A 136,176-nucleotide genomic window follows, 5' to 3' on the forward strand; every position below is an offset into this window, starting at 1 on the left:
CATTTTCATATTTATAGTGACTACATAACAAACAAAATTGCCATATGTTGGATAAAGTATGGTTCCATTTATAATAGCGAATCTTAGAGACGTTTGCTTTCATAGGGTGCATATTCTTTTCTTATATAGTCCCTCCCATTCTTTTGATAACCAAAGTAATATATTTGTAAATTTATGGAGGGAGTATATATGTATATAATTAGATAGTAGGATAGATAAAGTCATAATATTCTCTGGCATTTTGCTCGTGGGTAAAACTTATTTTTTTAAGAAAAAAAAACAAAGAGAATATTAATCAGTAGTAATAGGCTGAAAATATCCCGAGGTGTTTTAATAGGAGACCATTTGTCTTATTTAAAAATGTATAATTATTAATTGTTTTTTTATGATTTGATTTATCTGTATGCAAATTAAAAGCATGACTTAAAAAGTTTTAAATAAGATGAATAGTCAATAAAAACCGGATAAAATATTTATGAGGACGAGGAGAAAACAACGAAATTTTGTGTGATTAAGCGCACAAATAAGAAGAGAATATGTTTTGTTTCTTTTATCCAGTATGTTATGTTACACTCGTGAGGTGGAGTATTGTTTGCTGGGAAAGAAATATCCTGGGGCAGGGGGAGCCACAAATGAGAGGAGCAAACAACAGCCACAAGATTTTTTTTTCCCCTTTCCTAGTTGCGCTTTTTCACGGACACGTCACTCCTCCTTACGACACGTGTCCACCCTAACCCCCAACCAACCCTTCCCTTGATAACACTACAGTACAGTACTAGTGGAGAGAGAGAAAGATCTGGTGCTTACTATGCTGCTATTGTATTTGGCCCACCTCACTTTCTCTTGGCTTCTTCTCATGCCAAAACTTAAATATTCGTTTTGCTCCCCGAAAATCCTTGGCCACATGTTTACCCAGCTGGCTTGCCTCATAGGGTCTTTTAACTTCTGTTTATATTTAAATATTAAATATTTAATTTTATAGTTGATTTTAGGCTTTTCATCAATGCGTACTATTCAGTCTTCGCTAAGAATACATATATAAAATTTTTATTTATAACTTTTTTTAAAAAATACGTCTTGGTTTTTTTTAAAAAAAAGTCAAACAATAACACTTTACAAGCATGGAGCGATATGCCCAGTTCTATCACTATGTTCATCCAATCTGCACATAAACTGTAGCGATTTAAAATTTGTAACACAGTGTATTTCCTCCATCTCAAACTTCAGTTTTCGCCCTCTTTTAATGTCCCAGTTTTTAAGCGGTTGATGTATTTTAGGACTTGTTTGTTTTGAAGGAAAACCATAGAAAATATTTATTCCTTTGGAATAAACACTAAACACTGTTCATGTATTTCTTTCATAAGATTTAAAGGAAAAAAATTCCCATGGGAATCGTGTACAAATCCTCTAAAATGTACTAATTCCATAGGAACGAGAACATCCACTCCATCCTCTTTATTTAGCTCATTGAAGAAAAAATTGTAATGTTTCAATCCTTTATTTTATATGTGCATTCCTACGATATTTCTATATTTTTCCTATTCCTATGGTTTGAAAATCCTGTGAACCGAACAAGCTCTTAAATTCGTAAAATTTTAGGATTACACTAAAAAGAAATACTAAAGATGTGGACAGATGCGTTGGAGTTTATTAGAATGGAAAAATAATATAATGTTTTGAGTTTTGGATTCGTTTGTGTAAGATGAGTTAAAGATTATTTTTAACAGAGAGTATGTATTTTTAGGGCACTAATTCCAATCCATGAAAATTTAAGTGCTTAGCAAGAGAATATAAACGGTTCAAATTTTAAGTTAGGTCTAAAAGAGTTTCTTCTTTAACCTTAATAGTATTTACCAAACAATCTAAAATTGGACAGTGAAAGTATTAGTGGTTTTTAATGTTAGAACAGCACTGGTTTAGCTTAGAGACCAAGGTTTATATTTTTCTTGTCACTGATTATTTATTTGATTGTAATAGGAAATAAACTCAAAAGAAGTTAATTAGGACAGGTGATAATGAATTATAGTAATGTAAAAGAAAGTTTTTAAAGAAAAACATATTTTAAGATGAGTAGCAACAATAATCTAAAGAAGTAGCTGAAAAGAATGGGGTCAATATTTTTCGTTATATTAATAAAAACGATACCAACAATATATACTCTTAGCAAATGGTGAAGCTACTACAAGCTGACGACAGTTGAGTGCACGTAAGGCATATTAATTCCATGGGGCGACGCAAAAAATCAACATGTGGCCTACGTTGCGTTGGTTTGCAACGTGTATCCCTTAATTTGTATTACTAGAATACTTGTGGGGTACTATTATTAAACAGCAAATAACGACGGCCGGATGAAATTATTAGTGGACAGGAGCTCGACAAGTTGCTGACTGTACTGCACAGCAAAAGCTTTAAGCCATCTCCTCCTACTCCTCCTCCTACTCCTAGCTGAGATTTATTAGAGATGCTTGTGAGAATTGAACAAGGCTAGCTGACAGTGATGGATTTGATGCTAATGAATACTAATTTCCAACCCCATCTTCCTTTTGGGGACTAAACCAAAGGCCTCGAGTTTTTAACCATTTTGAGTAAGTAAAGTGAAGAAGGTTAAATCATACGCATACTCCACTTAAGGGCCAACTACTACTGAAACCATCTCAGTAACAATAATACTATCATCCTGTCAACGATCTTTTCTTTGCTGGTTCTGGAGGAAAAAAAAATTAAAAAAGCAGAAAAAAGAATACTAGTAGTGTTTTTGTTTGGTAGCGGAAATATCTAGCGGCTGATATTGAGTTAGGCATGGCATGAGCTGCTACCGATAAACAAATGCAAATCCATGGCGACCTGTCCGTCCTCATGTGCGTGCATGATGTGGATCAACCCGTGACCCGCCCACGCGTCCCCTCTTTCTCTAGAAACCACCCTAAATATCATGCCACCTGCTAATTTCCCCTCCCATCTCTCTTTTCTTCAAATTTTATTTTATAGTGTAATATGTTTAAATTTTTTTTATTTTATCGAAAATTTAGTACAAATTTAAAAAATGACAATTGTGTTTAAAGTTCTTTTGATAATAAAGTAAGTCATAAACATGGTATTTCCAAATTTTATAAATAAGACAAATGATCAAACATTACAAAAGTCAAACATCTTACATTATAAAACGGAGAAGTATTCTCCATTTGATAATACTACTACTGTAAGATATTATTTATCCATTGATTAATTTTGTAGACTTCTTATGTCTCCGGAATATTATGACTCGTTAGCAATCTATATAAATATAAATTTTAACATGATCAGAGTAGGGGTGGACAAAAAGCTCATGCTCGTTAGCTCGTTCGACTCGTGACAAACTCGGCTCAGCTCGACTTGGCTCGTTTCATTTTTCTAACGAGCCGAGCCAGTATTTTAGCTCGTTAGAGATAACGAGCCAGCTCGAGCTGGCTCGTGAGCTGCTCGTGAGCCTAACGAGACACAAGATTCACCGGCGTTCATTGATTTCACTCTGAAATGCATGTGTTTATTACTTCATAGGTTTACCATATGATTTATTGGTTCAAACTTTAATATTTAAATATAATTTCATATGATTTGCATGTTTGAAATGAAAATTTTCTTGTATAACCTATTGAAAAATTATTTAGGTTAATTTTTTATGCATGGCTCACGAGCCAGCTCGAGCTTTATAACGAGCCGAGCCGAGCTGGGTTTTTAGCTCGTTACGATAACGAGCCGAGCCGAGCCGAGCCAGCTTGTTATCTTAACGAGCTGGACCGAGCCAAGCTGGCTTGTTATCCAGCCCTAGATCATAGGGTGAATTGCTTGGCTTACCACGGTACCATGGAAAAAGCCAAACAACATATTTAGCATTTACAGTGAAAAATAATTTATGAATAAAATTATATATATTTTTAATGATCTAAAAGTCAATGCTGATACGGTAAAAAAAACTTAGAGTTAACTCTAAATGTAATGTTTAAATTTTAAATTTTGTCAAATAGCGTAAACAAAAATAAAAGGAAGAGGTGCAAATATCTTATGACATACTAATAAAATGCGGTAGTAGACAGCTCACCAGCCACTCCACTTATACGCTACCTGTATTTTCTCCGACTGGGTTCACACCTTACTCAGACCCTCCATAGAAATAAATTTAACAAGTAACTCGCCAGAAGAGTTTCTTTTAAGAAAAATGTATTTCACTTTCAGCGTGGAGCAAATTCACAAAAGTTTTCGTTACCATCTATGCAATATTTACTAGAGTATTCTCGCTCGCATATGGCCCAAATTACACTAAGATTCGTGTGCTTAGAGCATACCTAAGGGCTCGTTCAAATCTAATCATTCATATTTCGACTCAGATGACCATATAAAATATATCATTTATAAAATAAATTTAAATTACAGAGATATATTTATTATAACGAAAGACACTTCCCCGCAAGGCAGATGAAAGAGAGATGGTGTTAAGACAAAGGGATGGGTAGGAATGGGTGCAGTGCCAGCAAAGACGCAGCTCTCCCCCCACCCCACCACAAAAAGGGACCAGAGGAAGGGAATGAGTGTCACAAGTGCATTGTATAGCTCCTACTTCTATCAGGCTCTGCTCCACACTTCCATTTTGCCTATGAGACCACCAACAAATTCGAGTATTCTACTAACATTTAGGCTTATATATACTCGCAGATAGTAAGCCAAAACACTTGGCTCGGAGCATGCATGTATACAGCAGCTTAAATAGGCTGTTTAGCAACCAACCATACCGGCATACTTACCGTATGGATTCACAAGCTGGTGTTCTTCTTCATCCTCCAGAACAGCGTTGGCTCACAAGAAAATAATAATTTGCCGTTAGTTAGTTAGGACGCTGGTTGGTGCATTTCATCAAGAGCATGAAGGAATGTTATGCTTACTTGGTCAGCAATCGCCGCGTACATAATACCGCCCACTCAAGCAAACAACAACAACCCAGTCAGTTTTGTCTGCATCACCTGAAAACATACTACTATATGCATGCATAGATGGATGGAGTATATAAACATTTATCTTCTTCTTCTTCTTCTTCTTCTTCTTTTCCTGCAGGGTGGGGACAGATGCACGCATCTGCCTGCCAGTGATCCATTCTCACAGGTCGTTGCCCAAGAGCATCCTCCACTTTTGCTTTGCACCCTTTCCATTTCATGAAGATCGTGCACACCACAGGGATCATAAAAAACTGTTGTGATGACGAGATGGATCCTTAAAAACTATACTATATTATATTATATGATATGTCCCACACCTACGCTGTTCACCAGATAGATAGATATATATATATATATATATATATATATATATATATATATATATATATATATACTAACCCAGAAGCCAACCCTAATTTAGATGCTCCGATTGAGTTCCTCCACATTTCCCTGGGACATGCAAACTCGCTATTGAGCAATATGGGTCTTTACATGATGTGCTGAATCTACACATAGTACACGCCTCCCCCGGTCTCTGATTTTGGCGACAAATCAGAGCACACGCAAAAATGGGGGCGGATCTGGAAGGCCCAAGTTACACAAGATGGATATCCCATAAATTTAATACTAGGATAAATAATGTCAATGCATATGTTATGCTGGAGGTCTCTGAAACCACCGTCTGGCAGAGCACGAGTATCGCACGATTATCATGTTTTTTTTTTTAAAAAAAATGCTTTTTCGCACCAATAATCGCGGCTTTCGTGACAGTGATACCGTCGGTTTTGCAATGCAAACGTTACTCCTTGTTCCGGGTTGATCGGTCTTTCTTGTGCCCACCAAGGATACGGGATATCTGCAGCCCTCTGCTGAATGCCTGGTTGAAGAGCATCCTGGTCTGGAACTCCGACACAAAAGGAAACCAAGCAAGGAACGCAATGGGTGTGAATAACAGGAGTCCCATGAGGATCTCATAGCCCCGGGCAAGAGCCTTGATTGATCCCCAAAGCCCAATCGCCTGGATGGCAGGTTTGATGGCTTGCGCAATCTGACAAAGGTAATAAGGTGTTATATATCAAGTCAGGCAGGACAGTTCCTTTTCAAACAAACAAAAAAAAATTGAATGATAGGGAAAAGGTTTAGTTGCTAACCAGAAGCAAGCCCCATCCAGTTGGCATGAAAGCAAGGATGCAAACGAAGATGTCAAGAACTGTCATGTGAGGGATTGCAATTAAGATCACAACAATGGCGACGAACGTTATGAATATAAGGCCCTTGATCAACCGGAAGACAAGCTGGAACTCTGCACTGAATCTCCTCCTACCAACTGAAACAGTCTGAAAAGAAAATCATAACTGAGTTTCCCAGCACATGAAAGAGATCGGGCAGTTAAACTCTGACCGTAAAATTCTAACTTAAAAACATGATAGACCGTAAAATTCTAACTGAAAAAACATGATAGGGGGCTAAGTATGTCTCTAGTGAAGAGCTTAGGGAGCATATTGTTACCTTCATAACAAGTAAAATCACGAAAATCACAACCCATGAGAAGCAATAAACCTGCAAATGGCATTAATTAGAACACATGCATATGAATTAAACGGATGCAACCACCAGATACTAAAAAGAAAACAGGGGAAGGGGGGGGGGTGTGGACTTACCAGTACACTGCGAGTGTGCTTGGTTATATTCAAATGATACACAAGCCCATATTGGTAGATAAAGAAGCGCAATGCTAGCAGAATTTCAAGAATAGTACCACGCTTCCCGGAGTATCGAAGAGGCTCCTGCTCTTTTTCCCACCATGATTCCCAACTTTTGTTTGTTGCCACACCAATACCTCCACGGTTGCTGATCCACTTATTCCAATCAGTCCAGTCATCAACGATCTTCTGCCACTCAAATCCAGAAGGATTGAATAGGAATGGTGCAAAGAGCCAGGTGCCCACCATAAACCACATGGAAACAGTGATGAAAATGTAAGGGATAGCCCCTCTGTATGATTGCCCAAAGATTTCATAGACAACCAGCAAAATCATCAGTTCAATGCCCTTGACAAAATGGCTGCGAGAATAAAGTCGGTAATTGTCAGCGAACTTGGCATGAAACACCACAAATCCACGTCCAGTGGCTCTATATTCAGCTCCTCCGTGTAGTAATGTCCTTCCATAATAGTGAGTTTTGGTCCCAAGTGAAAATGTGAAGAAAACAGACGCCAACTGAAGTTGCATGAGTACAAAGTCACTTAATGCTGTTCTGAATCCCCTCTCCAAACCAATTTCCATCATCATAGGAAGTGCCATCAAAAATCCAAGTTGAACAAAAGACTCTGATGCAAGAGCAACTTGGAGGGGTGCATTATGCACAAACCTCTTTCCAGTGGCTAGTGCTTGGTCAAGTCCACTGAGGACAAGATACAAACGGCCATACAGGAAAACATATACAGTCCACACAGTAATCTAACACCAAACATAGAAACCTCGGTTAAGATATAGCCAATATATTATCAAGAAAAGAGAAGTGGTGTTTATATACCATACCATTGTACTAAAGTAAAAGCCAATTGTTGTGTAATAACATGACAGCATTCTGAAGAAATCAAACCGGTGCCCTAGTCGATAAATGTCACGGCTCAGTGTTTGTTCACCATTACCATTTGCTATCTTTGCCTCGAATAGAGAAATTTGGTTGAGACCCACATCTCTTCCCTTTCCAACTTGCATGTATTCATGATGAGTGACATTGCCTTCACGCAGTGTTGAATTGAAACCTGCAGCAACAGAAGTCACATTAGCACCGAAGCAGTTCCAGACTCCCCAAAATAAGCATCGATCAACAAATTGGTACCTGCAAATATATCTTCACTAAGATTGATAATTTTGGATGCTTTACTTACACCACCCCTTGTAAGGTGGAAAAGCCGATCAAAGATGTCAGGATGACCATAGTGAAATCGAACCCTGCAGATAGATATTCAGAAACAATGTCACAAGAGAGCATCAGCAAAGCTTGAATTAGGAATAAGTTAGTACCTCCCTTGCTCCTTTTGATTTGACATTTTAGAATCCAACTATATCGATATGTATGAATTATCAAGACTGGTATATTGGTAGCTTTACCATTAAAAATACTTTCAGATATTATAATTTCTTTTAGTATTTGTTAATTTAAAATTATATTAAAAAAAGTAAGGCTCAAGTTACATCTGCAAAGCCATGAAAAGTCAATAGTTTCAAACAAGAATGGGATGAGTAATATATTTGAAAAATGGATAACCAATTAAATATGGTTATCATGTTAAAAACAGAACCAACAGATAACACCATGTAATGCAAGAGACAACCCAATACCTAAGTGGGTTGGCAAGCACACGCTGTCCAATAGTCACAAAACTGGTCTCCTGATTTGACATGAACCATGCAAGGGATGAAACACTGCACAGATTGAACAAATGAGCAAATAGAAGGTTAAATAATCCAAAATGATGACAGATGCAGTATTAGTCACAAATGAAGCGTGCTAAATTACCTGCCAGTAAATATATGCTCTCTTACTCCAAGTATTGATGGATATCTCACACCATCATGTTTCTTCAGAAACTCATCCAGCAGATTTCTCATTTTCAAAGCCTCCTCCATGTAATGCTCCTGTTCAATATTATGACATAAATATGGTAACAAAAAGGTAAAAGAACACAATTCCTTGAAGCAGAAAACACATGAAGTTTTACCTGATTCATATCTATAGTTTGTAGGCATTCACCTCGAGTAAAAATAATTGCATGATTCTGATTTTCTGGTTTTCCTTCACCTAAAATAGCATTACCTGGAAGTTTTATCTTGTATATGACCTACATAAGAAAGAGTGATGGCAATAAGTGCATCTCATTTTGCACCACAAAGACTGAGGAGAGAATCCCTCCAAATAGAGAAGAAAAAAGGCTCTGTAAATAAGACTAATGTTATCTAAAGGATATCAAAATATTTTAGAACAAAAACTGAAAGGTCAGATTCCCTTCTAGCTTCCATACTATCAAAGCATCATTCAAACAGATTCATCCCAGCAAACAAACATAATTTGTAAATGTGTGCTGTTAAACTTTAGCTTTGCAGATAACAAAGATGAGAACTGTATATCCAAAAAGGATTTTATCATGCCAGAGCCAACATTATCTTTACAGGCCACAATGTGTATAACTAATCTAGATTTCATTTTATAATAAGAAAAGAAAAGAAACCTTGAGTTTCTCTCCTTCCAAATGGTGTAAAACATAGATGAATTGGTCAATTACCACAATCAAAGTATACCTGATCAAGACTCTGTCCAGGTTCATTAGGTTTTGTAACAGAAGCTTTCACCAATGCTGAGTAGTAAACCTTGTCAGTCTTCTTGTTTCTATCTTGGCTAGGTGCCTCAACTTCATCAATATAAGCAACCCGAAGTGATGGATATCTGCAAAAAGGACCATTTCTACAAGTGTCTTGACACTGAATAGACAGCAAATGAAACAATGGCAATATTAAAGTACGGGTATTTGTCCCGGCTCAAATGTGATTATCTAACAAATCAAGTTTTTTTTTGTTTTTTCAATAGATTACATGATACAAAATGAAACACATGGTACTCCCAGGACAGGAAATAAACAAAGCTTATATTTATAAATTACTCGCTACTAAAAATAATGCTAGTCATAGTTTTAGCCCAATTCGTATATAATCACAAAAATGCACTTAATTGCACTGTTGCAACCAAGAACAAACATACATGTGCTCATACTTGATTGCATAAATTGTAAAAGAAATAAAGCATGAAAATGCTAGTTTTAGTATTATACAGATGGCATACATATCCAGATCATTGTGATATTCAATTGGAACTTACGCTGTCATTAGTCTCAAAATATCATGAGCACAGGCTTCACCAGAGCGTTTCTGGATTCCATATTGCTGGCATGAGACAACATATGTAAATTTCATGTCAGCTATAGCTTTGCACTGAGTCATCAACTGCGAGTCCTCAGACATCAGTTCAGTTGCTCTGTAACCTTCCATAAGATCTAATGGAAACAGGAAGACAAAGACAAGTCATTGCATAGGTCACGGAGGACAGGTTCAGAACATATAGACTGGACTACTAGAATTTAGAAATACCATCGTCTTTGGCCATGTCAAGAAAAGCCTGCAGCTCCAACGCTTTTCGATAGTACATCATTCCTCTCACTGTGTAAAAAGAGATAGTGATAAAATATATCTGAAAATAGTACAAAGTACTTTCACTGAACCACTACACACAATACCTTTTGAGTTAGATTTTCTTGTGAGAACAATATATAAAGGGAAAACATGCGAGTGCAAGGGAAAAGAATACCGGTTCTTGTCAATGTCTGCCCCCTATATGATGCCCAAAGACGAAGCTCCTCTTCCAATGTTTCATCCTCGCGGAGCTCCTCCTCGCTCTTGCGGTCCACCCTTTCAAGGAAATTTTTCCATTCATCTTTGAAAATTTAAAGAGGTTAGTGAAACAAAACATCATATTTGATGGTCATCACTATAACAAAGGAACTGCACATACATGTTTATCCAAGAAAAATGGTGTGTAAAGCAGAAAAGAACCTGGGTAGATTTTTTGTAAGTAGAAAAGTATGGAAACCCCATCCTCGTTTGGCTCTTCCAGATTATGAGACGAGAAAAGAACATCTTCTTTGTAATAAGGAGTCAAGACACTAGCATTGTAGAAAGTTGCTTCAGCAATCAAGAAACCGAACCAGGAGATTTTACAAACAGTGATCAACCAAATAAAAAGTTCAAGATATGAATGTACTACCAGCAAGAACACGTAAACAAAGAATAAGCATGTAAGGTATGACCGTATGAGAGCAAAGGAAGTTGGCACCAATTTGTGCATAATATTACAATATATAGAAAAGTAGTCAAAACTTACGAGAAGGGTAACATATGTCGCACTTTTGGAGCATTAGGCATCTCCATAAAGAGAGAGTTCGCAAAGAACGATATCCGTCTCCTAGCATCAAGGTTTGTTGGGACATCCATAGCAGACTCTTTCACAGTGAGAAGAAGGTGAAGCCTCTTTATCTGATTAAAAATGAAGCAATGTATATGTCATTACAGCAACAGAAGGAACAAGTATCCTATATATTCACTTCAATTAGGCTGTAAATCAAACCTTTTCCGTCCATGCATTTGATTCCTCCACAGGGAACTTAATAGCTTTAGTGAACAACTGGTCTTGTTGATCAAGCGATGTCATTCCTTCGTGTTTTCTATTTCCACCATGCACAGAATCCAACAGTCTGGAAGGAAATGAAAGCAATAATATGCACAAACCAGTTATCACAGTATTTCAAGAGAACAACAAATTATCACAATCACCATACTCTATTGGCAGGAGGTGCGTTAATCACCAAATTGAATGTAGAAGTGTAGATAAAACTCTTTAATCCTAATATTACTAAGTATTGGAGAAAAACATGGCCAGAAAGACAGCATCCTATACTGACAACCAAAATAACTTTCCTCACCCGCCTAACTGGTCTTGCTCATCCATTATATCCCTTGTGACCACCTCAAGCATATCTTGGAACAAAATGACAACTTGACCCAAGTCTTCTTCCTTATTCTTTTGCTGTATTCAGAATATGGATACAGTGAGCAGGTATCATTTAAGAACATAAATTACAGCCATGGTAACAAATTTTATACCAGTAAATCAAGTAGTTCAATAAACTTCTTGCTCAGGGCAGGAAGGCTCCTCATGTTCAAATCCTTTATCAGACTTCCCCCATCTATATGCTCATCAACAATTGTAAAAATCCGCTGTATAACTCTGGAATAGCATATGGACAGGTTAAGTCAGATCAAGAGAACCAAATAGAATTTCATATTAGAAGCCAATAAAATTCACTAGATAATATAACGTACTCTTTCTCACGTTGACCAAACACTAAAGTATTGATGATGTTTTTGAATGAAGCATAGCACTCCCTGATAGCATAGGAAAAATATGGGTCCGATCCCATTCTCTTCTTCAGGTCACGATCTTTTCCTCCACTATCTGCTGCCATATCCAATGCTATTGGAATCTACAATCCAGCAAATATAAACAGTAAATGCTGGAATACACCAATAAAACAAGCACAGCTTAAGAAGTCATCGAGAAAATACCTTGCTAGCAAGTAGGAAAGGTGGCCACTGGAATATATTCAATTCACGGTCTTTACAGTATGGGACAAGTAGCAAGTCCATCTCCCTGTTATCTATGAGATCTTCTTCACGGAAACTTGTTATAATTAGATTCCACATTTGAGCAAATCTTGCCGCTACTTTCTCTTTTTCTTGTTCATCACCAGAAGTCTAAAGGAGGTATGTGAGTATATGACTTATGAGAGCAAACAGCTGATGGAGATGTTACATATTCAATATTTATCTGTCAATAATCAACTTGTGAAGTAGAGCTTAAGACACAAATTCCATACCTTAGAAGGTTTACCAGAAAAGGCAGCACGCAGACCTTTACTCTTGTGTGAATCAGAAGGAATCAAGTGTTCATTGAAGGCCTCAGGCAAAGATTCAAAACGAGATCTCAACATTCCTAATGTCCGTATCTGGTGTAATGAAACATGAAAGGTGCCTACTGTAAGTTCATGGGTTGATGACAACTGATAATAGAGCACCACTAAAATATACTAATATAAGGGAGTGTGCCATCTTTTGGAGAAGTTGGCTAAAGAGAAAAGACTAGGCTATCCCTATTAAATGAGAGGTGGTTGGGGGGTAGTATAGCAATCCCTTGTATTTTGGGACAAACCAGACGGGGCAAAATCCCTTATATTATGGGATGGAGGGAGTAAAACACAAGGTAATGCTTCATATGTGCAAATCATAACTGAAAAAGGTAACTCAAAGGTAGAGATATCACTCTGAAAATCATCAGTCCTGAACATAATTTTCTTATATGCTATTGGAGCAGTATATTAGACAAGAAAACTGAATGCCTGATAACAGAACATTTTACTAACCTCACCGAGACGACGATAAGCCCCATAGATACCACCAATCAATGTAGAGAAAAGCGCATACCAAATTTGGGTGTCCATGAAATAAACCTGAACGTATCAATTGGCAAAACTCAAAATGTTGTCTAATCAACTTATGCTAACCGGAAACAGTAAGCAACACTCACAAGAATTATTGGAGCCCAAAGGGCAATGACGACACCAATGTTGTTGTTAGCTGCAAAATGCAAATTGAAACTGAAATAAGATTGTCCAAAATTCCAAAAGGTAAAACATCAGGTTTTGACCTGCGTACCACGAGGGAAAAACTCATGCCACTGAAAATCCCGAATTGGCTCTCTCATTATATCTTTGGTTGGCTGTACCAGAGGCTTGATCTGCATGGAGACCATGAGAATATGAATATAAGACCTTTTTATATTTTCTAACACTTAACCCTCCATCGAGTAGCTTTTGATATTTTTAACATTAGTGCTGATACTCATTTATGTGCTAGCATCTTGAACATTTGGGACCAAGCAAAATTCATTTTTTGTACTTTATATTTATCAATAACGAAATCTAAATATTGAGGCCACATTTGGAACGTAGGAATTTTACTAGGTTCCTGAAAGTATTGATTATTGAACTTTTTTAAAGAAATTCCTAAATTCGAAATAGGATCTGACAACACGCCAAGCCATAAACTTAAGCTAGAAACGTAGGCAATATTTTCACTAAATTTCAAGTTTGACACAAGACTGACTCAGTTTACCACTGAAGAAAAATAAAATGGCATGATGCTCTGGATTCTACATTCTTTGCTGTTTGATTATCAAATTCAATAACATAAATGCTTGTGCACTTTTAAGAATTGAAGAATGAAAATATACAAAGTAACAATAGCAATAGCACGAACTTCACACTCAAGGATTCAAGCAGAATATCTAATGATGAATAAAGAAGAAACAAGTACATACCTCTATATAGAAGCTTACTGTCAATTTCATTGCTAAAAGGAGGACCCAGAACATGGTATACCTATCACAACATAATTTTAGGTGATTAGAAAACACGACATCAAGACAATGTGCAAAGATGAGTCAACAACTTAACATACTTGAAGAGGGAAAATGCGCCTTCATGCATTCCTCTGCCAACAAATAGTCGAGGCTGCAAATACATTTCGAAATGGAAAACATATAAACAATTTTTGCCACATAAATGCCTCAGAAACCACTAGATGGAAATTTACCTGAGACCACCACATGATGAATGTTATGACCTTAACATTTGAACTCTCAAGAAACCTTCTGAGGAACGGGAAAAGAAATAGCATAGCAGCAAGCATGTTTGGTGCCAAATATATCACAACAGCCAAAATATACAGTGATGGCTGATTCTGACCATTACCGAGCCAACTTTTAATTATTCTTGCAAGACCTGTAGGACTCTCCCAGGTATATGCGTAAGTCACAGGCAAAATCACAACCCACGCTGATGATGAGATTAACTTCAAGACATATCGCAGCTTGACTGCAAATGACATGCTTCTTCTTGCCTTCCAGCCAAATACAATGTCCAGAATTGCTGTATTGGTTATATCCGTCAGTCAGTGTCACTATAAGTATATATATACAGGGTACAAGTACACGTACAGCTAGAAGAACAAGGTGCTCTTTATTACAGGGGAATGTACTCCCTCCGCCCCACAGAGACTTTATTTTTTGCCCATCTCACACATATCAATACAAAGCTAAAACAACTAAATGACCTTCACATTAGCAAACCCCAATGCATGTGTTCCCCACTTTACCAAACTTCAATGTATTAATTGCTCTAAAGATGAAGTCTTTGTGGGACAAATTAAGAGGGAAAAAATGGAGTTTTTGTTGGATTGAGGGAGTAGTCAAAATAGAATGTTGTTGGGAAAGTAGTATTTGTTAAGGTACATGACTATGAGGCTATCAAATGTTGCTGGCCAAAGTAAACATAGAAACAAAGGCAATAGGGTAATACTCATGGTATTCATCTGAACAGAGAAACCTGAGAAGTTACTTGATGTCCTTTGCCAAAAAGCCTTACAGGAACAGATGTTGCTAGATCAGTAGAGTTATCTACTACCCAACAAAAAGATACCTACCAAAGAAATAGGGCATGCCTTCCCAAGTATGTGAGAGGGAGGAGAAGGGATTGTACAAGTTGGACTAAATACCTTGCCCCAACTTCAAAACTGCAGCAGTTATAAATATGCTTAAAACCTGCTTAAATACTCCAACATCAAAGATATCACTTGGTGTGCCACCATTCCAGGCAATAATAATCATGGCCTGTATTAAAACATAAGATACTTATAAATACATTGAAAAAGAAGCAAGGGCAAGGTATAAAGTACTCAAAAAAATGGATAAGTGCATATGAACAATCAACCAACCTGCAAGGATAATATTAAGAAGATCCACATTCTGTCGAAACTACGAAATATGTGCCAAAATGACCGGATCTCGACAAAATTAACCTTACCCATCCAATGGACACTACCTGCAGATCTTGTCTCCTGCAATAGCAACCAAATAAGAAATGAGTGCCAAGAGGATTGACAATACAAGTATTTATTTTTCTTGGTGTTACATTGAAGGACAACACCAGAAACGTAATACATTCCCATTATCTAAAAAAAGGAAGAGTATTACATTGTCTACAAAACAGAACAATAAGCAGCAAGTGAGCAATCAGGATATTTTGTTTATGAATAACTCAGCATTTATAAATTGTAATAGCGCACCACAAGCAACTACTAGTGCAAGAGATATTTATATTATCAAGGAACCTACTCCATTCAGACGACTAGGGTAAGCATCTTCAGGAGTTTTGAAAAAATCAGCATCAGCTCTCATAGGCCATCCTAGCCGGAAACAATCCACTGACCTGCAATACAGTAACAATTCCATGACTTCTTCTCTTAGAAAAAATGGGAGCATAGGATAGTAAAAGCAACAATTAAATTTGATCACTGCATACCAAAAATACTCATTTAAATCATCATAGTTCCTCCAATGTGAGTGCTTTGATTTTATGGTCTTGCTCCGTTCAGCTTCCTGTAAAATTTCATAACGGCGCTAACTGATCAGCCTGAAAATAGAAGGAAAGAATACATTTGATACACAGTCATGAATGAATATACCTTCTCTATAACTTTGTAAATCGGAGTCACTACTTTCATCAAGAAGGCCTCTTCATCACCACCATATGCTGGTTTAACATTTTCACCAGTCATTGGACTCACATTTCCAGCCAACATGCCATAGAGTTCAAAAGCCATCTGTGATACAAGAAACAGCATCAGTACCAAGACAATCTCACCAGAATGAAAACTTGTACATGCAATCTCAACCTGATACAAAAATATCCCCCAATGATTATCCCTACAAACTTCCTGACCTGATTATGGCTTATTAGGAAGAGCTTGGCTACTCAGTATTATCATAGGTAGAAGAATCTAAACACTAAGTTCTACTACTAGTAGTTGATATGGTAGTATAAATAATTTGATCCATTGGATTAGAAAAATTAAACAGTCTAGATTACTACCACTAGAGAGCATTATAAAACACCTATTCAGAATGGAGGATTTTTTTAAGGAATTTCATGGAAATTAAACAAATCCCTGTGAAAGTCATGTAAAATTCCTGCCTTCCAAAGAAACCCTTAATAGGACAATGGAACACAAAGGTGAAAGGGCATCTAAGTACAGAAGGGGGCAAGCAAATAAGAATTCTCCTAAGTTACTATTGGCTTTGTTAGGATCAATGAAATTCCTCATAAAAATTATCTGAGATGTTTATTGTTCACTACCAAATTCCTAAACCAATCATCAGGTACAACACACAATTGGAGAACAGTCAAACTAAAGATGTGAGAAACCTCACATCGATGGTAAAGAACAAGATGATCTTACATGATGGTAGATGTAGCATAGGCACTCTGGCATGAATCTCAAGTTAGCTGCCTCGCCCCAAATAAGCAAGTAGAGACCCATATAGAGAAGCTTACGCTGCTGGACTTCCTGCTGGATGGTTGGCAACCTGCAGACCAATTGGCCAAATCATTTTGAGTAAAAGTAGATGAGGCTAAGCAGTTATGGCCATAATATCTGTTTCAAATGGCATAAGAGTAAAGACTGAAACTATAAACCAACTGTGTTCAAGTAAATTGAAAACAAATGAGTAGAGAATGACAAATATTGGCATCTCAGGAAAATCATTGCATTTGTTTGACTTCACTAAAGCAGTGAACCTACCATAAACTACTTTTGCGGCCAAGGTACTTGCACCACTTCTTATAATTCTTAAATAGCTTCTTCATTACAGCATCCAGAGCTCTGTCGTCCAACTAGAGAAAAAGGATTCCAAGAAAACATATCAATAGAACATCAAGTCACTAGTGTGCAAGTGATGCAAGAGGGAAAAAAAACAAACTCTGTCACTTCCAGAATAGGAGGGAAACGAACACCTTTGCTTGTTGCTCGGTCTTAGGAGACTGCCTTATGTGCACATTTGCAAGTAATAGTATTAGATGCTCTCTTTGGTTGGAGACATTGTCTTTCTGTAAAAATAGAGACTCAAAGTTAGACTATGCACATTCCCAGGGCAAAGGGCATGTCAATATGGAGAGTTTCACCAAAAAGTGAGTAACAACCTGAAACCCAAACATGGCCTGAAGCCAGTCAAGAAGGTCTTTACCAGTCTTCTTTTCATCAGGCTTCTTTTCATGTTCCTTGGGCCACGGCAGGCCTCTAATATTCCGTAGGGCATTAACAGCTGCTTGAATCTGTGTAGTTTATGAGGAACACAGTGGGAAAGGCTTGATTTGGTAAAGGGGATAGTAGTATATCAAAATGATCTTGTGAAGCGAGACTTGGGATAGATGAGAACCTCTGGATATTGCATAATAGGTTGATAGGTGCTTTCAGGATCAAGTGGCAGAATATTGTAAGGAACATAGAGCTTTTTCTTTTCCTCGACTTTGTTGTGCGTATCCAAAATCTGCATGACGGTTTAGAAATTGGCGAAGAAAGCAAGACATTGCAGTTAGCAAGCAATGCAGCAAGCTGAGCAAACAAGAGGCATTTTTTTATAAGAATATATACCGCTTGATCGACTTCAACAGATTGGGAAACATTGACAGCTTTCAAGACCTCAAACAAGACAGCGGCAGTTTGGTATGCTTTAGTGAGCAGAGCACTGGGGCAAGAGGAAGAGGAGATTGAAGTGAAGTGAAAAAAGGAGCAATTTGTGATGGGGAAAGAAAAAAAAAGGGGGGGGTGGTGGAGGAATGGCGAACCGGTCAGCCTTGTCGGCGGCATTTTGGAGCGCTTGGATGTACTTCTTGTAGTATTCACGGTAGAAGCGCTGCATCTCTCGGGCGTCACTCTGGTGCACCCTTCCCTTCAAAGTTGGATCATTTTCCCTTTCTAGCCTCTGCAGAAGCGCGGTTTTGAACTGGCGAACACCACGGCCACTGGAGGTGGGGTCGAGGCGATGAGCCTTCTCGAAAGCATAGAAACGGCCTACATACAAAAGTGCATGCATCATCGTCGTCGTGTATCATGTTGTTCTTCTAGTACTTAAAGAAGAAAGAAGAATGGAGTTACGTACATAGGTATGCGACGCGCGGGTTGGTTGCCTCGACCTCGTTGGCGACGCGGAGGATGGGGGCGATCTCGACGAGCGAGGAGGGGACGACCTCACTGTCGAAGATGGACTCGCCGAGGTTGCCGACGGTCTGGGTACGGAGCAGCCTCCTGCCGGCGGACGCCGAGGGGGAGGGCGAGGCCGCGGAGGAGGAGGAGAAGTCGGGCCTCCTGCCACCGGGCGCCGCCATGGCCGCCGAATATCCACCTCCCCCTGCACTTGCAGCCGTGGGAAACCCTAGATTTGGAATTTCTTGCTCTTGCTCTTGTAGAGATTGGGAGAGGAGAGGGATGGGGGAGCAGCAGCAGCAGCAGCAAAAGGAGGGGAGGCCAGGCCAGGTAACGGACCAAAAGGGAAGAGGGTTTTGTGCGTGGGTTTTGTTTGTTTTGAACTTCTTCTTCTTCTGTTTTTTTCTTTCTTCCTTTCTCCTCGTTCCAAACTAGGGGCTGCCCTTGCTTGGATTTACGATCCTGCCACTCAATTCAAACTCAAAAGTACGTATTATTTCTCGAATTGTTAAAAAAATATATTATTTAAAAAAAGTTTATTATCTTACCACCTACACATAAGTTAATTTTATTATTTATACTTTTAAATAGTTATCAAATAGTCTTTCATCACAATTCACAAGCAATGGCAGTTTGGAAAAATACTAGGCTGGCTGGCCTATGTTCTTTCCAAATTTTCCTCGCTTTTTTTCTTTGGTTTTTCTTTTCATCCTCTTTGATATATCCAAATTTAACATCTCATATTTTTAAATATAATTTAACTCTATATTTTATTTAATTTCGATCCTATTGAAAAGGTATCTCTATGGCCTAGGTCCTACAGCTTCAATGCAGCTGTGGCTGCCGATGCTCAGCATGTGGGCCTCTCGCCCATTCTCGTGTCAGCGTTCGCAAAAATGCAGGATAAGCTGGTATAGTACACGTTTTACTACTTTTTTACACACTGCCGCTTAAGGCCTCCTTGATTAAAAAAAATTATAGAAATTTTAGAGGATTTTATTTCTACATGAATTTTTCCTACAAAACCCTCTGAATCAAAGGAATGAATTCTATGAAATTCCTATAGAATGTCTCTTCGCATATAAGTTTTGGAGGAAATTTAGCAAGAGGTAAAACCTTACGGAAAATCCACTGAGTCTTTATTTCTCCTCAAATTCTTGTGTTTTTCGTGTGGTTCAATCAAATGGTTATGACTACGTTTTTCCTGTATTTTATAGTACTCTGTTTTATACTTATATTTCTATCAGAATCTTATGTTTTTTTCTGTTCCTACGTTTATTTATTACTGTGATTCAAATGGACCTAATAGACCAAGACAATTTAAATTAGCTCTCATATATTTCTAGTCCACTGAATTTTAAACAGTACAAGTCATTTTATTGATCAACAAAATTAGATAGTAGCAACGCAGGAAGGCACATCCGTGGACAGGATGGGGCAGGGCAGCAGCACAGCGTACGCTTTGCTTCCTATAAGAATTGATGCATAGAGACAGAAACCAACACAGTTGGATCATGCCATGCGCTCGTGCGTGCATGTGCATCTCCATCTACCCTACACATCCAACCAAACGATCAATCGACCATTCATTCATGCTTTCTGATTCATTTCCGCTTTTTGCTCCATGTCTGTTCACCAGTCAATATCAACTTTACCATACCAGTACCATGGTTTCATTTATCACGGAAGAGACCGAAACCAGTCCTAAATGGAGCAACTATAATCACTAAAAAACTATTAATTCTTAACTCAAAAATTGAAAAAAAAATCGTCATGGTTTTAGACATCAAATCACACACAATTATCGTGCGGTTTGGAGCTTAGGATAAACATAACTATCACAATTATTTTTTTGATTTATCTACTGGTTTTTTACAACTTTTGAATTTGGGCGATATTTACGAAATTGTATTACCAAAAACACTATCGTATCTCGGCGATACATGCGATGATCGTGATAATTGCAGTTTTTGTGAACCCTGACTAGCAGCAGCGCTACCACTGATCAACTATGATCAGTAATAAGCATAGTAGGTTCTCCCTCCCATGCCCATTCACAGGACAACATAACCTTCATTTCCATGGTTTTACGGCACATGCTGGTACTGTAACTGCACAACAAGGATTACAAGCAACCCAGACCATCCATATATTTGATTCAGTGGCTAAGTTCACTAACTAAAACACAACCTGTTTATCTATAACGGCTCAGAACCCTGTTCTATAATGGGTGAGCCAGCTCTTACAAACGTGAATAGTCGACGAATAAAAAACCACCGTCAATGTTGGCTCATTGTTCCAACATGTAAACTATCTTGCAAAATTACAGAAATCGAACGAAATAAATAGAGTTTTGAACAAACAATGACCAGGGAGCTCGTGGATCGATTTTTGTTGATCATCAGTATCATACAAAATATATTATGTGGGGGCTTCAAAAAAGTATTATGCGATTGTCATGTCTCTTATTATTGCTTAATTTATCTTAGAGCAGAATAATATATTTCACTTGCGAGTGGCATATGAGAGAGAGTCAATTGGGACACTTTGCCAAACAACTAAAGCAATTTATTTTTGTTGAAAAGAAAAACCCCATGTGGACGTCGAGGGTAGGCAGGTGCACATGAAAGACAGTATGGAGTTTTTCCTTTCCTGTTTGATGAGAAAAGGCAAATATGCAGCTAATTAAGGGCTAGGCCCAGCCATCAACAACAGATCAGACCATAATAAAAAGGGAAGATAAGGGTGTGTTTGGTTGCCTGGATATCCCTAGCCTGGTCCGTAGCGCAGATACGGATCCGGTTAGATACAGGCAACCAAACAGCCTCTAAAGCTCTCTCTGCTACCGTGTATATTGGGCCCAAACCATACCAGAATGGCCCAACTCGAAGGTTTTGTCCTTCCCAATCTCCACCGCTCTAGTGTCTGCATTTTACACTGTTTCCTGGATCGTTTATATTATATATACAGATAAAGCCATACATATATGTTTGCATGATGATCCTTTTTGTAATGTAGTATGCCCCAATTCTGAAGTTGGGTCATTCTTTCTACTAGTATTACAGGTTGCTCATTCTTCAGAGTCACATACCACGTCGCAGCAAGAAAGGAAGGAAGAATATACATGGTAGAAACATATGCAACCATCACCACCTAGGCTGGCTGGCTGCAACATCCCTGTGTTCGTACATATGCTGCTGTATGGTATGATACACACCATATTAATTGGAGGAAGGCAGATATCATATATATATGCTGTCTGTCCGATTCCTATCTACCCTAACCTGGTCATCTTTGCTACTTGTGGCTATTTCTCAGTGAGCAAGGCGTCAGCAGTGATCTACCATATGCCACAGGAAGTGCTAGCAATTTCTTCGCTTTCCCAACGTAGGCCCTCTTCGTGAAATTGTTGTAATCGTTTGCTTCAATCTCGTCAAGGATTTGCCGGTATAACAACAGAGATGCCCACACCTGCAATTTAATTTTATCATCTCAAATGTAAACAAGCAATGGCAATATTAGTGACTCGACTCATCTTACCGGCCACCGGCTTGCCTGGCTGAGCTCAGTCACCCCTCTCTCTGCCTCCTCGAAAAACATCCTAGCCCTCTTGATCTGTCTCTTCATGAAGCCTCTCCACTTGTTGCTCACAACACCATTGAAGATGTCCTCGTCAGAGAGTCCTGCCTCTGCGAGTTCATCTTGTGGTAAATATATTCTCCCTCTTCTTGCGCTGTGGAGAATTAATTTGGTTAAGAAGAATCAGACACAACAGCTATATATATATATATATGGATGCCCACGACTGTGTTGTAGTGGCAGTACTTACTCCTCTCCAACATCACGGAGTATATTGGTGAGCTGGTTGGCAATGCCCAGAGCCAAAGCAGCACTGTACACGCTTTCGGTTGTGGCCTTCGACTCGGGAGCAATACCCATGACAGGAACACTCATTAGACCCACAGTCCCAGCAACATAGTAGCAGTACATGTAGAGCTCGTCGAAGTTCTTGTATCTTGTCTTCCTCAGGTCTGACCTCATTCCTTCAATCATGTCCCTGAAAGGCTGCCCATATGTGTTGCGCTATTATATATACACCATCTGGTTTGTAAATTATTTACTCACATGAAAACACTAAAAGTTTTTCTCGTCATGGATTTTCAGGTGTTCTGTCAGAGGAACTTTTCTCTTTTGTCCTCCCAGACAATTACCAAGTTCTAATACCATGCAGTTTAGCCACCTGGACTAAGCACAATAAACTGTGCGAAAAGTTAACAGTGGCATCAGAGACTAATGGCCGACAAGTCATTATTATATTGATTGATGAACTATTTACTCGTCAACTTAGTAGGTCTAGTCATCTTGCACTTCAATTGTGAGGGAATTTCAACCCAATGTAGTCTAACAGTACGTGTCGCATCATTTTGATTTTCACTAGATATTTCTATATATATGCATATACCTGTCAGTTACCTGAATATCTATAGGAAACTTGGAGATGGTATCAGAGAGTGCAGCATCAAGCATGTCGTAGGGGCGTCCTGCGAAAAGATCGTCCAGCCTCTTCTCCCACCGGTCCAGTGCTGACGGTGTGATGTGCGACGCATTTGGTCCATCTACAAGCTCATCTGTCCTCCTACACCATACTACACAAAAAACTGCATGCATCAGATTTCAAATGTCATACCTGAACGAGTTCATTCGAAAATTCTAGCTAGGAGAATATGTTCTTTCAACTTTTTTCACATGGCTTGAGACTATTGGAGCCATTTAGCCTGCTGAAAGTCCAAATGGATGCTTACACTGATAATGGTTTTTCTTTTTTTAAAATAAAATATATGCACTAGTACTATTAGGCCTTTATTCTGCATTGACTTTGTATTTGCAAATGCATCGCATGCAGGTCTCAGAAAGTTTCTGTCTCCCATCGATAACCTAATTTTGACAATTACTAGAACCAACTTTGGTCCTGCAAAAGTCGCTGCTAAACAGTAGTATGCTAGTAGTTGCTATTAGATAGATGGATACCACCTTCAACTCATGGTAAACGTGAGGAGGAGAAGATATTTGATGATTTGAAGAAGGGGAAAAAAAGCTAGCCCCATTTTTTCAGATATGGTAACCTTACTGATGCATGGTAAATGGTAGGGAAGCAATGGAACAGTGGAGCTATACCATAGATGGCCCATATGGCGCGACGGCGCTCCTCTGTCATGAGCATGGTTCCTGCCATGAGAAAGAGAAAGCAGCAGCAACAGGATCATCCATGATCATCATCATCAAAGAAGAAGAAGAAGAAGAAGAGTCCATGCATGGGCGGTGAGAAGAAACGAACGCGCGTACCAAGGTAAAAAGTCTTGGCATACTCCTCGCAGATCTCTCTGCAGCGATGGTAGGCCTGGTTAAGGCCGCTGTTCCTGGGCAGAAGAAGGAGCTCGCTTTCCCCTGTGGTGAGGGGGGCAATAATAAGCTGGCGTTTGAGCAATGCTGCCTGCCTCAGCACGACGTCGTACACCTTCTGCTCCGACGAGAGGAGGACGGCAGGGCTGACGGTCATGAGGCTGGAGTAGACAGGCGAGGCCCGTGCGATCTCGCCCGGATCGACGCTAAGGCAGGCGTACTTGAGCGAGCAGAGGATCCTCCAGCTGGCCACCTTTGATCTCCTTGCAATTGGGTTGGGCAGGTGGTGGCCTTCCAAGAGGCCGGGGGACGCTGCCCGTAGGAGCGTGATCGCCATTACTACTTCACTCCTCTCCTCTCTCTGCAAGCTAGTATCGATCGATTGTGTGAGGAATTGGAATATTTATTAATAAACAAACAAATAAAAGAAAAAACAAATTAACATGCAGCAAGTAAGTAGTGTCGTGGTTGCGATTGCGTTGTAGTGGTGGCCGCACTCACTCTAACTCTACCTCTATGGAATGGAGTATGAGGCAGGCAGGCATGCATTCAGATTCAGGCGCGCGCACACACACACGTATGGTATGCGCGCAGTGGCTCAAGGAAGGAAGGAAGGAAGCAAGCAGCTTTGACCACTCACCCTAGCTCAGCTCTTATCTTATCAACAACACCGGCCGGCACCCCACCCACCAGTACCAGTTAGCTCTTGCTATTCTTCTTCTTCTTCTAGTACTTGTAGGCATGCCAGGAAGGAAGGAAGCAAAGCAAAGCATATGCTGCAGCTCATCGCAGCATCCTTCTTTGTGGCACACTGTATATCTATCACGTACTGCTAGGACACTGTGGTGTCTGCAGGAGATAGGAGAAGAAGAAGAAGAAGAGTAGGAAGGGAGACGTGGAGAAGACGAGGGCCAGGCAGAGGCAACAGCAACAAGGATAGGGTTATCGCCAGCTCACTTTGCCGCCTGCTCTCACTGGTGACACTTGGAAAAGTCCGGATGCACCCTCTCTCCGACGTGGCTAATTCCTCAATTTGAGATGTTTGCCCACCAACACAACACAACATGCTACCTACCTACCAATTGCCATTACCCTAGCCTGACCTGCCGATTAATCAGTCAAGATAACTGCTTTGGGGGACATGTGTTTTGCACACATCTAAACCATTTTTTTTAGATTAGCAGCTTTTTAAATATTCTAAATACTGGGTGTATAAAAATCATAACTATAGATTTATCTTGAAAATTATTTCATGGATGTATGCATGTTTCTATAATAAATACAAGAGCAGTTTTATGGTCTTTGAATAGGTATCGAGAGGTACGAAAATTTTAGTGTAAAAACCTGGTACCGAGAGGTGCCAAAATTTATAGTACATTCTCAAAAACCGTAAAATTGCTCTAAATACAAATAACAATTGGAACTCGTGGTTAAAATTGTATCTTAAACCGATCTCCAAATAATACTTTTTTTCGCAAGAGGAAATGAGCATAAGGGAGATCATAAGTGAGATAAATCAACGAAGAAGTGGTTTGTTGTTCCTTCTGTTCATATGTATTATGTATTTGTTGTGTTTCTCGATCCTCAACCGTCTCCCTAAGTTGATCTGTTTCCCACGCTTCTATTCACGTGTTTTATACTCCTTGTTCCAAACATGCTTAAATGCTGACTATATTTAACTATTATGTCCTTGTTTCCCTTGCATCTCCAGTCTCTTGCAGATAGGCTACACTCTTTTAGAAGACAAAGATGGAAGATACAAGATTTTCGGATTTTTTAATAGCCATTTAATGGTATAAAAGAGGATTAACTAATACAAAGTTAAATCTAACTTTATAAATATGAGATAATAAATTCTATATATATATATATATTTTAAAATGTACATTTTTGTAGTTCATAAAACATGCACACAAAGCACAAAAGCCGAGGAAAAATTTAAGAACAATATGTTAGGAAAACTGACCTGATCGAATACATACCGAAGATACGGAAGAATTTAACGTGAAAACCCTTGCAAAATAAACACGGACGCCCACCGATAATAACCACATGATTACAACGGGCAGAAATACACTGGGTTGTTGTGTGAATGTGTCTATATATATATACATATGTATGTGAGGAAATCTAATAGAAAAAGAGTACAAGTCTTATTAGAAAACTCTAAGAATCCTAAAGGAAAAAACTAAGAGTTATATTAGAAAACTAATAATATAATTTAAATATATTATAGATTATAATTCGGATCATATCTCTAAAAACCTCCACATTGAGACGAATTTTCTTGTAGCATAAAAATCATAAATCACCATAAACCTCATGTTGATAAATCACCTTGCGATAAATAATCTTTTGGACCATATTAAGCATGAACCAAACTTAAGAAGAACAAGAATCTCTGTTGTTTTGAACAGGAGCAGAGCATCATAATTCATACTCATCATGTAAATAAAATCCTAAATCTGTTGCTATAAATTGGTGGAACCCAACCGTGATTGCGAACCAAAACAAATTACTTTAATTTCCTGATAAGCCTTATGAAAAATTGATTGAGTGATTATAGCAGTTCCTCTGGAATCACGTGGTTAGAATAGAACTAATATTTTTATTCATAAATTATTTATCATTTACAAATATGTTGTTTGGCTTATTCCAAAAAAGCCAAAGCAATCATCCCTGACCCAAAGAAAGAAGTCACCGTGAGTACGCGCGTGCTCTCTCTCAATCATGTAGAGTTGATGAGGTCCTTCGGGCCGCGTTCGGCCCCAGGTTAAATTATTTAACCCCTCTCGTTTCCGCATACACAGTTATCGAACTATTAAACGGTGTATATTTTGCAAAAAAATATAGAAAAAACCCTCTCACTCCCAACCAAACAATGCCTTAGTTACGAAGCTTCCAGTTCTCAAATATGCGTGTCTTGGTGCACCGGAGAACAGGAGTAGCAGCTGTTGCATTGTGTATTTGTGTGGTGGAGCAAAAGAAGAGGAGGAAAAATAGCATGGAGCAACCCCAACACGTGTAGGACTTTGCGTTTGTTCTGCTTGATTCTTCTGGTGACTTATTCCTTGCACTGCACATCGATAGCAAGAGTACATCATATATAGCCTAGCTAGCCCTTGGCGTACATTGCATCTGAATATTGCATACCTCTTCTTCAATCTGCTGACGTGCCTTGTATACAATTCACCGCTAATTCCTTCTTCTTGTTTCATTTGAACCTATCGACTTGATGAACTACTTGCATATATATATATATATATATATATATATATATATATATATATATATATATATATATATATATATATATATATATATATATATATATATATATATATATATATATATATATATATATATATATATGCTGTAAAATGCTTCTCTCTCTCGTTGCATTTACATAGTATGGAAGAGTTGATTGATGAATGAAATCACTTTCCCTGAAACTGTGACAGATATTTAGGAGGCGTTTAGATTCAAAAAAATTTGGAAACAATGTCTCGTCATACGTTTGATCAGATGTTGAAAGCGATTTTCGGACACAAATGAAAAAACAAATTACAGATTCTATCAAGAAACCGCGAGACGAATTTTTTGAGCCTAATTAAACCGTCATTAACACATGTTGGTTACTGTAGCACTTATGGCTAATTATGAACTAATTATGCTCAAAAGATTCGTCACAAGATTTCTTCCGTAACTATGCAATTAGTTGTTTTGTTTATCTTTATTTAATGTTTTATTTAAATGTTTAAAAATTTGATGCGATGTTTTTGGGAAAAATTTTTTTTAACTAAACAAGACCTTACTCCATCAGTGAGTTGCAGACGGGACGGGAGTGGGAGGTGCCATCAGACATACTTTCAGTTTCAGCTAATGCTTGCATGCATCATATGGTGCGTTTAGGTTGTAAAATTTTTTTGCAAAATATCACGTCAGACGTTTGATCAGATGTCGGGAAGGGTTTTTGGACACAAATAAAAAAATAAATTATAGATTACACCAAAAAACCGCGAGACGAATCTTTTGAGCCTAATTATGCCGTCATTAGCATATGTTTGTTACTGTAGCACTTATGGATAATCATGACCCAATTAGTCTCAAAAAATTCGTCTCGCGATTTCTCCCATAACTGTGTAATTAGTTGTTTGGTTCATCTATATTTAATACTCTATTTAAATGTCTAAAGATTCGATATGATATTTTTGGAGAAATTTTTTAGGAACTAAACAACGCCATAGTCATGGTTACTTGGGTCAAAAAGGAAACCGAACCACTTGAGAGGAAAAAGAACGACACAATGTCTCCTGATTCCTGACTACTGCATCTTTCACAGCACAGTCAGCTCTCTTCTCTTCTCTTCTCTTCTCTTTTACTATTATCATACACCGCTGGCTTTATAATATGTTCCGGTAATCTAGCATGACAATATTATTGTTTTGCTTCTTTTTATCACCGCAATCTAATAACTTTAAAAATAAGTAGTAAATGATTTAATAAATAAGGTGAATAATCAAGAGACAGACTTTGCTCCACAGTTCATAGTGAGTCCGAAAGTCACAAAACAAGGATTGCATCCATGGTTTCAAATGCAGCGCAAATAGTAAGCCCATGGGCCTTCTCGCAGCCTATATTAATCAATTTCCAAGCGAGGTGCCCTTTCCCTTTTCCCCTTAGCATTTTTCGGACAAACCAATATAACCTCCGTCTCATAATAACTTTATTTTTTTATTTCTATATCTAAGCATTTGATTATTCGTCTTATTTAAAATGATTGTAACAAAAATTAAAAAAAAGTCACGCATACATTACTATTCATGTTTTACCATCTAGCAACAATAAAAATATTGATAAAAAAATCAAATAAGACGAAGAGTCAAAACATTATATTTAAAAACTGAAAAATCAACTTAATAACTGTACATAATCATTCTATATTTCTGGAACTACTAGGACTAGGGCCTTTCCATATCAATGTACCAGCAAGTAAGGCCACCTCCAAAGTAGGTGCTTAGAGAAATGCTTATATGAAAAATCTGGTTTTTTATGCCACATCAGATCAACTCGGTGCTTATTTCTAGCAGCCACCGCTTAATCAAGCATCGATGCTAAGCAGGTGTTTAACCGTATCCATGCACTCAACCGGAGGTAATAACTTCCAAGTTTCAAGCACCTATGCAAGTTGCTTGCATTGGATTATAATTTTTTGATTAGGCGCTTAATGATATGGCAACTATTTTCTTTGTAAGCATTCGTATAAGCTTTTGGCGTTGAGAATGCCCTAAGCGCAATTCGAATGTAGTGCTAAAGAGAGGTGCTTGCGAAAAAAATGGTATAGTGTTTAGCTTAATCATATTGTTAAGTACCTTGCTAAGCACTCTTTATTGGAGGTGCCCAGCTGGTGCTTAAGATAATATGGTTAAGATAATGCATGACCAACAAATGACATGTCTGATCCCATTCATGATTCATCCAACCATCAACTAGATAACATTTTGATGCAGCGCAAGATATGCTATCATGGGGATGATGCGGTAAGAAAACCTTCGCGTGTATTCAGTGTGCTAGATCAACACGTTTTTTTGGCTACTTAAGATATGCTAGATTTGGTGTCAGCAATATAATATGCGGAATTTTGGATTTTAAAATAAATTGAACAACATATAATGACTAACTTAGAAATTATTAAGCGTGACTTGAAAATAAAAGACACACCTGAAGGCTCTTGCAATGCGAAAGGAATTTTTTTGACCAATGACCTCAATTAATGTAACATCTATAACACTCAAATCTAAAACACTTCGGCGATAATTATTTGGTTGCTTTATGGAAAAAAACCAAACGACATATTTATAACTATAAAATAATTAGGCTTAAAAAACTCTTCTCGTGGTTTTTTGATATCATATGTAATTAGTTTTTTAATTAGTTACTGAAATAGTTTTCCAAACATCTGATCGTCGGATATGACAATCCAGCTAAAACTTTCGGCGAAATAAACCAGCTCTAAATGTTTTTATTAAGTCCTTGGGTACTTTGTAAATGTGTTGGCCGGAAGGAAGGACGGGGGAGTACTCCCTTCTTCACAAAACAAATAAATTTTCTAATTTTTAGATACAACATTTAACTCTTCATCTTATTTAAAATTTTTTATAATTAATAATTTTATTTTTATTAGATAATAAAACATAAATAACATTTTATGTGTGACTATTTTTTTAAAAATTATTAAAAGTTTTTTAAATAAAACGGATAGTCAGATGCTTAGCATAAAAATCAAAAAGTGTTTTTCGCGAGACAGAGAGAGTAAAGTCGAAGATAGTGGGCTTTAAATGCAAGAGGATTGTGATGATGTACTCCGTTGATGGATGCCTTCAAACTGAAAAGATCTCCTCGTCGATCCGAATCCGATCGTACAATTACAAAAGGACATGCATGTGTTTCCTGCCACTTCCCCTGTTGTAACTGACATCAGAGACCAGGGGGTGATAGTGTGCTTTCTCGAGGAAAATAAAAAGAAAGCAATGCATTTGTAAACTAAAAATAATTTATAAATATTTTTTTAATATTAGTTCTTAGCAATCTAAAGATAACTACTATACAAATAAACTAAACTAAAAAAACATTAAAATTAACTCTATGTTAAAAAATAAAATTTTAGCTTATAGATATAATTACGAGTGAAAAGACGAGTGCGCAGTGATAGGAGTATCATTGCAAACAAATCACTCTCTACCTTAATTTCACTTGCTTACTGTATTTAATTTGCATGGCTGATGGCACAAAGCAAAAGCAAACTGAATGATCGGTCACAGCTTGTTTTGGTCACGGGAGTAAAAATTGAAGGCAAGTGCGTGCATGTGATGTACTGTAGGTAGTATGGCCGGCATGGCTGCTTCTTTCTGCACCATCTCTCTCCTCCTTTGGGGCTGATTATTTTTTTTTCCTCAAACACCATATTTATAAATAACAAATAATTTATAAATAAAATTTTATATACGTATTCTTAGCGATCTAAAAGTCAGTGCTAGAAAATAAACTTTGATGAACATCCTCTAAAATTAACTCCAAAATTAAGGTAAAAAATTTAAAATTTGATTTATAAATAAGGCCGCGTTTGGCATAAGAGCGGATGAGGTTTAGGTATGCAACTGGAAAATATAATAATAGAATAGTACATAATTAATTGATTATTAATTATATAAAATATATTAATATGGTTTTTTAAAATAACTTTTCTATAGAAAATTTTCGTAAAAAATATATCGGTTAGTAGTTTGGGAAGCATGTATATGAAAAACGAGAGAATTTAGAGTTACTTAGAGCAAGTTGAATACTATAGCCAATTACTAGCTCTAATTCATTTATAGTCAATAGCTAGCTATAAAACATATACTACTATGTCCCACATGTCATACACAATATTTTATAGTCCGTGCTGCAACTGATTATAATTTTATAATTTTATAGCTCGCTTCTTTTGTCTCTCCTCTCTTATCTTCTTAAAATATATTTATAGCCAACTTATAGTTGACTATTGTACTGCTCTTAAAAGGGAGCCGAACACATACTAAGTATAAGCGAAAAATGCCTGATTTAACCTCTCCCTTTTTGAAAGAAAGGAAAAGAACGGATTAATGTATATTTTCTTAAAGAAAATTTTGTACATGAAATTCTTAGAAAATTGTTTCGCATAATTACCGAGGCTGCTTAGAAAAAAAAACAAATTTTCGAGAGACGTAGTAACCCCGTTACCAGTAACAGTGATAACATAGGCCTTCGTCTTTATACTTTTTAAAGAAAAATCAAACGATATATTTATAAATAAAAATAATTTAGGAATATATATATATTCTCTTAGAAATTAAAAGCTAAAACTAACAAAATAAACTCAAATGAACTTGAAGTTTAGGCCCCCTTTAATTTAAGAAATTCATAGGAATTTTAGAGGATTTCATTCCTATAGGATTTTTTCCCACAGAGCCCTTTGAATTAAAGGAATGAATTCTATCAGATCCTTTGAAATTTCTATGGAATGTCTTTTCCCGCACAAATTTTTGGAGGAAATCTAACCAGAGGCAGAATCTCATGGAAAAATCCTTTTGAGTCTTTATCTCTCCTCAAATTCCTATGTTTTTCCTGTGGTCCAATCAAACGGTAATTCCTATGTTTTTCTGTGTTTTACAATTATCTGTTTTATAATTACATTAATATCATAATCTTATATTTATTCTATTTGTCTCTTTTTTTTATTTCTATGAAAACTGGGTTGAGTGCATGTTGAACTTGCAGCAGGAAAGCAGCCACCGACTGACCAGAAAGGATTGTACTTGTGGAGTACTGTATTGTACTGTTGTTGGGTTAATAATTGACCTGCCTCATCAGCTGTGTTGTGACTTGTGACTCCAGTTCGGTCGGCCTTCGAGGTTAAGCAAACTAGGATACTCGGATTTTTTTTCGTCGGTCTTTTACGAATAATTCTTCAATTACTAAATGGTTCATCTTTTAGTGAAAAAAAGATGTTATAAAAAATTTCATTGTGTCACGTTTCTACAGTAAAATTTAAAATTTACAGTAGTTCATTCTATAGTTTATATCATAAATAACTTATTACAAGATCAGGTAATCTCTCATCTTTCATAGTGTCATTGTGTCACGTTTTCATCCATAATCTTCAAAATAACACAGCTATGTTCTTTCTTGCATCTCGTTCATGGATTTTTATTTCCACATTTAATGAACCTTTAGATAATACATTTTATGTTAACATTTTCATATGAAATATTACTCACTATGATTTTTTAAATTGCTATTGACCTTTTGAATTTATGTTTGATATTTCGTCTTATTCAATTTTTCATCTAAATATACAAAATTATAGATAACTCTAATAATAAATTAAATGATAATAAAATATTTAATATATATATATATATTAAATAAGACGAATGGTAAATCGTAGATGCAAAAGACAACAACGCTAATAAAAGAAACCCAGAGGAGTATATTACAAGTCTTTAACTTTCTATGAGTTAATTTATTTGCTTTATCTTAATAGTTACTACAAATGAGATAGTCCATTGTTTTGGCTCTACGCCGTCGGTCGTCCATATACCATACAGTAGTAGGAAGAGAGCACCAGTACAAACCACGAAATAAATGTCTTTCCTCCTCTCTTGTTTTTTATTGGTTTCTTCCGTATTTTCCTTTTCTTAGGCTACCAGCATGCAATTGCTTATGAACTAAAAATTAACTTTTATAACTTAATTTAGAAGTTGAATTTGTGGTTTTTATTTTAATTTATTTTATAACAAATGCTTTTAAATTGCACATATATATATATATAATTTTTACCCATAGATTTTTCTTTTCAAAATAAGTCGTTTTGTCCTTTCTTTCCAAAAACGAAACAATGTTAGCAGCAACGTTGCACAAACAAATTAGCATTGTGTTTCTTTTGATTGCTTTAGAAAACACAATTAACATAAAGTTTGCAATGTCTACTTAAGCCTTAAGTATGACGTCTTACTGCATGCCCTACTGTATGCTGAATTGCTGATGTAGAATAACGCTAGATGATTGGTCATTCTTGAGCAAATATGATCACGGGCAGACCCAGAGCAAGAGAGGGAGAGCTAATTGCCTTCTTACTGCTTGATCCTCTGCTCTTCATTTTTTTTCCTTTCTTCCTTCCTCTTATCTTATAGGCTCTCTTCGTTTTGGAGGAATTTTACAGGAATTTTAGAGAAATTAAACTGTTTCATCTAAAATTCCTATAAAATTCCTACGATCCGAAGAAACCCTTAAGGAGATTTAGATCACCTGAAGTTGCTATACTAACTGTAACTTGATAGTTGTATTTTTTACCAGCAGATGCAAATCGTATGGCCCAAAGCAGTCCGGTGCATTGCAGCAAAAATACTGTATCATAAGATCTAGGTCTTGATCATCGGAATGGACGGATAAAATTTCGTACAATCCTTAACTTAACTTGCAGTTCATGTTGTGACTGCATGAGATCCGAATCCCTTTTAAAGGATCCAACGGGTATGGAGGCTTAAGCCCCTCACCCACGCTGGATCCGCTATTGAATACGATGAAAAACACATTCATGGTTTACCGATTACACGTTCACTCATAGTGTTAAAACCGTGTGCTTTCAAACAGAAACAGGTAATATGCTGATAAAATTATTCTTGATTTACTGATTATACATTCACTCATAATGTGTAACAGTAGTACGTAAAAACCTTGTGCTCTTCAACGAAAATGGGCATTCTTGGTTTACTGATTACACGTTCACTCATAATGTGTAAGAATAGCATGTTAAGACCTTGTACTCTCGAACGAAACGGGCAATATGATGAAAAATTCTCTTTTTTTTGGTAACGATGAAAAAAATTAAAAAAATTCTTATTTTACCGATTACACTTTCACTTGAAAGAAGATAGACATGTGTAGTATTCCCCAGTGCAACATGCGAGAAAGAGGTAGAGCACAGAAAATATCTCAGCAACCAACAAACCAACCAACCACAGATGAAATTGCATATATTCTTATAGGATCAATCTTTTTCTCCTCTTTTACGCTTTCTAAATAATTAAATAATACGTTTCTTCATCTCATTTTTTAATATATTTTTCTTTTTTTATATTAGTTAATTTTATCATTTTTATAAATAAATAACTTATAGAAAATCAAATTATCTTTTATTTTCTATCTTTCTTAACCAAAGGAGCAGTCAGGCTATTCGACAAGAGTATTTTTGCGTGTCTCATTCTCTCTCTCCGTCTGCGTGTATGCTCTCACTTGTTCTTCCCTTTTCTCTACTTGGCGTTTTCTCCCCATCTCTCTACTCCAGCACACTCCCACCTTGCAGCTGTGTGCTCTGCTATCTCGATGCAAGCTGAATCTCTGTCTGCCCAAGGTGATCGCGAGGTTCGCTCATAGCTCCTCTACTATCCATGTGTTCTTGTGGCTTTTTCTTCTTTTCTTTCTTTCCTTCTACTGGTTTCCGGAGATTTTACCAGTCCTTTTTCTACTGAGAAATCTCAAGCTCTTGTGCTTTACTTTCCGATTCCTTTCTGGTTGCTTATCGTCTGTTTATCCAAGAATGTTAATGCGTTGGAGTTGATTTGCAACAGCAGACCCTGCACACACCCCTCTTCTGTGTTATCATTTTCCCACTCTATAATGTCTTCTTTTGAGTTGATGCGTGCTTATAAATGTCTTTCTTTCTTTGCATGTTGCAAGATTTCTTTCTAATCGACGTCAATGATCCTCTACCTACAATATCCCGGTCTGTGAGTAGCTTTGTTGGGGAAAAGGTTGGGCCTTTCTCTTCAGTGGGGAGTCTTTCAGTTTTGAGGATGTTTCTTGTTCTTCCGTTCATCTTGGTTCCTTCCTTCAGAAATGTTCCACATTTTCATTGTTTTCCTAAGAAAAGTGTGCTTTTTGGTGTGTGAAGGTCCTGTTTTGTCCTTGGAGAATATATTTTCCCCACAGTGTTCTTCGATCTCTTCACATGTTTGAGCCGTGGTCTGTCAATTTATTTTCAGTGTTGTGCAATATGCAGAACTCTCTTGTTTGATCCCCACATAAAGATTTCGGCCAGTTTGTTAGTGCCTCCCGCGCTGTGTGGCTTTAGAGAGCCTTTTGGGGTGTGTTTTATGATGAACCTACTGTTGCGTTCTTCACCTCAACTCCTGTAACGCTTATCTTTACTGCTGTTAATAGCTCCATTCCTGATTAACTTGGTGCATCTAAGTTTGATTTGGAAGTTCTCATAAGATTAACCCCTTCTTCTTGTCTAGGTGCATTGAATTGGTTATGATAGCTCAGTGACTGAGCATATATTCTCTCTCTGATGCTATATACGGTTCTTACACAGCGCACCGTGTTAGACCTAAGCATTAAGAATCAATGTTTGATATGAGCCTCCTTAGCTTGCCTTTGTAAATAGTACCAACAGCCTGAATAATGTCCGCACTGCAGTTCTCTAAATTTTTTATATGTGCATAAGAAGAGAGAGTGTCTGGATTGTGATCAACTTTACTGTGTTGGCAGTTGATTTCAGAGTTGGGGAACTGCACTCGCCATGGGATCAAGGAGACCAAGACTGCCTGGGTTTGGTGAGGACTCGCAGGCTGCTGAGCCTCGGGGTGGTGGGAGAGGAGGTGGCCGTGGCCGGGGCAGCACATACCCTCAGCAATACCACCACCCACAAGGACAAGGTGGCTACTACCAGTACCAGGGACATGCTGCTGCTGCTGCTGCTCCTCAACCCCGCGGTGCAATGGTGGTGCAGAAGTGGCGTCCTGCTGGTGCTGCTGCAGAGCACTTGGGCCATCAACATCCCTACAGCAGCAGTGTGAGGCCACAGCACTACTCTGGTCCGTCTGCCATAGCTCCCGAGCTGCGCCAAGCAATGGATGCTCCACATGAGCCTGATCATATCTCCTCACCAGAAGCAGCCTCTCCGGAGACATCACCACCACGGTCTCTTGCTCTTGAGGTCACAGAGCAGCTTCAGGACTTGTCTGTCAAGGACCAATTGAGTGCGAGTCAGGAGATTGTCCAAGCAATTCCTGTGTCCACCAAATCATTTAAATTTCCTCACCGCCCTGGAAGTGGAAGTATCGGAACCAGATGTTTGGTGAAGGCAAATCACTTCTTTGCTGAACTGCCAGACAAGGATCTCCATCAGTATGACGTGCGTTTTCTCTTTCATTGCAGAATTCTCCATGTGTCTACCTGTTGCTCGACGTCTCAAGTGTCTTTGCCAACTTTGTGGTTCATTGGCAGGTTTCGATCACCCCAGAAATTACATCACGAATTCGGAGCCGTGCAGTGATGGAAGAGTTGGTGAAACTTTATAAGCCATCTTATTTGGGAGGACGTCTTCCAGCTTATGATGGTAGGAAGAGCCTTTACACGGCTGGTCCATTGCCGTTTACTTCAAAAGAATTTCACATCTCTTTGCTTGAGGAAGATGATGGTTCTGGCTCGGAGAGGTGTGTACCTATTCCTTTAATGATCAGCATGATATTCTAGTTCCAGGGTAAAGCATATCGTACATTCTAACTGTTCTTCATATGATCTAGGCGTCAGAAAACTTATAAGGTAGTGATTAAGTTTGCTGCAAAAGCCGATCTTCACCGTCTCGAACAATTTCTAGCTGGAAGGCAGGCAGAGGCTCCTCAGGAGGCCTTGCAAGTTCTTGATATTGTGTTGCGAGAGTTGCCAACAGCAAGGTAGATTTCTTTGAAACATTAGGTAGAATAGATATCTACGTATCAGATAATATCATTATCTAAAAAGGTTTTCAGATAATATGAGAATCAATCCAAACTTTTGAGCCATGCTTCCAATCCCAATTTTCTTACAGATATGCACCGTTTGGTCGATCCTTCTTCTCTCCTGACCTAGGGAGGAGACGATCTCTTGGGGAGGGATTAGAAAGCTGGCGTGGGTTTTATCAGAGCATTCGCCCTACTCAAATGGGCTTGTCACTGAATATTGGTACCCCCCCCCTCTCTCTCTCTCTCTCTTTCTTATGATCTTTCACATGAATCACGAATATAGGTGTGAGCTTGTGCTCCTCCATTTCTCTTTATATGTAATAAATGCATTCAAGACTTATGGAACTAGCAATAAAGTTGCTTGATTTTCATAAAACCTTACGTTGACTTGACATTTGGTTGCATGTAATCAGGCTGAGGTCAACTGCTCTGCCATTTTTTGATCGGAGTTTTGGAAAAACTTAGCTTTGATTTTTTTTCCTAGGCTTATGATCATGTCATGAAGGATCTCATGCACAGCAAATTTACATGTTAATTAATAAAAACCGTTTTTGAACTTTAAACAGAGAGACCTTTGAATACCAGTATTCCTTAATTTTTGAACAATTCTTTCTCAATTTCTATCTTATTTCCTTTTCTGTTTCTGCCTTTTCAGATATGTCGGCAACTGCTTTCTTTGAACCGGTACCAGTCATAGATTTTGTCATACAGCTTTTAAATACTGACATCCGCTCAAGGCCCTTGTCAGATGCTGAACGTGTCAAGGTACACTGGTGATCCTGTTTTACTCATTGTTAGAACCTTTAACGTCTTTGGAAGAGAGATTGCTCAAATGAATGCAGTATATTTGTTGTAATACAGAAGATCTACAGATAATTGTTGCATCTGTTCCCAATGATTAATCTTTTTTCGATGTCTTTCTTTTGTCTTATGTATCTGAGCCAAGCTTATTTGTTAATCATTTTGTTAACATACGGATATTATGTTATTACACAACACCCTAGATCAAGAAGGCCTTAAGAGGAGTGAAGGTAGAAGTCACTCACCGTGGCAACATGCGCCGGAAGTATCGAATATCTGGTTTAACATCTCAGTCAACTCGGGAACTAACGTATTTATATTCCTCTCTTCTTCATGAACAAATGTTAATTGTCCTTTTATGTCACTGGTAGACATAATCCATTGCCTCTATTGTTGCTTTCCTGAAAAAAAATAATCTTCATCTGCCACAGTTTTCCTGTTGATCAAGGGGGCACGGTGAAGTCTGTTGTACAATATTTTCAAGAGACATATGGATTTGCCATCCAGCACACATATCTTCCATGTCTGCAAGTTGGAAATCTGCAGCGTCCAAATTACCTACCAATGGAGGTTAGCTAGTGGTCAAATATTCTTCTTTTGCATTTTATATAGCAAAGCTCTACAATATTGTTCTGTTTCCTTGTTCAAATTTTAGCACCAAATTTTGCAATTCTATTGCTTTGGATGTATGCTTAATGATGTGCTTATTCAGGTCTGCAAAATAGTGGAAGGACAGAGGTACTCGAAGCGACTGAACCAGAGTCAGATAAGGGCCCTTTTAGAGGAGACATGTCAGCGCCCACATGATAGGGAGCGTGACATAATTCAGGTATGTCAGATTCCGTGGAGAATTATGGGGCTCTACCATAGTATGTGTAAGTTCAGATGCGTACATAAAAAGTGTTTCTATTATGTAAGCATAGGGAGCATGACACAATTCAGGTATGTCAGATCCCGCAGAAAATTATGGGGCTCTACCATAGCATGGGCAAGTTCAGATGTCGACATAAAAAGTGTTTATTTTTTCCTTGTGTATGCAGATGGTGAATCACAACTCATACCATGAAGATCCTTATGCAAAGGAGTTTGGCATTAAGATCAGTGAGCGTCTGGCCTCGGTTGAGGCACGGATTTTACCTGCTCCTCGGGTAGGTGAAAACTGATGGTTTTTAAAGTTCATTTTGTCATGCCATCACCCTTTCCTGGATAGATGAAGCATTGCTTCAATGGTCATTGCTAAATGAGATAGCACATCCAAAGTTTGTATGATCAAGCATTGCTTCAAAATCCTTTTTGACATTTTTAGCCTCAGAGCCCTTTTTGTTCATGCAGCTGAAGTATAATGAGACTGGCAAAGAGAAGGATTGCTTGCCTAGAGTTGGTCAGTGGAATATGATGAACAAGGTAGTGATAATTAAGATTTGGTATTTTGATAATGGTTTGGACAATATGCAGGGCGACAGATTTAGCTAATCTATAAAATGATTAAACGGTACGACTTACCTGTTGTGTTAGGATAACTGAGCTCATTTGGGCGTTATTGCTCACTGAATTTTATTGCTTGAGCGGCATAAGTAGTGGCAAGTTATTTTATATAAGATGTTCAGTTTTTGCAGTTTTTGAGCTTTGTCTGCATTACATATACTCTCTGACACTCATATAGCTACATTAGCTGTCCTAGTTATTATTATTCGTCTCTTTAAGTTCTTGTTTCTGTATTATCTCAAACCTAACCGATCATTTTCATTTCTCCTTGTGACTTTAACTAGAAAATGGTAAATGGTGGTAGAGTCAAGAGCTGGATATGTGTCAATTTTGCTCGAAATGTGCAAGAGAGTGTTGCTAGTGGATTTTGTCGTGAACTTGCTCGCATGTGCCAGGCTTCAGGAATGGCAAGTATCCTTGAACGCTTCCAGATGTATTTGCACATTGACATACAGAAGCATCTATATAGTGCATGCAATTTTACATCATGTACTTGTTTATGATAGTAACTGGTTTACAAGCAATTGTACTATATAGGACTTTGCTTTGGAGCCTGTTCTTCCACCTATGTTTGCACGTTCTGATCAAGTGGAACGAGCTTTGAAAGCCAGGTTCCATGATGCAATGAACATACTTGGACCACAGCACAAGGAGCTCGATTTGCTTATTGGATTGCTTCCTGATAACAATGGTTCCCTTTATGGTATATACAAATTTGCAACTCTGGTTGGCTAACTTATATTGATTGCTGTGCTATTTTGCTCAAGATTCAAGTCATACTACCTATGTTGGTGTCAGGTGATTTGAAGCGTATCTGTGAAATTGACCTTGGATTAGTTTCCCAATGCTGCTGTACAAAGCAAGTGTTTAAAATGAACAAACAGATCCTGGCAAATCTTGCTCTGAAGATAAATGTGAAGGTTGGTGTTCTAGTGATATGTCTACTCATCTTTGTATAGATTCTACAGCCGTTGAGTCCAACATAAATTTTATCTCATAGGTTGGGGGGAGGAACACTGTACTGGTTGATGCGGTGTCGAGACGGATTCCATTGGTCACTGACAGACCTACTATTATATTTGGTGCTGATGTCACCCATCCTCACCCTGGCGAAGATAGCAGCCCTTCCATTGCTTCTGTAAGTTGAATAGACTAATTCTTGATATTTTGTAACCATTTCTGGCAGATTTGTGAATAACTGTACATCATCCTGCAGGTTGTGGCCTCCCAGGATTGGCCTGAGGTGACAAAGTATGCTGGTTTAGTCTCGGCCCAATCTCACAGGCAGGAGTTAATAGAGGATCTATATAACATCACGCATGATCCTCATAGAGGACCCATCTGCGGTGGAATGGTCAGGTAAGGCCCATGCTACACTCTCCTTTGTGTGTCCTTTTTCTAGCAGAAGTATTAGTTGCTGACGTCCACATTTGCAGGGATCTTCTTATATCCTTCAAAAGATCAACTGGTCAAAAGCCTCAACGGATAATATTCTATAGGTATGTTCTTACAGAAACTTGAGCTAAAGGCCATGTTTGACCATGGAAGTTTAGGCTAGAGTCTGATTAGAAAAGCTTGTTCGGTACACTTGAGACTAAATGTGGTTACCTTTCACAGGGATGGTGTCAGTGAAGGTCAGTTTTATCAGGTTCTATTGCATGAGCTTGATGCAATCCGAAAGGTAAAACTTCCCCCTTAGTTCTCATAATTTTATGACTTTTCTTAATCTTTCTGTCTTGCCCTGTCAGGCTTGTGCATCGCTCGAAGCAAATTACCAACCGCAGGTGACTTTCATTGTGGTTCAGAAGCGCCACCACACGAGATTATTTGCACACAACCACAATGATCAGAATTCAGTCGACAGGAGTGGAAACATACTGCCTGGTGAGTATTATTCTGTCATTGTTATGCACGTTACCTGTAGCTTCCGTTTGCCAGTGTCCTTTATGGAGTTCTCTTTGGTTCTTAATTTGCAGGTACCGTTGTTGATTCCAAGATTTGCCATCCTACCGAGTTTGACTTCTTCTTGTGCAGCCATGCTGGCATCAAGGTAAACAATGAGACAGCGTTGCATCTCTGTGTATCATTGATTTTAAGCATCATATGCAGAAGGCGGGAATCGAAATGATAATCTCCTTTCATAGGGCACAAGCCGTCCTGCTCATTACCACGTCCTGTGGGATGAAAACAACTTCACAGCTGATGCGTTGCAGACTCTGACTAACAACCTCTGTTACACGTAAGTTCTTCTCAGGCGCTTGTAGGAGGAAATGGAATAGCCTCTCTAACTCACTGTCACTTGTGCAGTTATGCGAGGTGCACACGATCCGTATCCATTGGTAAGTTAAAGGGATCTGTGTTTCTTTGTCACGCGTAAGTAAAAGGGATCTGTTGGGAGTTGAGAAATTCTGATGAAAACGGTGCCTTGGCTAATGTCTGTTGCAGTTCCACCAGCATATTATGCTCATCTGGCGGCCTTTCGGGCCCGTTTCTACATGGAGCCAGATAGCTCGGATAGTGGTTCAATGGCAAGTGGGCGTGGAGGGTCGTCTACATCGCGCAGCACTCGTGCAGCAGGTGGTGGTGCCGTCAGGCCCCTCCCTGCACTCAAGGACAGCGTCAAGAATGTCATGTTCTACTGTTAGTGCCATTTGATCGCACTTATCTACCATGGGAATGCTTCAGTAATTAATTGTCTCAGGCTTGGTATTGAGTAATTTGTTGCGGCTCAGACTTTTAAAGCCACACACATGCTACGATGATGCTGTGTGTTTCTTGGACACTCCATTCTATTTCACATTTTCGGCAAGACTGCATTCCATAAAAGCCGGGCGTCCCCTGGCTCTATTTGTACTCTAATTCGTATGGACCTGTTTCATTTTTTTCTCGAATTGGTCAATGGTCATGTTTGCGTTTGGATATTCGAAATTGTTCTTTGTTTGCTAGTAGTTTAACATTTTCATTTATTTGCTAGCACGCACTAGAAGAGCCTAGAAGCGAGGCAGTAGTAGATGTGTATTTGAGAGAGAATGCATGTGATGTGAACAGACAGCCCACACAGCTGGTTAATATCCAATTATCCAACTCCAACTCCAACATATACACATGCACTCCATCTACCTATCGATTGCATTGCATTATTATTCATTCATTCATTTTCAACAACCAAAGCAAAGGCACTTGAGCCAGGGCCCAGGGAGGCAGGGGCATGTGCTCCCATGTCCTGTATGTACTAGCTACTCTTTCTTTTGGTTTTTACTCACCGGATTCACACCAGGGGAGACGTTTGTTTCTATGGGTTAAACTTTAGTCTCTAGTCACATCGGATGTTTAGACACTTATTATAAATAGTAAATATAGATTATCAATAAAATCCATCTATAATCTTGGATTAATTCATGAGACGAATCTAATGAGTCTAATTAATCCATGATTAGCCCATGTGATGCTACAGTAAATATTTGCTAATTATGAATTAATTAGGCTCAAAAATTCGTCTCGTGGATTAGCTCTCATTTATGGAATTAGTTTTTTTATTAGTCTATGTTTAATACTTTAAATTAGTGTCCAAACATCCGATGTGATATGGGGCTAAAAAGTTTAGTCCCATCTAAACAACCCCTTAATCTCGGGTATACTAAGAGAGATTTGCTCCGGTCCAACAAAAAGTACCTCGAGGGACTGATATCTTGAGATACCAAATCATTTCTCACCATTAGGTCTAGCTGAGTAGGATGTGAGCTGATAGATCTAACAATCAGAAATAATTTGGTACCACGAGGTACCGATATCTCAAGACACTTTTTGTTATTTTTTTGTTAGACTGTAAAATTGCTCATACTAAAGACATCCACAATGTACATATATAAGGTAGGTAGTAAGAAATAAAATAGTACTAGGTTGTATACATCGTAAGAGTAGTAAGTAACTAATACCAGATAATATGCTTACTAACTAGTCATAAGGAATAAATAAATGATTTCTCTCATCTTCTCTCAAGCTAGTGATGGTGGGGTCCAGCTTACTATCCACTTTTGTTCTTTCATCATTGTGGCTACAACAACAACTAATATTCACTAACACATGACTCATCTTTATTCATAAAGTAGATAGTAAACATGGGTAATGTCCTAATACGTGCTCAGCTTTCCCTTCCCTCTCTGCAAAATGCATCCGCTACTTTTCCTCGATCCAACACAATAGCGTTGGTTTGGTTCTAAATATTTACAAGGTCTTTCTCTACAAGCCAAATAAGAATCTGTCAGGCTATGGTTTTGCTTATTTTAGCCTCAAACCAAATATAACTAACTTTGCCTTATTTAATATTGGTAATGACAAAATTTCATAAAGACACATTTTAGTATGGTCAATTTTGAACTCAAATCAAACCAACCCGAAGGGCTTGCTCGTTATAATTAGTTCTTACATACAATGAACGAAGGATAGGAAGTTATTCTTTCATTTTACATCTACTTAAATCTTTTGGAAAAATTCAATGGATTAATGTGTGCATGCCTTTCTAATTTTTTTTCATATATAAGTTGAAATCTCTTTGATCTGACCAAGCCCTAATAATAGTAGTAGCAGTTGCCTACTCTACTAGTATATGCTTAGACTAGCATATTATTCCAATGAGATTTTAATTAAAGATAACTATCATTAACCCGTTATTATTATATTTTTTCCATGTATCATTTCTTATTTGATACATATATTTGCTAAACGTGTGGGTTCTTTGGCCCTATGATCATTTTTTTACTTACAAAGGAGTTGGGGTAGGTGGTTGATGCGTAGGCTCTTTGGTCCCATAAACCTTTTTTATTTTTTAAAATAAAGGGAGTTACAAATTGAGAGATGGTCCGCCGGAGTGATCAGACATTGGTCAACTAGAGCAAGTTCAACAGTTTGTAGTGCACTGCTCTTCTTTCTCATCTCTTAGCTCCTTAAAATATGTTTAGAGCATGTACAATAGCAGACTATAAACTAGCTATAAACATATTTTAAAGAGATAAGAGAGGAGAGAGAAGAGTAGTGAGCTACTAATTTATAACCAGCTGCAGCACGGGCTCCAAGACGTAGTGTGTGTATGATATGTGGGAACATGTATTAATACTTTGTAAGTAGCTATTGTATAAATTGATTATTAGATTAACTATAGATAAATTGGAACTAGTAGTTAGCTCTTATAGCTGAGACCTGCTCTGAAGGCAGGGTCCTGGGTATTTCCTACCCTTCCCTGCATCTGCATATGTATGTATATGGCGTGGGGCTTCATGTTTGCTTGCTCCTCCGACTGTCTATATAAGAGTAGACCAACAGCTTTTACATCAACCAACTCTAGCTAAACCCTCCTTAATTCTTTCTTCCTACTATCCCATCCAGCTCTGAGCCGCCATCCTCGCTCAATGGCGTCGTCCAAGACAAAGCCTCCTGCTGCAGTGGCGTCCATCCTCCTCCTCCTCCTCTCGCTCCTGCTGCTCCTCGTCGATGCCGCTGCCCACCCAAGGCTGCTGGTAAGTATAAATAAACTTCTGCTTCTGGAGTAGTACGTACGTATCTACTACTAGTAGTATGTTTATTGACAAGCTATGTTTATATTGGTGGCATCAGATAGATCTTTGTTCTATCTAATTATAAGCTGCTAAATACCCAGTACATTTTACTGCGTTGCGTACAGGAGGAGGAAGTGCAGGCGAGTAGGAGGGAGAGATCCCTCTTGCCGGCTCCAAAGATAGGTATGTATGTATGTTTCCTTTTAGAAAAAAAAGAAAAAATGCTGCTACTGCATATAAATAAAATAGTGGGTGGATTTGTGGATCCATGGATCTGATGAAATGAAAGAATGAATCCCTCCCTGCAGACTGCGGGGGGGCGTGCTTGGGGAGATGCGCCAACAACTGGAAGAATGAGATGTGCATCAAGATGTGCAACGTCTGCTGCAACAGATGCAACTGCGTGCCGCCCGGAACAGGGCAGGACACTCGCCACCTCTGCCCCTGCTACGACACCATGCTCAATCCACGCACCAACAAGCTCAAGTGCCCCTGATTCATTCATGCTTACCCAGCCTCACAAACCTCCCTCTGGATCTCATCTTTGATGATCCCATCAGATCAGCGGATGTATCTACTCCATGATTACTATTTATAGTCTCACTACTAGTACTTGCTATAGCTACTCTCCAGCTCCAGCAATAAAGGTTCTGTCTCGTCTTCTTATCATTGATCACCTCCACATTTAATTATGTTATATCATTGACATTATGCCCTGCGTGATGATGTCCACACCACGCTTGCTTACAACTACTACAAGACAAGACAAGAGAAGCTCCTACGTACATCATGTTAAGAAAAGGCAGGCAGGCAGGCTACCCTGCTAATTGCACACATATGTACACAAACCTAGTAAGACATAGCTCCTGAATCAGCGTCGAGGTTGCCGAGACAAGAAGAAGCCATAATCTGGATGTCTGTTTCTACACATGCCCTGCTCCTTGACCACATTTGCGCTTGACATCACTCCTGCGGCTTCATTCAGCGTGCGCACTCGCTCTTTCACAGCCTGGGATGCTTCACTCCACGCTGACTCTTCTTCTGTCCACTCTGCTTCTTCAGCACTGGATCTACTCACCTCAAACCACCATTCCCCCTGCAGTAATTTACAACTACACGAGTAAGAACATGCACCTTCAGTTTCATGGCTCAGGAGACATACAAGTTTCATGGCTCAGGAGACATACAGAGCTAGTCATTTACCTTGTCATTGTAAGACTGAAGCCCTATGACTGGCAAAACTGCACGAGTGTGACCAGCCTGCTCTGATGTGCCCTCCAGAATCCAGTGCCCAAGAGAATGGTATGTTAAGAACGCTGCCTGAAATTTACCATCAGGTATACGGTATATGGGATACCATGCAACACAATACCTGAAATTCAACATTGTAATCTTCTATAAGCAAGCTCGTTACTCATCAACATTAGTTTTTGAGCATGTCTACTACATCCAAAAGAATGCGACGAAATGGTAACAATGGAGCATACAAGACAAACACACCAAGAGGTGGGATGAAGATCACGCAGGCTGAGCTCCAAACTCTTTGGATCTCCTGATATTTGGCAGTTTGACGGTTTGACACCACTAATCAGCTCATTTATCCTATTCAGATTCAAAATTTAAATAGACTTTAATAAGAACATCTTGAAGTAAATATCCTAATGAGAGTCAAGTGTGCTGTAATGAAGTGTTAAAAAATAATAGCAACTCTTAGGGAAGAGTGGAAGAATCATAAAATAAGTCATCTTTTCGCTTTTTCATGTAAGAAGCCAAACGTAATATTTACAAACGAAAAATAATTTATGAATAGAACTTTTATATACATGTTCTTAATGATTTAAAAGTAAAGTCTGAAAAGTAAACTACGATGAAAAAAACTCTAAATCAACTCTAAATTTAAGATTAAAAATTTAAATTTCGGCCTATAAGCATAAGCTAGAGTGAAAAGATGTGGGTGAAAATCAGCATAAGACATCATGTATTCAACAAGAACTATATGCACACCGTTTGGTACACGCAGATGTATGATGCCCTGGTTATTACTCACAAATGTCTAGTGTTTCAATTTTTGCAAAGAAAATACATTTATTATCCATTTGTTATGTTTCGTTTCTAGTACAGTATGCCTACATATGGTAACACACGAACAAAAATACAGGTTCTCAGAGGTCTTGTTCAAGTACTTACTTCTCAAACAACTGCCGTCGCGAAAATGGTGGTTCAGATTCAAAAAATTCAAATATGAGCTCTCCATGCTGATCACATTTAGTATGCAAATCAGATGGGCTACTTGTTTCATGCAATTGCTGTGGCAGAAGCTTCGCTAAGATAGGGAGAGAACTCATACATGGAGATATTTTAGATGTAACATCCATACCAGCTGCTTCCTTGTCAACCCTTCTAGTGCTAGCTCTCTTAGCTTGCCCAAACAATTGAACCGCAGATAAATATGGCACAAAATAGGTGGTGAACTGATCACGACTATTCCACAAGCCTTTCGATCTACAAAAATCTTGAGCCTTTACTTCCAGACCATAGCAGCAAGGTTCTTCATACCACTGCCAAATTCTACTTAGAGTGATATTGGTACTCTGATGAAAGCACATGCCATCTTTTATCCATTCCTGTGAGCAGAAGTCTTTGCCAGCAGGGCAAGTGCTGCAGTACAGAACCGGGGAAGCAGAGCAAATAAATCGCTCAAAATCAGCAAGAGGCCTGCCAAAGATAACTTGGACATTTTCCACTCTCTGTTGCGCCATGTGAGCGTCACAAACGGCTTGTCTTATCTTCTTGAAATCAGTACTAGTATCAGTACATGGTTGGCATCTCAAATCAAGATGTTCGGACGAGTTCAGTATATCAGATATCTCAGAAGCCAACTTGTTGATTCCGTTGTCAGCTGATGCAGGAAAATTAGGAATATTGGCTCCAACATCAAAGTTAGCAGAAACAGGAATACCATTAGTTAGAACCGAGGCATCAACAGAAGTCTCTGAACCATTGAATTGGACTATATTTTTATTCGAGACAGCAACCCATTTCTGTGAAACATGTGCAGCAGCAGAATATAACTTGCAACATTTTCCAGAAGCAGAATACAAGGTACCGAATTGTTTAGGAGTATTCTCTGTTGTCAACTTCACATGGCAATTTTCTTCCCTTTCTGCAGGGCAAGGATCCACACACATGTTCCTGGAATTTGAATTTGTGGATATGGCCTCATTTTCGGTTGAGGAAGAATGAGGATCCTCTTGAATGGTTGATTTACATGTTTCCTTATATGTAGCTTGTGGGGCACAATAATAATTCATGTTGCAAGATGCGAGTGCTGCTTTTTTCTCAACACCAGATTGTGAGCTCCCATTTCCCTCAGCTGGGCAGTTGCTGCTCACTCCGGTAGCAACACTGGAGTCCTTGTCATGTATTAGCTGCATCATAGGCAATCCATTTTTCTGTTGGAAGTGATTCTTTGGCACCATGGCGATACCATTCTTAGGATCATGGTAGCTTACTGATGGCTGAATACCCTGGTTAGAAGATAAACCTGTTTGCTGGTATAGAAATGGTGTTTGTTTCTTGTGCTTGTATCTGGAAAATTCTTGATATGAGTTTAGTGCATCATTTTCTTTGGCATGCTCCATTTCAATTCTCTCGTCTGGTGAAGGCTGATTACACATTTTTCTGCTCTGATTATGTGTTGTCATTGACCTTGTTAGACTATGTTGTGTGCCCTTGCTAATGTTTTCGAATGCATTCTTGTTTTGAATACCTGAATCAACCATACATACTGCTTTACATGTATTCTCCACATTAAGTTTTTCTACCTTTTGCCACACTGAAGTTGAACTGTATTTACCACTGTGCTTGTTCTTATTAGTGCCTAGTATTCCACTAGTTGCAGTCAAATAACCATAGTTAGATGTTTTTCTTGATTTTTTTCTACTTCTCCCAGGAACAACTGGAAGGGAAGTCTTGCTGCTGCACGCTTCACTGCTGCACTTTACTCTTTCAGTATGACTACTGCTATCAGCAACATCCTTTGAGCAGCATGAGCTGCTTCCAAAGGAACCATTTGAATCTTCAGCAGGACTTGCGCTTAAATGAGCCCCTATTGGATGGCATGAATCACTCACCTCATTGTTGGCACTGCAGTTCACAGTGTTGTCCCTTTCCAACTTGTTAAACATCGAATATATTGTTGCATCATTAGAGTTACAAACACACGCACACAGTGATTTCTCGTAATTGCTGCTTTGTTTCCCCATGGAAGGACAGCCATCTTCAGTGAAAGTGGATCCAAGGAATTCTGAATTATCAGAATTGTTTGATCCATCAATCAAGTATTTAACACCCTTGCAGCTAAATATATCGCCTACTGTCTTTGTAGATGAACCTGTACATCCAGAGCCATCCATATCAGCACTTCCTAGTGTAGATGGGTTCAATTTAGTTCGACATTCCACGTATTCATTGTTCTTCCCACCATTATCTTCGCCAAAATGGGCTTCTTTAACCAATGAGCCAGCAGAGGATGAGGTTTCTGACAATTTATCAACCAGCAAATCAGTAAGAACCTCAACAGGAGAAGCAGCATCAATGTTCTCTTCACAATGGATTTCTGATGACAAATTAAGCCTTTTGCAGGCTCCTCGCCTGAAGTGTTTTCCTTTCTTGTTGTTTCTTTTCTTTTTAGGGTTCTTTCTTGGAGCCTTACCATCATCATGCAGAATATCAGAATCAGATCTTACAGGAGCAGCAACAGACTTGGAAGAATTATTTACAAGCACATTGCAGGGAGGTAATACGGTCGATGGTTTCTTGATTTTTCTCCTATGCTGACACTGTTTTAAGGTGATTCCTGGTGGTGGGCTTCCACTGGAAAATGTTTTAGAATGATCAATCTGATCGTGCATGTTCTTTTCATTTGGATAGTCTAACCAGTAAAATATTATTGGCCAAGGGAACTGAAAGCTCTCTGTGCCAGCAGTTCCTGATGTGAAATAGCTTCTCTTGTTGATGTCTTGTATGTCAGAAAGAAAGGGAACCAATTTCCAATCTGAATTGCACCTAGGGGAAAGCGTTGCAAATGTGATGTCCCTGTAACAACACAAAGCCACAAACATACAGTAAACAGGCAGCGTTCCAGAAAACAGAATAGCAGATATCAGGATCACGATGGGTACCAGTAAAAGAGACAGGCAAAAAAACCCGAGGACATTAAGGGTATAAAATATTTGAATATGGTTGTCGTTGGTGTCATAAACAGAAACTCAAGCAGTGTAATGACAAACATGGCGGTACATACAGGTTGAGGTAGACCTACAACATTACCTAGATGAAGAGAATGAGCGAAAGGATAGGATGAAACAATGTTTTCTGTGACAACTTATCACATACTAGTGGTAGGAAATTCAGTAATTTACACGGTTTCAAAACATAACTCAGTAACTGACACATAGGAGTAATTCCTTAGCTTCAGTGTTCTAGAGCAAGGTATGGTTTTGAATAAATAGATAATTATTGCTTCTCCCTAACTATCCATTTATCCAAAAATCATCAAAGCTATTCCAATTCAAGCTGATAATATTAGATTTGTTCCTTTTAAGTCTATACTAGATCAGATATCAAGCTTACTCAAATCCAATGAATGCTGTTTGGATGTTTGCTATCAGCAAATTACCTTTTCTCAGGCTTCTGTATAGTGTGGCCCTGATGAATGAAAGATATAATACCAAAGTGTCAGCAAATTTCATGAATCAAGAGTTGAGGCCGGTAATCTACCTAGTGAATAAGACAATAATTATATACACCTTGGTAGAGCTAAACTTTGAAAAGCTACTATTACTAATATGATCGCCCAATCTGTCACACTGAGTATCTGATAAGCTCTGTGGCCTTCTGTCAGTTACTTCAAGTGCACACGGCATCTGCTGGAGAGCCTGCATTGACAATCGGTATGATCATGTTCAATACGACACACACCAACCAACAAGAAATAACTCAGTCCAGCACACCACGAGTCTCCGAGAATGGAGTTGAGAAAAGAAAAGGATGTAACAAGGGCAAATTATCAGTTTGCTCCTCGAAATTAGCAGAAACTAATCTTATTCGTGTGGCACAATGAGCTGACCAGCGATTAAGTAAAGTTAGCAAAAAGTAAAACACAACCTTAGGTGCAAACAACAAAATCCCATTAAAAGCAACGATGCTACGCATCCATAGAATCCACTAATAGTACCATAATCCGCAGGAATATGCACAAATTTGGGTAATCCAGACTTGCAACTCACCATCGTCGAACAGTTCATCGCCTTTGAATCGACAACTTTAACATAGTGAACAGCACGAAATTGCGATAATCGGACAGCAATAACAGCATGGTAGGGACGAATTGATAATAAAGAATTACAGATGGATAAAAAAAGTAGAGGATTATTTGTTTATCTGCTCATGATGAATGAAAATGACGCAACGGGGAAAAATAGGCAGGAGGGGATCGAGAATTCGAGAGGACCTCAGGGGTTCATCACCAGGAGAGAGGTTGCAGAATCAAAGAAACGCCTTGAAGAGAAGGGATTAAACTGAATCTAGAGCCGAAAAATCCCAGAAACGGCGGAGCGGAAGGAAGGTAGCAAATTGTTAGAAACGGGGGGCACGAAAACTGGAGGGCCGCAAAAACGCCGGCGCTAAAAATATACAGATCCCAAGCAGAAACGCACGTTGAAAATATGTAAAAGGGTTTCACGTTGGCTCACTCGAAATGGGGGAGGGGCGGCGGCCGGCGGCCGGCGAGGAGGAGGATCGAAGCGGCGGAAGGGGACTGACTGACACTGTAGAGAGCCAGAGAGAATGGTTATCCGAGTGGTGAGGCGGTTGGCGTGTCTTCACGTCCCGCAACGGCAAAAAAAAAAAATCCCATTTTTATTTTTTCCTTCAATAAAAAGTCTCCATTTATTTCCTTCGTTCTTTCCTTGCTCCCTATCAACAGTTACAAACCATCTCCTTTTTCAGTAAATAAAGACAGCAAAAGATAAGGTTGCCGAGCGTGATGTGACCCTTAAGTTAAGAGTACTTGTTACAGAAATTTCATTTTTCTCGTGAAATGAACATTGATGCATTGATATGATACAAATCAAGTCTAGAAAGTAAAAAAGTTTAAAGACTGGAGTAGATTGGTATAGTCTGATTGAAGCTGCGATGGATTAGGTGGAAGAAGTTTTCAAACTTCATCCATTCGTTTATATTTATAAACCAAAATTTAAATTTTTAATCTTAATTTAAATTAATTTTAAATTTTTTCACTAAAGTTTACTTTCTAACCATGACTTTTAGATCGATAAAAATATAAATAAAAAAATTATTCATAAATTATTTTTTATTTGTAAATATACTTAAAAAAGTCAAACTTATAAAATAAAATTTAAATTTTTAATCTTAAATTTAGAATTGATTTCAGAGCCTTCTCATTATAGTTTATTTTCCATAAAGTCTTATTTATAAATTATTTTTTTATTTATAAATATATTGTTTGGCTTTTTTTTTCAAACACTCGGAAGATGACCCTTCGATTTTTTTTTTCAGATAAAAACCCAGTGTTCTATGCGGGAATTCCCATGTGAGAATGACATGATGGGATTTATACGATTTCTGGAAAATCCACACCTAAAAATTGATATCGAACCTGATACAGTGATACTGTCAAGAAGCAATTCACTCTAAATTATTTCCACAGAAGCAGCAGATTTGGGCACTCCCACAACCTTGAAAGGCAGCAGTGGCTGACTCATTCTCACATTACAAGCTCCTTAAGGTATAGTGTCAGATATTAGATTACAGGTGGATGCGCAGTCGCTAGATTTACAGACAGGAATTTACACTCTTGCGCAGACGAATGCAACACAAATCAAGAGCCTTTTGCACTAGGCACATAAGATACCTGACCGAGTGACCATGTATACAAGTGTTGGTTCATATACTTCATAGTACGTACAAAAAGTCAAGGACAATACAGCCAGACTGAAGGATTTTGCGCGTCAGCCAACATATCGAAGCAAGACGCCGTCGTTCCCAAGCACGAATCCTCTGCTGTCACCAAGGAACCTGCGTATACAGCAAATATCGCTGATCAGTCATAGACTCGTCGCCATTTGCATACCCACACAGACTTTCAGAGCAAGGAGCAAAATTAATCTTCGCAATGGGTGTCCTGAGGCCAACTATCTGCTTACTTTACAGAATAGAGATTGGCAGCGATGTTATCAGCAGCTTTGTCGCGCACCCAGTTCTTCCCGCCGTTTGTTGTTTTCAGAAGAACACCACTTCCACCAGCAGCCCATGCTTCATCCTGCAATTGGAACACACAGCGTTTTAACCTTGACCGCACGCAGGATACACAACACTAGCTTTGCTGTTGGACAATCCATTTCAGTTACCACAGAGCGGTAGCCAACATCAAGCAGTCCAAACCCCCGGCTTTGCACTGACGCTTCCTCAAAGTCTTCAGTTATCTGGTTTGGTGGATGAAGATAAGGTAGCATGAGCTTCATCAAGGCTTCGATGGAAGAATTGGAACTAAAATGTCACAAACAAACTTAATCTGAAAAGAATCCTCACCCCACTTCCTTTACTTAGAAAGAGTCCACCACCACGCACCAGAAGCCAAAGGCCACCATCTGCTCTCCATCCCATATTCTGTATTCTACGTGCCACTGCCCTGTTGTGTGGCTGCCAAAATGGCTACAGAAACATATTTACAGAATTTAAAATCCACCTTTGGGCAGACCAGAAGACAGAAGTCAATAATCCAAAATGATGTGAGGTTAGCTACTCTTGAGCTACCGAACCTGCCCAGGCTCCCAGGTCAGATAAAAGTTCCCACGGCTGGAGACAGCAACATAGCGTCCATCAGGTGACCGATTCACTGTGTTGAAGGTCCCAGTATAGTAACTCGCTCCGCTAATGCCACTTGAAACTGTTCTGCACCACAAATAAAAGGGCGAAAATTGGACCAAATGCATGCTGGCCTGACAGGAGCAAAGAAAAGCTAATAGCATTTCAGACCATCAGGTGTTATATCTGTTGGCATGCCATGACGGCAACTACATGAAGAAACCATAGCTTAAATGGACATCTGGTGCAATGATTTCGTAAAGACAAAAAGGTAGCTAGTTTCAAAAATGCTTCACACCCATGTCACAAATTCGATTTAATTTTTCCTACCTGTTAAGAGTGGCTGAGACAGTCTCTTGCACAGCAGCCTTCCAGTTGTACCCACGATTGGAAGTAACATAAATTGCTCCCTCATCGGTGACCATCTCTGCACTTTGCTCACCTGTAGCTTTTATATAAACCTGCCATATCATAGCAACTACCAATTTTAGGTTTCCATTCATCCTTCGCAAACCGCAGATAACAAAATTTATATGCAAATTTACCATGTTCCCAGGAAGCTGGGCACTCAACGGTATTCTTTCCCAGCTGTCTCCAGCATCTGAAGTGTGCAACAAAATTGCAGGCTTGCCAATAATCCATCCTTCTTTGCCCATGAAGCTTACAGAATTGAACCTATAGTTGAAATCTTCATCCTCAGCAGAAGCGATGGAGCGGGGGGACCAGGTGTTTCCTCCATCTTTTGTTTCCAATATCGTCTGTCTTGTCCCAAGAAGAAAACCTAGAAAGATGCGGAACATTTATCACTCTTTGTTGTTGTTGTTGTTGGGGTGGGTTGGGGGGGGGGGATATACACTCGAAACTAGAGAAGACTATTTCCTCTGATTCAAATTAAGTGCTATACTTTACATTAAATGGCCCACGTTAAGGCTGTGTTTGTTTCCAATTAAAAATTTAGGATTTTCGCAAGTATGCTTTCGTTTCTTGCCAAAAAAAATTGAACATAGAAGTTCCTAATTTGATCTTTCTAGAGCAAATTTTCAACATTGTAGTACTTAAATCATTTGCTTATACCCTCAATTAGCTACCACAAAAAATAGATAATCCTTCTAACTCAGCTATCCCAGACACCACATAATAATGACATATCTCCGTTACAGACAGACGTTTTTTCCATTGCATTCATCAATCCCTTTTGCAAATAAGATTTTTGAGGGTATATTTAGCCCAACAGAGATGAATTGGTGTACCTTGTTGCTCTCGTGATTAGTACTGGCAAGTTAAATTTCCCAAGAGCTAGGTAAAATTAATTCAGAAAGTCTGAAAGACCCATTAAGCTCACAGATTTATACTAGGTCGAGCAGTAATGATAATCCCAAGTATGTGTATGTACACAGAGAAAGCAGTCATATATATAGAAAATAAAGATATGATTTTTATTGGTTGGGGCCTGGGGGGCTCGATTCATACTGCGTAGCGAGCAGTGCTGTGCGATATAGAAGGAAAGCGTGTGAGGAGGAACGGTTGAGACTGTGTGCATTGACAAACCAGGCAAGCGGCAGGGAAGCAAGTTACTGTGTATACGGGGCAAGTGAAGAGGGTACCGTGGGAAGGGTCGTCGGGGACGAAGGCGATGTCGAGGAGGACGACGCCGGGGTCGATGGGCAGGAGGACGCGCTCCCACTCGGAGAGCGAGGGCGTCTGGTCGGCCCGCGCAAGCGGGGTCCGGGGAAGGACGAGTGGGGCAACGGCGGCGGCAACGGCGGCGGTGTCGGCAATGAAGCGGCGTCGGCCGGTGGTGGTGGAGTCATTGTGGGCGCGGGGGGCGAGGAGGCGTCGGCGGCGGGAGGAGGAGAGGAGGAGGTGGAGGGGGGCGGCGGTGGAAGCGGTGGCCATGGCAGAGGTGATGAGACGTGGAAGAGAGCCTCCGCTTCTTCTGCTTGTGGTGCGCGTTTCGTCCTCTTATCTTGCCTTTCTCGTCCTCCCCTGTCTTGTGAGGCACTGAGGGAGGCTGCGCGCTGCACTGTTCTTCCCGTCTCTTTATCCACCAAAGATTAACCAGAAATAATTCGGTCGATACAAACAGGCAGGGGATGTAGCTCAGATGGTAGAGCGCATCTCCACTGTTCTTTTTTTAAAAAAAATGAATGAAATATTATCTAATTGAACTTCTACATATATTTTTTAAAAAGATTATCTTTTTTAATATTTAATGATGCCAACTATTATATAGTTAAAAATTTTACTTTCAAAATAAGATATGAACTTCTACATAGATTTTTTTTAAGAAAAAAATATCTTTAGCAGTTTAGTAAACATACACGTACAAACCAAAAAATAGTTTGTACTACAGTGCTATAGAATAATACAACCATACTTCGGTGAGGTCTCCTCAGCACTATCCTTGTTTGCCTGGCCAATGACAAGAAGAATGTTGAACTTTTGAGAAAAAAAATGGTCCATTTGGCTCACTCAAATATTGGTCGAGTTTGATCTGTACCCTCAACCACAAAACCAGAGATAGATGCTCCCTAATTACCAAAATCAGGTCAATTTATCTTTCTTGGTGATTTGGACTATGAGTTTTGTCCTATGTGTTGCTATGTGGCATTACAAGCAGCAAAGAACGATGGGTTTGTCTAACATGGCAATACAATGGTTATCTGGTCAGCATAAATATTTATTAAAAAGTACTATTCAATTTTATTCCCTTCTTCCTTCATGCTCTATTTTCTCTCTCACCCTCTTGTGTAGTCATGGGTAGCAAAGTTAGCGAGGAGGTGGTTATTAAGCAGGATGCACCTAGCGGTAGTGGAGAAGATCGTAAAGGAGGCCGCAATCGACCTTCTATAGGTTGTGGAGTTATCACTGTCGTTGACCCCTTTCTCTTTCTATCATCATTACCTTTATCCTTGTGCTACCATCGAAGTTGAGCTCGAGCTCAATAAGGAGGTCACTCTCTATCGCTAAAGTTGTCTGGTCACTGCTGTTGCGTCCATTATTGAGCCTAGGTGGAACCCAGGCAGCCAAATTGAGCTATCCAGCGGTGATTTGGGCTTTTCCAACGTAAACCTCTGTGACAATTTAGGACTCATTGTAGCTTGCGAAGGCAACGGTGAACCTCGATCTCACCATCGCTATAGGAGCTTGGTGTCACCATTGGGTGAGCCAGTTCGCTCATGCTAAGAAGACCCCATTGCGTATAAATCTACAAGCACGGTAGCTTGGACAGCCTTGCAGATAGGACAGTCGTGATTACTTGGTCTCGTTGCTCACAGCAAGATGGTCCAAACATGAAGGATATAGATAGTAGAGAGATGAGACGATAATATAGACCTTGCACTCAACGGTGGTGACGAAGGACTCTTCGTGGGACAGAGAATGAAAAGAAAGAGAACGAGATGGGCTGACATGTAAGCCCTACATGCTAAGTCAACTGGATTGACTCTTAAATCAGCCCGAACCAGTATGGGTACTTAGGGGAGCCTTACCTACGTGAGTCGAGGGGGGATACAAATCGAACTCGTCCTATAGTTGAGGGAGCTGAAAGTGGACTTGTTTGGGGGCTGGAGGCCCAACAAGCCTTGGGCCAGCGCGCTAGGTAAACTTGGATTTGAGAAGAAGACATCCATCCAGGTCAAGACCGGATCCCATCCCCCTATCCTCTTCCCGGACGCCGCCTCCCTGCGGTGGCGGGATGCAGTTCGGCTGCAGGCGCCCCGCCGCCGTCTGGAAGAACCTCTCGTCCTCGGCTGCTGCCTCCCTCCCGCCAACCTCCAAGAACAAGGTCATCGTCATCTCTGGCCCCACTGGCGCCGGCAAGACCCGGCTCGCCCTCGACCTCGCCAAGAGGCTCTCCGGCGAGATCATCAGCGCCGACTCCGTCCAAGTCTACCGCAGCCTCGACGTCGGCTCCGCCAAGCCGTCTCCTTCCCAGAGGGCCGCTGTGCCGCACCGCCTCATCGACATCCTTCACGCGTCGGAGGATTACTCCGCCGGGGACTTCTTCCGGGACGCCCGCGCAGCGACCGACGACCTTCTTGGCCGAGGCCGCGTCCCCATTGTCGCTGGAGGGACTGGCCTCTACTTGCGCTGGTACATCTATGGCAAGCCGAATGTTCCCCAGTCATCCATGGATGTCACGTCCGCCGTCTGGTCTGAGCTCGCCCGCTACCGGGACACCGGCCGATGGGAAGAAGCTGTAGACCTGGTGGCCAAAGCCGGCGACCCCAAAGCTCGGGACTTGTCAGTCAACAACTGGTCCAGGTTAAGGAGAAGCCTCGAGATCATCAGGTCCTCAGGCTCCCCTCCCTCTGCCTTCACCTTGCCTTACAATGCATACAATCAGCGTCGTCTCACCAACCAAACCGATGCTGATCAACCACCCAAGGAGCTGGACTATGACTTCCTCTGCATTTTCCTCGCGTGTCCGCGCGTTGACCTCTACAGATCAATCGATTTGAGGTGTGAAGAAATGCTGGCCGACACAGGTGGCCTACTTTCTGAAGCCTCGTGGCTTCTTGACATCGGTTTGAGTCCTGGTATGAACTCGGCCACCTGTGCAATCGGCTACAGGCAAGCCATGGAGTATTTGCTTCAGTGTAGGCACAACGGAGGCAGCAGCTCCCCACAGGAGTTTTTTGAGTTCCTGACCAAGTTTCAGACAGCATCAAGGAACTTCTCAAAGAGGCAGCTCACCTGGTTCCGCAACGAGAAGATTTACCAGTGGGTTGATGCCTCGCAGCCTTTCGATGCTATTTCTCAGTTCATCTGTGATGCTTACCATCACTGTGGTTCAAGGGTGGTTCCTGATTCACTGGAAATGAAGAGGGAAAGTTGCAGGCACGAAAGCCGTGATCTCAAGACCTATCGTTCAGAGAACAGGGTGTTCCGTGGGGATGATGACTGTTCCCACGTTTTGGATTGGATTACAAGGACACAGAAGAGGAAGTGAGCTCTAGTGCTCTCTCTCTCTCTTGTTATTGTTTCTTCTTTTCTCTTTCCAGCCGTGAAACTGCCCTGTTGATGTATTTATTTGGAGATGTTGCCATAGGAGATTCAGCCCTCTTTTTGTCAGAAACATACTACACACTTTATTCCGAAAAGTTTGAATTTTGGTATAGAATGAAAATTCACTAGAGGATTCCTCAGCATATTTCTGTCTGCATAATCTGTAGAACATTACAACTTGGAGGTGTTTGCCTCGTCTGAACCTGAAGTTTGGATAGCATCACAATCTCTCGTGCAATTTCTTTTTTGTAAGTTTCAGGGTACTAAATATATCTTCATTCAAGAAAAAAGGGTTACTAAACGAACGGGAGATTACATTGGCCTTGTTACCTGCATCACTCTTTGTTGCGGACGCTGTATCCGTCTCAGAGTCTCGTAATCTTCTTGGTTTAAAACACCATCTGCAAATCGCAATGGAGAATTGGAGATGAGACCAAATAAAAGAAAGAAACAAGAAGGGGGCGAGAGATAAAATATAAGTTGTTGGCTATAAGCTCATCGCTCCCAGTTTGTCCGATACTCTGATGCATAGATACTCCGAAGCAACCAAACGCAAGTGGCAGAACGACCAATGCTAGATTGACTATAATGCTATCCCGTTGTGTAAAGCAACCATTGACATCTCATCTTGATGAATATACATATGCTGCTCTGAAACATATTGTAAAACAAGGTCAATGAATTGAATGAAAGTCAGATTAAGGATTGGCGTTTAGTAGTTAGCGCAATTGCAACTGAGGGACCAACATATGCTTCAAGATTGAATGATTGCACGTGCTCTGGAGCTCTCTGGTCAGCTCTACAAACTCTGAATATAACAGGTGCAGTGGCGTTTTCTAGCAAGAAATACCTGTTATTTCTGGCTGATCGATTATTAGCCAGTGATCCAACGTTGCCAACGATCTGTAGCAGCAGGTGGGATCATCATATGATGGTGCGGTTGTAACCGCGCCTGCACCTAACTAAGGGAAAACCATGTCATTTTCAGTTGTAGCACAGTAGCAGAGAAAGTGGCAGGGTACCAAAATATATATATAACCCAACAGAAATGCTGCTAATTTCAGGGATTCAAATAGTATGGTTATATACATGATAGCCACCGAACATTTTGGTGGGATGGTACTTAGTGGTTGAAAAGGGGGCTAATCCACTCTACTTAAGCTCCATAATTTGTTCTTCGTGAAAAGGGGCAGGAGGGGAAAATGCAGAAAAGACAGCCGCATAGAAGTGGTGTGTGCCCTGCCCACCTTGATGTAAAGCAGGCTTCCAAAGCATAGAGATTCTTTGTGAAACATCAAGCAAAGTGCTACTGCCTGTCAACACTTTCCGAACACGAAGCAGCAGCACTTGATCCACGCCAATATATTATTGTAGTACTTCATTTCAAGCCTATTAGAGCTGCATGATAAGCATAGCTAAGCCAGGAGCCCAGGATAGTTTTTCCCTTTTTTAAAAATATGAACTTACGAAGAAAGAATGAACATTCCAAGGGGCTGCTCACAAATCATGATTAGCTGCAGAAGCAGAAGTACATGTAGTTGTTGATTTTTCTTTGCTAGGTCTTCATGCTATTATTAAGTGGATCGTCTGTTTTTTTTCCGGGGAGAGGGGTGGAGCTCCTGAGCTCCACCCTTTCTTTTCGTCTGTGTTTATACTTATAAACAAAATTTTAAATTTTAAATTTAGAATTGATTTTTATGTTTTTAATTATAGTTTATTTTTTATCCTTTGATTTTAGATGGCTAATAACACGTATATATATTTTTATAAATTATTATTTTATATATGACATTTGTTTTTTTTCAAAAATAAAACAATTAACCCCCCTGGTAGGTACCAGCGACCATCGATACGACATCTCAAGGTAGTAAGCCAAGTTCGATTGACTACTTAGCTCATGTTTCTTTTAGCTTAAGATTATTATAATCTAGATTATTGAGAGTAAGCTGAAAAAACAAATAATTTATTAAAGTGCTTATTATAATTTAGAGTCCAGCTTATTATAATCTGATATGCTCATTTAGATAGCTTTTTCTAGCTTATTGGATGAAAAATTACCCACTATGCTACCTCACTCCCTCTTTAGACTTGCAAACCCAATAATCTAGGCTATAATAATTTAGGAAAGAAACAACTCGCAACTTATTCTGCTACAGATTATAACAATCTAGTTTATAATAATCTAACTCAATAATCTAGATTATAATAATTTTAAGCTGAAAGAAACAGGGCTTAGTAGTCAGGAGAAAGCGTCAACGAAGAAAGAGCAGGAAGGACTCACGTGTCACAATGTCTGTAATTTTAACTTGGTCAAATGTAGGATGATGCCTTTGTGGTCAGGTAGCACTAGACAGTCGGCCATGTATTTGTGTCCGTATGATATGGTATATATGCATGCACCTTGTAAGTTGGAAGGAAGTGGACATGGATGTGGATGTCCTGCATTTCCATTTTCTGAAGAAAAGAAAATCTAACTCTGTGGTTCTCAGACTCCAAATAAAAAAAAATCAGATGTCGTATGGGTTTTGATGAAGTGAAGCTAGTTTAATCTGCCAAAATGGAGAAGGGTTACCCGATCTTATTAATTAAGTTGGTGCTAGGAATTAATCGGGTGAATTGACTCGTTTTCTGTTGGTAGTCTGGGCACCTGTCGGACTGCTACGATACGAAGAGGAGGACGGAGGGGAGGGAGCACAACAACCACGTGGCTCCAACCCCATCAACCGCGTAAAAGATAGAAGAAAAAGAAATCGAAAATGCACGATTCTTTTTTCAACTCGTCAAGGCTGGCTTTGGTTGTGTTGCTTCCGTTACATTTGGGTTCCAAGACAAGAAAAGCGAAGAAGAAAGGGAGAAGCAGAGGCAACCAACGCCCCCGCCTCGCCTCCACCCAACGCGACGCCGCACCTGCCCGCAAACACCGATTTTTCCCCCCAATTCGATTCGCCTGTCGAGATCTAGCCGTCGAACCATCTCCCCCTTCCCCCCCTGGCTGGCTATGGGGATCTCCCACCCGCTTTCCGATGACTTCGCCGTCGTGCTCTCCCCGGACAGGTCGCCTCCGTCCTCGCCGACGCCGCCACCCGACGAGGACTACCTGGAGCACCGGGTTTCTAGGATGGACACGCTCGCCGGCCTCGCCATCAAGTACGGCGTTGAGGCAAGTAAAACTCCTCTCTATATATGTCTATGGCGCTATTAATTTACCAACAAGGCGGCATCTTGTCTTGTGGTGGGTAAAATTACCATCTTGCCTGGTTATTTTTCAGCATTTTATTTAGAAGATGGATTAAAACCCGACCTTACTTCCAAAAACGGATGTACACAGCCTCCTATTAATATTATCAGCATGCTAAACTATATGTACCATCTTTCTGCTAAATAGCTGAAGTTTTCTTTTTTTTTAATGAATGAGTGTATCCTGGCCAGTAGCCTAGTTCTGGTAAAAGGACAACTCACTTGTGACAAAATCCTTTAACCATGCTTATTACCTATTCTATTTCATGGTTGCGTGATGCTATTATGTACATCACCGTCCGTAGTATTTATATGTGATGTAATCAAGTAATACAAAATGTTCCCTTTACACATCAGGAATTGCTCTTTCCCCAGGGTTGTTGTACTATAGAGTATCATAATTTATTTGATTTGAGTGGCACATTTGAATGCCTCATATTAGTCAAACTAGCTTGCTTAATTCGAGTTGTGGATGTCCACCAAATTGGTAAATTTTATCAGAGTTAAGAATGCCTTTCTTTCTCTCATTTTTAGATATCTGACATCAAGAGGGCAAACAGTTTGATGACTGACAGTCAGATGTTTGCACACAAAATATTGCTCATACCTCTACCAGGGAGACCCATGCCATCCTCTGTGAGGCTCAATGGTTCTGGTCAAAGAACAAAGAGGTACGTTAACATCTGTAAATGCTTTTTCCCCTCTTAATATGATGGCCCGCAAATCTTTTGCTTATTCTAGAAAAGAAAAGAACAAAGAGGTTCATATTTCCCTACTTCTGTTCGCGGCGTTTGTGCCTCTTTCGATAATCCATCCTGTGATGCGACATATCAAAACCGAACTTCTCCTTGATTAATGCTAATATTGTAAGATGAAACAGTTGACATATAAACATTACACCTTTAGTTGTACCTGATCATGCTGTTTGTCTACACTTCCTTTTTTTTTTTCCAGCTGTTGTAGTTGTTGATAGGTTCATTCTGAGCTCGTTGTCTATGTGCAGAGCGTGGGCTCCAAACAATCAGAAAAACAGATATGTAATGGATTCACTAGACTCATCCAAGCACAAGTGTTCTCAGCAGCAGATGTCAGTCGCGATGAGCACCTTGCAGACCTACTATGGCCTAACTTCTCAAAAAGGAGGTATTACAGATGGTGGCACTGAGATGTCCTTGTACAGTAAGGGAAGCTTAGAGCGTATCAGAAGTGAAACATTGGACAGTTCCTCTGGATTACCAGACACACATAATACCGACAGAAGCGGGAACTCTGAAGACACGCGTAATGGCTCTTCAGTAACAAATGGTGCCGCTGGGACAAACACCAATGGGACAACCAACTCAAAGCAAGATGGATCCATGCGTCGGCGGCAGAAGGTTGAAGCTGATCCCCAGGATGATGTTTTGTCTGACCCAATTAAGATGATCAAGAGTTTGTTGCCAAGGCCAATCTCTAGTATCCGACTAAACATGGACACAAGCAATCCAGATTCCAGCGTGAAGAGCAATGGTTCATTTCTGAGTGGATTTAAATATGTGCGGAAGTCGCCTGTCACACCAAACTTTGCAGATGCAGAGAACGGGATCTCTAAGTGGTCAAGCTCGGCTTGGACTTTCAACCACGAGTCCTTCACACGGCCATTGCTTGATGGTCTTCCAAAACCCACAGCACCTAGGAGGACCAAAGCTGCTTTGGATTAAACTGTGGCTGTTGTAGGTTCCGTTTCTCTGCGATAGTCCCAACATTCATATGCCAAGAAAGTGGGGGCTTTGTTTTCAGAGTTTTATTTTGACCATAGAGCATTGGATTTGCACCCGATGAGATACTGCATTCTTCATTGCCCCGATCTTACATTGCCTGTGGTAAAATACAGAGCACAATGCTTGCCAGTGCCATGGGAGCAGGCGGTGGTTCTGGTATATATACAAGTGCATAGATATATTTGTTGTATTCTTTATCCTGCTGTGTAGATGATGTGCTGCTATATGGAAACGACAGCACGGAGTTTACAGACAGAGGACCTATATATGTACACTCGCGTACATTTTAATCGAGGCATGCAGTTGTGTGTGTCGCAGCAAGTGCTAATTCGATTACCCTTTCTGTTAGTATTAATTAATGTCATTGTTAGTTTGTTCCATATATATATCAGAAGAAGATGGGAATGTCAGGTAGTATATACTATATAATACTGCCGCCAAAGGTAACCAGGGATGAATTTTGGCCGTGTTTGACGGCAGTATTATAGCGTACAGTTAGCTGGACTCTCTGAGTTGTTAAGATTTTTGACGTGTGCATCTCTATCCGTATGCTTAAATGCATTGGTGCAACAAAACAAAAATGAAACGATCGAGCGCATATCGAATTGAGTAACTCATCGTCGATCTCGCTAGCTTGTAGACAGGTAGGCTAAATCGGTTGATGAGGCAACAAATTAAGAGAGAAAATCGCGTGAGGTTAATTGCATCATATCGAATCCTGATTCTTCGTGTAGTAACAGAATCAGCAGGCAAGCTCCCGATTTGTTCAGTATTTCATTTCATAAAGCTGGTTGTTTCATAGATGGATAACAGTTGTTTGTTTGTTCCAAAAAGTGTGGGGTCAGTTTCAACGAAACAGAAACCCATGTCCCGCGCAGGCGCAGCACATATATATATGCACTCGCACGCACTACGTAGATCGATCTATACAACAAGAAGAAGAAGAGGATAGCTAGCTAGTCATGGCGACGGCGGCGGCGGCCATGGTGATGGTGGTGATGATGATGATGGTGACAGTCCCGTGGACGGCTGAGGCGGCGAGGCAGCCCAAGAGGAAGATGACGTACGAGGAGGTGTTCGACCGGCAGGAGGCGGACAGGGTGCAGCAGCTGCCGGGGCAGCCGGGGGAGGTGGGGTTCCGGCAGTTCGCCGGGTACGTGACGGTGAACGAGACGCACGGGCGCGCCCTCTTCTACTGGTTCTTCGAGGCCAGCAAGGACGTGGCCAGCAGGCCGCTGGTGCTCTGGCTCAACGGTGGCCCTGGTTGCTCCTCGGTCGGCTACGGAGCGCTGGAGGAGCTCGGCCCCTTGCTCGTCAACAAAAACGAAACCCTCACCCTCAACCCGGACTCATGGAACAAAGGTTACATTACTTTCTTGTGCATTTGCATCTATCTATCTGTCTTATCTATAGATGAGAATCGAATCGAATTGAATTCATGTGTGCATGCAATGCAATTGCAGAGGCTAACCTGCTGTTCGTGGAGTCCCCCGCTGGCGTCGGCTTCTCCTACACCAACACCACCACCGATCTCGCCAACTTCGGCGACAGCCTCACTGGTGCCTACCTACGTACTTCTACTTCAATTCACTCGATGCAAAATTGCAAATGCACACTCACTCACTCACTCTATGTAATATCTATTGGTGGATCGGATTGAAGCCCATGACGCGCTCGCCTTCCTGGTGAACTGGCTCAAGAGGTTCCCGCAGTTCAAGGGCCACGACTTTTACATCGCCGGCGAGAGCTACGCCGGCCACTATGTCCCCCAGCTCGCCACCAAGATCCTCCAGCACAACAGCAAGGCGTCCAAAGCCGACCGCATCAATCTCAAGGGCATCATGATCGGCAACGCCGCCATCGACTCCAGCTCCGACGACCGCGGTATCGTCGACTACGCCTGGGACCACGCCGTCATCTCCGACGATCTCTACGCCGCCATCAAGGGCAACTGCACCTTCCCCGACGACGGCAACGAGACCGCCCAGTGTGACACCGCTTGGAACGGCTTCTTCGCCGCCATGGGCGACATCGACATCTACAGCCTCTACACCCCGGCCTGCACCGCCGCGCTCAACGGCACCACCAACGGCAGCCGCTTCGCCGACACGCCGCTCGCCAAGCTGCACCGCGCCGGCTTGCCGTACAACACGTACAACCCGTGCGTGGACTACCGCGTCATCGACTACCTCAACCGCGGCGACGTCCAGGCGGCGCTGCACGCCAACGTCTCCGGCGCCATCCCTTACAGCTGGTCGCCCTGCAGCGACGCGCTGACTAACTGGACGGACGCGCCGGTGTCCACGCTGCCGGCCATCGCGGACCTCATCGGCGCCGGGCTCCGCGTCTGGGTGTACAGCGGTGACACGGACGACCGCGTGCCGGTGACGTCGACGAGGTACGCGCTGCGCAAGCTGAAGCTGAAGACAGTGAAGCCGTGGAGGCAGTGGTTCACTAGCGATCAGGTGGGCGGCTACACGGTGCTCTACGAGGGCCTCACCTTCGTCACCATCCGCGGCGCCGGTCACATGGTTCCCATGATCACGCCGGCGCAGGCCAGCCAGATCTTCGCCCACTTCCTCTCCGGCAAAGAGATGCCCGTCACTCCGCTCGTCGCCGCAGCTTAATTGATTAATTATAATCTACTAGTGGTTTGTTATTATTACGCACAATTAGTTCATCTAATCTATCAGGGCCGGCCTCCTTAAACGTATTTGTTAGCTAATACTATTTATTAATATTACGTCAAAACATTTCCTTTCATTTAATTCAGTGTGGTTACTTTTTGTTTTTGTTTTTAAATTGCTTAAGTTCCTTTCTCAAGCACCCGATTGTTTCTATAATGAAACGATTAAAACCCCACAAATACTTATAATCTACAATTCAAAATTTAAATTCTAGAAATACTTATATTTTTTTTTATCTTTGGGAAGCTATACCACGTGGGTACTATATGAAAATCCACCAAATCTTTTTTACAAAATTTTCAATATACTACATATAATTGCAGTGTATATTCACCGTAAAGAACCGAAACATAATACCCAAACTGTATTTGTGGATTTTAAATCTAAAAACCCAAATTTATTTATGATACATCGGGTTTATGTCTTCGGTATCTGAAATACCCGACTAAACCGAGATGTAATCTTTCCCTTTCTTCAGTTTGAGCCCAACTTCATATAAAAAAGTCATATATTTTTAATGTCAATATATTCAATATAGAAAATTTATATAGATAAATCTGAATCCAAACTTATCCCAACCTTCTAAAAAAGTAACATCAACCCCACGAAGTTCCTGCATATCTTTACCATGATCTGGTGAACTTGTTTCCCACGGCTTATGGGAGGACTTGTGTTACTAGTCCACCATAAACTCCGAGCCGACTTTAAATTTACATTTGATCATTTGTTTTATTTAAAAACATAATTATTGATTGTTTTACTGTGATTTGTTTTACCATTGCATATAATTTAAGCATGATTTATAATTTAACATATTTGTATAAAAGTTAAATAAGATAAATTATCAAAATTAAAATTACATGACAAGCTAAGAGTGTCAAATAAAAATACGTACGGAGGAAGCATTTTAAAGAAAAGAAATATTCTGACGGTCTTTGCACTGAAAGAAGAATTAATGTGCCAGGTAAGGCAGCAGTGGGTGCGTTGCAGGGAGCAGGTTCGCGATGCACGTTTTGTGAAGCATTTTGGGCGGCAACCACAATTGCAAATGGATATTATTCCTATGTACAATTAATAGTCCTTTTTTTTTCTGCGTGGCCACAAAATGCATGCAACCACCCGCCCCACGCGGCAATCACACGCTTGCAATCTCACTCCTCTTCTTTCCGAGAGAAAGAAAAAAGGATGGGATGTTGATGGGGTTCGACGATCCTTCCTTCCTTGTGTACATGGTCGGTCTCGTGTATTTAAGAAGCACTTCCACATGTGATTTGCAGGTCCTACTCTATACACAAATATAAATTGCATCCCCCTCACCTCACTCGATCCAGGGGTACAAAGAAATTAAGAGCAGTTAGTTTGTTTTCAGTTTCAGTAGTGATAACTGATATGGATCGATGAGAGGAGGAGGTGCAGAATCGATCCTTGGCGGTCGCGGAGGCGGAGGAGGTGCCGCCGCCGGAGACGCTCGACGTGGTGCATGCGACAGCTACTGCCGAGCTCTGCCTCGACCCCATCGTCGAGGAAGAAGACACCGACTGCAACGACATAATCCAGCACCCCAGCCCCAACCCTTGTGTCTCCCACTTGAGCTTCAAGTTTAATCGGTGAAGCTCAAGACGGCGACGACGACGACATCTTGCCTGAAACTACTCAACCATTAAGGCCGGGAACGAATTCTGACTCCCTCGGTCGGAAGCTAGATTCATCAAAGTGGAAGCGCGGTGATTATTTGGCTTTTTAATGAAAAAAAATGAAATAAGTATGTTTAACAAACAAAAGCTGGATCCACCCCCTAGTCACTTGCCCTGTTGATGTCTGTCTGTCTGTCCATCGTGCCATCCCCACATTTGCTGTGCTGTCGTCCGTCCACCGGTGTTATCATCCATCCACCGCCAAGGAAACTCATTGGTTCGTGGCTCATGTCGTCGACATAGCAACACAGGCTGGCCGTAGCCCAGAGCTCAGAGGAAGAAGGAAATGGAAAGGGTCAGAATCCCTCCCGTTATTGCGGACTATCGTTTGGAAGCTCGAGTTGACATGATCAATATCGTGTCGTGGACTATCGTCTAAAAGCTCGAGTTGACATGATCAATCTTGTGGACAATGTCTTTGTCATCACTGATGGCCATGCCACCACCCGAGCCCACGGTGCAGTCATTTTGATCAACTTAGCTAACCTCTTGTTGTAAATCAGAGCATTCAAAAGCCATGCAAGTGGTAACAAGCATGAGTAAGGATGAAGATGATGACCGCCGCCACCCACTTCTTCCTCTTCCTGATCCCATGCCGGCGAATCCATTGCTGCTTCTTCTCGCTCGCATCGTCACCTACTTGTCGTGACAGATGACGTTGGCCGAGTGTCCTCCCCCTGCCGGTTCCCCCCTCCTTCCTCAATAGCCTATGCGTCCCTGACCCAAACCAGGAGGTGACAAAAACCGAAAAGTTGAGAACGGGAGAGAGAGAGAGCACGGGTATATTAGGAAGAAAAAAATTGTATAACATATAAAAACAATTTTTTAGAGCCTTTGAATCAGTAAAATGATAAACTAGCCACGCCTGTTTGTTAGGGATTCTCGTACTCGATTCTCCGGAGAATTAGTAAAATAAATGGTTCTCCTGTGATTTTAATTTTGGTGTCAAACAGGAGAAACAATTTCTATTAAAGAAAGAGAAATTACATAGCTCTATTAAACGACGACGACGTACAAGCTAGCTGGTACCTGCAAACAAAGAGATTCATTACATATGGCGTGACAATATCTCTATTAAAGAAGTTCAAATGCTAACATTCGTAAAATCAAAAGATGAACCGAAGAAAACTAGCTAAGGGCTAATGCACGAACAAGCTTCGCATACCCTCGTTTCAATGTTTGTTGCACCTGGAATAATTTCACTTCCAAAGTCATTAGCTCCAGGAAACTGATCACGGAGGAGAATTTCACTTCCAAAGTCATTAGCTCCAGGAAACTGATCATCGGAGGAGCTGAAGCATTACATTTTTACTAATCACCTAATGGATTTGTTATGTCGTACAAAAGCAGTGCATTTTTATGTGGCTCAACAATGTATGAATACAAGTTTTTTCCCATATGTTAAAAGTATAAAAAAATTTGACACGTATATATATCGGCTTACAATAATATATAAAAATTCAAACTCTTTTCTACGATTTATCTCAAAAACTCATACTAGAAACTAGTTTTTTATTTTTAGCCAAACACTCTACCAAACTAATTATGATTTTATCCAATGATTCACAGAGAATTAGAATCAGCTAAAACCCAGAATCTGAATCCCTCGCAAATGATCACCCCTGCGAAACCTATTTTATTAATGAAATTCTAACCAATCCCATATTCTTAAACGAGAGATATGCAATTTTGTTTCTCCCAGTCCCCCGCACCACACCGGCAGCCGCAGACAGTAAAGGATGGTCAAGAAGGCCACTCCGGCCGCCGCCGACGCCGAGGCCGACGAACGTCGCCGCCTTCGCTCGCTCGCCTTCTCCAATGGCTTACTCCAGCGCGGCGAGCCGGCGGCGCCGCGGTCAGCGCTCCCGCCCTCGAGTGCCGTGGCGCGGCTGCAGGGGCGCGACATCGTGCGACGCGGCGGCCAGCGGAAGAGTCGCTTCCTCTTCTCCTTCCCTGGCCTCCTCGCGCCCGCGGCCTCGGGTGGCCGGGTCGGCGAACTCGCTGATCTCGGGAGCAAGAATCCCGTGCTGTACCTCGAGTTCCCACAGGTATGTAGGGGGGCTTCCTTGTGATTTCCCCCCGGAATCAGTTGCGATGAATGGTAGGGTTTGTGGTTGCAGGGTAGGATGAAGCTGTTCGGGACGCATGCGTACCCCAAGAACAAGTATTTGACTCTGCAGATGAGCAGGTCGGCCAAGGGCGTTGTTTGCGAGGACGTCTTCGAGAGCCTGGTTAGCGTCTCCTCACCACTTGGTTGCGATTTTTTACATCTGCTGAATCAATGCACTCGTCGTTCAAAGTTCACATCTTTGCCGTCTCAATGCATCAGAAGAAATTCTAAGCCAGTATTGCTGCTATGCTCGTCCCTTTTTTTGAATGCGCGTGGTAACTATTATGCTGTTTTGACATTGAATCATGGCAGATTGTATTTTCTGAAGCCTGGTGGATTGGAACAAAAGAAGAAAATCCAGAAGAACTGAAACTAGATTTTCCGACTGAGTTTCAAAATGTGCGTGCGCTTTGAATCCTTCATGCTCTTCTTTTTCTTAATTTTCTCTTCTGCTATGATTCAATTGCGCCTCTCATGTGCTTCTTCATTTCAAACTGGTAGGATGGTGCAGCGGCGGACTGTGATTTTAAAGGTGGAGCAGGTTCTACCGGTGATGAAGCGGTTACCACCAATAACCCGGGAAAGGAAACCACAGAATACCTTTCCCCAAAGATTGAATTTGACATTGATGCTTCTGAGGACTCAGACCATAAGGACGAGAATAACACACTAAGCACTAGTCAAGCAACTCCAATTAGGCAGTCCGCTAGAACTGCTGGGAGAGCCTTGAAGTAAGTCACTTTCACCTGTTTTCCATTGCTCTGTCAGATAAACTGGAAAACACATACACTCTAGTTGTTACATCGGAGCTGAAAGACTGCCTGCTACCTGTATATTTGGCTTAACGGCTAATGTCTCTATTAAAAAATATATATACTCATCTCCCAACCACCAATAAGAAGGCAAAGAATAAAAATGTTTGATAGATCCCTCGCTCTTTATGCAGGTATACTGAGTTATCCTCTGGAGATGATTCATCCGATAGTGACAATGAGATTGATGTTCCTGAGGACATGGATGAGAAGGTGGTGATTCAGATCTGAATTCTTTAAGATTCAGATTTGTCATGAATATCAATGTTTATCAAGCTTTTTCCTTTTGTAAATAATTTTATTGTGTTTATTTCCGTTCTTTTGAGCAGATGAATAGTCCAGCTATTAAGAATGAATCTGAAAGTGAAGACATTAAACCTGCAGATTCTTCAGCACAGCCTATCTCAGCTAAGAAGGAGCCACTCGTTCAGGCTACTTTGTCTAGCATGTTTAAAAAGGCAGAAGAGAAAAAGGTGAAAACACATTCCAATTATAAATAATACTAGTTTTTCCCCTTACTATATCAGACAGTTATGCCCTTAAATTTAACCTCATGTTTGCTTGATGCATCGAACCACCTTCACAACATACTTCTTTTTTCATGTGTGTTTTGGACATTACCTATTTCTTGCTTTGCACCAATAAATTAACTCAGCACCTGACAAAAGGATTTCTATTTCAGAGGTGTACAATAAGCCCAAAAGGAACTCCAGCAACAAAAGGTTCTTCATACTTGCGCCATTCTAGGATTCTCGTGTTTTACTGTATTATGCAAAGAAAATTCCTTTTGATTATCTCTTGTTGGCATTGTTCTATAGGTCCTGCTGCTAAGAAGCAGCGAGCAAACCCAAAGGAAAAACAGCCAGCAGAGAAGAAGGCTGGTAAGTACATTACCAAGTCTGTTGTTAGAAGCATCTAATAGTCCTTCATGTGATCATATTTGTTTTAAGCCTCTGAAGGCCTTTCTCAATGCAGAGGACTTGTATAGCAAGCTTAAGGCTTTGGGAGGCTTATTTGAGAAGTTTTCAGCTTTTGTCTATGGAAGTCGCATATAAAATGTTAATCTATTTCATGAAGCATTAGGGCCATCAGTCCATCACAAGCTTTTTAATTCAGGATAAAGGATGCAACTAAAATCTATTGCAGCGGCTCTATACTAAATAAGCTACTGCTTTCGTCCCAGAATATAAGAAGTTTTTGAGCTGAACAATGTGTATTACAAAAGTTGGTGGAATTAAATGGGAAAATATTGTGATTGGCTTAGAAAAGGAACTAAACTTTAGGAGTGATTGTTTGGCTTATTCAGGGAAAAAGCCAAACGGCATATTTGCAAAAAAAAAGTGAATAGATCTTTTTTATATGTGTTCTTAGCGATATAAAAACCAAGCCTGAAAAATAAACTATGATGGAAAATCTCAAAATCTACTTTAAAGTTGAAAATTTAAATTTTGGCTTATAAGTATAATCAAAAGCGAAAAGACAGGGCCGTTAGGGGTGAAAGCTTGTGATTGGTTGAAAAGAGAATGTAGGTGTAGAAGTTATTATATTTTGGGACAAATTTTGAATGCTAGAAGTTATGTTTTGGGATGGAGGTAGTAGTTGATAAATAACGGAGGTAGTAGTTGATAAATTTCGCTAGACATCATGTTATCAGGCAATGCGAAGCATGGGGAAAATGTCCCCTTTGAATCACAGAAATGAAAAAATAGAGGAATAGAAAAAATATATGATTCTGACAGGAATGTAGGTGTAAAACAGAGGATTGCAAAACACAGGAAAAACATAGAAACGACCGTTTGATTGGATCACAGAAAAAAACACAGGAATTTGATGAGAGATATAGACTCAAAGGATTTTTTCCATGAAGTTTAACCTCTTTAGATTTCCTCCAAAACTTGTATTGGAAAATGCATTTCATAGGAATTTCATAGGATTTCATAGGGTTCATTCATTTGATTCAAAGGGCTTTATAGAAAAAATTCCTATAGGAATGAAATCCTATAAAATTTCTATGAAATTCCTTTGAATCAAAGGGGCCGTATTTTACTGGCTTTAAGGATAGGGTGGGATGATATTTCAGCTTTTCTTTAACTACATTTTAGTATTCTTCGAATGAGACTGACTCCCTATATTTACATGGATGTAGCAAGCAGAAGTCAGAAAAAGAAAAAATCACAGGTACTTTACTTAGATGTTGATTTGACAACAATGAGCAGGGATTTATATTTGAATGTTGCCCACTCTTTACTTAATGAATGCCTTTGCCCTTTTGTTTTTTTCAGTCACAGATAGAAGATAATGAAATTGAAGTGCTGTCAAGTTCCTCCCAGGTGATTGTTTTTCTGATGGTTACAGTGTGTTTGATTGGTCGATTAGGCCGATCGTTGTTGTGTTGTGAGGTTGTGCCTCCCTCCCAGCTAATCATAACAGCAAATGATCACAGGATAACAATGTGGATGATGATAGCGATGAGGATTGGGCTGAGTAATGCGCAGCTGGAGGGAATGGGATGTAGCAATGCATGAAGAATGTGAAGCATGCATTAATATTATTATAGTTTGATGTGTGTGAGGTACTGACCACTGATGAGATAGCGTATGTTTTTGTTGTAATGCTGAAATTGAGAAGTGGGTGTTCTGTTAGCATTAGATTTTTTTTTATTTGACTTGTTTTTACAGCAACAGGAGCTGGCAAATCGTTCAAGGAAAGACGAGTGGGTCATGTGGGCCGAGATCATGGTCTTAAAAGCAATCTGATATTTTTAAATACGTAAGAACTGAGCTGCCTCTGATTCATGGTAATCCTCGGAAGCATGGTTGACGTTGACATATCACATATGCAGATTTGCACTCGCTCTCAACTGAAATATGCTTGCCTGTGCAGCAATATTTGAGTTGAGTGCCTGTCGCGTGGCGTCGTGCTGGGTTAGGTTAAAAAAGAGGCTAGTACGGATGTGTTATGTTGGTGATTAATTAAAGATGAAAAATCATATGAATTTTATAGATATTTAAATGGTAAAAATAATTTAAAAAAGTTAAAAATCTAATGAGAAAGATAGGATGATTTTTTTATGTAATTTTTTCATAAAATATATGCTGTTTAACAGGTCAAAAAAATGTATACGCAAAAGCAGTGAAAAAAAAGAATAGTCCTAAAACATTGCGAGCTTAGAATACTCGCACGAGATAAGACCTTCCTCTGTGCCTACTATTAACAGTTCGCTTGCATGTCTTCTTTCTTTCAGGATAACTAGACTGGGTTTAAAAAAATGAGTTTAAAATTTGGAATTACAAACAACCGTGATTTTCGTGGCTACCGTGCCATTGATAATAAACGTGTCCCCTCCGCCGCTGTTAATAGTAGGCGTGTAAACGACTGAATTTGAATTAGGCAACGACCGAACCGTATATTATATATAAAAGCCGGATTAGAATATCTATGTTGAATATTAATTTGAATTAAGATGTGTGAACAGTGTGGTGGACACAAAATTCGGATCGAATACTAATATGTTTCGATCGGATTTGAATAGTCGCATTTCAATGGAGGAGAGGAGACATACATTCACATAACCGCATCTCGATTATCTTCTTATTTAATACACGATTTTATATTATTCAAACCTATATTATCTTGTTATTTAATATAAAAGATTATATTATTTGGATGTCAAAATCAAAAATATTAGAATTTAATCGTGAGGACAAAATCTGAAAATGTTACGGCTGAAGCGACAAATCCTAAAAATACCAGGAACTCAATGGCAAATTCTTGGGGACGAACGGGTGGAACAGTGGATATTCCCCCGTGAAGGTGAGAGTAGATTCCATGGGTTGGAGTTGAGGAGGAGGAGGACCAACCAACCAACAGGTAGTGCTAGTGGTACCCACCCGATTTTTTCCCTTTAAATTAAATTAATTTAATTAAAATTAGCGGTGGATTGACGCAGAGGAGGAGTAGGACTCGTTGGCCCCAACAAGAAGAGTAAAGAAAAGAAAAGACGTCGACGGAAGGAAGGAGCGCCGCCGCCGCTCCGGACCTCCCTATATTCAGGGAGGGAGGGAGGGAGGTCAGGTCGGGTCAGGAGACGCCAATCTCCCTTCCTTCCTTCCTTGTTCATTTGGCCTGGTAAGCCTCTCCTCTTCCTCCCAATCTCATCTGGTGTCGACGGCCTCCATCTCCATGGATTCTCTTGATTTTCTTCCCTCTAATTCCCCCCCCCCCTCCCCTGCTACAGATTCAATTTGGACCAAGGCAAATTTTGATCTCCTTCTTCCTCTATCTCTCTCCCTTTCCCTGTAATGCGGAGGAGTCGTCGTGAATTTCCTGGACCCCCCCCCTCGCAAATCAATCGCTTTCACCAATCACACCCTTCAAATCTCTCTCTTTCTCTTCTCTGCTCCGTATTATTGCAACAAAGGACTTTTTTTTTCTTTTCGGTTTCGCCTTTTCTTTTGGTTCGTTCTATGGTAGTAATACAGCTAGTACCAGATACTTGTTCTTCTTCTTGCCTTAATTGAATTTGATTGCATGCAGGGACAAGTTGGAGTTGGTGTCATTCACCGGGCTTGGCTGTCATTTTGACAGCCAGCCCAGCCCGTTTCCGATTCCAACTCCATCTCCACATCCACAGCCACAGGTACCTACCTATTTTGACCCTCACCGATTTTCTTTTCTATCCTTTTACTTATACTGCATGTGGTAGATTATTACTAGGTCAATAGGAGCACGCAAATAATGTGCATGACAACAAACGTATTCGATCCGGAACTGTATGTATAGCCGAATCGTATTCAATTCAATATTATAACCGCGTCCGATCATAACAGCCAAGTCTCGTTCTTGTTACACTATATATATGATGATGATGATGATGATATGATTGATATGTATGAAACAGGGCCAGCCAGGGTAGGAGGGAGAGGCAAAACAAAAACAATCAATCTGATTTCTCCCCTCCATGATGGCTTCCTTCCACCGCCCCCTCTCTGCCATGGCGGTTGCTGCCTTTGCTGCTGTCTCCTCCATTGACCTGCCTGACAGGCTCTCTCACCACAAGCTTCCTGAGCCACCCGTCGATGATGTCTCGATTCCAGCCACCACACCTGATGTATCAGCATCAGCCATGTCTCCAGCTCCTGCCATGTCTCGCCTGCAATTCTCGCCATGCAATCTGCAGAATTTGCACCCGCCTGCCGCTGCATCTTTGCCAGTCATCCAGACGGTGTACCATTATGCAAAGTTTTCCAGACCCTCGGAAGAGGAGGCACTGACCACCGTGTCTTCTTCGTCGGATGTTCTGTACCGCTGGCATCTGCCGGACCCCAAGGTCTGTCGTGACTCATGTGGTGGCAGGTCTCAGACAGTGGTGGTTTTGCTAGGCTGGTTGGGCTCCAGGCAGAAGCACCTCAAGAGATATGCCGATTGGTATACCTCCATAGGTTTCCATGCAGTCACCTTCACCCTCCCCATGTCTGACATTGTTAGCTACAATGCTGGAGGGAAGGCTGAGAAGAATGTAGAGATGCTTGCACAGCACCTCGCTGATTGGGTTAGCGAGGAGGATGGGAAGAAGATCGTTTTCCACACCTTCAGTAATACTGGCTGGCTTTGGTATTAACTATGCCTTTTCCCTCTTCAGCACCTAACATATAATCCTGAGATTTCAGGCTTAATTTGTTCGTTATCTGTTGCTGCAGCTACGGCGTAATACTCGAGAATTTACAGAGGCAGGATCCTTCTGCAGTGGACAAAATTAAGGGCTGTGTAGTTGACTCAGCGCCTGTTGCTGTCCCTGATTCTCAGGTAAATTAGAGCAAAACAACAACCTTAGAGCAAGTTAGCCAACTACTAGCTCCAATTCATCTATAGTCAATCTAATAGCCAATTTATACAATAGCTAGCTACAAAATATCAATACATGGTCCCACATGTCATACATATATTTTGTCTTGGAGTCCACGTGCAGCTGGCTACAAATTAGTCCACCTCTCTTCTCTCTTCTCTCTCCTCTCTTATCTGTTTAAAATATTCTTACAGCTGGTTTATAACCTGCTATTGTACCTGCTCAACCTTATTGGAGCAAAAGTAAGGTTTGATATTTAATTCCAGGCTTCAAAAATTGTGCACACCCTAGTTCCATTGTTTGTGCCATTATTATTTTGATGATTCTTTCACGTTTGATGTTATTTAGCCATGTTTTGTCTCATTGCAGGTTTGGGCTTCAGGCTTCTCAGCTGCTATTATGAAAAAACACAGCATAGCGGCAAAAGGACTAGGATCAAACAATGCAAGGCCGGACGTCCTAGTTGTGGAGTCTAACAAGGATCATCCCAAGCCAGCAGTAACCGAGGCCATTCTACTGTCAGCGCTGGAGAAGCTGTTTGATGTTGTTTTGAACTACCCAACCATTAATAGGTAAGCATCCCAGTCATGTATGCAAATAGTGACACAACAAGTGTTCATTGATTGATTGGTGCTTAATTGGTCCATAAAGTATAGATGTTGACTTTGAATCTCATAAAGTTGTAAATTGCTACTATAATAAGGTAGTAGATTTGAAAATTGCTGATAGGATGTAACTTTGCTTTTGCTTTTGGCAGGAGGTTGTCAGGTGTGATGGAGCTCTTGTCGTTGAAGCAGCCCAAGTGCCCGCAGCTGTACATATACAGCTCTGCCGACAGGGTAATACCGGCCAAGTCGGTGGAGTCGTTTGTGGAGAGTCAACGGCGGGCCGGGCACGAGGTGAGAGCATGCGACTTCGTGTCGTCGCCTCACGTCGACCACTATCGGAGCAACCCGGAGCTTTATACCTCCCAGCTCACCAATTTCCTGGAGGATTGCGTCTTGGCCCGCTGCCAAGAGGAGGAGGAGGAGGAGGTCACCAACTAAAGATGATGATGATTGTGATGTGCATTACAATAGAGATAGGCATACCAACTGTTATTTTATTTCTTCACTGGCGCACAATTGAAAAGAGAAAGACGGTGCCAGGAGCGAGCATACTAGAGAGAAGTACACACTGTTTTGTTTCATCTGTTGACTTCAAATCAAGTGTAAAAACGGTTGCAAAAAGAAAACAAATCGTGGTTACTGACTCATCTATCTGTTAATCACTTGTTCTACTATATGATTATATGCTCCTATGCCACGGCCCACAGCAAATATACTCCGGTAATCGTACTTAATGGACCAAAATTTACATATCGTACATCTCTTTTCTCAAGAAACACGGGCCCACCTATAATTATAAAGGGTATATACTAGGTATAACTATATGTATTCAAAAGAATAAAAAAACATATTTAAGCCCAAACAGACCAATAAGCCAAACAGACCAATAATTAGCTTATTGGGCCATTTTTCTTCATTTCGCCCGTTTCGCGCCCAAGGTCCACAGCCTAATATGGCTAAAAAACCCTAATGAGTTCCCCTCTGTTGGGATCAAAAAGTCTATTTCACGCGCGTGAACACTTCCAAAAAAACAACATAAATTTATGTGTATAAAGATTTTTATATATTAAGTTTATATCTATTATTTTTTTTGTGTATATGCAATTTTTATATGTATGTATGTGTGTGTATATATATATAGTTTGCATGTATAAAGTTTATATGTATAAAGTTTTATGTGTATAAATACATATCCGTGTACATATATATATATATTTTATATGTATACTAGCAACCATGTCCGTGCTTCGCTACGAGTAAAAAAATTATTACATATTAAAGAAACCGCTAAAACATATATATACAACTCGGTATTAATTAATTAATTAATTAATTATGTGAACCATATGAAATATGATAAATTTAACTTCTGAATTTTTAGCTTCTCCTTATTTTATCTTTTCTTTCCTTTTTTTTTCTTCTATCTTCTCTTCTTTCTTATCTTCTTCTTCATTTCTTATTTATTTTACTCTTCCTTCTTTTCCTTTTCTTTCCCGTGGATAATCCTTGTTTCTAACTCCTCATGGAGATAAGAAAGTCCTACACACCAAACGCACGTAAACTCTAAAATTTAAACATATTTTGACTAAATCTGAAACATTTGTTGATATACACGTTGCCCCTTTCCACCAAACGTGTGTGTGCTCCATAGCTCAATACTTGAATTGCATTCACACTAACCTTATAAATACTAAGAGATAATTTATAATTGACTGAAAACATTGAGAAGTGGAATATATTTAATCAAGTTAAACTGAAGTAATGTACTTTAATCTTATTGACCTTGCCTCGCTTCTATGCCAATCCCTTGACTAGTTTTTATATTTGGAAAATATGTGAGTACTACTTGTAGTCATAAACTTTATGCATAGATATTAATAAACTTTAAACACAAATAAAAATTCTATTCATAAACTTTATCATAAATAAAATATTTGTATGTGAAAATATTTTACTCATCAACTTTGCTCAACCATCAAAATAATCCACTCTAAAATCACAATAATAATGATATATTTTGAGAAACTTTTAGTGGACAATTTTTTGGTTATAAAATTTTCAATCTATATTGTGTTGATATATTTGGTGATAAAAAAATAACAAACAATGTTACAAAAAATTAATTAGTTGGACTCTACCTGTAATCAGCAGTGCCTGGTGGGATCGAACGGCTCCGGCTAAAGAAAAGGAAATAACACGGGCGCCAGGCGGGTTTGAACCGGAGACCTCTGGCCTTAAAAGAAGTCATCTTATCCATTGGGATTAGAGTGCCTGGCGGGATCGAACGGCTCTGGCTAAAGAAAAGGAAATAACACGGGCGCCAGGCGGGTTCGAACGGCTCTGGCTAAAGAAAAGGAATAGAAGTCATCTTATCCATTGGACCAAGGACTCGACTTGGTCTAGTTCTGCGCGGGACAGGTAGAATACAGAGGTTGCCGCGTGGCCGCCACCCAGTGTGGGGCTCACGACTGACAAAAAAAATCATAGCAGAATCGTTACCGCTTTTTATAAAGTATAGATATAGATATAGATATGTGTATATATAAAAAGTTTGCATGTACAAAAGTTTAAGCAATTTTACCGTTTTTCTCGGTACCTCTCGTACCTCTCAGTACTTACTTGTTTACGTGTATAAAGGGGGATGAACGTCCGACCTGGCCGTTGGGGAACTTGTGCTGTCTGCCGGCTCGAGCGACAGGCGTCAGGCGAGGCCGCGAGGACCGAGGAAGCCAAGGAGGGAGGCCGGCAACCGGCGGCGAGAAGCGGACAGGCAAGGGGCATCGGGGCGAGGACTAGGCCGCCCACCGATTGAATCCCGGCGATTTAATATCGAATTATGAACACTAGATCTTGTTTTCAGTAAGTTTTGAAGTAGTAGTCTTCCAGTGATCCAGTACGACATATAATCCATTGTATACATGTTCTAAATTTATTCCATGACACAATAGAAAGTGTAACGTATACTGTATCAATGTGGTTGTTTGGTTTAAGAGATTTTCTTTAGTCACTCGTTATATCGGATATTTGGACGTTAATTAGGAGTATTAAATATAGACTAATAACAAAACTAATTGCATAAATAAAGACTATTTCATTAGATAAATTTTTTAAGCTTAATTAAGTCATGATTAGTAAATGTTTATTATAGCATCACATTCGTTAATCATGGACTTATTAGGCTTAATAGATTCGTAATCCAGAGTAAGGGTAGATTTTATTAATAGTCTATATTTAATACTTCTAATTGGTGTCCAAATATTTGATTTGATAAAGACTAAAAAAATCAGAGGAAAAAAAAAGTCAATATCTTCCTTCCTCCACAGAAGGTGTAATGTTACAAGAGATGTTATAGGGATTGTTTAGATGGGATTAAATTTTTTAGCCATATATCATATCGGATATTTGGACACTAATTTGAAGTATTAAGCATAGACTAATAAAAAAAACTAATTTTATAAATGAGAGCTAATCCATGAGATGATTTTTTAAGCCTAATTAATCTATAATTAGCAAATGTTTACCGTAACATTACATAGGTTAATTATGGATTAATTAGGCTCATTAGATTTGTCTCGCGAATTAGTCCAAGATTATGAATGAGTTTTATTAATAGTCTATATTTATTATTTATAATAAATGTCTAAATATTTAATTGGCTAGGAAGAGTTTAAACACCCCTGATATGATGAAGGTTATCAATCAGTTGAAGCGCATGACACAACAGGGAAGGAGAAGCAGCAGGCCCCGGCCCACCAACGAAAAGCGTAACCAGACCAAACTCCTCCTCTTCACATCGCAACCCTCGTCCGTATCTTTCTTGTCTCCGTCCTCTCTTCCCCGTACCGTATTACAACAAATCCGGCCGCCGGGCGGGGGCGGGCTTCTCCTCATCTCCCGCGAGCTCCATCCATCCACGCGCTCTACTTGTGCATCATGAACCCTAGATAGATAGATAGGTTCTCTTCCGGGTTTCTCCTGAATAATAACGAGACCGGTTCCCAAAAGAAAAGAGTTTGGGGGTTCATCTCATCATGTCCCACAATAGTGGATCCGCCCCTGGTACTGAGCCTCAAAATCTTGCATCTGCCACTGCCCAAGAGCCAACATCTCCTGCTCATGGCGCCCAGCGGTGGCTCCGGACCCTCTCCGACCCTGAGCTTGTATGATGTTCCCCCCTCTCTCCTTTTCTTTTCCGGTTTCTCATCTAAGAGGAGGCGGCTGGCTTGATCGCAGGATTTGCTCATCAGCTTGAAGGATTTGGCCTTCACGCACGCGGACAATGCCAAGCTCTCTGTGCTCGCTGACCAGTATGATCCGCAGATACTGCGCGCTCTCGGTCGGTATTTCTTCTTCTTGTTGTTGTTTATAATCTGTCTCATATTTGCTTGCTGATACTGATGGGTTTAATTTCCAGGGATTGTTTTGCTTGAAACGTTGAAAGAACGACTTAAAGGAACCTCAATTGATCCAAGCATTTTCGATAGGCTAGCTCTCTCAAGTGATTCCGATGCGCATTTCCCCAGTGTTGCGAGCGACTCTGAGTCCGAGGGAGCGAGGTCCAAGCCTGAAAAAACGCCCATGGTTGTCGATGGAAAACGAAAGCAGATACAGCCTACTGGGTATGCCTTGTTCCTCCTACCCTGTTTTTGTTCCTCTTGTTGTTTCTTTCTTAGGAATAAGATATCATCACCCTAGCATGCATCTTGGCTTACATAGCCCAACCGGTGCTTGATCAATTAGGCCCCATGAATTCAGTTTACTTGAACTTAGAGATTGCATACTCCACGGTACCCATTTTTATTTGATACTCAGTATTCAATCCACAGATGTAGCAGTGCTATTCTTAATCTGGAGGTTTCTCATTGATACTTTTGCAGGTGGCTCGGCGAGAAAGGTAAAAAGAGGAGAAAATCGGTGAGTCAAGATAGCAGTGAGCATATATAGTAGATGTTTAGTCCTGGTAGGTATAAGTTAGCACTAGAGATTTGGTGCTACAACTTGCAATGTGTGTCTGGCTTGCTGGTGGTGTGCAATTGATATGTTTCATGGCAGCCAACTGGTCCCATCCAATGTAGTCGAGCAACTCGACATAGCGTTACCGCAATCGCAGGCCACAAAATCACAGTGAGTTCTACGGTGATATACATATATTCAGCTTCCCGTAGAAAGTTTTGGCTGTGTTAGCTTTCACAAAGAACCAAAATTAGTCAACAATTTCCACGCCAAATCAAAATCTACAGCTGACCTTATTCAGTTATCGGTGTATGTCTTTAATAGCAAAAGCTAATACAAATAGAATTAGGACCATATTTAGGTGCAAAAAGTAATCTAGAATGCCCAAGGTGACACTGTAGATGATACGTCGAACAAAACAGACACCTCATTGTTTGGTTTGTTTCCCTAAACGGTAAACAGTATATTTGTAAATAGAAAATAATTTATTAATAAAATTTTTATATACGTGTTTGCAAAGATTTTAAAATAACTATGATGAAAAACTTTAAAACTAACTCTAAATTTAAGGTTAAAATTAAAATTTTGTCTTATAAGCACCAGGCAAAGATGAGGCCTAGAATCACCATCAAAATCGGTCGCATTACGGTTGCAGAACATCCTGACTAACGATGTGAGAACAGTTCCTAACCTTAGTCTGGTTCTTTTCGGTTCAATAACACGCCAGAAGTGCCACCCATGCGTTCACCAACAAGACGGTCTGACCTTGGAAAGTTACAGGCCAATACCTTGCCCTTCCGGTCTTCCCCTACGTCCACCTTCATGAGTGCCCATAGTTGTTTTCAGGTAAACGAAACCTGGTTACTGCGTGCTCTGCCAGGGCACGGTATCGGACATTAAGGACAAATAAAATTTGGCCAAATTTAAAAAAAATGAGAAATTTTTTTTAAAAAATGCAATAGAGAATGATTTGTATTGATGTTTAGTGAAAAAATAGATGAAAAAACAAATTTAAACGCAAGAACAAAGTGAAAACAAAAATGACTAAAAAAAGAAAATAATGCACTGTGCAAAGACAACCCAACCGTGGTAATCGTGGTTTCCAGGCCGAAGCCGCGTGGTTTGGGGGCGGTGACCGCACTTGTAGGAGCTAAAGCTGACATCTAAATGGCACAGTTACCGCCCTTAAACCGTGATAACCGTTTATTATTTAGAGATTTCTTCTGTAAAACCAACGGTTTTGTAGTTTCTGATTTGGGTATATAAAATGTATCTAAATGCTTAATGTATTTCAATGCTTTGAGTATGTAATGATATGTAGATTTTCTATAATAATTGTTTGGAGGTAGATGGTTAATTTTTAGTTTAACTATCATGTTATAATAATTGTTTGTAAGTATAAGCTACCAAGGCTATTTTTTTAGTATAGAGAAACAATATATGTAGGTACATTTCTGGTGACCTTCCTATTATAATAATTCTTTGCATGTATAAGGTTGTATGGAAATGTGAAATAAAATTGTTAGTCAGGATATGAATGATTTGTAGCCATCTAGACATATGTTTGTACGTGGGGTAGGGTTAAGGTTATATGAAAAATGAAAATCATAGTTACTACTTGTTAGGTAATAGTTACTATGTGAAATATTTGTAAGTATACATTTATACTTTCTATGGAGATGTTTGTTGGAAAAATAGAAATAGTTGTAGTTAGATACTATGTGAATTATTTGCTAGTTACATGAATGTATATGCTATATGGAATATGTCCTAACTGTTACAATTATAGTATATTACTTATTTTCTATTTTTCTATAATTTTACACTATTTTCTAAGTTTTTTGAATCTTTTTACCTTTGGTCTTCGGTTTACACTATTGTCAGTTTTCTCTAGAAACCTAGTGATTTCTATCCCAGACCACGTGGTTTCTAAGCCAAATTGCACGGTTTCTACCTCCCAACCGCGGTTATCATAGTTTTTGGTTTTTAATATATTCAAAATTTTTAATTTCAAGTACCTTTCATCCATGCTACTGCATGGTCATTCTGCCGCTGAAAGATGGAAGAGACATGCTCACACCAAAACCTGACACCGTTGGTACACCTAAACCTAGCAACGGGGGTATAACTGGAGTCAACCATGTATGGAACACTCCCTGGTGCGTACAACTGTACGTGGGAACAACAATGCACTGTGTCGACGTATTTACAAATAAAAAATAACTTATGAATAAAACTTTTATATTCGTGTTTTTAGCGATCTAAAATCAAAGGTTGAAAAATAAAATACGATGAAAGAATCCCAAAATTAACTCTAAATCTAAAATAAAAAATTTAAATTTTGGTTTACAAGCAAAAGCACAAGCACAGATCGCAATGGATAGCATATACTCCCTCTGTTTCATAATGTAAGATGTTTAACTTTTTTCTTGTAACGTTTGATCATTTGTCTTATTCAAAAAATTATGAAAATACCATTTATTTTGCTTGTGGCTTACTTTATTATCAGAAGAATTTTAAGCACGACTTGTCATTTTTTACATTTACATCAATTTTTTGAATAAGACGAATGGTCAAACATTACAACAAAAAAAGTCAAACATCTTACATTATAAAACGGGTCAAACATCTTACATTATAAAACCTTACATTATAAAACGGAAGTAGTAGTATATCTGTCTTCGGTAGCTCATATATGTAGAGGTTGAAAATGCGGCAACCATCCTCTGAACCCCATTAGTGTAGTCCATAGTCATATCTAATGTCTCACTGACTGACTTGGATCAATGAAAACGACCGATACGATCCAGCCAAGTTATGTTTTACTACAACCAATCAATTACAACAGTCAGTGCCTTCTGAATGGAAGGTCTTTTACAACGACGCCTTTGGAGCCATTCCCAGTGCCTTGAGGATGAACGCATAAGTAAATGCATCTTCTCGTAGTTTTTCAAATCTGCAAAATATCCAACACTCAGTCGTTTTGTTGGATGTTATTCCTTTGGTCAACACAAAATGGGAAAAATGAATGACTTTTGAAAACAAAAGGAAAAGGCTTACCTTCCCGATTTTGAGAAGTGCCCAGCACCAAGTTCGCACTTGAATAACAGAAGGTTGTCATCAGTCTTCAGTTCCCTTAGCTTTGCTACAAATTTTGCTGGTTCAGAGTACATCACACGAGGATGTACTTCATACAAACTCTGTCAGCTGCAGTGCATCAATAATAACCAAATAAACTCAAAATGGAAGTACCACCTACCATTTAAGCCAGCAGTCACAAGGATATTAGGGTATCCTTGTGCTTTTACCTGCAACATAGACATACACAACCAACCAAGGTGAACATATATGTGAAGCTGATTTTGACATCTAATAGTATACAAGAAATAACATAAACAAATAACAACATGCAGCCACAATTCCAAGTCATGTTTTTACTAGTCTTTATATGATGATTCCATTGTAACAATCACAATCTCAATCCTTGGCTAGTAAACGAGACGGTTGTGGTGTCCTAATTTCTTGATATATGTTAGCACCAAAACATCCACCATATATAAGCTTAACCCAGTAAAATCTAAGCAGTAAAGAACAAAGATCACCACTTACATTATCAACAGGAGAATATGATTTCATATAATAATAGTACTCTTCTTTTCTTGGATCACCCCATTCCTGGACCAAGGACAAGAAGATGAGTTATTGACAGCAGATGAACAGATAGAAGATAAACTAGAATAAAACATGAAATGGGAATAACATAAAAGATTTTGGACATTCATATGGGTCAATGCCCTTTTATTTAACCTACATTCCAAGCATACTTGGTTGACCCCATTCTTAATTATGACTACTCCCTCCGGCTCAAAATATAAAAAACTCATACTAGAGTATACAGAACCTTGGTACGAATCTGGACAGACCAGTACTAGGTTGTGTCTAATCCAGTAAAGGTTTTATATTTTGACATGGAGGGAGTATCAAACAAAGGTTGACAAACGCATGGTTTATTTCAGTCAGTTCAACATGAGCACATGGAAAGCCGACTGAGCACCATACAAGCTTAGTGCAGGCCCACTACAACCCCCAAGTTCAATGGTTGGTTCGATATCACATCTTGATATAGCAAGATCGTCAGTCCTTTGATCTCAGCTTGTACTCAGCTATTGATATAAGAGACGGATATATATGTAACTTACCAATTTAGTAAAAACTAAGGCAATACTTTAAGCAAGCATGATTCAGGAGAGCCAGGCAATGATAAAGACACCAATGAACATTGCCCAAAAGGTCACAATCACTGTCTTATTTATGCTAATGTACAAAAATGACAAGACAGTTAAGCATGGAAATAAAAGTTAGCATAAATGCACAACTGAGAGCATGGGTACCTCCCACTCAGATGTAGTCAACGGGATAGTTGGATCAAGCATAGTTGTAAGAACATCAACAAAGGGAACTCCAGCAACAGCTGCCTTGAATAAATCAGGCCTCATATTTAGGACAGCACCCATCAATAGGCCACCTGCACTTCTGCCATTGATGCAAAGCTTTTCCTTGGAACAGTACTTGTTTTCAATCAAGTGCTCAGCACAATCAATAAAATCAGTGAAAGTATTTTTCTTATTCAATAGCTTCCCATCCTCATACCACTTACGTCCCATTTCACCGCCTCTACGAATATGAGCAATCACATATATAAAGCCCCTGTCAACTAGAGAGAATCTCGATCTCCTAAAATTCGGATCTATACATATCTGTTGGCATAAAAATGTGAAAAATAAATGTATGGTAGCATAACAAATCAGGACAAAGTCTACTTGCTGGAACTTTGAATCTGTCAATGGCCCCAATGCAAGTCGCAAACTTTGAATTATAGTGGAAATGTTTTTTCATCCGTTGAACATTGCTAGAGGTAAAATGGATAGCAAACATAACAAATAGCTGCATGGATAACACAGATCTGAAACATGAATACACAAAACTTTCTAAATGGGTGTATGCATCCAAGATGATGTTTTCAAACTAGCCATGTGCACCTGAGTGATTCTGTGTGGGAAAATAGTTATGGACTGGATGAAGATCTCATAGATATTTCTACACCCTTTACTAGAGAAGAGCTGGATAAGGTTATCAAGAGTGCCAAAAAATAATACTGCTCCAGGCCCTGATGATTTCCCTATTCATTTCTAAAAGACTTTTTGGAACGACTTAAAGGATGAGTTTTTTACAGATGCTGATTATGCTGGATAACAGGGAACTAGATCTGAAGAGATTGAACTTTGGGCTTATTACTCTGGTTCCTAAAATTACAGATGCTGCCAATATTAAACAGTATAGACCTATTTGTGTTCTTAATAAATGTTTCAAGATTGTTAATAAAGTGATTACTAATAGGCTTACTAGAGTTGCTAATAAGATTATAGCTCCTACTCAAACTGACTTTATCCCAGGCAGGTCTATTCTGGAGGGAAGCGTGATGGTTCATGAGGTGATAAATGAATTAAAAACTACTAACATGGTATCCTTTGGAAAAATGACATTGAAAAGGCTTATGACAGAGTAAGATGGGATTTTGTAACAAAGGTGATGAGAAGGAAGGGTTTCTCTGAGAAATGGATAGGTTGAGAAAATGCTTGCATTAGAGGTGGTAAAGTGATTATCAAAATTAACAATGAAAACAATCAGTTCTTCCATACCTATAGAGGCTTGAGACAGGGGGATCGTCTTTCCCCTCTTCTTTTTAATTTAGCTAGTGATGCTCTGGCTGCTATTTTTGATAGTGTTAAGAATGTTGGCCTTTTGTCTGGTTTAGTTCCTAATATATTTCAAGCAGGTATAACTCATTTACAATATGCTGATGACACTGTGATTTTTATTCCTCTTTGTAATAAGGAAATAGCTATTACTAAATTTCTTATGTACTGTTTTTGAAGAGATGTCAGGCTTGAAAATAAACTTTCATAAAAATGAAGTTTTTGGAGTGGGTTTGAGTGATGAGGACCATATTAGAGTTGCTAACATGTTAAATTTCCCTAAGGGGAGCTTCCCTATGAAATATTTAGGTTTTCCTATTGGCCCTGATAAGATTTCTATTTTTCACTTTAAACACATTCCTAACAAAATAGAGAAGAGGTTAGGTTCTTGGATCTGCGGTAGCATGTCTTATGGAGGTAGAGATGTGTTGATAACTTCTTGTCTTTCAGCTATTCCTAATTACACTATAGGTTTGTATCTTCTCCCTGAGGGGATTCATAAAAAGATGGATTTTATCAGAGGAAGATTTTACTGGGCTGGTATTAGTGAAAAAAAGAGATATCACATGATTAAGTGGAGTTACTTATTAACACTAGAAGTATGAAGGTTGCTATACTGTCAAAATGGATTTTTGATATCCTGTCTGACAAAGATAGCCCTTGTTTGAATCTCCTAAGGAGAAAATACCTTTAGAATTCTGCCTTTTTCCAGCATGATTGAGATGGTGCTTCTCAATTTTGGAAAGGGTTGATTCAAATTAAGAGATGGTTCAACCTAGGAAGTAAATGGGTGATGGGACGTGGGGACCAGATCAGCTTCTGGAATGATGTTTGGCTAGAGGAGGTTCCTCTCAAGGTGATGAATAGTAATATTTTTAAAAGCTGTAATCAACAAGATGTGATGGTTAAGGAGGTGATAGATGGTACCTTTCGTAGTTTAACCTTTAGGAGATAGTTTAGTGAGTATGACTTGAGCTGCTGGCAAGAGCTAGAAAGGAAGCTTAGAGATATTCATTTGATAGGAGATACTGACAAAATCCTGTGGAATTTGGAGAACAATAAGTGTTTTACTGTGAAGTCTATGTATAGGGCTTTAACTTTCCGAGGTGTAAAGGATTTGAGAATGGAGACCATTTGGAATGCCCCATTCCAAATTTAAACATTTCCTATGGCTGGCAGAGAAAGATAGGATTCAATCGGTAGTTCAATTGAAAAAAAGAGGATGGGGAGGTTATGAGTTTTTCTGCTTGCATAATTTGCCAGAAAACACTCAACATATCATTTTTGGTTGCCCCATGGCGGTTTTTGTCTGGTGTGTATGCAGAGATGCTTTAGGATGGAGTAATATTCCTGTGAATTTTGAACGTTATCACTTGTTAGTGTTGGGAAGAGCTGGTAATAAGCAGATTCGAGTCAGGATTGCCCTGCTTGCTGCTATTAGTTGGAATCTGTGGGCTACTAAAAATGATATGATCTTTAGGGGAAAAAATGATTTCTTCTCCTTTAACATCATTTTTTGTATTATCTCACTTCTTAGGCACTGGAAGGCGCTACTGAAGCAAAGGGAAGATATTATCCTGGAACAAATGATCCAAGAGATTCAGAAAGCGGCTGGGAACTTGAAACAACGAAGGAGAACCGGAATAGGTTAAATTAGTGTTTTTCGTTTTGGACTGTTAAGAGGTAGTTTGGTCTTCCGAACGTCTGTCCTTGTAAGATGTTTTGTTAGTCTGTGATGGGTGGTTTGGCTACTGGTCGTTTTGAACCTGGTCTGTAAGCTGATAACCCCAGCAGCACCTTTTGCTACCTCGTTCTGCTTTCAGTAAAAGCTGGGCTCAAAAAATGAGCCTTTTATCTAAAAAAAAAAGATGCAGACTTTGTTTTCTTGTTTCTTTGAAAATGAAAAGGATTGCTTACCTCATAGGAGCCATAGCCATATAGCAGCATCGGGTCTGAGCCATCAAGATTCACACGATCTTTTCTGTATAGAATGGTCATGGGTATTTGGGTGCCATCAGAAACGGCAGCCCATTTTCTTTCTGTTACATAGTTTGATGCATCAAATCCACCTAGGACCTAAAAAATATTTAAAATCTCAAGTCAGAAAGAGCTCAAAGTGCCTCTCTAGCATCAAATAACTAAAAGCAACTTTCTACCTGATTATTCAGTAGGTAGACGTACTGGTCAGAGTAAAATAGATACCAAGCAAAACACCATCCCGATCCCCCACGCAAGCCGATGCATGCCATAGTTATAGCATGGTCATGGTATATAATCCAAACCCAATAACAAGACACGAGATCCCTATTCGGTCATTCCCCTCTACTGCTGCTGTTCTGCCCTAGCCGGCTCAATGCATCGTTCTCCACCGGTCATTCCCCTCATCCTGAAGCATAGCAGCTGTGAGGTGCTCATCCTCAAGAATAATGGACACTCCGCCCTTCTCCTCCAGCAACGCAGCAACACCCCGAAGCCTCTGAGTCTCACTGCAGCTGGACTTCACACTGTTCATGACCTCCGTCTTCGAGCACAGGCACACAGCAAGTCCATACAAATCACTAGTAGTACATGCCCTCCTCATGAATCCATTCCTATAACATAGTTCTCTCTTTGAGTTCTTTGGTCCATGAGTGCCAAATGCCCATGAAGCTCGTATCTAGACAGGTTGTGACTTGTGAACAGATATATTTTTGGTTATTTCAGAATTTTGTGCATTCATAGTTTCATATCTGGCTTGCAATCTGTTCTTGGAATCAGTTTTGTGCTTTCATATGGCTGGCAATGTCGAACCTGTGACTGCTTTGCTGATTTGTGATCAATTTTGTTTTCATTTTCTAGTTCGCATCATAAACCAAGATGTGATTTGTTTTGGGTGAATAGCTGTATGTGGACCTGTTCCCCTGGTGGGGGTGGGGAATGGGAGGGGTGGTGCTTGAGAACGGAGCATTTTTAGGTGTTTGGAGACAGGTGTAGGACTATCCCCTGCCAGGGACCAGTACCATTGGTCCATTTGCCGTCCCTACTACTTGTGTTACTGCACATAAAGTGGTGCTTGCAAACATGATAATTGTGCAAATGCTACAATTCAAACCATTCAGTTCATGTTAATAAAAAACAAAATCACTGATGAAAACCTCCTATGATCAGCACCTCATTCCAAAACATAAAAAGCTACTGTCTGTAAATGTGCATTCAGATTACAACCACTAACTCAAATAAAGTGATCTACACTGTCAACACAAATATCATATCAGTGAATTTCTCACAAGAAGTATATTTCTTTCATAACTTTTACAAGGACTAGGTTTGGTAAAACAAAATCGCAGTGTGTATTTGTTAGGGTACTAGATCATCAGCAACATACTTTTACAAGTAATCAATGTTTGTTGTGCTTTAAGCAACGCAGACATGTACAGGGTGGAATTTAATAAGAAAAAAATGCACAAGTCATGCCTAACACGACTAACCTATTCTCAGGAGCATACCTTGTTATTAAACAAGCCAACATATCAATTAGTTTGTTATTGATCAAAATAACAGAAAACTAATTAAGGTAGTGCAACTGATATCTTACAGTATCAATCTTCTTCAGCACAGACACTCCTGAATCCATGTCATAGTCAAAAACTGACGGTGGGGTCCTCATTGAGCTATAATGGAACCGGATAACAGATGAACCAAATTGTGATTGCTCAGGTTCCACATCATATGCTGGATCAACAAAATCAATCTCTCGGCCTCCCTGAAGCTGCCCAACTGGCTCTCCAGTGGCTGGTAGGCGATATGCAGTTACTTTAGGTAGACCATTTTGACGTTCATATACAGCAACATGATTCTCAAAGAGCTGGAAGTCCTGTATTTTCACACTGGAAAGAGTTTCAACTTTTTAATGCGGTTGTGATACTAACACTGTCTCTGGGCAATGCAGCCCTAATACACAATAGATCCATCGGTGAGAGGGCAAAGAACAAGCAATATGCAGAATAATTTAAGTTAACAAGCAATGGCTAAGTAAAGTTGTCCGTTAGGCACTCTATCAGAAGCAGCACGATACATTTCCATATTGATAACATAACTAAATTCTTCAAGATATTTTTGAAGTGAACTTCACTATCAGATACAGCATTATATTGTATATTGATAACATAATTAAATTAATTTTTAAAAAAACTAGAGCACACTAGATACAAACACTCTGGAATATTACTGCAAGGATATCAAACTTCTTGCAAAATTCCTTAATAAAAAAATAAAATAAAAAATCTATACAGTTTCTCAGAATTATTCTTGATCAGTTAAGTTCCAAAGAGAAAAGGTCTATGTAGTAGCCATGAGCTATCCTTGCAGTTTCAGTATTCATACGAAAAAGTCAGCTCTCTTATTTTGAATCCTGTATAAAAATCAAGGCTAGTGCATTCATATGTTTGCTAGTGATGAATTTGAACTTATGTGATGTCTTATGCTACTGCTACCAGTGCCTCCCCTGCTGAGTTGGATGGATGATGTCAAATTGTCAAGTGAAAAACTGTTATAATGTATCATTTGTGTATCAACCCAAAATTAGAAAGTGCGAAATAAATAAAAAAATATAGATCAAATCACCTCAAGAATGGAGTTTCCACAACATAGACAATTGAATACTAAAATAGCAGTACAAGAGCCCCCAAGGCAGGTTGACGCCTAATGCACCATCATTCATGCGTAGCAACAGCACCGCCGGTGGCTAGGACCAACTTTTTAGAAAACTGTATACAATATTTGTATACTAGCTATAGATACATGACCCATCAACCAGAAATATAATCATAGGAACTTAAAGAACAGTTAAGTGACTACCTTTCTCTGTGTGGTAGCAAGACAGTGGTCTCAGCTACATTGTCCAATGGGCAAGCAATCAATTCAGAGTTATAGAATTCCTCACTTCTCCTCTTAATATAAAAATGGTTTCCACGATGACTGGCTGTTGTATCAATACCATTAACACGAGGAGTTAAAACCACAAGCTCCTTATTCTGTTTGGATACTTCCAGGTAGAATATAAAGCTTGTGCTTTTGCTTCCAGATTCAACAAACAAATACTGCTTGCTTTCAGAAGCTCGGAGGCCAAGGGAGAACATATCATCTTTTTCATGATACAAGCATATATCATTTGACTGATCAGATCCTAACATGTGCAACCATACCTTAAAATGACCATAAAATAAAGGAAAAAGTCAACATAAATATTAAAAAGCAGTGCATAAAAAAAAAAGGAAAGAAACACGTTGTCGGTTTGCCGGTAGTACCAAAATTTGGTACTGTAACAACAAGAGTCTCAACAGACTTTGGCATGAATCAATAGTCTGAACAGATCACTAGCATTTTCTTGAACAGGAATTGCGAATAGAAATCCTAAGAGAAATTTCTAAGAATAGTATATTCCACACAGGATTGCAATTAATAGCTTGAGAGAGTAATGATGACCTGGGGTAATTGCATTTAATACGATGATGAATCGAAGACTTTGTTAATTTATTTCTAGAGAAATGCCATTTGCTAGTTGAATGACAATATGCAATATGTCCAGCAAAGGACCCTTGTGTTGTACATACACCTTGTACCAAGACACATGTCATGTAGGGGCCAGAAGAAGAGGGCACATACTTTATCTGGCCGGAGAATGGCGTCCATTGTGACGTAAACAAGGTAGTCATCACCAGCCCACTCAATGTCAGAAGTAATTCCTTCAAGTGGTTGGCCAATATATTTTCCACTCTCGGCATCAATAATGTAAACAGTGTAAATTTCATCGCCTTTAGTGTCTTGTGCGTAAGCAACTAGCTTACCATTAGGACTGACCTGAAATGCATATAAGAGAGGTTGAAGAGGCACATGCATAAGAGGAGCAGAGACAATGAGACTTGGACACAGGAGTGGGGGGATAGAAATGATACCTTGAAAGCCCCAATGCTATAGTAGTCATGGCCCTCGGCCTTGACATTCTCATCCAAAATAATATGCTCATGAGGAGCATTGGGTCCAGTGGGCATGACATCATAGACTGTAATAGGACCATCAGTTGGCACGAGACGCCTGCAGTGCTGCACATACTCCTTGCCAGCCAGTGTTCTTTTGTAGTAGTAATAGTGGCCTTTGCGAAGAGGCGCTTCTATATCATCCTCCTTGATTCTTGCTCTAATTTCAGCATATATGTCGTCCTCAAGCTTCTTCACATCTAAAGAGAGTTGAGAGTTGGGCGTGATCAGCATAAAGAGAAAGAGAGAGCGATCACCGCCATAATAGAAAAGAAAAGAAAAGAAAAGTAAAATAAATAAAATAAAATAAAATAGATCAAACCATCCATACGAGGTTGTATACTTGTATATAGTGAAGGTTGGAAATGCATTGACTAATTTCAACTTGTATATAGTGAAGGTTGCGAATATGCAATATGGGCATACATGCAAAATTGAGATATGCAAGATGGCAGACCGTGGCAGCAATGACATCATAGATTGAGCGACATTACATGTAAATTCTCTTTATCTTAATGAAATTTGGCCAATCCCCCTGCTTGGGAATGGCCCATTGAGCGACATTGGAGAGAAAGCAACGAGTATAGATTGAAGAATTGATCTGGTCTAGTAGGTAGGGGGTATGGTTTGGTTGGGGGATTTAGCTTAGGGGAAGGGGTAGTGCGTTGCGTTGCAAGAAGAAGCATTGATATCAGACATGATGGTGGTGGTGTAATGATTCTCGTCGCGGAGGTAGGCGAGGACGTCGGGATCGGAGCGGGAGTAGTCGCGGAGCCAGTAGTAGTTGTCGACGCGGACATCGCCGTGCTGGAGGAGCTCTCGCGGCACCTTCCTGGGCACTGGCGGCGGGGTGGCCATGGCGAAGGCGGAGAATCGCGAGGAGAGAAGCGAACCGAAGGCGGAGAAGGGAGGACGCGAGCGCGAGGAGAGAAGCGAACCGACGACGGGGAAGGGGATGCGCATGCTTCTTCTCCGACGCCGGCCGCTCCTCTCTTCAGAGGAGGAGAGCGAGAGAGATCTGCTAGGCCCATTACTCTTTGGATTTGGCCCAATTAGCCCATAGCGACGCACGCACGCACGCCCCCTCCTTCCTTCCCTTCCCTTCTCACTCCACGGACTCCACACGCCGCCTCCCTCCCACTCCCACAGATCGATCGATTCCACCATAGGAGAGGAGAGGAGATGGAAGACGCTGCCGCTCTCCATGACCGCCTGCTCGCCCTTCGCGCTGCCAAGGACCTCCTCTCCACCACCGTCGGACACCACCAATAAGTACTAATTCTCTCCCCCTTCTTCCCCACCAGTAAGTAATTGGGGGATTTCTTGCCCTAGCATCAACCTACATGCCACTCTGCTGCTGGAAATGAATCATGCTTTTTATCTACCATGTCATACTTTGATCACGTACTAGTTTACTGCTCTAAATATGAGAATACCAAATAAACTAACTTAGGAAGACATAAATCTTGTCTACTATTTTTATCAGCTGACTTGGTTCATCTATCTGATTGCTATTCTCATTGACTGCATTTAGAAATGGGAACCATGACACCATAGCACAACAACTGGAGAATCCAACTTTACCAGCTCCCCTGCACACACCTGAGGTTGAGGAGGCCTCAAAGGAGAACATTACCCCCCGTGAGGACTCTGACAAAGTTAACGATGATGAGTAAGTTAATCTGGAAGACAGGCTTTGCTTAGCATGCTTGAGCAAGGAGTGCATCAAATATAACCCATATTTTGCATTATATATTCTGCATATAATCATTCTGACATTGTTTAGTCATTCACGCAGTTGAATGCTTGTGATTCTGGTGTAAACTTAATTGGATATAAGTTATAGTTTTCATTGCAAAGGCTGATGTTTGCAATCTCATCGTATAGACCTCGTAAAAATCAAACAGGTCACTGATCGATAAATAATTTACATGACAAATTGTTTAGATAAAATTTCCTGCGAGTGTTCACTGGACAATAGGTTGTAAACTACCTTCTTATTTATGTTGGGTGGCTTGCTGGCCTTATTGTTTGCAAGGATGTGTATCGTGTTAGTTTGTTGTTGAACGAACATGTAATATTAGCATTTAAAGTTCTTTGGGTCCTTGGGTTATGGTTTTTGTGGATTGATCCTGTATAATATGATATATGCTCATGGCTTTTCAATGTTTCCATGCAGTGATATCCCAGCCATGAAGTTCAGAAACTACCTTCCTCATGACGAGCAACTTCGGGGTGGTAAGCTGGCTCCAGTTTCCCTTCCAAAGTTTGAAGATCCAATTTCTGCTGAAACTGCAGAGCCAAAGCAACTGGAGGTACTAGTATTGTGGTATTATTTGTTTCACACACTTACCAAACACCATTGCAATACTGTCAACACTAGTTTTTCTCTTGCAGGACCCTTTTGGAAACATAGCACCAAAGAATCCAAATTGGGATCTGAAACGAGACGTGCAGAAGAGGATCGACAAACTCGAGAAGCGCACGCAGAAAGCACTGGCTGAGATTGCAGATATTGTGTAACTGATGTCTGATCCAGCCGGGTTTCTTTTCAGCTCATTTGTTGGTTATCTGGTATGCTTGGGTGCGCATTTACGCATGTTGAACTATTGTGGAGCAGTGGAGCAACAAAGGGAGAAAGAAGCACTGGAGGAAGGAAGCGATGCCCAAGATTGAGACATCAAGGTAGATGGAAATAGCTGAATCTTGTAATGTCAAGAATGCTGAAGGGTTGCGTTGCTAATGGCAACATTCCGGGTCTGGCAGTTAGTGTGTTATGCTTGTGAACATGGAAAACCGTAAAAACTTGGTTGCATCTCAATTGTGCTTAGATTCTGATGGTTACCTAACAAGCAGTTTAAAGTGGCTGTGGTGCAGACCTAGCTTGCGTCAAGCCGTCAACAGGCTGCCATGGATACAGTTAAGTAGCTAAATACCCGTGCTTTTCGATGCATAAATATGAATTGTGCCTATCTTAGTATTATTTGGAATAGATCATTTGTAAGATTTTTAAAACATAACGTGCTTCCATGATAAATTTGTACTTTAAAGATAAAATAAGATAGAACCAATATGCACGACTATTTGTAATATTAAAGTATACAAAATAGTTGGTAAAAAATACAACATAGGTGGCAGATTCACTGTGCCGGCTTCTGGTGAGCAGTATATTCAATAGCAGAGAGCAGTATATTCAATATGAACGAGCAAATATCTATCAATATACTCCCTTCAAAAATACAAGATGTATTAGGTTTTGTTAGTAGTAAGGGTTTAACTAACGCGTATAACTTTTATAACATAAAATTGATGTTGTTAGATTCATATTTAAAAGTGTTTAATTGGGATTATGCTTTTGTATTTAAAAAATGAAATTCTACCAGGGAAAGTTTTTTATTAAAAATCTTATCCTAACCAAACCTACTATGCATTTAATTTTGAACGACCGAAGAATCGTCAAACTTAACAGCCTTCCTTAAACTATAGAACTTTGTGTTCCCTTTCAGCTTTGTTTGATTTATACCAAGAATTAAAAACTAAGGCATGGCAAGCGGAATAGCCAAAATGGCTTCCGGAATTCTGTCAATGGAATTCTGGAAGAAGATGCGCCTATTTCAGATCATCATGATTATGCTTTTGTATTATAAAAATGAGGTCCTAATAGAACTTTTTTTTTTCAAAACGTCTCATATATTTTTTATTGGACGGAGTATTGTCAAACTCAACGTCCTTTCTTAAACTATAAAACTGTACCAAGAATAAAAGAACACGGGACAATATGGTTCTTACCCTTATTTTGAAAGTTTACCCCTTCTTTTTAGAGTTTTTGTTTTTGCCCCTGCTTTTTTTGAACTGAATGGACGATGGCAGGACAGAGGTGAGGCTTTGAACGACAACCTGCACTTGGCACCTAGATGACAGTGGCAGGTAGGTATGACGCATGTATGCAATACACAAGACTTATCCACAAAACTATCAATTGCATGTAGTATGATGAATAGCTAATTAGACTAACCACACTAACATGGCGATAGATAACTCCTGCCGCAAATGAAAGAAAAAAAGAAAAAAACAAGAAAATGCATCCTGAAATCACACCCTCCCGACATTCTTTCCTCCACCATCAAAAGGGACGCAGCCATCAATTAATTTCCACGGAGAATTTTCTCTTTGGGTTCCCTTCCCTATCTCCACCAAGCTTCATGATATCAGGATGGCAAGGAACTGCCTCCTGGCTTCATGCTCTCTGCTCCCTCCAATGCTGTATTCACAGAGCTTGCATTCCCATTTGGGACCAGCTTGTGCAGGGTTGATGTTCCCTGGAATACGGTTGTTCGCCCGCCCTTGAGGTACTCACGCAACTGCAGTGCAGAACACAAAATTTGTCAGTACAACATCCCAATTGATACATCTTGCACGTCATGATGATAGTCTATGAAAACGTTTTTTAACCTCGTCTTGGGTTATCTTCACAAATCCAAACCGCTGTGTCCAGATAGACTCTGCTTCATCTGCAGCTGGTAGCACAAAATGTTTCACCTTCAGAGATGCCAACAATCGTTCTATGCAGCTAAACAGCGCTTGGAAATACCCCTGTTCAGTTCAGCGAAAGAGAAGAATCATCAATACAATTAAAAAAATCAATTCAAGTGCAAACAAAAACAGATACAAACTTACCAAGCCTTGACTATCTCTGCTTGTAGCAACCAAGGGTAGCTCAGCTATTTCACTACCCATAACACGGAAAAGACCCGCAGAGACTACAGTGTTGCTGCATCAACAGAACTTAAATTTATAGATGTACAAGTAGTTGATAGACTCAGACTACCTAAAAAAATTATAGGCAATGCCATTTTGTGAAAAAAAAAGAAAGGAAATAGAACTTTACCCAACAGTTAATACAGCACAATGCATTCCTGTATAGTCTTGATCCCTAACACTCCTCCTGTAAATAGAAGAATATAACTTTTTTATGATCAAAACATCGTCTTCAGCACAACCACATAAATGAAGTAGACAGGAGTCCATCATACCCATAAACCATGGCTGGAATAAGGTCTCGCCCTGTAGCAATTTGGATAATGGGATCAAATGATTCCTGCAGAAGTGCCAAGTGGAAGTAATTAGCTGCTGTACTCATTACTTAATCAGTAAAAGGAGGCAACCCTGGTTCATTCACACGCACACATAGCAATTTGAACTCTTATTTTCCATGCTTAACATCTGACATATAGACATGCTAAGAAGAATTCATAATTATTACTACTTTTATATATCAAAATATCAAACAGGTTGGAAACTAAACCAATATTAATAATAATGCCATATCAAACATAAGTCATTATCCTTACTTCTAGGTCAGCAATAAGGTTATGCATTAAAAATACGCATCTATAACAAACCATCCTTTTGATAAGTTGATGTGCATTTGCAACATCCTATTCATAGTTTACAAAAGAATTCTACAAGTGAAAAGACAACTATAGGACAGCACAATCACTAAGTGCATATTACCCATTATCAAGCCATGGAACTCACATGGAAAATTGCAACTGCTTTGGAGAGAACCAATTTACTATCCGCTGAACTTTTGTCCTTCAAAATTCTCCATCTAACATCAAGACCACCATCTTTATTTAGAGATTTCTCTTCATACTTCCTCTTTATAATTTCTACATCCACAGAAGGAACAGGTTCTGCTCCATGGCTAAGTAAGTCCTTCAGTGTCTCGCTAATCCTAACGCAGTCTGCCGTACAATACCATGCTCCCTCAGGCAAGGCCTGCAACAGCCAATCATTAATACCGATCTTGGTTTATGCTGAAAACTTATTGTGTGTGTGTGTGTGTCAGGCTAGGAATATCACCGTCAAATCAGCCATATTGTGTTCTTTCAGGCAACCAATATGAAATTCCTTCCCGCACTGGACAAATAACAATGTGTGAATGGAACAGCGCAAAAGCAGTGATAACACAATATGGATAAATCATGAATAAAACATCAATATGAGAATTCACGCAGGTGAGTATGATCTATGAGATTTTCAAACATACTTGGTCGCAGAGCAGCACAGTTCTCACACTAAATTTCTTTTTGCTGAAATCATGAAGCCTGCAAAAAAATGATCAATATCAATATATTATGGACAAGATAGAAAAGGCTTGTGGAGAAATAAAGCCCAATGAACAGCACAGAGAAATAAAAAAGCAGTATCATAAATCCTAGGCAGATTGACACTCAGAATTAGGGCTGTTCATCTACAGATTGAGGAAACCAATGTTCCAACCCTCGCCGGAGTAGGATTTCCCGGAATCGATTAACACAACGCGATCACTTGAGTCACACGAGCGCGAGAGAATTTTGGTGCGGGCTTAACCTCCAGCCGCTTTTCTGCTTTCTCCATTTATATAGCAAAAACAAGAACAAATTGACGCGCACAGCACGCCACGTTCCTTCGCGAGTGGCGCCATCCCACCACCCAGAACATGCCGCGAAGCTCGGACTCGATGACCCACTCACACACGATTTGATCGTGCACAACAGACTCGGACTACGCCCAGCTAACAAATCGGGCGCAACAACGAAAAAACAGAACGCAAAAATAGCTAGACACGCTACAGTAAGCGAAAATAACTAAGCACAACCACGCCTGAATTACATAACAATCTCCCCCTAAGTCCAGCGTGGTTCATTTAAGCTTCACGACTCCGATTAGCTCACGAAGTTCTGGAACTTGGTCCTCCCGAGCGCCTTCGTCATGACATCCGCGAGCTGACCTTGCGTGCTCACGAATTCCAGTTGCACCGCCCTCGTCTCCGAGCATTCACGAATGTAATGAAATTTAGTGTCGATGTGCTTACTTCTATCGTGAAGCACTGGATTTTTGCTAAGGACGATCGCAGACATGTTGTCCATCTTCAGTGTTGGCGGAGATGCTTTCGTGCCGAGTATGTTCTCTAGAACTCGCCTCAGCCACACGCCCTGACAGACCACCGTTGTGCCTGCTATATACTCCGCCTCGCATGATGACAGTGCCACCACGTGCTGTTTCTGCGACTGCCAAGTCACAGGATTGCCGTCGAGGAAGTAGATGCTGCCACTTGTACTCTTCTGGTCGTCGACGTCGCCGGCCATGTCACTGTCGCTATAGCCGACGAGGGTGATGTTCTCGCTTCTCCTGCAGTACACCAGCCCGAAGTTGATTGTCCCAGCAACGTACCAAAGCAGGTGCTTCATCGCCGCCAAGTGTTCTTGTCATGGATCCTCCATGAACCTGCTCAAGTAACCCACGGCGAACCCTAGGTCCGGCCGTGTGTTCATCAAGTACCGCAAGCTGCCGATCAAGCTGCGATACTCGGTGGCGTCCACCGTCGGTGACGTGCTTTGCTTGGACAGCTTCAGTCGCGTTTCCATCGGCGTTGCGCACGAGTTGCAGGTGGCCATCCCTGCTTTCTCGAGCACCTTCTTGGCGTAACTTGCTTGAGAGAGCTCGATGCCGCGACGCCCTTGCCTCACCTCGATTCCAAGGTAATACGAGAGAATTCCCAAGTCACTCATGCGGAACACAGTCTTCATCTCCCTCTTGAAGGATTTGATCTCGGCATCCGATTTGCCAGTGATGATGAGGTCATCGACATAGATTCCTACCACCAGCCGTGCCTCCTTCGCGCCACGCGTATACAGCCCGTGCTTGCACTCGCTCCGGGTGAAGCCGAGTTCGTGCAGGCTGGCATCCAGCTTGATGTTCCATGCTCTTGGCGCCTGCCGAAGTCCATACAACGCCTTATGTAGCCTGAGTGCTTTTCCTTCGTGCCCGACGGCAGTGAAACCCGGTGGCTGCTGGACATATACTTCTTCTTCAAGTTCTCCGTTGAGGAACGCCGACTTCACATCCATATGGTGCACCGCCCATGCATGGTGAGCAGCCACAGCCAGCAGCACGCGCACGGACTCCATCCTAGCGACCGGCGCAAATACTTCTTCGTAGTCGATCCCTTGCCGCTGCACATACCCCTTTGCAACGAGCCGAGCTTTATGCTTGGTGACGTTCCCGTGCTCGTCATGCTTGAGCTTGAACACCCATTTCAAGCCGATGGCACGTTGTCCCTTTGGCAGTTCCACCAGTGACCAGGTCTTGTTGTGCTCGATGGATGCCATTTCTTCAAGCATGGCGGCGCGCCACTCCGGGCTCCCCTTTGCCTCATCCGCCGAGGTAGGTTCTTCACCTATGGCCACCATGAGCTCCTCTGCCACGTCCCGGTTTGCATAGCCGGGGGGCGAGCATTCCCCGAGTATGTGTCGATCTTGCGGAACCGAAGAGGTACGTCGTCGTCGTGGTTGTCATCTAGGTCGGGCTCCATGCTTGGGGGAGTGGCGAACTAGACTGTCGGTGTAGTTGCGTCAGGAGGCGTGCGGGGCTCAGACCCGCACGTGGGTGTTGCCGGGGAGCTCGACGATGTTGGAGTGGCGACAGGGCTGCCACGCCCCATCGACACCGTTATGTACTCAATCTAGAATGGCTCCGCTTCGTCACCAGGTCCGGCTCCCTTCTGATCTCCCCAGTCCTAGCCGCGTTCCTCCTGGAACACAGCGTCGTGGGAGATGTAGACGCGCTTCGTTGCCGGGTTGTAGAAGCGATATGCCTTCGAGCCTGGTTCGTACCTGACGAACACCATCGGGGTGCTCCGGTCGTCGAGTTTGGCGAGATATTTTCCGCCGTTCTTGACATGTGCTACGCAGCCAAAAGTGCGTAAGAATTGAACAGGTGGCTTTGTGCCATGCCATACCTCATACGGCGTCTTGCCTTCCACACTTTTCGTCGGGGCTCGGTTCAAGATGAACACAACCGTGGTTGCAGCCTCCCCCCAGAACCAGCCGGGGAGCGACTTTGATTTCATCATGCTTCTCGCCATGCCCATCATGGTCTGATTTCGCCTTTCCACGACGCCATTCTGCTGAGGCGAATACGGTGCGGTGAGATGCCTTTGGATCCCTTGCTCGGCGCAGTAGTCCGCAAAGGATCACGCCGTGAACTCGCCGCCGCGGTCGGTACGCAGCGTACGTAGCTTTGAGCCGGCTTCTGCCTCCGCGTCAGCCCGAAAGCGCATGATGGCCTCCGATGCTTGGTCCTTCGAGCGCAGGAGTACGAGCCACATATAGCGACTCAGTTCATCAACGAGCAACAAGAACAGTTTGTTGCCGCTCGGTGTCGTCGGGGTCACCGGCCCGCAAAGATCGCCGTGCACCAGCTCCAGCTTGCGTTCGGCACGGAAGCTGGCATGCTTCGGGAATGGATAGGGTCGCTGCTTCCTGGCCAAGCAGCTGTCACAGACTTGATCAACGTGATCAATCCGCGGCAACCCGCGCACCATGCCTTCACGCCCGAGTTTCTGCAATGCACGAAAATTCAGGTGCCCGTAGCGCGCGTGCCAGCGCCAGGCTGCATCATCTCCTTGTGCTGCCAGACAAACTGGTTTGTCAATGTCGAGGTTGACGGTGTAGAGCCGGCTTGCCGAGCGACGGACGCGGGCCAGCAATCGTCGCTGCTGATTCCAGACCGTGAGAATGCCATTCTCACAGGACCATTTGTACCGCTCCTCGTCGAGCTGGCCCAGGCTGATAATGTTGGTGGTGAGGCGTGGAATGTGGTACACTCCCGTCACCGCTTGGTGCTCGTCGTTCCTGCACTTGAAGAGCACTGTGCCGCGTCCCTCTATGCCGACGACGGAGCCGTCACCGAATTTCACGGTGCCACGGATGCCCGTGTTAAGCTCGAAGAAAGCTGATCTTGCTCCTGTCATGTGGTTGGTTGCGCCAGTATCCAGGAGCCAAGTCCTGGAAATTTCTTCGCTTCCGTCCCCGAGCTGAACAAACAGCTTGTGTTCGTCGAGGTGGACGATTGTCATTGGCGGCGGCGGGTACGAAGCCTGCTCTAGGGCAAGCTCCGCCATGGCCAACATCAACATGGGCTCTTCGGCCTCCTCCTTGGGATCTGCCTCGGCCATGTGGGCTGCTTCATCGCGTTTCTTCTTGCGGCATTCCCGGGCCCAGTGGCCAGAGATACCGCAGTACCTGCACTGATCATCAGCGACTGACCCGGTGATGCCACCGGTGTTTTTCCCACCAGCCTTAGCCGGCTTCGTGGTGCCGCGGCCGCGGCCGCGACCCCGCTTCTGGCTCGAGGACGAGCTCGAGGATCCCGAGGCATTGCTGCTGAGTTGGAGCTTCGACGCGATCCGCGCTGCAAGATCCTCTTCGGCCAGGTTCAGCTTGCCGCTCGCATTTGACGATGAGGTGTTCGTATCATCCTCCGCCGCCTTGAGTCTTCCGGTCACTTCCTCGACCGACAATGTGGAGATATCAAGTAATGTTTCAATTGAGAGCACAAGTTGCGAGAACCTGGATCGAGCGACGCGAAGGTATTTCTCCACAACTTTGTCAGCAGCCTCGGGATCGCCGAGTGTCGAGAGCTGTGTGACGATGCCGGTGAGCCTTAGTGCGAAGTCCTCCACGGACTCCCCATCACGGAACGCCAGAGTTTCGTACTCCGCTCGCAGCTTCTGTGCGCTCGCCTTGCGAATGCGGTCGTTGCCAACCCGCATCGTCTTGCCGCCTCCCGCGCGGAGTCCTTCGTCGCCAGCGTCGCAATCATCTCGGCTGGGACAGCGCTACAAATGGCGTCGAGCGCCATTCGATCTTCGTGGAGCTCGACGGCCGTGCCGCCGGGATCAATGGCCCCCCACAGACACCGTGCCTGCAACTTAATTTTCATCAAGAGGGACCACTCGTTGTAGTTTGTCTTCGATAAGACGGGGTAGCTCGCCGATCCGCCAGCCTCCTTGACCACGCGGTGAATCACCAGCCCACGGTCATTCCCGCCGTTGCCCGAGGCGCGGCCGCCGGAACCAACTGAGGAGTGCTCGATCGGCGAGGATGACCTTCTGCGCGGCATCAGGACGTCTTCCAAAACTCGGTCGTGTGACCACGTCGCGAACCGTGCTCTGATACCAATTGTTCCAACCCTCGCCGGAGTAGGATTTCCCGGAATCGATTAACACAACGCGATCACTTGAGTCACACGAGCGCGAGAGAATTTTGGTGCGGGCTTAACCTCCAGCCGCTTTTCTGCTTTCTCCATTTATATAGCAAAAACAAGAACAAATTGACGCGCGGGCGCCATCCCACCACCCAGAACATGCCGCGAAGCTCGGACTCGATGACCCACTCACGCACGATTTGATCGTGCACAACAGACTCGGACTACGCCCAGCTAACAAATCGGGCACAACAACGAAAAAACAGAACGCAAAAATAGCTAGACACGCTACAGTAAGCGAAAATAACTAAGCACAACCACGCCTGAATTACATAACAACCAACCAGTTTGGCCATAGTCATTTTGCATCGACATAATGGCATAGCTAACCCACGGCGATGCTAAAATTTTGACTTAGGTTTACTCAGTCCGGTGTTACCGGTTTGGATGGAACTCTAGATGACAACCCCTAGTCAGATACTCAGAATGCAATGAAAACAAAATAAGTTTGATTTGGTATGTGTATCGAGTGTTTGCAATCCTCTGTTGTAGCTGTACATAACGATCAGTTGAGAAATGAACACCAAAAGTGAACCCAATAAACCGAAAACAAGGAATCATTCTGATCTGACCAATTTTACAATATCAAGAATCAGCAAGAAACTTGGTAGGGAATAGAATCAGAGAGGAGGAGGAAGAACAGGAGAGGAATCAGGATTCCATCTCATTTTCTTAATGCCTTTTCAGTTGCCACAAACTTCCTTCTCATACGCCTCCAAATACACTTGCAGATTTGGCTCACTAGCCTGGTATCGCCAGCTCATCATCATAACTTGGCTTACTTAGACTTAATACACTCTGCTTGTCCATGAATCCTGATATACTATCCAACTTGGTTGTTTGCACTGCTAAGCATTTACCATACAGATCAACGAAGAAGTGCTCAATGAAGCAGTAATGAACAAAGAAAAGAAGCAGTTGGATATTGAGCTTCCTTAGCTCCAAAAGTCATATACGCTTTACGCAAAGTTATTTGGTAACAACTTGCCAAATTTATATGGAAAATGAACAGAACATATACTGCAGAGAAGGACAAACATGAAGAATATTGCTGTCTACGTCAGTTAATAATTGAATACAAGGCCAACGGATGAACTTACCGGCACAGTGCACACCCACCAAATCCAGTCACTGGTGTTGTGGCAATGCGTATGGACCTTGTAAATATTTGTTCCATTGGATCAATTCCATCAATCCTCCCAGCAGCTATTGCATTGTGGTTATACGCCAAAGAACTTTCTCTCTGTTGCCTATTCTCACAATACCGACAACACCAACTTCCCTTTGGAATAGTAGTAAAGCCAATACACTCTGCAGTATATATAGATTATATATAAAAGCATACATGGTAATGACAACCTGGTCCAGACCTTATTATACTATGGCATTGAAAGGGATGTATGAATCATAATTTCTAATAAACAACAGATAGAAAGTAACAAATTTAGGGATTGCAAAGATGATGGTAAGGATCAGTGGAGCATGAATTTCAAAATCAGTATCATAAAAGCGACCAAATAGTAAATCCATGAAGAATCACTATGTACAATTTATATGTTAGACCTAAAAACAGAGTGTCGCAGCTCAACTGTAAGGACAGGAATTGTCAAACCTGACTTATAAATGCAAATGTGAAAAATGTGAAAAATCCATGTGCTCCTACTGCTAGCATAATCTGGATGATCACATTTCCAGAAAGACTGGAAGGTGGCTTACCCAGACACAAAAGTAACATCTCATACTGGTTAGGCATAATTCCATTACCTCTGTGAAAAGCTCTTGGGCAGGAATCACAAAGTAGAAGCTCCCCACCATCTGAACAAATGCTGCACAAGTCATCACTTTGTCTGTTTGACATATTTCGACCTCTTGAAAGTGAAACTGACAGCTCATGTAATGAAACACCATTTGACATATATATGTTATGGTATCTGCAGTATTGTTAATAAAAAGTGTGAGAGTTTGGAAGGTGACCCAACAAAATACATTACAAGAATAAACTCACGGTTTGCGTCGAGCAGCACGGCCAGCATGAGCTTCAAACTGTGAAGGGCTAACCTATTCATTGGGCACAATTGTATAAAAAGTGTTTAGATTAAGTCTAATTATAAATAACATAGAAACAACAGGTCTAGGATGATGTCCATGTCAAGTTGTTTTCAGGTTCATTCATTAGAAATCATTATGCACCCAATAAAAAAGATTATAATTTACCACTGTGTTGCAGCAATGGCAGTAGATTCCAATCTCCTTTATGTAGCCATCCAACAACCTCTAGAAAGTTACCACTGCCAGTGTTAATAAGGAAACAACAATCATACTGGGTGAAACGTCAAGTTATAATATAAAACAGGAAAGTAACCTTTCCACCAACATAGTAGCCAACATCAGTACCCTCTGGCAGAACACCACTCATGAAAGCCAACTTATGCAATCCCTTATCCCTTTGTTGTTATAAAACAGCAAAAAGGGATCAATAAAATGTGAGAAACAAGGGAGAAACAAAGCTAAATGATTATCTACAACACCTACTTTCTTGTAATCCTTCCAGCACTAGTAGTCTTCACTCCCGGGGATGCATTCTTAGATCCCCTAGCAGATGAATTGCGGTACTTTGCTCCTGGGGATTCATTCTTAGATCTCCTAGCAGAGGAAGTAGGATTCCAGCCAATATTTGATGTCCTAAACAACAAGGGATCGCCAGTTTGGACAGATCATACCAATGTCAGGAACAGAACTCTAATTTTTCTGTCACCAGCAAAAGGTGGAACTGTGACAAAGCTTACCTGGTACTGTTTTGAGATCCCTTGGACTCAAGACATGAATCACATAACAAAGCAAATTTCCCAGAGCGAAGCGTACTGAATGAACCTGAAAGATTAGATCAGACGTTTAAACAAAGTCGGAGTGTGAAATGGAACATCATCTGATGCAAACAAGAGGAAAACTACTCACTTTTGCAAGCTTGGCATCTGAATGTCCTCTTCTTAGGAGCTGGGCCAATTGCATTCTGTATTGCAGATTCCAACATGTCCAAGGTAGCATCAGAACATGCCCTCAATATATCATGCAGATTGTTTCCATTTTCTAGGAAAATGTAGTCGGAGGGGTGCTTTTTAGTACTCCCGGCATGCACCTCAAAATAATAAGGTGAAACGACCTGCAACTCATGGTATATTGGTTGCATTTTTAATACGTTTTGGTATAGAAAAGTGTTGCAATGTAATAAGGTAATATTGCAGGATGGAGGGAGGGGGCTCACAGTTCGGCCTTTGCAGGAGGAACAAGAGCACAGTATGCCAAGACGTTTAATGACTCCACGAAGCACCGCTCGCTGAAAAAGAAGAGGGACCAATTCATGGTTGCAAATGAGCTCCCAGTGCTGTAATAAATTCAGAAGCCAGTCTACCGTCCCTAAAGAACAGGTCCATTAAAGAAATAGGATGGTGATAATTGAAATAATGGCATCATGTTTCGTAAACGTAGACTAACCTTGATGCTTTTCTTTTTTTGGATAAAAATTGACAGTTTTTGGTACAAGTTAAAAGGAAGGGGGAGTAGATACTAGTAAGATGCAGTTTGGTGTATGGGTGCAGTAGGTAGTAGAATGCATAGCATGGATGCAGAAGTGTGAATTTCATCCGGGAAACTGACCCAAATGCTCTGTTTATTTAATTGAATACTGCTCCAGTAGGTAGTAGAATGCGTTTGGTTACAGTTTAGAAATGATTTTATCAGTAATATTAATGGGAGATGAAGGGCAATATATAAAAAAAAAATGAAGAAGAGAAGGGTAGGGAGAAGGGGAGCACCTTGCCTTTCCTCATGATGTACTTGACGGGTTGGCCCTCGAGCAAGCCAGTGGCGAGCAGCTCCTTGAGGTTCTTAGGGATCCTGCTCAAGGAGATCTTCTTGGACATCTTGAGCTCCATCTTGGTGGTGGTGGTGGTGGTGGTGGTGGAGGAGGAAGGTGAAGAAGAGGAGGTGGTGGTGGTAGTAGCAGACAAGTCCTTATCATCCTTGAGCAACAGTGACCTGGTGAAGCGGCGGTCAAGCTTGGGATCCAGAAGGGGAGCATGGAGCATGGAGCGCGTGATCCGCCTGGCCCTGGGCGAGGAGGGGTCCTTGTGGTGGTCAGGGTCGGGCGTCTGAGGAACGGGAGCAGGGGGATCCGATGGGCGCGGGCGAGGGCGTTTGGGGACGGGAGGAGAGGAGGAGGAGGAGGAGCGGGAGCGGGTGCGGCCGAGGGTGGAGAGGGCGGCCTGGGAGGCGATGGCGAAGGCGAACTCGCGCTTGAGGCCGGTGCGGACGCCGGAGCGGAGGACGAAGCTGTCCTCCGCCATGATCGATCGATATTACTCCTTACTACTACTACTAGTAGTGGTGGAATCAAATTACTGCTCCACCATGGGTATGGCCAGGATGGGGGAGTAGTAGATCTGAGCAACAATCGATCAGCACAGCACAGCAGCGACTTCCACTTGAAGCCAACGAACCCACAAGACAAGACAAGCCAGCCAGCTCGTCAGCCAGCAGCACAAGGGGTGGCGCACGTGCGGCCCACCTGCGGCCTGTAAACCTATCCGGCCCAGTAAAACAAAATGCCGCCACAACTCTTCTTAACTGGAGTGGAGTAGTACTCCCAAATAAAATATATACTCCTTTCATATTTTTATGTATGACAGCGTTGACTTTTATAATTACATTTGATCATTCGTCTTATTCAAAATTTATATCTAAATATACAAAATTATAATGCATAATTAAAGTTTCTATAATAATAAATCATATTATAACAAAATAATTAATAATTATATATTTTTTAATAAGACGAATGGTCAAACGTGGACCTAAAAGTCAAAGGCGTCATATAAAAAAACATGGAGGGAGTATATGGCAAATTCTATTCTCTTTCTCAAAATGAATTCCTTCTCTTTTCTTGTTACTACTAACTCCTCGTAATAACGTAATAACAGATAAACATCTCTCTTGTATACACGTATAGGGTGGGATGGCCATCCTAAATGTAATGATCTATACTAGCAACATACACGGTGCGTTCAAACGTGATTTCTGTTGAATAGTTCTATATTAATTATAATTATAGAGGGACAAAGGACCTAGGATATAAGTGGAGGAGCCCCTTATCTCATTAGCTAGCTTTTGAGGTGGGAAAGACTCTTTACGATCCTACAATTGGTATCAGAATCTTGCTAGTTTAATATCTCTGGCTCGATGGACACAGTGTGTGAAGGCCTGATGAACCGTAAGGTGCATGCGAGGATGCGGGGTCTGTATACCTGATGGACCGTGAACTGGTGATAGCCCGTATACGGTGAAGGAACGGTGAAGAGCTGAGGGACACCAATGTATGAAGGGGAGATTGTTGAATAGTCCCATATTGACTGTGGAGGAGCAAAAAATCTAGGATATAAGTGGAGAGCCTCTTGCCTCATTGGCTAGCTTTTGAGGTAAGAAATACCCTTTACGATTCTACAATTTCTATATACGCTTTGTTCTTATCCATTCTATATTTCGCCTGCTTGCTTTTTTTTCTCTTTTGCAACATACATAATAAAGCAGATTAAGGCCTGATAACCTATCCTAGGTTTTCCTTTTCAATGTAGTGAAGAAGACGGAGGCGGTGGCGAACGAAGGTGAGGAAGAGGGGAATGGAGGCAGAGGATCCTTTGGGCAGTGACATCTGGCACTGTCTAGCTCACTTGCCTGATTCGACGGATGTCCAAGCCAAATCCGCCGGCGAAACAGAGACGGCAAATATAAGCTACTAAGATTTGATGCAAATGGATCTGCTATTTGAGCATAACAAGATTTTTCTTTATTTTGTGGCAGTTATTTGAGGGTATAAATTTTACTCCACAAAAGAAACTTATTTGTATATAATTTTTGCACGCATCATTTAAAAAGTTTGGCAAGCTTATCCACCGAAAATTCAGAATCCTTAGTAGATAACAAACGGGCCTAACAGGTGACTATGAAGGTTTATATTGATTTGCTAACTATCGACCTCTATTTGGATTGACTTGTTTGCTTGGGTTGAGTTAAAGTACTAATCACCATCTGCACTAAACCACGGTTTTACGTATAAAAAATAATTTATAAATAAAACTTGTATATATACGTTCTTATCGATCTAAAAACTAAGCTGAAAAATAAAGTACGATGAAAAAACTTTCAAAAATACTCCAAATTTAAGGTTTAAATTTTAGCTTATAAGAAAAGAAAAAAAAATGGAATCGTTAGTTTACATATACTATGGTTGTTGCTTGGTACCATGGAACAGAGGGATATACAGGGTACTTATCATCGGGTGCTCGTCAAGGTCAGTGGCTATTTATGTATGATTTTTTATAAGTCCGTTCTTAAGTTTGTAATAATAAATATTTCATAATTATGTGCTAATTGAGTGTATTGTTGTATGAGCTAAGTGACTAGTCAAGTCAAAGGTTGAATCAAACGGGGCCTAATACTCATGTATTTACGTGGTGAAGGCTTTTTAACCCAAGATTAGTAATCATCAAACTTTCATTCAGTAGAAGGCAAATACTTGTGTTTTTTAGGGCTAAGTTTAGTGCTCATGAATCTTTTGGCCAAAGGCTAATATTCAGGCCTTTTAGGGGCAAGGATAATACTCATGAAAAAAATGAGTCGAAGGTTAATAGGCATTTTTTTGGCACAAGGATAATATATGTGAAATTTGGGCCAAAGGCCAATATTCATCTTTTTTTTCCCTGGGTCAAAGGCCGAAACTCATGCATCTTTGAGCCCAAGATTACTGGTCAAAAAAATAAGCAAAGGCTAATATTCATTTGTTTTTTGGGTGCATAGTTAATACTACCCATGAAATACAAGCCAAAGCCATGCACTTTTGGGCCAAAGGTTAATAACCAATAAATTTTGGGTCAAATGCTTTTCATGCGTTTCAGGAAACAAAATAGGCTAATATGCATGTTTTTTTTGGACGCAGGTTACAAGTCAATAAATTTTGGAGGCTAATGGCCTCTTAGGATAGAGCCATCAATGGAGGCCGCAAACACCAAACAAACTCTCAAGGGGCAGTTGCAGAGCCCGTCGTAACACATTGTCATCTTGCTAGTTAATTATTCAGACTTACTTGACTGGTAGAACTTAAATTAGAAGAGATTGAAATGTCTTAATATCAGACATTAAAAACAGTAGAGGGCAAATATTTGACCAAATCCAGCCGTGGAGTTGTAGGCAACTCCAGGGATCCAAACCTTTCACACATAATTAAGCCGCCATGTTACATGCACAGGCACAGCGAATAAAATAGAGTAGAGGAAAATATATAACCCATTATTTAAGTTGGACTGAGATGTCATCTAGATCGATGAATTTAGAAAATATGCATCTAGGTTTGTAGTGTTTTTGTTAATGTATCATCTGAAGTTTAAAAAACTTAAAAATAACCGTACTTAATTCAGGGCATATGCTTCAACAGGGTTAGTTTGGCGTAGAAGAAAATTGATATTTGATGCGTGTCGGACTCATATGTGCATAGACTGCCCGGCCCCTTCAAACAATAAAAAAAATGCATAGACGAACGAAATGAGAGGTATGTCATATGACATTGATCATCTTGTGATTCAATTCAGAAACTTGTCTGCGTAAACTGTAACACCACACACTAGTGAAAAAAGGCACTGCAGGCATAGATAGCTTAATGATTATTACTGTACTCCTACTGTTGTTAGTTGGTAGTTTTGGTGGTAGCGATGATTGCGCCGGAGCCGCCGCAGGTTGTGCAGGAGCGAGTGGAGGAGCACCGGTTGCAGTAGGTCCACTTGGTCGGCAGCCTGCAACAAATGAGTTCTTAGGTTGAGACTTGAGAGGAGATTGGTTAATAAGTAATCGATTATTGGAATTTGAAGTATACATACTAACTAACTAGATAGATACTTAGGTAATTAAAAGCAGGTATACCCACCCTGCAGTGTATCTGGTGGCCATGTTCTTGGCCGCCTTCCGGGCCCTGCTGGCCGCCTCCTCCGGCAGCTGCTTGAAGACGAACCCCTCCCCTTTGCACCGCGGGCACAGCCCCGTCCCGCCGCAGTCCGAGCACTCCTCCTCCTCCTCCTCCTCTCGTCGTGGTGCAGCTGCCGGCCTCGCCCTGCCTACCAGGAAGGTTGCGGCGACTCCCACCAGGCCCGCCGCGGCCACGCACGCTGCAGCCGTCTCCGGCAGGGCAGCCACCCGACGATGCGTGGTGCGGCTGGATACTACTGTTGCTTGGAGGATCCTGCAGGAGGAAGAAGGAGAAGGCCCCCGTGCGGGTGTGCCCGGACAACAAGGAGCGGCTGCCATGCCTCAGGCCTCAGACAGACAGACCGACCATTATCCTCTCGTCTCGCCTTGCCCGCACTACGTGCCGTCTAGCCCTACTTTTCATTTCATTTATACTCGGGCTTATAAGTTAAAATTTAAATTTTTATTAAAATTTAAAGTTGATTTTGATGGCTTTTTATCTAAATTTATTTTTTATTAACTTTTAGACCGCTAAAAATATATATATAAATTTTTTATTCGTAAATTATTTTTTGTGCGTCGTCTAGCTTTTTTTCGATGAAAAAGACAAACAGTCGCCCTCTACGTTAGTGTCGGTTGTTGGTTTCTTCTCTCATTATTTTAAACTAAACAATAGTGGAAGTCCAAATAAATTATATATAAGATAAAAACACAAAAAAAAACTCACCATACACTTTCGATTGGCTATATAACCAAGCTTACAACATCAGTATGCTAAATAAGCATGAGTCTAACATAAAGCATCGATGCAAAGCTTCTAGCAAAAGAGCCATGAATGTGTCATAGTTCCAAGCTTACTATTGAAATGACCTACTCTAACTCTCTGGATTCAAACCAAGAAGTTTGTTTCTTAGGGACCAAAGAAGACCAAAGAAGGATAGTAGCTTTGACTTCATAGCTTGTCAACCTTGCCACCAAAATGATCAAGCAACTATGACTTTCCATAGTGCATATCAACCAAAGCCACCAAAGTGCTAGTTCCCTCACACATCCCGTGCAAGCAAACTTAGCGTGCCATTATTGTCGAGTTTCACTGCACCCTAACAACAAAACTAAAAATCACCTTAAGTATCGTCGATGTCGCCTGGAGGGGGTGAATATGCGTTTTTAAAATTATAAAAACTTGCAGCGGAATTACCATCAACCGAATAGTCCAGAATCAGTTTGGATAGCCCGTCTGGAATGACAATCCGGTTTACACAGAGAAAAAACACACCTAACATAGATATGTCTCGGATAGTCTAGACTAAAGGCAGACAATCCAATCCTAGCCAAGTAAACCCTAGAGGAGAAAAGCACTTAACTTGCTTGTAAAACACATGGTGCGTGGTGATCCAGAGAGAGACTCAAAAGACGAAGATCACTAAGGGTGCGTTTGGTTCGCGGTCAACGCGGGATGGGATATGACGGTCTATATTTTATTGGATATGGCGATCCAATTTTTTATTTGGTTGAGTAAATATAGCGATCCAGTCTTTTATTTGGTTGTAGGGATAAAGATGGATTTGGTGATCCAATTATTTGTTTGGTTGGAGGAAGTAGGATGAATTTTTATAGCCCCATTAAATTAATACACAATATAAATCATAAAATTTTCAACAATTTACACTACTATCTCCATTATAAATACACATGGAAAAAGAAAAAAAAAGGAAAAGGAAAAAAGAAAAAGGAAAAAAGGAAAAAAACTCGGTTGGATCTGGCTGCCGGGGGCTTTCCGCCGCCGCCTGCCCCCGGCCGCTGCCGCGCTCCTCCCGCCCGCGGGGACCTCGCCGCTGCTCCCTTCTCCCGGCCACAACACGTCGTCATCGTCGTCGCTCGCTAGCGCTCGCCTCCAGCACTCTTCGCCGCTGCTCCTTTCTCGCTCGCTCGCCAGCGCCAGCCCCTCCCACTCGCCGCCAACGCCCGCTGCTCCCTCCTTGCTCACTCGCCAGCGCCGCCGCCCGCAGCGCTCGTCGCCGCTGCTCCCTCCTCGCTCGCTCGCCAGCACCGTCGGCTTCCTTCTCGTCCGCTCGCTCGCTCGCCAGCGCTCGCCCGACTCGCCCGCTAACTCGGGCGAGCAAATCCGGGCAAATCGGCCGAATGCATCCATCCGGCATCTGGGAGGAATATTCCCCTGCGGGCCGCCCTATCCCACTCTCGCCCACCAACCAAACACCTAAAAAAAATGGGCCGCCATATCCTATCCACCCAAATTGCTCAAGAGACAAAGCAACAAACACAAGGTAAAGAGAGAAAATAAGATTTGTTTTGCCGAAGTTTAGAACCAACTGTTACTCCTCGTTGAGGAAGCTTATTTCGAAGTTGGGTCTCTTTCAACCGCTTTGCTCTTCAAGCAATACCTTCGGCAAAAGCCTTTGTCTCTAAGCCACCACCAAACCCAGGCGCATGCTCCAAGCATCCGTTTCGGTCCCAAGAACTGTAGTCGCTCAACTCCCCTTGATCAGTCTTGTTTGCTCTACTAAACTCCCACCAAGGCGAAGTTTGAATTTCACTCTTTTTACCTCTTTCCTTGCAGAGGTTAGGTAGAACCTTCATGATCTTTTCTCGGGCACACCACGCACACTTGGTTCCTTACAAGCTTCTCCTTTGGTTACAATTACTTTAGCACACTCTTGAGATGTGAGAGATCAACTAGTGTTCTAATCTTCGCACTATGCACACTCAAGGCTCAATCTCTTGTCAAAAGATCTTCAGTAAACTCTCAATGCTCTTGGACTTTCACCTAACTTGCTCATGTTGAAGAGGGTAAAAAGTCTTCAAACAACTATATAGCATCGCCCTTATATAGCCCCAACTCTGACTAGTTGTGTAAAAGTCCTCAAAACAATTCAACTTTGAGAATTCATAACTTTTCCCCGTACATCCCATTAACCTCATTCAAGTCTCCATTTTTCTCTAAAAATAAGATGTACTCAATAGAAATATTAGTTACTAATAATAGTAATTTTCTTTTTAGGATTTTTCTTGGTTTTCTCAGTTTGCATGTAATTGGTATCAACGAAAATTAGCTTGGACGTGGTATTCTCGAAGATCTCAAAGACAAACACCCGAGGCAAGTCATCCTTGATTATGTTGACCGCATATTTTAGTTTTTTTTTTGCGAACCATGCATGACTAGGAACATAATAATTGACCACGGTCGCTAGTTCACTTGCTTGGCCCTAAACCTACTTAAATAACATCCTGTCCTTAAATGTTGTTTATCTTATACCCTTGTCACCCCACTGTCGTCCTAATACTCATGATCCCTGGAAAATGGGTCTTAGAAATGTTTCAAAAAAAAAAACAACTCCCGTTGTCAGGAATTTGTAAAGGAAATGTTTTATGAAAAGTTGGTGACGGGGAGTCATGACCTGTATAGTGTGACCCTTGCGTGATGCATAAGGACTGATCCATTCAGAACTTGCAGTGAACTTTGATAAGTATGGTCCCATGGATGAAATGGGACATACTTGACCAAGTTGGTAGTGGACCCAAGATGAGTGCGGAAGCACTAGATGTGGAGTTGCCGAGGTGTGAGATGCAACTATGAGATCTTGAGTATGGGAGGCATGAGACTTGCCACAGACTTATCAGTGGACGAGTGACTATACCATGAATATTTTTTTTAGAAATGCCTTGTCATGAACCTCTCCGTCTAGCTAGTGAAAGAGTAAGCTTGTGTCTTGTGGGTAAAACATGCACAATCTGCGGAGGTTTGATTGAACTTCTTGAACAGTTGTGCCTATAGTATGTGCATTGGGAATTTATTTCTCTAGCATAGTTTTGATTTGAAATTATTTGTAAAAATTGTTGTGGGAAGAGGGATGCTACCAAAGCTAACTCATGTGATAGCTAGAGGACCTTATCTCTAGCGTAGTTTTGATTTGAAATTATTTGTAAAAAATATTGTGGGAAGAGTGATGCTACCAAAGCTAACTCATGTGATAGCTAGAGGACCTGAGTGAAATGGGGATGGGGTTGGTTACCTAAGAGCAACTCCAAGAGAATGACCATCTCGCTTGCTATAGTTAAATTTGGTAATTTTGCATAAAAATTGTGCTCCAAGAGAATGACTATATGACTTGTCATGCTATTTGAATGACTAAACTTGAGTCCTCAATAGTCAAATCTAGCAACTCATTCCCCCATTAGCACAATTGCTATCCATGGATCCCACGTGGATGGGATCCACTTGTCATCCTCTACTTGCCAGGATTTAGAGAGTGGAGATAGGTAGTCTTGGAGGTGCTATATGAATTCAAGTTGTCAAAACTAACATGAATAGCTAAATTTTAATTTGGAGAGTCAAAATTTAGCCATTCTCTCGGAGATGCTCTAAGGTGTCATGTGATATGGTTAAGAGTTGTGTGAAGTGAAGAAGTAAAATATGATTAGGAAAGAAAGAGAAATCGAAAAACAGAGGGATCATCTTAGACGATATGCTTTGAATCAGAATAGAATATTTTATTTTAAATATATCTTATTTTTTATAACTATTTATATAGTATAAAAAACCAAGAGATGTTCCTTTGAGTGACTAGAATCCATTTTTTATTCTCAGCTTAAGTAAGCTGTACTCCATTTGCCATACAAATATAAAGCAGTATTATAATTGTTTGGTTTTGCTGCTAGGTAGGTGCTGATGCATCCATTTTCAAAAAAGAAAGGAAGACAGAAAGAACGAAAGAAAGAAAGAAAGAAAGGAAGGAAGGAAGGAAGGAAAACTAGGATTGGAATATATCGTCAACTCAACGGGAGCAGAGCAGTCAAAAAAGGCTGTGGAGGTCTGAATCAACGGCGTCCAGCGTAGCCAAGAATTCGTCCTCCACGCTGCTGCTGCTGCTATCCATCGTCTGATGATGATCCATGCTCGACAACAAATGGTCGTCATCGTCGGTGGAGAAGAGGTCCTCGGACGGCGGGAGCCTGGAGACGCTGGCCTGCTGCTGGTCGATGGTGATGAAGCCGACGGAGTCGTCGTTGTTGAGGGCTCGCTGACGACGGTGGTGCTGGAAGCGGAAGCAGAAGCAGCAGGAAGCGGGACGGGGGTGCAGGGCGGTGGTGTAGAGCGAGCGTGAGCAGAGCACCGTGGGCGAGGGCGAAGCGGAGGGCGATCGGGGAAGGGCGGCGGTGGAGGTCGAGGGAGAGTGTGGTGGAGAGGAGGAGCGGGTGAGTAGTGGGATGGTGGACGGAGACAGAGAGGGTGAAGCCGCTTCCCCTGCCGCAGTGCAAGAGCAGCACCTGGTGATGGAAGAAGGCGGCGGCGGAGGCACGGGTGGACGCTAGCAGCGCTCCTCCAAGAAGAAGAAGGCGGCATTCCACCTCAACTGCAGCGGGCAGGGGCAGGCCGGCGATGTGCTGCGCCTGCAGGCACACCATCACCAACTCCTCCTCCTGCTGCTGCTGCTCATCTTCTGCATTTGATTTGATACTAACCTAACCTGGGATGATACTCTGTCTCTCTCTACGGCCTCTAAATATAGAGATAGTAAGCATTCTAAAATACAATTTCTTCAATGATCTAGCTTTTAGCAAATAGCTTAAATATAAATGACCTCACAATTCATACATTAAAATATATGTAAGAGACTATCTCTTAATTAAGAGATAGCTTTTATCTCTCTTCTATTAAAAATTGTATAGTACATCTTATAGATAACTTATAGATACTCATCAGAGGAGGCCTACTTGCGGCCCTAGATAAATTATTAATAATGGGAGTATCAATTGATTATTTGAGGATTTGGGCGGCGCCGCACCTCATCGATCATCGCACAAGCCTCCAGTGGAGGAATTTTTTAGATTTTTGATTTCACAAATTTGATTTTGCATTTCAAAAATTCACACTTCTAACCTCCTACCGCCTCTAGGAGGGCGGAAAGCCCACATGGCTAACGGCTTGGTGGATGGGAGAGAAGGGGATGACGGCAGAGTGAAAAAAATTACATGTAGACTCTTGCCGCTCTCTGTATGGGAGGCAAGAGGTTTTTTTTTTCCAAAATTTACAATTTTCCAGCTCCCTGCCTCCCCTCACAGCTAAGTCTGTAGGTTTTACAAAAAACCCCTTGCCACCCTTTGTAATGGTGACAAGAGCCTAAATGTAATTTTTTTCGCTCCACCCTCATCTCCTCCACTCCTATCCGCTGGGACGTTATCCACGTAGGCTTTCCGCCCTATCAAAGAGCGGTAGGAGGTTAGAAGTGTGATATTTCGAAATACAAAATCAAATTTGTGAATTATTTAATAAATAAAATCCAAAATCCAAAATATTCTCCAGTGGAGTCGATAGCATCGGATATGCGAATGGGCTCTATTGGGCCAAATTTATTTATTTACCTATGTGTTCCGTTGGGCCCAATAGGGAGTCTCATCTCATGTCAGTTGCAAATTCAATGCCAGAGCAGCAGCCGCAGCCTGCCAGCTGTTAAAGTCAACAATAAGCCAGAGCCAGCCTTCTCCTCCTCCTCCTCCTTCCCTAAAATTAAAAAAAAAAAACAAAACAGAAAAAGGCCATCTCCGCCTGATGGCTCGTCCTCGTCGGAGCTCCGGCGGCGGCGCCCTCCACTGCTGCCTTGCCTTCCTCTTCAAGTTCCTCGCCTTCCTCCAGGCCTTCGCCGCCGTCTCCGTTCTCCTCTATGCCGCCTGGATCCTCTCCCGTTGGGGGCGCCATCATCACCTCCACCTCCGTGACCTGCTCCCCGACCTCTGGTATATACATCCTCCCTCTCTCTCTCTCTCTCTCTCTCTCTCTCTCTCTCTCTCTCTAGGTCTACTAGTCTATGGACGCATCAATTTTTTTCTTATTTTTATATAAATTGATGGCGCAGGTTCGTCTGCGCCCTCATGGCAGCCGGCCTCTTCTACTGCCTGCTTCTGCTCGCCGGATGCGTTGCTGCCGAGATCAACAGTGCTTGCTTCCTCTGCTTCGTATGCACCCCTTCCCTTCTCTCTTCATATGCTCTATCTATCTATCTATACAAATACATTACTGTAATATTCAACAACAATTGTTTTCCTTTTTCCCCCAATTACCTAGTACACCATCTTGGTTGTCATTATGATGCTACTCGAAGCTGCTGTTGCCGCTGATTTGTTCTTTAACAAAAACTGGATCCAGGTAAATTACTTCCTCCCTTTCTATTGAATAAGTAGTAAGTAACAGGGTAGGATAGGGATATGATACAAAAACTCATCTCACACAATATCGCTCGCTCCAACAGGATTTGCCATATGACCGCACTGGGGAACTTAACAACCTACTTTCCTTCATCCAAAGTAATCTCGACCTCTGCAAGTGGGCTGCTGTTGCTATTGTTGCTGCACAGGTCTTTATTGATTCACTCTCCTCCTGTTTTTTCCTGACGAAAGGAGGGCATGAATCACATTTCACACCGATTAATTTACGCAGGCATTTTCACTTCTCCTGGCAACCATCTTGCGAACCATGGTTTCTACCCTGAGGGCGGACTATGACAGCGATGAAGATTTTGTAGTTATAAGGAGGCCACTTCTGGTTGCCCAAGGTGCTCCCGCTTATCTTCCCACAACGGTCGATAGTAGAGGTTTCCATCCAGACCTATGGAGCTCAAGAATGAGACAGAAGGTGACAACTGTTTACAATCCAGTGCCTATGTAATTTCAACTTGCCTACCTTGAAAGTAATTTACATGCCTCTAGTTGCTAAAAAGGACATAATGCAAGCATAGCTTCTGTTGTTGGGTTTTAAATCTGCATATTATGTTTGTGAATCATGAAACTTGAATCTATTAACGCCTGCTGTTACTCATGATCCTTGTTTTTTTTTGGTATTTTTCTAGCTACGGGAATTTTTTACATTATTTTAAAATGCATAGCTGACCTTGTATGTATGTTAAGGGTCTTTTATTCAAGGCATTTGATTAGGAAGTGAGTGGTTTGTAATGATCAATTTCTCATCATATCAATGTCCACCTTTAGTCTAAAAGCTTCTCTCTCTTTTAATCTACTATTGTTGTCTGCTACTTTACTAGCGATGTTTAGGACATAAATTTATTGTAGCACCATATTTCCTGTATCTCTAGAGGAGCATTAGTCCATTGACATCTATAAATATGCAACCAATTTGAAGATAAAGTGCTTAAGTTGTAAGTAATCTGTTTACAGAGCTAGATACAATGTTAGCTTCAGGGCCATCCGATGAGAAGTTATGAGAGGATGATTACATAACTTTTCTATTCATATTTATCATATCAAGGCATCAAATTCCGAGCTTAGCCCATGTGCCATTGAGTTGTACTGTACAGTCAAATTAATTGTTGGGAAATGCGGCCTCAAATACGGAAGCAAGTTAACTGATATATATGTTTTGTACTAGCTGTGCTATTGTCTCGCTGCAGTTTCTCAACCATTTCTGTCAGTAATCCATCTATTCTGTTGCTAAATGTGCAGCTAAAAATCACAGCATTTCCTAACAACAATTTACTTGTAGTTTCTGTTGGATAATACCAACTGAAAAGAGTAATCTTTCCTTGTAAACTGTGATGTATTGGTCAATAATTAACATTATCTTTTTGGCCTATAGTATGGATTGAACTCAAGCAGCTACACCTACAATACTCTGGATCCAAATGCACCACCACCTCAGTAAGCGTGTGCGACTGATGATGTTACAGACGATGAAGAATCATGCTTTTGTCCCGAACTACTAGTATATACAAACGCCGTTTCCTCTAATCTTGTACTATCATTTTCATGGTTAGTCATTTTTTCGTTTTATTCTCTCTGGATTGTACATAGTCGCATACTGCACTATCATCTGTTAATATCTGCATATTTGTGTTTATGTGGGTGATGTTGGAGATTTGCATCGGTGCAATTGTGCACAAAACATAATGATGGATTTGTACAAGAGGTGCAATATTGTTTAATAGTTTGATATTATTTCTCTTGTTTGCTCAATATAATCTGTTCTGTGGAAGTGTAAAGGCGCATTATATATACACGATTCAGTGCTGATACTTCAGAGTTGTACCTTGAATTGTGTACCTGATGGTATAAAAATGTAACTACTCGGAGCTTCAAACTTGCCATATCCAGTGAATTTATATATAGTTGGGATCTGATTTACCAATAAACCCCGAAATTCTGTTGAATTATTAAACTTTTCTTGATATTTAACTGTTAGTTTTGTGAAAAATATTGAACTGATGTGTTAGGATTAATCGCCGTCTATTATGAATTTATGACCTTGAGACAGTTTATGCTACGCTTGTGGTTACACAGGTCACATGAATCATGAGGTGCTGAGAAACCACGTGCGATTTTTTTTTTCACGGGCGCGTAATTTAGCCCACTACACATACCACGCTAATGTCCCACGAAAGATGACAACAGCCTGTCAGAAGCTCTGTATTTCCGCACTTTTTATTTGGGGACTGTTATTCTACAGGTATCTCGGAATTAGATATTACCATGATACATCATCGATATATCACACCGGTAACAAGCTATACTAGGACAGCAATTGATACTAGGACCACGTTCGCCCCTCGGGTAACATAACTGAACACTCTCGTTTTCCGCACGCATGTTTTTCAAACTACTAACAATGTATTTTTTAAAAAACCTTCTATAGGAAAAATTATTTTAAAAATCATATAATTTATTTTAATAATTAATAATTAATTAATTATTTACTAATCTATTATGTTTTTCGCGCCTAATAAGTTAACTTACCCCACCCCCACCCTTCTTGAATGCACCCCACCCCCACCCTTCTTGAATGCGCCCTTCAGTTGACATCTTATCGGTAAAGATTGATAATAAGATAGTACCAACAATAATCGTTAATACTAGGATCGTACTCTGGCACACAGTATCACCTTCGGACACCCCCAAATAAGGTGGGCATTCGGTTCTATCGGTTTACTCGGCTCTATCGGTTTTACTCGGTTCGGTTTCTTCGGTTTAAGTTAAGATCAGTCCGTGTAAAATAGAAACCGAATTAGCTAAAGAAAAAGACAAACGTTTTTGCCAAACAGCTTATAAACATTTTGAAAAAATTAAAACTTCTTGGTTGATTTTAGGATTTTTTTATTATAGTTTATTTTACACTTGCTTTTACATCGGCAACAATAGGTATACAAAAGTTTTACCTAAAAATTATTTTTTAATAACTAATAAGCCATATTGTTTGCCATAAACGGCAACATAATAAATAATCCACCATTGGCAGCACCAGACCGTAATGAAAGAATAAATGAATTGCCTAGCGAATTTGCATGCTAAAATGATATATACCTGAAGCTGACAAAGAGAAGATTGATGCAAATATCATAACAGTCCTACAAAATTACTACGTCTTCTTGCTGTTCTGTGAAGGACCCTTTTGCTTTCTCTCCACGAGTTGTCAGTTTCGCTGTGACAACGTAGAAGTTTCACTAAATCGACCCTTATATGGGCTCTCTCCCATTGGCTGTTACTGTGGCAACGAATAGCTTCCGCTCTTCCTGCTTCATCACAAGATGCTGGAGGGGTGTGCGGTACTGCTTTGTCCGTTGATCTAAGTGAGACGAGAAAAAATGTCATACGGGAGAAAATATACGGGAAAAATTGTCATACAGATACATGATGAACAACCACGAAACATTAAATCATAAAACACCACTACTGTTGGACATATCTTCGATATTCCATTCTACCAGCAAGCAAGACTGGATACAAAATTTCATGATCCAGCTCATATTTTGGATCATAATATCCTAGAATGTGAACTTTATTAATCCATTGCTCCAAAAGAACACATCTTGACCGACTGATATCTAGATCAATCACCAACTTAAAGAACAGGATGAAACGGGGGGAAATAGACATACTTATCTTCCTCGTGAGTTAAGCATGGAAGTGATATATACTCTCCACCATTATTAGGACGGCATGCAGGGCAATAGAATGTTTTTGGAGGGGGTCCATACAAATTGATACAATCAAAATGGTACCACTCGTCACATTGATCACATGCAATCATGGCCCTGTCATCATATGGCTTACGGCAAATGCAATAAAGAACACTGCGGTCTCGTAGTAACTGTGATGGAATTCCATTAGTGTAAATAGAAAAACCAACAGAACGCCACAGAAATCATTAATCAATCAATGGCTACCCATGTACCTTTAGTTCCTTCTCAACATGCACAGTAAGATTTTCACCTTCAGTGATAAGTCCATACACAAGGTCAAGGGCAAGCTCACCAGAATCAAGTGTAGTCTACAGCAGTGTTAAGGTCTCCTTAGTTTCATTTTCATCCGAAGGAAGTTGGTAATAAAAGAAACTTGTATCTCACCTTTTCTGCTTTGGCCAGCCAGTGCAGACTGGTTTCCTTTATTTTATTAATCTCCAACTTGAAGAAATCTTCACCACATATCTCTAAATTTGAACCCTAAAATAGCAATGCTTTAAAAGATCTAGCAGGGAGAGATAATTCAAAATTAAATTGACACTGCAGTCTGCAGGGAAAATAATATGACACTAAATAATGCACTATGCCAGAGCCAAAGAGGTTCAGGTAAAAAAGGTATGACTTGGTGCTAAACATTATCATTATAACAAAAAAATGATAACACACTTAATTTGTCTTCGTGACAGTCAGCTAGAATATTTCAACTGTTATTCTCTGAGTGTTTTAGTAGTCCACTTTAGTATCAAACTCTGATCACAAAGCACCTAACACGTGGTGGCTGTCGAGGGATCCCACATATCGGTTGCAATAGTATTTGTAATACCCCAAAAAATGGGCTAAGAAGACAATTTTTGTATTATGAACCAACTGTATTACCTCGTTATCAAGTGACAGTACTTGTTGGATCAATATCTTTTTTCCACCACACAAGAGAAAATGTACTTGTTTCTTCCAGGAATATTGGCTGAACAATGACTCAATGCTGCAACTGATCTGGTGATCATACAAGCCAGCAGCCGATGTTGCCTACAAAAGGAATGGCAAAAACATGGTAAGCAACAATAGCACATTCCCATCATCTTACAGGGAGCATCTAAAGGTGCATGGTTACTTGTCAAAAGTAGGGATAAGACTGGTGATGATCACCTTTAGAGCAACCAAAAGAGATCTGCGCATGACACTAAGATCTTCTCCATGGTAAGAGTCTGCATCATGCAATATTTGCATAAGGTAGGACTTAAATTTATGAGCTTTCTCAGCAATTTCTTCTAATAAATCCAACTCATCAACCCTGTGAAAGGAAAAATAGGTTTTCATCTAACAGAATAAGGGAATTATCTCTTAAAGCTTTATTTTAAATTACCCTGAACAGAAACCCTTGGCAAAAGAGTGGAGCTCGATAAGTGCAGGAAGTGCAGGACGGTTTCCTTTACGTATCTGTTATGTTTAAAATCAAGACCATACTATAGCAGTATAGCACCAACCATTATCTTCATCACATTTATAAACAAATAGTTACCTTCTCTTGTAGTCCATTCTGTAATAGATCCCCATTTTCTAAATGAAAGCAGAACGGGCAGGTCCATTCATGTGCCAATTGCATAGAAGAAAGCAATGGTTCAACACAAGAGCTGTGGTACCTGGTTAATAAATCATTGAGTCACCAAGCAGCAAAAAATTGTGAAAACAAATGAAACAAAAATAACTTAACAATGAATAGAGATTAGTTTAGCTGGGTACTAGAATAATTCTTTGAATGTTTTTTCTAGCAGAATGACTAGGGAAGTGCAATAAGCAGAAGCAGAATATTCTGCTTTTGGATCTTCCCCAAGAAAAATCTTCCAAGCATGTGCATCTTACCTGTCTTGACATATCACACATCTAGAGGTAGTATGATCTCCCAAACCAAAAGAGCAGATGGCACAGAATCCTTTCTGCTTACAGTCTTCAGTATATAGCATAGAAGCATGATCCATTGATCCTCTAATCTGAGAAAATGAAACCAAAACAGTAAGAATTTGCTGAGAATCGAGACAGAGCAAACCTTAAAACAGAAACCTACCCTCAGAAGCGTGGGGAGCAAAGAATCACTGTTATTTCCATCAGGAAACAGAGTACAATGGCAATGAGTAAGCCACTCCTCAATCTTTTTAATCTCAAGAACAACTTTATCCATCTCAGTAGAATCAAACGCCGCATACTGACCACTGTCCTACAAAGGTTGGAGCGAAATGAAGGGTAAGCACAAGATATCCAATACAGTAGAAGAGAAGTTCCAAAGCTAAGCAAATAGTAGTTTTGCTTCATTAAATGTCAGAGGTAACAAAGCGTGATACATAAGGAATACGGAATTCTGCATGTCAATATGAATTAATGCAAATAACATACTCTCAATCTTAATAGGCCAGCCCAAGATTGGTGATCAGGCAACATGAAGAAGGCATTGCACTGCTCTGCCCATGAACTGGAAGGAAGCATTGTTAAATGTTAAGAGAGAGTTCGAAGATATCTGCAGTAGTGTAATGCAACTTCGACATAGCAACAAATACTCAGTATTCATGCTTATGTCCATCAATAAGTCTTGAGATGTTTAGCACAAGCATTTGGGTAGGGATAATTTACTTGTGATTGTTGATAGCATCCTCAAGTTTGGCAACCATCATAGGATAAGGAACAGCAATTTCCTGTGGCATGCAAAAATATAATGCAATTGAAACCAAAGACCTCAAGAAGGGCATGGAAAATGAGAAAGGAAGATAACTTTGCACTTTGAAATGCTTACCTTGTATTCCGCTAAAATATTTTCAACATTTATCAATCTGGATTTTACAGACATTTCTGAATCAGGAAGAAACATAAGTGCTTTTCTCAGCCAAGATGATCCCTTCATCAATATCTCAGCTAAAGTGTAAGCCAGCAATGAGGCAGGAAGGTTGACAGCTTGTTGAATTAATCTTTCAACATCCTAAAAGGTCAATTTTATATATTTACACCAGAGAACAAAAAACTCCATGCTCTTGCATATCCAGCAACACCAACATGCTTGACATGACACTGAATGTATATGAGGAAAACTAACCGGTGAAGACAACAAAGGACTAGACATTTCCGTAAAAAAGGTCTATACAGAAAAAGGTACAATTTTACCATATAATTTAACTACTACCTCCACCCCATATTATAGCTAACTTGAATGATAGAGGTAGCTATAATATGGGCAGAGATAATAGATAGGCAAGTGTGAGTCGTTGAGGCAGGCATATCAAAAATAGAACTCACTCAATGCTATGGTAATGTGGTATGAGGATGAGGCGGTGACCTTATCTAACCTCTAAGAAGCGCAGCATTGTTGAGATACTAGAACAAATACTTGCAGAAAACAACACACAATGATATTTGTCTCAAGTTAAAACTGACAATGATCTTCACCACCATAGCACCAAAAGAGCAGATGGAAGAGATGGGGAGGGAGGGGAGGGGGACAAAAGCAGCTCATCGAGACAATAAAAGCAAATGCATAAAAATAGCCATAACTCAAACAGTCTTAAGGTAGCCTACTATAATTTGAAGCAAATAGCCAGTTCAAATGGTAGGTGCAAAGAGCGACAGTTAGAATGGTCACAGCATGCATGAGAACATCACTCACCTGCAACAAAGGAGTCACACAGCAGAAAGACAATGCGTTCAATATCCATCCAAGTATCAGAAAAGAATCCTTCAGCTCTTGAAGAACCTTGAATTCAAAACCAAGAGATAGTCCTTTTTCTATTTCTGCATTAATTTTATCTTGCAGATCCTCTAGGTTTCTTTTAAGTGGGTCAATAGTAGAGTCGATCACATTCAAATGCAGCAAGGTTCTTGAACTGTGTAGCAGAATTTGTGAGTTATGCTCCCATTCAATGACATTGGTGAGAACAGAACTAAGTGCTGAAGTGTCAAGAATGATTTTCATACTTGCAGGCTGACTAATTAAATCCTGTGAACCAATGAAGTGCAACAGTTATCTAAATATTTATGGGCACAATAAATGGTTAATCATATTACTGAACCATATGTATGAACCTTTAGGTCATCAACTTTAAGAAAACCTTCAGACGCAGGTTTATCACTTCTAGGTCTGAGATAGGTCTCGCATTTGTCCATCCACAACTTAGCGGTAGCAACCTCTGCTTTCATATCCAGTTCAGACGGAAGGATAACATGTATGTTCCCTGAGCACCTGAAATTGGATCATTCAATAGGAAAAAAAATCATTTGATTCAATAGGAAAAAATCATCTGATTCAATAGCATAAGAACATAGACCTCCATGACAATCCATACCGAATATGGTCTTCAAACTCAGATAGAGGAGCAGAGTGCTCAAGAATAAATCTAGCCTTCTCTTCCCAAGTGATGGCAGTTTTAAGCTTATAGGACAGATCAATAAATGGTTGCTCCTCTTCAATGGTTAATCTGGCAGACAATAAAACTGAGACAGAGAAAAATTATTCTATACAGTATAGAACAAAGAACAAACCAATTGAACTTACATAGAAGCTTCTTTTATAACTTCATTGACCACCTCCATAGATGACGGCGTTGCAAGAGCCTGTTCATGCGATCAAAATTCACATATTCAATACAACTACTGATCCTTAAAAAGGATGTTTACCATGAACAATGCCTTCAGAAATACCTAACATCATTATCGTGCGACAGCAAAATAAATAGCATTACAACATTCCCTAGCTAAACCCTAAACCACAAACAATAAGCTTCAAACTCCAGCATAACAATTATTAAGTGGATTCCAGTTTGAATTTTTTGGTCAACTTTTATCCTTATCTATGGTTCATTTTCATTAATATTTTCATTAATATTTTGAAGCTGCTACATACTGAGAATTTTTGAGTGTGCACTCATCAGGCAAGAGCAACATATTCCAAAGTTCACAAGAATCAACGTCAGTCTGATAATGTGATATGTAAAATTCTAGATGTCTGCTAAAGATATAGCTTTGTCAAGGAACAAACCATGTCACAATGGTTATTACTCCAATTTACAATGTATAAAAGATATACCTCAGATGCTTGCTTCCTGCAGAAGGATTTCTTTAGCTCTTTCTCAACAACGGAAAATTCCTCAACTGTGTAGAAGAATATCTCTCATTAGTAACAATAATCCAACATTTCAAATGCAAGTCACCATGAAGAGAAAAAAAGAAATTACACAACATGCCTTTTACTCCTAGTGATTTTCCGTCCTTCAGAATGTGTGTCAACTCCTCAACAATGTTGTGATGGTCATTCCTTTCAAGAAGGTTCCTGACCATGTTATTAGCATGATTGACCCATGAGCAAGCACCTGAATAACGTTGGTTAAGAAGGTTCAGCTCTGGAATACTGAAGTTGGCACCATCCACCACGTGAAGGAAGTTCTCCAACTCCTGTAGTATTTTCCACACAGGATTGTTTAAAGTTAATGTAGCAAAACAAAATAGGAGGGGAGGTGCGGCAACCTTAAGGCTGGGGGAGACTTGGAGGTAGGAAAGACAGCGTATTCTCCATGCTTCAGCTTCTTTCCACAGCCCATAAACAAGATTAATTTCTGGAACTGAAACTCGAAGGCACGCCATCTATCAAGATGTAGATATTATCAAACACTCACCAATAGAGTGACAGTTCGTGCGTAAGTATATTAAGTGCAGAATGAATCAGGTTAACATTAAAATGGAAGCTGAAAGATAGTTCCCTGGAAAACATGTCATGACTCACGAATAGCACTTGTATTGATCTAAGGGCACTAGGCAAAAATATATAGAAGTTACAAGTGCAAACTTAAGGCCTAAATACACATCTAACAAAACAAACCTTGGATTTCAGCTCATTTAGGAAATCTATGTCAACAATGCCCCGTTTATGCTGTTCAAGGCAATCACACGCTTTCTTCAACCAGGACTGCGGCACAAATGAAATGTAAATACCCAACAATTAAGGAACTAAAATGTTAACAAAAACACGCCCATTAGAAATTTAAAATGGATGAGGGGAAAAACTCGACTAGCATGAAACAACAATCAGAACATTTTTTCAAAATGGAACAACAAACACATCCACACCTTTGCAGAAGAAATCTCACAAGACAATGCTGATGTTTCTGTTAGTTCAACTGGAAACTCTAAAACCCTCGAGTACAGTCTTTCCAAGTAATCAACCTAAAAATATATCAGTAAAGAAACATATGTTAACATATCCACAAAGCAGGTGGAGTTTCAAATTTGTAGCGTAATTTTTTTGTTTGTTTTTTACATGTTCACATTTTTAATTCTTTTTGAAAAAAAAAAGAGATCTGGTTAAAACTACAATATCTGGAAATAAGTTTACCGTTGAACGAGATGATAATGCATCATTTATTTCATTAATCATTATTTCTCCTTTGTCAACATATACCTTCAACAGAAAGAGCAGGGGGGATCAACACAACATAATAACTTTAGGGTTTTTCAATAAGATCAACAAGAGTTCTAGGTTTTACAGTTTACAAACCTGCAATTGTGTAAGACTTGGTTCATAACATGGTTTACATCTTACAGCAGTTAATTCTTTAATTTCCACATAAATTACTTTCTCGGAACAATTCTCTTTGCAACGAAGAAAGCCATCAATTTTGGAGAGGCATTTTCTAACACTGGAAGCCCATTTCTTACCTTCTATTAATTTTGCTGACATACTCCTCACCTAAGAAGCACAAAATACCACATTTAATACAAAACATTCAACTCTCGAAGACTGGTAAGCAAGTCACAGCAATGCTCAGTAGAACAAACATACAGAATCCATATTATGATCACCCCAAAGAAATTGTTCAGCATCTTCTAAGGCAGTGCCATAAGCAGTATCTAAGAATGGCATATGGAGAATATGGTCAGCTTTTGAAAGCCAGTCTTCTGCAAGTTGTGCATATGACAGGCTGTGATCTTTGTCCTCGAAATGAGCAGATAAAACACCCTAAGAAAGGCAGATAATGAAATAAGGCATCAAAAATAAAGGTGGAGCTAATGAAAACAAGATCTGGGACATAACAATGCACGGTTCCCTATATACTCGGTCAGATGATCATGGAATCATGGGGAAGGAACCAGTACAATGACAATGTAAAGAACTGAGCAAATCATCCCTTGCATATGCATGTTTTATGGATAAGCAAATTAAAATATTTCAAACAGATAGCATAATAGATAAAAGAATACATTAAAGATGTGTTTTATGGAAAAGAAAATTAAAATATTTCAGACAGATAACATAATATGTAAAACAGTGAACCGAAGTCCATAACAAACCTTTCTCTCTGGCAAACAAACATCATTATGTAAAAGGGAGTTCTGCTTAACATTCTCCCGTGGTAGACTAGCCTTTGAGACCTCACAAACTAAATCACCCAACTCTGCAAGGGTATGGCGGTAAAGTAAGCGATGTTTCTCTGGACTGCATTCACAAAGGTGCTTCCAGTGCTGGGAAAGAGAGAAATAAAATTGCTCTTAATAAACTTGGCTAAAATCTAAGGGATGAGTGCACAATTAGCGTCATTGCATAAGATGAAATCCATCAATAGAAGTTGTCATTTGCTTCTATGCTCAAGTTTGGCAATAACAGAATGGAACAACAGGAAAAAAAAACATAACATGAAATTAACAAGTAAACTTGCAAAACAATGGTTGAAGTAAGACAAACCTCAAGGCAAACATAAGAAGACAGCATACAGTTACAAGAAACCGCAGAAAGATACAGATACTGGCGACAAATAATGCATGTAGGGTCCTGCATAATAAAATGTGGAAGGGGTTCAGAAGGCACTGATGAAATCAAGAATTTCATTATATCTCTTTCCTCTGCCTTCTTTTTATATTATATTTCATAAGGATAAACGATAGGATCTAAAATAGAAGCAATAAAGCAAATAAAAAGGGGCATCACATGGGATGAAGATAAACTAGTAGATCTACCTCTTCACTTCCAATGAAGTTTGGATTATCCTTTGGTGGCATTAGACTGGATTTGACAATTCCATTAACCCATAGCTCCTCACGGCATTTTTTCTCCTTGACAAATAGCCTCTCCATTTCTCCTTGTAAGTAGGGAAGTGATTCATTGTCCACACCATTCTATTCAACATAATATGGGTATTTAGAGGCCATGAAGAAGTGGTTATGATTACTCAAAAAAGAGGATTATATCAAATAAGATAATGTAAAACTGATGGCTCAACAATGAAGGTTTATTCAAAGAACAGAAAAGATTGCATTCACGCATCCAAAATTTACTATGATACTAATACCGGATGGGAACTTCCTCAGCATAATGGTACTAGGGCCAGGACCATAACTTGGAAGATCTTCATTGTTGAGCAGGATACAGTACAACTTCGTTAAGAGTATTGTTTCAATGGCCCACTCCAAATTGAAATATTAATGAGCATTTCATGGCCACTAGTGTTTTTGCGAAGCATTGTATGTAAGCAACAAGCTAACACTTGGTATCATTTGTGCTAAAGAAGCCAAGGACAACCAAACCATTCAGCACTAATGTTTTATATGATAGCAGACTGATGAGGTAATGCCACAGATGTTTATTCTTTTACGAAACAAAAGTGGTGTTAACGACTGATTGTTGCACATGCCTACAGAATGCTAAACAGTTGGTTGAAACTTCAATTAGTAACAAACAAGGTCCGTAGTACACCAATTTTATGTGAGGTTTTCTTACTAGCAACAAAAGCTCATCATAGCATAAAAATCAAATTATACTAAACACAGAAACAAAGCAACAAATAACTAATAGGTATTCTTTGACCTTTGCAACCACATATAAAAGCTCCTCATGCGACAAAACAGGTGCTTTACGGTACAACCGATATAGTTCAGCGCCAACGCTCCCATGAGGTAACCAATCGGCAGTAGCAAAATTTACAGCTTCAGCACAGTTCAAACCTGAAAATGAATGATACATCTCAGATTTGGAATGGAACAAGCCGATAACCCGCGCGTTGCCGTGGGAAATAAATATGGTTGCAGCAGAAAATAGATATGTAAAGGACACTATTTGTAAAGGGTGTTTTTTTAAAACACTAACTTATCATGTTAATCAACTACATGAACAGTGAAAATAGATAAACAGTGCAATGGTTAATCTGAAGATAAACGGTGAAAGTAGATGAACAGTGCGGGTGAACAGTAAGTGAACAGTAGAGCTGCTGCGTGGCAGCTGGACAGGACTGTTCACCAAAAACATTAGTTTTTATAGATAAGAAATAATACAAAAATGAGTTAAGCCTGTATTACCAAAATTGAAGCCACCATGGAATGACCTAGGAAAAGTAATCACAAAGTTACCAGGTTCCTGAAAAATGCAACAAAATAATCAAGTTAAATATTGTAGTTGTATTTCAGATCTGAAAAAATGTACTCTAGATTCAAATTCCATTAAGCAAATAGAACGAAAGTAATACGAGGATACTTGTGCAATTATGCAACTAGCAGAATGCACTTTTAGCCTTTGAACAGTCACAGCTGTATAGAAAGAGCACAGAACCCTGTAAAAAGTTGTGTTCAAAATATTAGACTAATAAATCTCCACTAACCTGCATCACACTATAAACAGGAACACCATTTGCTTGTAAAATCGATGGATTCAACATTGTGACAAGGTGAAAAAGTAGGTCAGGTTGTGCGTCAAATAGATCAGGCAAAGCATTGCGCATAACCTGCAGATCATAAATTGTCAAGTATTTAATTCAAATATAAGAAGTCTCACTGTGGCCTAACTACATTTATATTAATAACCCATTATCAAGAGCTGCACCTTCTGGATCATAAAAAGTATTAACCACACAGAGTTTCCTCACCCATCTATAAAGAGCTACAGCATACATGTTTGTAGTCATGTCTGGAAGCCACTTGTATACAGAAACTAAAAAGGAAGTAACTACCATGAAATAACCATATATTATCATAAATAGACAACTCGTTGGCTAGTAAGCAGCAAGCATTTTGCATTGTTTCTTTCAAAATATAATCAAAAAGCATCACGGGTAAGAGTTATACATCGCTCAATCTTTTCAGCGAAAAATGCAGCAATTGAACAAGTTCCTACTACAACAAAGATGAAAATGAAATTGATATTGCACATGTGCCCTATCACATATAAAAACTTTTTGTCAAAATCATGGGAAAACAGGATATTGATGTTGTGTCTGTGCCCTATCACAGTAAAAACTGTAAAATATACCTGCTCAAAAGCATTTGCTTCTGCTCCAGGTACTCCATACCAACATTTTGGCTCACCCCTGAAACATATAGAAAATAATCACATTGTACCCACAGTACTGTATGCTTGAATCTTCATAACAGAACACAACAGGTTACAGACATACAATTCTGCACATAAGATCAGACTAGCAGAATTCCCCACACAATCGAGAGGGGCTAACTTATAGTACAATTTTCATGCCAAGAGAACACAACAGGTTACAGAATTGTATGTCTGTAACCTGTTGTGTTCTGTTCTTCTCATACGAATTTCACTTATTCTTCTGTTGTATTTGACATGATTTTTAATATTTTTACAATCCAATTTTCAGTTATTTATGCATTGTCTTTAAAGTGGCTCTATGCTTTAATCTAGATACCCTCATCACAATTCAACATGTAATCTAGATGCCCTCAGAGTGAACATGGAGGCTCCTCTCACTTTATTTTAATAGCAATAGAACAGATGTCCACGCATGCCTCCAATCAATGTGCATGGTTCAAGAAGGCAGTAGGAGCTACAGGTTTGGCATGGCTGATCCTTAACGCCTGCCTAGGCCCCACATGGTTGGCCCCAGAACAAACCAACTAGTAAAATACATAAATTAGCAAGCATATTACAGAAAAATTAGACAGCATAACACTAAAATAGCAACACAAGAAGTCAAAATAGGTTAGCTGCCTAATGCACCATCTAACGCCTAATTCTAGCACATAGCACCATCTTTTAGTACACTGTCAATGTAAATGGACAAATAAAACAAGAGTAAACTTCACAAAAATACAAGTACTTTGACCAAATTATCACAAAACTACATATTTAACATTTATGTATCAGAAAACTACAGATTTAGCACCAAATTTCTCAGAAAACTACAGATTTAAGGTCGTGTATCACAAAACTACAGATTTAGTCATAAAGCTATCAAAAGGTTACTCCTTCTGTTTCACAATGTAAGACTTTCTAGCCTTGCCTAAATACATATGGATACTAATGAATCTAGACATACATAAAAATTATATGCATTCATCAATGGATGAAACTATTAACGACAAAATTTGGTACGATTATTTAGTGGATTTATTTAAGGAAAGAAGCCAACCGATTTATGGAAAGGTCGAATTCAAAAGAGAATTGAGAAGACTACGGCAAGGCAGTTATTATCCTTTCTTAAAATATCTCTTGTAATTAGTCAAGATTAGTTATTTA

At 40.5% G+C, this 136,176-nt stretch overlaps 18 protein-coding genes across 25 annotated transcripts in view; 10 read left to right on the forward strand and 8 right to left on the reverse strand.

Annotated features, from left to right (window-relative positions):
• Positions 1 to 5,397: 5,397 nt before the first annotated feature.
• On the reverse strand, positions 5,398 to 18,996 carry LOC102701738 (callose synthase 3-like). The gene is made up of 40 exons (XM_006657303.3): positions 18,636 to 18,996; positions 18,322 to 18,547; positions 18,128 to 18,221; positions 17,913 to 18,023; positions 17,677 to 17,808; positions 17,491 to 17,583; positions 17,279 to 17,370; positions 16,937 to 17,063; positions 16,163 to 16,300; positions 16,000 to 16,076; positions 15,813 to 15,906; positions 15,413 to 15,535; positions 15,194 to 15,308; positions 14,234 to 14,568; positions 14,099 to 14,151; positions 13,959 to 14,019; positions 13,295 to 13,376; positions 13,167 to 13,216; positions 13,003 to 13,089; positions 12,460 to 12,588; positions 12,149 to 12,337; positions 11,906 to 12,066; positions 11,687 to 11,810; positions 11,506 to 11,609; positions 11,151 to 11,277; positions 10,908 to 11,059; positions 10,580 to 10,689; positions 10,335 to 10,460; positions 10,118 to 10,186; positions 9,849 to 10,023; positions 9,275 to 9,419; positions 8,698 to 8,817; positions 8,496 to 8,614; positions 8,318 to 8,401; positions 7,815 to 7,927; positions 7,508 to 7,737; positions 6,629 to 7,426; positions 6,477 to 6,527; positions 6,119 to 6,304; positions 5,398 to 6,015 (listed from the first exon to the last, which is right to left on the reverse strand). Exons 1-40 carry the CDS (start codon positions 18,859 to 18,861, stop codon positions 5,767 to 5,769), a joined length of 5,877 nt encoding a protein of 1,958 aa, XP_006657366.2. The 5' UTR covers positions 18,862 to 18,996; the 3' UTR covers positions 5,398 to 5,766.
• Positions 18,997 to 21,668: 2,672 nt separating this feature from the next.
• Positions 21,669 to 24,951, reverse strand: LOC102702020 (phytoene synthase 1, chloroplastic-like). Of its 2 annotated transcripts, none has more exons than XM_006657304.3 (7): positions 24,720 to 24,951; positions 24,023 to 24,440; positions 23,855 to 23,905; positions 23,153 to 23,325; positions 22,509 to 22,744; positions 22,220 to 22,412; positions 21,669 to 22,150 (listed from the first exon to the last, which is right to left on the reverse strand). In XM_006657304.3, the coding sequence occupies exons 2-7, from the start codon at positions 24,414 to 24,416 to the stop codon at positions 21,977 to 21,979; spliced, it is 1,221 nt and encodes a 406-aa protein (XP_006657367.2). In that variant the 5' UTR covers positions 24,417 to 24,440; positions 24,720 to 24,951; the 3' UTR covers positions 21,669 to 21,976. The 2 variants fall into 2 exon arrangements, with proteins under 2 accessions (XP_006657367.2, XP_015694262.1); XM_015838776.2 differs by having other exon boundaries at positions 24,023 to 24,447.
• Positions 24,952 to 34,864: 9,913 nt separating this feature from the next.
• Positions 34,865 to 42,764, forward strand: LOC102706294 (protein argonaute 1D). Its single transcript, XM_006656460.3, has 23 exons — positions 34,865 to 35,023; positions 36,152 to 36,797; positions 36,890 to 37,098; positions 37,189 to 37,338; positions 37,473 to 37,606; positions 38,042 to 38,151; positions 38,391 to 38,497; positions 38,619 to 38,757; positions 38,900 to 39,016; positions 39,228 to 39,335; positions 39,520 to 39,591; positions 39,957 to 40,079; positions 40,210 to 40,375; positions 40,471 to 40,592; positions 40,673 to 40,810; positions 40,889 to 41,031; positions 41,109 to 41,171; positions 41,290 to 41,353; positions 41,421 to 41,556; positions 41,649 to 41,722; positions 41,817 to 41,911; positions 41,980 to 42,011; positions 42,118 to 42,764. Exons 2-23 carry the CDS (start codon positions 36,183 to 36,185, stop codon positions 42,315 to 42,317), a joined length of 3,117 nt encoding a protein of 1,038 aa, XP_006656523.1. The 5' UTR covers positions 34,865 to 35,023; positions 36,152 to 36,182; the 3' UTR covers positions 42,318 to 42,764.
• Positions 42,765 to 44,987: 2,223 nt separating this feature from the next.
• Positions 44,988 to 45,782, forward strand: LOC102702299 (gibberellin-regulated protein 3-like). The gene is made up of 3 exons (XM_006657305.3): positions 44,988 to 45,185; positions 45,350 to 45,407; positions 45,533 to 45,782. Exons 1-3 carry the CDS (start codon positions 45,078 to 45,080, stop codon positions 45,718 to 45,720), a joined length of 354 nt encoding a protein of 117 aa, XP_006657368.1. The 5' UTR covers positions 44,988 to 45,077; the 3' UTR covers positions 45,721 to 45,782.
• An 84-nt stretch (positions 45,783 to 45,866) lies between these two features.
• On the reverse strand, positions 45,867 to 52,074 carry LOC102702575. Of its 5 annotated transcripts, none has more exons than XM_040524779.1 (7): positions 51,980 to 52,074; positions 51,035 to 51,163; positions 50,905 to 50,933; positions 47,412 to 50,321; positions 46,725 to 46,826; positions 46,428 to 46,596; positions 45,867 to 46,320 (listed from the first exon to the last, which is right to left on the reverse strand). In XM_040524779.1, the coding sequence occupies exons 2-7, from the start codon at positions 51,149 to 51,151 to the stop codon at positions 46,096 to 46,098; spliced, it is 3,552 nt and encodes a 1,183-aa protein (XP_040380713.1). In that variant the 5' UTR covers positions 51,152 to 51,163; positions 51,980 to 52,074; the 3' UTR covers positions 45,867 to 46,095. The 5 variants fall into 5 exon arrangements, with proteins under 5 accessions (XP_040380713.1, XP_015694157.1, XP_006657369.1 ...); XM_015838671.2 differs by lacking the exon at positions 51,980 to 52,074 and adding an exon at positions 51,739 to 51,968; XM_006657306.3 differs by lacking the exon at positions 51,980 to 52,074 and adding an exon at positions 51,515 to 51,968.
• Positions 52,075 to 52,985: 911 nt separating this feature from the next.
• Positions 52,986 to 56,119, reverse strand: LOC102702860 (photosystem II stability/assembly factor HCF136, chloroplastic). The gene is made up of 8 exons (XM_040524754.1): positions 55,718 to 56,119; positions 54,659 to 54,894; positions 54,444 to 54,574; positions 54,068 to 54,200; positions 53,838 to 53,960; positions 53,657 to 53,731; positions 53,453 to 53,568; positions 52,986 to 53,324 (listed from the first exon to the last, which is right to left on the reverse strand). The coding sequence occupies exons 1-8, from the start codon at positions 56,007 to 56,009 to the stop codon at positions 53,258 to 53,260; spliced, it is 1,173 nt and encodes a 390-aa protein (XP_040380688.1). The 5' UTR covers positions 56,010 to 56,119; the 3' UTR covers positions 52,986 to 53,257.
• A 1,643-nt stretch (positions 56,120 to 57,762) lies between these two features.
• On the forward strand, positions 57,763 to 59,400 carry LOC102706573 (tRNA dimethylallyltransferase 9). Its single transcript, XM_006656461.3, has one exon. The coding sequence runs from the start codon at positions 57,811 to 57,813 to the stop codon at positions 59,065 to 59,067; it is 1,257 nt and encodes a 418-aa protein (XP_006656524.1). The 5' UTR covers positions 57,763 to 57,810; the 3' UTR covers positions 59,068 to 59,400.
• A 2,514-nt stretch (positions 59,401 to 61,914) lies between these two features.
• On the forward strand, positions 61,915 to 64,579 carry LOC102706853. The gene is made up of 3 exons (XM_006656462.3): positions 61,915 to 62,283; positions 62,895 to 63,031; positions 63,364 to 64,579. The coding sequence occupies exons 1-3, from the start codon at positions 62,122 to 62,124 to the stop codon at positions 64,058 to 64,060; spliced, it is 996 nt and encodes a 331-aa protein (XP_006656525.1). The 5' UTR covers positions 61,915 to 62,121; the 3' UTR covers positions 64,061 to 64,579.
• A 454-nt stretch (positions 64,580 to 65,033) lies between these two features.
• Positions 65,034 to 66,893, forward strand: LOC102703134 (serine carboxypeptidase-like 34). The gene is made up of 3 exons (XM_006657308.2): positions 65,034 to 65,482; positions 65,584 to 65,679; positions 65,783 to 66,893. Exons 1-3 carry the CDS (start codon positions 65,083 to 65,085, stop codon positions 66,745 to 66,747), a joined length of 1,461 nt encoding a protein of 486 aa, XP_006657371.2. The 5' UTR covers positions 65,034 to 65,082; the 3' UTR covers positions 66,748 to 66,893.
• A 3,297-nt stretch (positions 66,894 to 70,190) lies between these two features.
• LOC102707129 (DNA-binding protein RHL1) lies at positions 70,191 to 74,060 on the forward strand. The gene is made up of 11 exons (XM_006656463.3): positions 70,191 to 70,549; positions 70,622 to 70,732; positions 70,924 to 71,010; positions 71,113 to 71,342; positions 71,558 to 71,636; positions 71,753 to 71,896; positions 72,106 to 72,145; positions 72,242 to 72,304; positions 73,570 to 73,601; positions 73,706 to 73,753; positions 73,867 to 74,060. The coding sequence occupies exons 1-11, from the start codon at positions 70,241 to 70,243 to the stop codon at positions 73,909 to 73,911; spliced, it is 1,188 nt and encodes a 395-aa protein (XP_006656526.2). The 5' UTR covers positions 70,191 to 70,240; the 3' UTR covers positions 73,912 to 74,060.
• Positions 74,061 to 75,380: 1,320 nt separating this feature from the next.
• LOC102707408 (transmembrane protein 53) lies at positions 75,381 to 78,559 on the forward strand. Its single transcript, XM_006656464.3, has 6 exons — positions 75,381 to 75,551; positions 75,960 to 76,062; positions 76,324 to 77,036; positions 77,123 to 77,228; positions 77,638 to 77,840; positions 78,026 to 78,559. Exons 3-6 carry the CDS (start codon positions 76,384 to 76,386, stop codon positions 78,312 to 78,314), a joined length of 1,251 nt encoding a protein of 416 aa, XP_006656527.2. The 5' UTR covers positions 75,381 to 75,551; positions 75,960 to 76,062; positions 76,324 to 76,383; the 3' UTR covers positions 78,315 to 78,559.
• A 3,148-nt stretch (positions 78,560 to 81,707) lies between these two features.
• On the forward strand, positions 81,708 to 83,185 carry LOC102703408. Its single transcript, XM_006657309.3, has 4 exons — positions 81,708 to 82,036; positions 82,110 to 82,212; positions 82,291 to 82,495; positions 82,754 to 83,185. Exons 1-4 carry the CDS (start codon positions 81,908 to 81,910, stop codon positions 82,818 to 82,820), a joined length of 504 nt encoding a protein of 167 aa, XP_006657372.1. The 5' UTR covers positions 81,708 to 81,907; the 3' UTR covers positions 82,821 to 83,185.
• A 2,272-nt stretch (positions 83,186 to 85,457) lies between these two features.
• On the reverse strand, positions 85,458 to 95,562 carry LOC102703696 (protease 2). Its single transcript, XM_006657310.2, has 11 exons — positions 95,284 to 95,562; positions 94,519 to 94,791; positions 94,229 to 94,423; positions 93,422 to 93,768; positions 92,160 to 92,451; positions 90,503 to 90,661; positions 87,221 to 87,586; positions 86,439 to 86,504; positions 86,089 to 86,137; positions 85,890 to 86,016; positions 85,458 to 85,785 (listed from the first exon to the last, which is right to left on the reverse strand). The coding sequence occupies exons 1-11, from the start codon at positions 95,560 to 95,562 to the stop codon at positions 85,704 to 85,706; spliced, it is 2,235 nt and encodes a 744-aa protein (XP_006657373.1). The 3' UTR covers positions 85,458 to 85,703.
• Positions 95,563 to 95,790: 228 nt separating this feature from the next.
• LOC102707687 (coiled-coil domain-containing protein 12-like) lies at positions 95,791 to 97,509 on the forward strand. Of its 2 annotated transcripts, XM_040525485.1 has the most exons (6): positions 95,791 to 95,871; positions 96,134 to 96,271; positions 96,779 to 96,914; positions 96,997 to 97,111; positions 97,220 to 97,284; positions 97,366 to 97,509. In XM_040525485.1, the coding sequence occupies exons 1-5, from the start codon at positions 95,804 to 95,806 to the stop codon at positions 97,273 to 97,275; spliced, it is 513 nt and encodes a 170-aa protein (XP_040381419.1). In that variant the 5' UTR covers positions 95,791 to 95,803; the 3' UTR covers positions 97,276 to 97,284; positions 97,366 to 97,509. The 2 variants fall into 2 exon arrangements, with proteins under 2 accessions (XP_040381419.1, XP_040381418.1); XM_040525484.1 differs by lacking the exon at positions 97,366 to 97,509 and having other exon boundaries at positions 97,220 to 97,359.
• Positions 97,510 to 98,559: 1,050 nt separating this feature from the next.
• On the reverse strand, positions 98,560 to 110,154 carry LOC102707973. The gene is made up of 18 exons (XM_006656466.3): positions 109,506 to 110,154; positions 108,956 to 109,027; positions 108,649 to 108,853; positions 108,480 to 108,564; positions 108,226 to 108,375; positions 108,056 to 108,137; positions 107,908 to 107,967; positions 107,699 to 107,751; positions 107,458 to 107,624; positions 106,794 to 107,004; positions 100,652 to 100,709; positions 100,465 to 100,521; positions 100,138 to 100,380; positions 99,633 to 99,697; positions 99,488 to 99,544; positions 99,277 to 99,370; positions 99,052 to 99,192; positions 98,560 to 98,960 (listed from the first exon to the last, which is right to left on the reverse strand). The coding sequence occupies exons 1-18, from the start codon at positions 110,034 to 110,036 to the stop codon at positions 98,808 to 98,810; spliced, it is 2,484 nt and encodes an 827-aa protein (XP_006656529.2). The 5' UTR covers positions 110,037 to 110,154; the 3' UTR covers positions 98,560 to 98,807.
• Positions 110,155 to 113,193: 3,039 nt separating this feature from the next.
• LOC102703980 lies at positions 113,194 to 114,090 on the reverse strand. Its single transcript, XM_015838502.2, has 2 exons — positions 113,663 to 114,090; positions 113,194 to 113,531 (listed from the first exon to the last, which is right to left on the reverse strand). Exons 1-2 carry the CDS (start codon positions 114,037 to 114,039, stop codon positions 113,426 to 113,428), a joined length of 483 nt encoding a protein of 160 aa, XP_015693988.1. The 5' UTR covers positions 114,040 to 114,090; the 3' UTR covers positions 113,194 to 113,425.
• A 6,101-nt stretch (positions 114,091 to 120,191) lies between these two features.
• Positions 120,192 to 122,682, forward strand: LOC102708255 (tetraspanin-18-like). The gene is made up of 6 exons (XM_006656467.3): positions 120,192 to 120,453; positions 120,573 to 120,672; positions 120,782 to 120,862; positions 120,966 to 121,070; positions 121,154 to 121,348; positions 122,306 to 122,682. The coding sequence occupies exons 1-6, from the start codon at positions 120,269 to 120,271 to the stop codon at positions 122,369 to 122,371; spliced, it is 732 nt and encodes a 243-aa protein (XP_006656530.1). The 5' UTR covers positions 120,192 to 120,268; the 3' UTR covers positions 122,372 to 122,682.
• A 1,118-nt stretch (positions 122,683 to 123,800) lies between these two features.
• LOC102708534 (lysine-specific demethylase 5C) overlaps positions 123,801 to 136,176 on the reverse strand; it is a 17,105-nt gene continuing 4,729 nt past the window's right edge. Inside the window, exons 2-33 of one of the 2 annotated variants that reach the window (XM_006656468.3) lie at positions 134,947 to 135,004; positions 134,300 to 134,422; positions 134,001 to 134,058; positions 133,513 to 133,649; positions 132,666 to 132,824; positions 132,394 to 132,480; positions 132,003 to 132,173; positions 131,494 to 131,670; positions 131,209 to 131,400; positions 131,047 to 131,112; positions 130,782 to 130,877; positions 130,534 to 130,620; positions 130,182 to 130,298; positions 129,902 to 130,109; positions 129,745 to 129,809; positions 129,214 to 129,272; positions 129,005 to 129,136; positions 128,745 to 128,901; positions 128,329 to 128,658; positions 127,465 to 127,647; positions 127,305 to 127,366; positions 127,071 to 127,146; positions 126,745 to 126,894; positions 126,543 to 126,670; positions 126,202 to 126,322; positions 126,046 to 126,119; positions 125,829 to 125,973; positions 125,559 to 125,708; positions 125,067 to 125,162; positions 124,895 to 124,990; positions 124,599 to 124,810; positions 123,801 to 124,285 (exon numbers count right to left, since the gene is read on the reverse strand). In XM_006656468.3, coding sequence (XP_006656531.3) covers positions 124,057 to 124,285; positions 124,599 to 124,810; positions 124,895 to 124,990; positions 125,067 to 125,162; positions 125,559 to 125,708; positions 125,829 to 125,973; positions 126,046 to 126,119; positions 126,202 to 126,322; positions 126,543 to 126,670; positions 126,745 to 126,894; positions 127,071 to 127,146; positions 127,305 to 127,366; positions 127,465 to 127,647; positions 128,329 to 128,658; positions 128,745 to 128,901; positions 129,005 to 129,136; positions 129,214 to 129,272; positions 129,745 to 129,809; positions 129,902 to 130,109; positions 130,182 to 130,298; positions 130,534 to 130,620; positions 130,782 to 130,877; positions 131,047 to 131,112; positions 131,209 to 131,400; positions 131,494 to 131,670; positions 132,003 to 132,173; positions 132,394 to 132,480; positions 132,666 to 132,824; positions 133,513 to 133,649; positions 134,001 to 134,058; positions 134,300 to 134,422; positions 134,947 to 135,004 — 4,201 coding nt within the window. In that variant the 3' untranslated portion in view covers positions 123,801 to 124,056. Of the gene's footprint in view, positions 124,286 to 124,598; positions 124,811 to 124,894; positions 124,991 to 125,066; positions 125,188 to 125,558; positions 125,709 to 125,828; positions 125,974 to 126,045; positions 126,120 to 126,201; positions 126,323 to 126,542; positions 126,671 to 126,744; positions 126,895 to 127,070; positions 127,147 to 127,304; positions 127,367 to 127,464; positions 127,648 to 128,328; positions 128,659 to 128,744; positions 128,902 to 129,004; positions 129,137 to 129,213; positions 129,273 to 129,744; positions 129,810 to 129,901; positions 130,110 to 130,181; positions 130,299 to 130,533; positions 130,621 to 130,781; positions 130,878 to 131,046; positions 131,113 to 131,208; positions 131,401 to 131,493; positions 131,671 to 132,002; positions 132,174 to 132,393; positions 132,481 to 132,665; positions 132,825 to 133,512; positions 133,650 to 134,000; positions 134,059 to 134,299; positions 134,423 to 134,946; positions 135,005 to 136,176 lie in introns of those variants that run through there. The other variant, XM_040524844.1, reaches the window with a different exon arrangement.

The sequence above is a fragment of the Oryza brachyantha genome, chromosome 6 (assembly GCF_000231095.2).
Source record: "Oryza brachyantha chromosome 6, ObraRS2, whole genome shotgun sequence".
NCBI lineage: Eukaryota > Viridiplantae > Streptophyta > Magnoliopsida > Poales > Poaceae > Oryza > Oryza brachyantha.

Bases quoted from the DNA above. Each gene is read 5' to 3' on its own strand.
- LOC102707973 (XM_006656466.3), bottom strand. From the start codon at position 110,036: ATGGCGGAGGACAGCTTCGTCCTCCGCTCCGGCGTCCGCACCGGCCTC. The intron at 99,698-100,137 runs GTGAGTTCCATG...GCACTTCTGCAG, and splicing joins AAGCAGTTGCAATTTTCCAT to GAATCATTTGATCCCATTAT. The intron at 99,193-99,276 runs GTAAGTTTGTAT...TGAACTGAACAG, and splicing joins GCAGAGATAGTCAAGGCTTG to GGGTATTTCCAAGCGCTGTT.
- LOC102708255 (XM_006656467.3), top strand. From the start codon at position 120,269: ATGGCTCGTCCTCGTCGGAGCTCCGGCGGCGGCGCCCTCCACTGCTGC. The intron at 120,454-120,572 runs GTATATACATCC...TTGATGGCGCAG, and splicing joins GACCTGCTCCCCGACCTCTG to GTTCGTCTGCGCCCTCATGG. The intron at 121,071-121,153 runs GTCTTTATTGAT...TAATTTACGCAG, and splicing joins TTGCTATTGTTGCTGCACAG to GCATTTTCACTTCTCCTGGC.
- LOC102707687 (XM_040525485.1), top strand. From the start codon at position 95,804: ATGACCGCCTGCTCGCCCTTCGCGCTGCCAAGGACCTCCTCTCCACCA. The intron at 96,272-96,778 runs GTAAGTTAATCT...GTTTCCATGCAG, and splicing joins GACAAAGTTAACGATGATGA to TGATATCCCAGCCATGAAGT. The intron at 96,915-96,996 runs GTACTAGTATTG...TTTCTCTTGCAG, and splicing joins CAGAGCCAAAGCAACTGGAG to GACCCTTTTGGAAACATAGC.
- LOC102706573 (XM_006656461.3), top strand. From the start codon at position 57,811: ATGCAGTTCGGCTGCAGGCGCCCCGCCGCCGTCTGGAAGAACCTCTCG.
- LOC102706853 (XM_006656462.3), top strand. From the start codon at position 62,122: ATGGGGATCTCCCACCCGCTTTCCGATGACTTCGCCGTCGTGCTCTCC. The intron at 62,284-62,894 runs GCAAGTAAAACT...TCTCATTTTTAG, and splicing joins CCATCAAGTACGGCGTTGAG to ATATCTGACATCAAGAGGGC. The intron at 63,032-63,363 runs GTACGTTAACAT...GTCTATGTGCAG, and splicing joins TCTGGTCAAAGAACAAAGAG to AGCGTGGGCTCCAAACAATC.
- LOC102702020 (XM_006657304.3), bottom strand. From the start codon at position 24,416: ATGGCGATCACGCTCCTACGGGCAGCGTCCCCCGGCCTCTTGGAAGGC. The intron at 22,413-22,508 runs GTAAGTACTGCC...AATTCTCCACAG, and splicing joins CTCCGTGATGTTGGAGAGGA to CGCAAGAAGAGGGAGAATAT. The intron at 22,151-22,219 runs GTAAGATGAGTC...ATTAAATTGCAG, and splicing joins GCCAGGCAAGCCGGTGGCCG to GTGTGGGCATCTCTGTTGTT.
- LOC102703134 (XM_006657308.2), top strand. From the start codon at position 65,083: ATGGCGACGGCGGCGGCGGCCATGGTGATGGTGGTGATGATGATGATG. The intron at 65,483-65,583 runs GTTACATTACTT...ATGCAATTGCAG, and splicing joins CCCGGACTCATGGAACAAAG to AGGCTAACCTGCTGTTCGTG. The intron at 65,680-65,782 runs GTGCCTACCTAC...ATCGGATTGAAG, and splicing joins CTTCGGCGACAGCCTCACTG to CCCATGACGCGCTCGCCTTC.
- LOC102707408 (XM_006656464.3), top strand. From the start codon at position 76,384: ATGATGGCTTCCTTCCACCGCCCCCTCTCTGCCATGGCGGTTGCTGCC. The intron at 77,229-77,637 runs GTAAATTAGAGC...GTCTCATTGCAG, and splicing joins TTGCTGTCCCTGATTCTCAG to GTTTGGGCTTCAGGCTTCTC. The intron at 77,841-78,025 runs GTAAGCATCCCA...TGCTTTTGGCAG, and splicing joins AACTACCCAACCATTAATAG to GAGGTTGTCAGGTGTGATGG.
- LOC102702299 (XM_006657305.3), top strand. From the start codon at position 45,078: ATGGCGTCGTCCAAGACAAAGCCTCCTGCTGCAGTGGCGTCCATCCTC. The intron at 45,186-45,349 runs GTAAGTATAAAT...CGTTGCGTACAG, and splicing joins CTGCCCACCCAAGGCTGCTG to GAGGAGGAAGTGCAGGCGAG. The intron at 45,408-45,532 runs GTATGTATGTAT...CCCTCCCTGCAG, and splicing joins CTTGCCGGCTCCAAAGATAG to ACTGCGGGGGGGCGTGCTTG.
- LOC102707129 (XM_006656463.3), top strand. From the start codon at position 70,241: ATGGTCAAGAAGGCCACTCCGGCCGCCGCCGACGCCGAGGCCGACGAA. The intron at 70,550-70,621 runs GTATGTAGGGGG...TTGTGGTTGCAG, and splicing joins TGTACCTCGAGTTCCCACAG to GGTAGGATGAAGCTGTTCGG. The intron at 72,146-72,241 runs GTTCTTCATACT...ATTGTTCTATAG, and splicing joins AGGAACTCCAGCAACAAAAG to GTCCTGCTGCTAAGAAGCAG.
- LOC102701738 (XM_006657303.3), bottom strand. From the start codon at position 18,861: ATGGCGGCGCCCGGTGGCAGGAGGCCCGACTTCTCCTCCTCCTCCGCG. The intron at 15,536-15,812 runs GTAGGTTCCTTG...TTGCTATTGCAG, and splicing joins ACCCTAGTCGTCTGAATGGA to GAGACAAGATCTGCAGGTAG. The intron at 7,427-7,507 runs GTATGGTATATA...GTTTGGTGTTAG, and splicing joins GCTTTTACTTTAGTACAATG to ATTACTGTGTGGACTGTATA.
- LOC102702575 (XM_006657306.3), bottom strand. The intron at 50,934-51,034 runs GTGTATATAATT...TTCATTCATCAG, and splicing joins CAAAGTTTAGCTCTACCAAG to GGCCACACTATACAGAAGCC. The intron at 46,827-47,411 runs GTAAGTACTTGA...GAATCTGAATAG, and splicing joins CGACGGCAGTTGTTTGAGAA to GATAAATGAGCTGATTAGTG.
- LOC102706294 (XM_006656460.3), top strand. From the start codon at position 36,183: ATGGGATCAAGGAGACCAAGACTGCCTGGGTTTGGTGAGGACTCGCAG. The intron at 38,498-38,618 runs GTATTTATATTC...CATCTGCCACAG, and splicing joins CAGTCAACTCGGGAACTAAC to TTTTCCTGTTGATCAAGGGG. The intron at 39,017-39,227 runs GTATGTCAGATT...TTGTGTATGCAG, and splicing joins GGGAGCGTGACATAATTCAG to ATGGTGAATCACAACTCATA.
- LOC102702860 (XM_040524754.1), bottom strand. From the start codon at position 56,009: ATGGCCACCGCTTCCACCGCCGCCCCCCTCCACCTCCTCCTCTCCTCC. The intron at 53,732-53,837 runs GTGAGGATTCTT...CCACCAAACCAG, and splicing joins TTCTAAGTAAAGGAAGTGGG to ATAACTGAAGACTTTGAGGA. The intron at 53,569-53,656 runs GTAACTGAAATG...TTCCAATTGCAG, and splicing joins ATGTTGGCTACCGCTCTGTG to GATGAAGCATGGGCTGCTGG.
- LOC102703696 (XM_006657310.2), bottom strand. From the start codon at position 95,562: ATGCGCATCCCCTTCCCCGTCGTCGGTTCGCTTCTCTCCTCGCGCTCG. The intron at 94,792-95,283 runs GCTTCTTCTTGC...TTAGATGTGAAG, and splicing joins CCATCATGTCTGATATCAAT to AAGCTTGAGGACGACATATA. The intron at 92,452-93,421 runs GTAGTCACTTAA...AACTCTTTCCAG, and splicing joins TTGCTACCACACAGAGAAAG to TGTGAAAATACAGGACTTCC.
- LOC102703980 (XM_015838502.2), bottom strand. From the start codon at position 114,039: ATGGCAGCCGCTCCTTGTTGTCCGGGCACACCCGCACGGGGGCCTTCT. The intron at 113,532-113,662 runs GTGGGTATACCT...CATTTGTTGCAG, and splicing joins GCCACCAGATACACTGCAGG to GCTGCCGACCAAGTGGACCT.
- LOC102703408 (XM_006657309.3), top strand. From the start codon at position 81,908: ATGTCCCACAATAGTGGATCCGCCCCTGGTACTGAGCCTCAAAATCTT. The intron at 82,213-82,290 runs GTCGGTATTTCT...TTTAATTTCCAG, and splicing joins GCAGATACTGCGCGCTCTCG to GGATTGTTTTGCTTGAAACG. The intron at 82,496-82,753 runs GTATGCCTTGTT...ATACTTTTGCAG, and splicing joins AAGCAGATACAGCCTACTGG to GTGGCTCGGCGAGAAAGGTA.